This window comes from Sesamum indicum, linkage group LG6, assembly GCF_026168435.1.
Source record: "Sesamum indicum cultivar Baizhima isolate 11 linkage group LG6, ASM2616843v1, whole genome shotgun sequence".
Lineage (NCBI taxonomy): Eukaryota > Viridiplantae > Streptophyta > Magnoliopsida > Lamiales > Pedaliaceae > Sesamum > Sesamum indicum.
Window position 1 is genome coordinate 19,751,643 of NC_142662.1, and position 142,015 is coordinate 19,893,657.

Consider the following 142,015-nt stretch of genomic DNA (forward strand, 5'->3'; position numbering starts at 1 on the left):
TCATTGGATTCTGGGGTTTTTTGCCACAACTGAGGTGATAAGTCTACCAAATTGGAAGCCCAACACATGGAAACCCGTGAGCTATGGCCTAGTAACCCCTATAAACTAATCGCCCTCAATTTCCCAACACAAATCCATAAACTTCAAAATTGTTAATCAGAACACCGAGTAAAACATCAAGAAAAGCTTCTTGCTTTGCTAAAACTACTGAAATTTCTGAAGTACACTGCACACTGTCTTCTTGTACACAAGACTCGCAGAGCAGAAGCAGCATTTTTCATCTTCTTTTAGCTATGCAATGATTGCATCAACAAGGAACCATGTAAAATAAAAAGACTTAACCTCAAACAAAAAGGTCCCAAGATTTCTAGCACCATCTCAGAAAATGCATGTCGACAAAACCCCCAAAATAGCTAAGGTAAAACAAGAACCCCACAAAATAAAAGAAAAGCAAGAACATCCAAAACCCAAAAGCACTGCCAAAAGCAAGAGGCAAAAACCCCAGCAAAAAATTAATAATAAAATGAAATGAAAGAGCAACTCATTACTCACCTGGTGAAAGCCAAGTTCTTTAGTGAGTGGAACTCCGAGTTCAGCCATACAAGCCTGCATTCTATCATCAGAACCGTACAATCCAGGGTACCTCTGTATGCATCTATCCTGCATCTTCTCAAGAGCCTTGGCCAATGGGTAGCTTATGGCAAAACCCCCACCCCCGTAAGCCATCCCATAAGAAAAATATATGTTCTGCAAATGGCTTTCACTCAAGCTCCCGACGTAATAATACTGGTTGTGATCATACTTGTTCAAAATCCTCACCAAATTATCCGTCACAAACACAGTATCATCGTCCCCCATCACGAACCACCGCACATTCTCCATTCCACCCAACCTCAGAGTTTCCGACACAATTCTTGAAATCCGGATGGCCGACCGGTGGCCCTGCTTGTTCTTATAGGCGAAACGTGACGTGTCGCCGGAAATTCTCAGCTCCGGCAGGCTCCCGCTCTCGTTACTGTAAGTCTTCACGGGGCTGTCGAGCCAAACAATCCCACGCATTTTCTTCTCCGGCTCCCACCATAGCTTTATGTACTCTTTCCTCTTGTCCCACAGCTTTGCGGACGCCGCGATGCCGAAGACTATGTGCTCTAGCCCTGTTTTACCAGATTCTTGGCCTCCCAATTGGGGTGCTCTTGCCGTGGCGTTCTCAACCGTGCTGTTTGCGGGCTCAAGAAGCCGAACAGTTTGATGCCGTTCAGGGAAATCATCTTCTTCACAAACGCTGTGGGAAGACGAAACCAGCTTCAATGTGTAGACCATATAAGTAGCTGAGACGAACAAAATCAGCCACACCATCAGCTTAGGCAACGCTTTACCTTGGGCGGCCGCCACCGCCATCGGGGCCCCCGTCGGGGTCCTCATCGAATCCCAGATGAACTTCTCCGGATTATTCTGGGCCGCTTTCATTTTCCTTTACGACTTGGCCAAAAACCCCCCAAACCCAGAATCAAAAAAAGTAAACAAATTCCAATAAAGAAAGAATCGAAACCCCGCACTCAATAACTGCAAATCTTTTCTAGAAACCCAAATGGGCTTTGGTTTCTTCCTCTTGTATGTGGGATTGCGGTAGAAAAAAAAACCACGGATCTGAGTAAATTAAAGAAGGGAAAAGTGAAAATGGATAGAGAAAAATGAATGCAGATGAAGAAGGGAAAGCGAAAGCATGCAGAGGTGCCAGGTTGCACACTCTTCTCTGCAGACCTGACCCTCTTTACATGTATAATTTGGCACCAAATACGATGCCTGTGCATACACGCTTTTTCTACTATTAAATGAGATGTCTGTATGTATGTATGTAGATGTAGATACGTACAGATTTTTTGTATATATAGGTGGGTGGAGACGGAGCTATATAGATCTGTTTGTTAAACACTTGAACAATTTCCGGAGGTGGGGTGGCGGTGGGCGTAGAGATGAATATTACTGGGATTATGATTTCTCTAACTCGGATTGCAAAAGCGTGTATCTGGAACTCAAGAGACACAACACTAAACACCACAACTCATGTAAATGTAGGTAACCGGACCAAAGATCACTCATGTCACATTATATACACTCATGTCACATAATTATATTTAGTTTTAGACCTCTCAATTTATAATTTATTCACATAAATTATTATAATTTTTATATAATTATAAAAATCACTTTTGTAACTCAAAAATAAGAATTATTTATATAATATATAATGTTTTTGAAATGTATGTATATTTTTGTAGAGATATATATATATATTTTCAGAAGATCGAAATAATTTTGTGAAAATAATGAATTAGAGATATAAATCTAATTATCCTTTATATATAATAATATTTAAGATTCTCGATTTTCTTCACATTATATAATATATTCCAAAAATTCTTGTTTTATTTTTTTCATTTTTAGAAAATTTAACAACAGAAATAAAAAAATCTAAATCTTAAAAGCACTTTCCAAAATTTACAATTTTTTAGTGAAATACAATTTTACTTGGAACAAAACAATAAAGTGACGAACTTTATCTATAAATTGAGGTTTGCCCACAAATGGTCTGAATTTTTTATTATAATGTTTTTTCTTTACAGTAGAATTTAAAAAGATTTGTGCAAGATTATGATATAATAAGTTTAATCAGAACATAAAACACGTTTTAAGCAATATTTTGTTGTCAAAGTTGCAAAATAGGGTGCTGATATTAATTTATCATAACTTGATGGGCAGCCCAGAAAGAAATACAAAAGTTTTATGAATTAATAATGTACATTTCTTGGTGTTTGAGAAAAGCAATTAAATGAAACTAAGTGTATGGAAGTGAAAATTACGCAACTCCTTTTGTATTAATTGTCTTAATTGTGAATGCTGCATAATTAATGTAAATATTAAGCAAACTTATATGGGTAAAAACAGAAATAATTAAAGTTCGTTACTCTTTAGTGTAATTTAATCATAATTATATTGTAGACCTAGAAATTGATTGCTTTTGGCTTTTATTTACCCAAATAAGTTTTGGCTAAACTCAATTTTCATAAAATAAGTTTGACACATTTGCGATATATTTTTAAAGTTATACACCAATCACATAATAAGTATATTATATGTATTTAAAATTAGTTCAGATTTAATGAGATACTGTGTGTACCATAATTTTCCATTATTATGTGTATAGCCAATAATTTTGTCTCCTAATGATCAAAGAAAAATAAATGTAAATGGTCCTTTGACCCAGTCACAGTGCATTTTTTTTTTTTTTTTAAATATGGTGATAATTAAGAGATATAAATAACATTTTTTTTTTGTTTTTCTTTATGTACAGAAATTATCTGAAGTTCAAGATAATACAAAGTTTCTAATTTAAAAAAATGATTTTTTTTATAATTATATTTTTATCCCCTGAACTATGGTAAGTTTACACAAATCGTTCCTATTTTTTGGATAATTATATATACATCCATCAGAAACGTCGATGTCATTCACACAAATCACTCTTGTTTTTTTATTAAAAAAATGTCAACGTACACAAACTACCCCTGTTGTTTTTTTGTTATGAGTGGTTTCTGTAATTATATAAAAAATAAGGGTGATATGTGTAAATAGACCACGGGTAAGGGTCTAAATGTTGTTATTTCTTTTCCACTATTAAGAGTGATTTTTATAATTACGGAAAAGAATAAGAAAAATTTATATAACCCGACCATATATTAAGGGTGTAAATGTATTTATTTTTTTATTTTTTCAATGATTATGGTTGAATTATTGAGTTAGGTGGCATATTAAAATAATGGCAATTGTCATAAAAGTTTGTAGGACTAAATTTAAAAGTGCAGTTGAGAATCTTTTATTTTATTTTTACGAATGAAAAATCATTAATTAGGGGTGAAGCAAGTGAGAATTAAATATTAATTTGAGTAGTCATACTATGGTCAAGCTCTACTGACATGGTCTTAATTACTTGTACAAGGACATAGATAGTGTTAATAAAAGTGCACATTGTTGATATCGCACGTAAAGCTTTAACAAATCTAACTCTAGATTGTATCAATTTGTATAATGTTTAGCATAATTATAAATACTTCTTGATATTTGATAAAATTATATGATCTAAATAGATGGAGTTTGGAATTGTCAACTTTGCTCTTATTTTAATTTTTTCTTTTTCCTAAGAACGTTTGGATAAGGTGGACTGAAAATTTTAAAAAATTATAAAAAAAAAAAATATTATCCACTTTGTCCATAAAGATATTTTCAAAAAATTTTAAAAAATAAGTAAAAATTAGAATTTATAGTCCACTTTGTCCATAAGATATTTTCATAAAGTTTTAAATTTTTTATTTTAAATTCGACTACAATATTATATAATTCAATTACAGTCACAAGAACATTTGATTTATAAATTTAAATTAGTTTCAGCCAGTTGTGATTTTAAAATCAATTGCTTCAAAGTTAGTATTCATAAATTCGTATGTTATAGCAAACGAGGTCATATTAGACTTGAAACCTCACAATTAAAGGTTAAAAGTTCGAGTTTTATGAATATATGTATATATATATATTTTTGTACTATTTTTTTTTGTCTTGTTTTGAACGTATTTATTTATTTAGAATATCGGTATATTGAACCGATATTTAAATTTGAATATATTGAATAAATTAACTAACCCATACTATTTTTTTTAAAAAAAAAAATTATCCGTATGCTGCATATTGCGTATTTTTTGACCAATTTTTCAGTTGTAATTCTGAAAAAAAGTGTATGATTATACTCATCTATACATTTATATAATTGAAGAGCATTTTTTTGGAGTCTTCAATTATTTGGTATGTCAATTTATTTTAATTAGGATAAATTACAACTACGTCTCTAGGTTTGTCATAATTATGAATACCCCCTCTTTGTTTAAAAAATTATAAATACCCTTCATGATGTTTCATGAAATTATGTAATCTTTGGATGGTAATATGAAATTGTCAACTTTGTCCTTACTGTATCTTTTTTTTTTTAAAAAAATTTAAAACTTATAGAAAAGATCAAATGGGGTGGATGAAATTTTTTTAAAAATTATAAAAATATTATCTACTTAGTCCATAAAAAAATTAAAAAATAAATACAATTATAATTCTTAATCCACAAGGACATTTTATTCAGTTTACCACAAAATATGGATGAAAATCAAACGAATTGGGCTAATTGTTAGACAACCGTTAAAATCAGAAAGGTAATGGTAATTTTTCAAACAATAAAAAAGTATTAGTAATTATGTCAAATCTCGTGAGAAATCGTTTTAATTTACTTTTTAATTATTTTATTAAATTTCATTTCTCTCTCATTCTCCCTCTATCCTCAACTTCCCATTCTCTATTCTCAACTTCTATATTCCTATTTAAAATAAAAATAAAAATTCACATTTCTTTTTCTTCTCTAATTTTTTCCAGTATTTTTCATTTAATTTGATTAATATATATATTTTTGAAATTATAATACTTTGTAAAAATTATATTTTATTACGCACACACATATGAATATGCCATATATATTAGTATATATTAAACGACGAAATCCAACTTAGCATTTCCTTAACTACTTTTATAATTTTATAGCAATTTCCTTAAATCGGTGGTTATAATTTTTAGGAAAAAGCGATAAAATTTTACTAATTTAATTGGGAGAATCAGATTTACAAGAGACGGCAACAAACTCAATTTATCGAGGATCTCTTGTTTGAATGGTGTTCGATTCATACAGACGTAGGTAGTTAATTTACTAATTTAAATAATAGTATGTTGTTCGTTTATTTTGTTGGTTCATTTAAAAATATTGAAGTAATGGGTACTGAATGTCGTAATAATAGTATGTTAGTTAATTTAAAAATATCAAATTATTTATTTTAATAAGAAAAGGAACGAACCCAATTTAGCAAATATGAGCGCTTTAAGCAAAATTTGAATTTTATCCACATTACTGCTCCAATTTGCACAAGATCTACTAAGAGTAGATTTCATGTTAAAAAGGTAACTTTTTTTTCTCTACTAAAGAATCATGTCCCTATCTTAAATGTTGTGTAAGTTTTTTCTTTTTTTCTTTCTTTTGATTTTAGAATATGACATTTATCTTTATATTATGCAGTTCGTTGTAACATTTCGTACGTATATGCATATGATCTTTAAATGATTGTTTTTCATATGATTGTACAACTGACTTTATATTTGTTTATGTGGCTCTTGCTAAGCGGTCAGTAGATCCAAAGTTGGACGGTTCGCAAGGCACACTAGGGTAGTAAGGATTGCCAGTTAAGGCTTCGTTGTTCAATTCCCACTTGAGTGTCCTTTCACATATTGATCGGATGTATTTTGACACTATATATCTCATGTATTTAAACCAATTGAAAATTAAAAACTATTTGATTTTATTGGTGGAATGACTTTATGAAATATAAAAAAATTATCAATGTATTAAAAACCACAAAAATCACCCTAACCCACCTTAACCCCAATTTTACTACGAAGTACAGATTGGATGATTGTAAGGTTGGGTTTGAGTTAAAAATCGTTAATATTGGGTTGAGCCGGAAAATTATGCAACTCCCCATGACTTGCAACCCCGTAACACTCTTACTTGAAACGATTCTCGTCAATTGAGCTGATGAAACATCTTCATTTTATAAATTTCAGTCTTATCTTGAAAATATAATTATTATAATGACAAAGTATTGTGATTTATAAACAGCACAAACAATTTATCCGCAATCGATATGGGTTGAGTGCCAGCATAAATGTTCGATGTGAAGCGCCTCTCTGGGTGCAAATGAAGAAGCTTATATAAAGATCATTGCTTTCATTGTGGGAGTGTTGAATATCGTCCTTGTTTGTATATTCATTTTTAATTGTTTTGTCGACATATTTGGGGGTATTTGTGAGAAAAATTATATTTTATGTCCAATAAACTATTTTTCTTTAATCCCATTAATTTTGAATCTATCGTATTGCATTCCATAACTAAGAAAAATTTACAATTTTAGTTCTAAATCTTACTTCCATTAATTTTTTTTACAGAAAATAGCATGTTATGACACGAGCATCATTAAGTCTTTAGGGAAATTAAGGCTATTTCCATCAGAAATTTAACGAAATTAAGGTTTGGGACTAAAATTATAATTTTTTTTTTTAATTATGTAATGTAATGAGGTGAATCCAACAGTAATGAGATCAAAATCATAAAAAGAATAACTTGTGGGATGTACGATGTAATTTTCTCGAATTTGTTATATTTGCTACTGGGCTTCCATTATTAATTCTTGCAATTTTTGCGGTTGATGACGAATAAATTGATAGCGGATTTGTTGTTGCATCAAGAATGATATTGACAAACGTTCTACATCAGTTCCAATTAATGTGTTTGAGTTTTTTTCCCAAAGTCATAAAGTATTTGATTTATCAACTTGTGTGGGTGGTGCGTTAAATCATGGAATTAGCTGTCGGTAAACTAAAAATAATTCTTTTATATATATATATAGAATGTAATTCTTTACATTATTCTTTACGTGGATTTAAATTTAAAATCTAATTTAATACATTAATAATTACGTTAAAACGAAATAAAAAAATAATAAATTATTATATAAGTAGACATATACCCACATTTGTGGGATTTGAATTTACAACTTTTTAGTTATAATGCATCAATCTTGCTGATCGAGCAAGATCTCATTAGCAACTAAAAAGAAAGGGATGATTACACAGTCCTCCCATCGTTTTTGGTGTAATTACACGTGATTTTTCTGTGGTTTGAAAATTTACATTTTATTTAACAAATAGATCCATCCGTTAGTTAAAAATAATGAATTGTTGATATTAGTAAAAAAAAATTGAATAAAAATTCATATTTACCCTCGATTATTTATCTATAACTTATTACAAGTCAAACAAATATTTTCTAAATAAAATACTCTTATAAGGGTGAAGATATACCTTCTTACATGCATTGTCATGTGAAGATATATAAAAAATAGTTTGGTCAAGATAAATTAATTTAGGTAAATATAAATTTTCATCAACTTTTTTATTAATTCAGTAAACATGATGAATTTTTATTAATGTATATTTTATTTATTAGAGAAAAATAAATATAAAAAATATTAAATATTAAATATAATTTTTCAAATCACAAATTTTCTTTAATATAATGACATTAAATTTTAAAAGAGTTGAGAAAAATTATCCCAAAGTTCAATCTCGGGTGGTATAATTTTGACCACGGAGGGTAAAAATGGGGAAGAGCAGTAAATCGTTGGTCCCAACTCCCAAGCAAGAATAAGATCCAGTTCTAATTTGACTGGCCCACTTCCTTACACATTAATAAAGGGAAATTCAATGATGTGAAATACTGCTTATGAAGACCATTGAACTGGTGAAATTCTGTGGTGAAAAATGGAAATGGAAATGAAAATCTTCTCTATCTCAACTTAATAGTTAAAACAAGTTCACAGTAAAAAGTAAATTCAAATTTCACTGTAAAAGAAATCAACCATATTCTCCCTTACATTAATTAAGGGATAAACTCCACTTTCGTTTTTGTAATTTGAGAAATTACATCCAGCGCTCCTCAAAATTTACAGTATTTGCTGAATTAGCAAAAGCATTTAATGAGAAATTATATTTACTCTTAATTGACTTATTAGCCACGTATTGCATATAAACAAATAAAATTTTGATAAATATCAGTAAATACAGTAAATTTTGATTAACGAAGAGATTTACGTGTTGGATTAAAACAAAAATTATAAGAATTTATATATAATTACACCAAATATAGGACAATTATAAATTATCCTATAGATTTTGCAAAGGGCTATATCCTGTTATTTAATGATAAATTATATTGACACCCTTTATAATTGGAGTTTAGACCTGATTATACAAATACTTACGTCTTTTGCAAAATTATGTGTATATCTTTTGAAATTATAATTATAATTACAAATACACTCTATATTCAACAGTGGCGAAGCCAGAAATTTAATATAATTCTATCAAAATTTAATTAATTAATTTATTGAATAAAATATTAAATTCACTACAAGAAAAGGAAAACTAATGACAAAAAAGAGTGAGCGACAAATCTAAAATTGTCCACTAGTTATATATATATATTTTGACACAATCTTTTATTTTGTCTCAATAATGAATTTTATAATTTTAATAGCGACTATTATTTTGTAAAAGTTGTTATTGATAAAACTTAGTAACAAAAAAATAGTGCATAACTAGACGTACATATAACAATGATCTAATACCAGTAAATAATTAATGTTTTGTTATTATTGTATTAATTAATAAATTATCACCATAGATGTGTCACTGATAATCCATAATGACAATTTTATGCATCATTCTCATTATAAATAATTATATAATGACAACATCAAAATTATTGTTACTTAATATATATGTTTTTCAACGACAATTTTAAAAATTGTCACTTGATATTTTGTCATTAATATTATATTTTTGTTTATGGTTAGCTTTAAATTAGTACATGCAACATATAATGATATAAATACAAGTATTACTACAAGAATGAGGGTATATTGAAATCTAAAAGCTTTTAATTATACTTATGCTTGGATGAAATAATTATTAAATAAAATAATGACCAACTAATTCAAAAAAAAGGATAATAATTTATTGCATAAACATGTAGTATAAGATATCAAGTGAGAGACACTGCATATGTCTAGTAAAAGACAGGAGTGCCCTATAATTTTTTCTTTGCTTTAAACTCTTATCAACAAAATATAAGAAAGAACCATCAAATGATATTAGAGTTTTGGGGTTTTTTAATTATTTTTTTTTGTTGATAAGAATTATAGAAAGTAAAACTTTTTTTTTTTAAAAAATAATATATAGAAACAGGTTGATTCTAAAACCAACCCTTGTCGGTAACTAGAGCTCGATCGAACTTGTCTTAATTCTTGATATTCAATTTAAGTTTCGTTGTTCGGAAACATCCAGTTCTGACCGCATCGAGAGACATGAAAACGCAGGTAAGCCAGTTGGCGAAGTGGCGTTAAGCATTCCTAGCAGTATGAAAAGAGAGGTCGTGATGATATCATCTACGTTCGTACCGCTCCTTGTGGAGTAGATCCCTCATCCAACCAAGTCTTTGACCAGGGAACGGGAGAATTCCCACTACTGCTGGCAGGCCAGCCGAGCCGTGAGCACGGTGGGAATGGGCTCCCCGTAAAGTCAGCTCGGGCCGAGGTCCACATAGTAGAATGAAGGGGACGGCCCTAATGTTATGTTGGCAAGCCCACTTCTTGGGTTTCGGGCTGAGAAAGGAGGATGTGGGGACTTGGGTCGGGAAATTTTATAAATACTTTTTCAAATTATATTGCACTAATACTTTATTAATAGATGTATCTATAATTTTATAAATTTTATAAAAAAATAAAAAATATTTATGTAATTAAATCTATAATTTACCCCACTATTTAACCCTTTAGCCTCGTTTGTTGAAAAGGACTGATTCTCATTGAGGTTGTGGGCCTTTATTTTGATCTTATTAAAATCAAGAATCGGCTGGATTAGGTATAGGCATAGCCCCATAGCCATATGTAGGACTTTATATATTTCATTTTTTAAAACAGTGAGAATAATTTATATAAATAAATTATAAATCAAATAGTGTAGATATAATTATCGCCAAAAGAAATTTAATTTCCAAATACGGTGAAACAGAATGAAAACTTTCGTCGACATAAAAAGTCTCAATTTTGTAATAAAGAAAATTAAAGGGGTCTAAAATGCAAATAACGATGATTTTTAGGGGTGATATAATGACAACATGGAAATATAGGTTGTAAGCCTAAGTTGATGTTGTATGGAAGTTGGATTTACAGACATCGAAGATTGGGCTTCTTAATGCACTGTCATGAGCCTACCAGTTTCCAATTTTGGGCCAACCATTTCCCACTTCTATTGTCCATGCTATCACTAAAATATATATATATATATATATTTCATATACTACAAATATCACGATTTTAAAATCATAATAAATCAATAAAAAAATTTAAATTTTGACCACTGTTAATCAATATTCGCTATAATTTTACTTATGATCAAAATTTTTGCCATAATTTTTAATTGTAATAAATATTTTGGCCTCATTTATAGAAACAATGGCTAATAATCGTAGTAAATCAGTATGTATAGTACGAATTTTTAATTCTAACTATGAAAATTAGACATGACTACAAGTCATATTTCTTCTAGTATACTTACACCTATGTCATAACAAATTTTTATTATTATTGGATTACATTCTATCGGAACAAATTATATGACAAATAAATTTATAGTTATTATATAATAGATATATAGTTTGTGTAAAGAGAGTAATGAATATCCGACCGTCTAAACTTGGGTGGAACAAATTTTTTCCAATCTTATAAGAGTTTAAAGCCATTTCAATTTTTCTTTTTCTTTTTTATTACAGATTCCTCGCGCCATTGAAAAAAATTTAAAATGTAAAAAATGTGCGTATAAATTTGCAAATTATATTTTTGTTAAACTTTTTTTTTTATTTTTGGTATGCGTAATAACCTTGGAACAATTTGTAATTTTTGTACCAATACCCAAATTTAATTTTTGGGTGGAGATTATCAAGAACTTGATCATGTTGTAGGACTCATACATTCATAAGATAGAGACATTATAATTAAAAGGTATCAACTTTAGATAGTCTAGTTTCATATCAGTTTTTGGTATTTCTCTATTTTATTTATTTACATGTAAATTTCGTGTGGATTGAGAAATTACATTTAGCACTCTTGAAGTTTGCTTCCGTATAATAAATAAGTACCTTTGTTAGTCAAGATTCATTAAATTTATTGATATTAACAAAACAACTGAAAGCTGAAATCACAGATTTTCTGCAATTGTACATTTTTATGTGAATCACAAACACCAAAATGATCAGATAGCCACGGAGAGCAAATACATCTTAGGATTTTAGAGGCCATGGGGTTGGGTTGTAAAGACCCTAAATTGATAAAAATAGTCTAGTATTTGTTTAAAAATCATCGATACGATATAGGTAGGTCTTAATACGACTCTCATAAAAATACCTTCACATCGAGTTATCGAAAAAAGTTAAAATTTTAACCCTGTAGCTCAAAAGGGGTGGTACTTTTGATCCTATGGGAATTGATTTTTGTAATTTAGTTCTGTAACTGTAAAATTTTGACAATTTTAGCTATCTTGACATGAAAATTGCATGTGATTTGCACATAACCCAATTAAGTTGTAATTTTAGTACTGTAATTTAGTCCTGAAAAGGACTACGATCGCTAAATTCGAAAGTTACAAGATTAAATTACGAAAATCAATTTGAGCAGGATAAAAAATACCACCTCTCCTAAATTGCAGGATTAAAATTATATTTTTTTTCCGTCCGCTTGTGCAGAAGAGATTGTTGAATTTGTTATTATGAAACTGAAATTGTTAAATCTGTCCAAATGAATATAATCTTAAATGATTAGAAGAAATGTTTTGAGCAATATGAATATGAACACATGGTTTGCAAATAATTATATCAACTTTTGCTGTGGATCTTTGGAGAATCGTTGAGTAAGATTTGGTTGTTTTGATATTACGAAAAATGACAGACAGATTGATGAAAACGTGCACACAGATTGCTAGGCATTTGAGGGAGTTGTTTAAATTTGGTCCAACTGTTTCTCAGTGTCTGGGAGCTAAAGGGAATGTATGTATATAATAGAGCCGCTCGACCGGGGCTGAGAATTCGTCGGCGGTTCCTGCCGTGCTGCCTGCCTGCTGCTGCTGCTGCACATGGTGACAAGCCAGGCAACAATCAGGACAATATAATATAAAGCAAAATGGTGCAATGACGGGGGCTGCCTCAAGATCGTAAATGCAATCAACGTTCACACTTCTTTTATTATTTACAAAATAGATCATGATATGCAATTTTTTTTTGAGTCGTTTTGATCCGTTCTCGGTCTAATTTAAATTTAAGTATGTACAGATCACATACTGACCATTTCATCATTTTTAAATTTATAGTTCACGTAAACTTATACGAAAAATCTATTAATATTAATTCTCCATATATATTAGTGGTACAACTTTTGCTACTTGCATTTTCACGACCTTTATTATTTCTCCTATACGACCTTATTAATTTAGACATCAAAATATTATTATTGAAATGCGTTAACAAAATAGAATAGCAATTAGACCCTATCGCCATCCAAATAAGTAAATAATCATTTGGTCTGAATTGAGGTGACTATCCAATCAAATCCAAAAAAGTAAACCGGACGCAAGGGAAATTCTCCAATTCTATATGCATGGACTCATAATCTAACTTGTTGTACATATGTTTTTTTTTAATTTTTTCTCATTTCATGGGAATGCATATTAATTATAATCTAGAATTTGTGATGATGTAGTTTGTAGGACACATGTTAGACAAGTGCTGCTACAATAATGCAATTTCATTACAAGAATCTATTCGTGTATCCAAAGGCTGTCTCCCCACTCCCCTCTATTATGCCAAAATTATCATACTATATATATATATATATATATATTAAATTGATGTCTCGACAGGAATAAGAAATATAATTTTGTCATTTTATTGCAGGAGGGCCTCGTCAGCCCTTCAAGATCCAGCTCACTAACCGCCCAAGGAGAGATCACTGATTGAAGGCCATTTCGAATTTTAAAAGCCAAACGGTCCACTAATTTATCACATTGGAATATCAACGTTTCCTTCCACCAACCTAAGAAATTCTCATTTACAATATCATTTGATAACCCATAAAAAATGTAATATTTCATCTCCAAATACTTCAAAATCAGTGGTTGTTTGCCTACAATTGTCACCACGATGTCATGTTCAAATAGTAAAATTGATGTCTCACAATCAAAATTATATCGATTCGAATCTCATAAATGTGGGTATGTAATTTATTTTTATCATAACTTATTGTTTCTTTGTTTTCTTTTTACTATATTTGGTGATTTTTGAAACTCCGATATACTGAATCAATTTTTTAATTTTATTTAAAAAAATAAAAAGAACCCGACAAACTTTTCTGATTGTCGATCTATTTAGTAAAGAATGGTTTAAATTCGACCACCTCTCTTTGATGCGACTGATTTACTTGATCACTCATGTAAATACTCCAATTATGAAGATTAATTATGTAACTTTTATATTAATATTATTTTTTTAAAGGCCATTTTTTTCTTTATGATTTTACTGAATTGAGCGTCAAGGAGCCTTTCTCAAAATCATGACTCGTGATTGTTTCTAAGTATAGTTCCGGTCCAACCTGAAGACGGAATTTGATCGGATCTAGTTTGAGCTGATCATTACTCAATTTAGAGGGTACTAGTTAACTTATTTAACACATCTTATAAACTTATATATATCTTATAAGAAGTTAAAATTTATTTTAAAAATAAGTTCTTGAAATATTTAGATAAAATAAAATATTAAAACTTTTAGAATGTCAATAATGTCATTTTATAATTAATTCAAAAAATTATATTAATTTCAAACACTTTGTAATATTTTATAAGCTCCCAAACATCTTACCCAAAATTTTAAAAACCTTACAAACTCACCCAAACATCCTCTTAATTAATCCCAGTAGCAGGTATCGATGTTTCTTTCTTTTTCTTAATCCAAAACAAACCTAGTAGACGTACAAATTTCTAATTAAACATGAAACAATTCAAATACAAATGTCTTAAAACCTATTCCTCAAACAGAATCATTCAATGTCAAAAGAACATAGCTGTCATGCCTCCCCATCCCCGTACCAACCTGCTAAATTGTTCATTTGTCCTCACCCCTCCAACCCCACTTCAATCATGCAAAAATCAAAAACCTCAAACACAAAATCCTATATAAACTCCCATTTCTAGAGACAGCATCAAAGTCAGCAGCAGTTCACAGAAAACCAACTCCAACTCAATCAAGAACCAAAGAATTTCAGTTTTTAGGACAAGACAAGAAGATCGATCATGAGGACTTATAAGGTAAATGATGCCTCAGCTGCAGCAGCATTCAACAAGAATTTGAAGAGGAGAAGGCCAATTCCCCAGAGAGGGCAGATCAAAATGAGGATTGCAGCCAAAGCTTTTCAGTCTCTCGTGTCCGTCATCTCCACATCCTCTGCGCAGTATCTCAATTCTCCCAGGAAGAAATCTCAGTACTGATCATCGATCCAGGATGTTGCTTGTTCTTGTTTCTGTTCCCTTGTCAACAATTTTGGTGCTTATAATTCTGTGTATATCTATTTTTGCTGATGCAAAAGATCTATATTTCTTCCTTCGGAACAATCGTACTTATTTTGCAAAGTTAATTGGAAAGAAAATGAAATATGGGGAAAATTTTGCAATTTCTTAGTCCCGTAAATATTGGAGTGATAAGCTTGATTTTGCATAAATTTATTCTGACAATTTTGTTTTATAATTTTTAAAATTTTAATACATTGAAAATAACGGTCAGAAGCTGCTAAAACGGTCGAAAAAGACAAAATTATCAAAAATAAATTTATCAAATATTAATAGGACTAAAATTATAATTTCTGAATGAAATAATGATGACATCATAGAGTCGATAATCATAAAGTTGAAATTATAATTGTGAGTTTTAACTTTACTATTAGAGTAAAATCCCATCGACCGTAGTATTTACATTTATGCATATAAGTTTGTTAATCTTTAACATTTTATCTAATCCATATCTAAGATATTTTTTTATATTCGTACCCACACTCTACCTTAGTGATAAAACTTTAAAATCCAATTAAATTAAAAAAAAAAAAAAGTGGATACGGGTAGAGTCTCTCATACCTTAAAATTTCATACGTCTTTATCCATATACTAAAAAGCTCATTAGATGTAGTTCTTGATAGGGCAAAATTGTCCAGTAGCAGGTTTAGTTCATCCAAGGTTGGGACGGAAGTGAGAAGAAATCATTATTGAAATCAAAGTTTCTTGTCTTAACTTAGTGTTAAGGTTTTGTTCCATAAATAAGTTCAAAATTATGGGTTTGAATCTTATCAGATATATTAGTATTTACCTCACTTATGTGTAATTTATTACAATAAGTGTTTATTTCACTTAATATAAATTTATTGAGTTTATTATAATGCTATTTATTGATTGAATCCTTATGTTTATCAGTTTGCTATAAGTTATGTAATTACTGTTTTCGTAAAAAAATTTGAAATTTCTCAAGAACTACGAATAAATCCGGGCTTTTGAGGATGGGCCGGAGAGGATTTAGTTCGAGGGTCTTGATTTGTGTAGAGATTGAAGGCTATAGCCCAGTTAAATGGGCTTAGAAGCTAAAGCCATGATCAATCTTTCCAGCCCAATCCACGAAAATATACATAAATATTATAAAAACTATGCTTTGGGTTTTTAAATAATAGTTATTGATATAAAGTAATAATAATTGTTTATTAGTTATATATATTTATATTAATAATTAATTTGTATTGCTTGTTGATAATTAAATTTATACTGTAACTATAATCCGTTTATTAAAATAAACAGATGAAGACAGAAAGTAATTAATTATAATCATTTTCTCGGAACGTAATTGTTAAGAAAATTGTCAAAGTGTAGAAAGTGAGCACGTCTTGAACCCTATGGGACTTTACTTACATGAGAGCATTTGAATTAAATCGTATGGGGATGACTTACGAGTTGAGGGAGTATGACCTTAAACATATTCTTATATGCAAGGCTCTAGACCTGTAGCTTCAAATTGAAGTACTGATTGCACGATGCCATTGCTGGATTTTGGTGAAACGACAATAATTGGGTCACATGAAGTACAAACTTTTGATGATTCAAGTCAACCCAATACCTCTGACGTCAAAGAGGGAGAGATTAGCTTTAGGCCGATGACAAGCATCTCTAAGGCTAATACTAGCAAGTTGATATCTTCTTCTTATTCTTCTGCTTGGGAGGTATACCACTGGATGTGGAAAAAATTTATTTCCCGCAAAGGAGTAAACCCAAGCAAGACTATCATCGAAACATTCGAAAAATACAACAAAGTCTGAATGTTAAAGGGATCCAAATCAAAATATGTTCGAGAATTGCATGATTTTTTAGCCTTGGCTTTAATTCATACTATGTCACTCAGTTTTCTAAAAATTTCAAAATTTCCAAAATGGATTAGTGGAACAAAACAACCCCACTGAAAAGAGGAGATATGCTAGCGTTAAAATTCATACCAACAGCTTCAGAAACCGCAGAAAGGGGTCTCATCCAACCTTCCATTTCATGAAGCTGCAGAGACCAAATATGGTAGTCATTAACAAAATTAAAGTTGCTTAAGGAGAAGCTCCCTTGGTCAACTATTAGTGAAGACGATATCTCTTTTAGAAGAGCTTAAGGATTATGGATTTGTCTCACTAGATGAATAAAGTCAAGTATCCATTCAAAATTTTCTCTAACAAAGAGAATTGATCATTCCTATTAAATCCATAATGGAAAAAAGTACTAAGTTTGCAGAAATTTTTTCTACTTTTCAAAACATAACATTTGAGTGTTCAAATTTTTGTAAATTTATATTTTTGCATCAATTTTATTTAATTTTAGTCAATAAAAAATATATGCTATAATTTGTAATTTATAATTATTAAAATTGTAAACAGTAATCATTTTTTTTTCCTAGTGATGGTATGCAGACAATTACCTCCCACTAAGACCATAGCACGTGAAGGTGTTAAATCATGGAAAATTGTAGGGTGGGGGAGAGATAGAGCGAGTCACGGGATATGTATCCAAAATGCGCATGAATTCTCTGACAAACAGTACTCATTCTTTCCCAACCCCACATATCAAATAAATAAATTAAAAATAAAATTATTCTTGATTTCTTATATCAAATAAAAAAATAAAAAAAGTTTTAGCCTTTTTAGTATAATCCATCTTATAAGTCCAATATAGAAAAGTAACAAATATTTTTAAAAAATTCTTGGAAAAAATAAATTTGAATACACCCGCGAAAAATATAATTTTTTTTGTTAAATTAATTACTATAATTAAAAGTAAAAAATGCATAGCAATTTGAAAGAACACCAACGGAACAACCAGACACCATTAGTCGTTTTTACAAATAGAATTAAAATATTAGCTACAGTTAAAAATTATAGAAAATGTTTTAGCTATAGGTAACAATCATGACATATGTTAATTAACCATAGTAAAAAAATTAAATTTTTGCATCGATTTTATTTAATCGTGGTAAATACTTTTGATCTACCATGATTTCGAAGGCCAAAGAGAATACTTTTTTTTTTTTTAATGATGGTTATACAATTAACTCACGATCTTTCTATTTCATCAAGTTTAAAATAGATATTTTTGGATTTTATAAACTTTTTTTTTTCTTTTTGAATTTTATCGACACATTTTTTTAAATCTTATAAGTTTTCAAATATCTTACTAAATGTTCTTGAAAAGCTTATAAACTCACCAAAATTCAGCTTGATCGGGTCGCAGTTTTGAACTTTAGTGTGAAGCAAGCCCCTAAATTTGGGAACGCTTGTTACTTAGATGCAATAAAACCGACTATACCCATTAGTCTGAAAATTTTAGTTCGAACCCGACTTGATTAAATTTGTATCAATCACATAGCAAGTGTAATATACTTGAAAAGAAAAATATGTTTGTTTATATATTCTCATTGGAATATATTAATTTAATATCATAGTTTAATATACAACACAATCTAATTAATTAATGCAAATATATTCTCGTTTCATATGAAAATTTATACAAAATTAAAAATACATATTTTTTATTGAAAATTGAAAATTGAAAATAAAAACATAGGGTGTGGAGTCTGGGCGCAGGATTCGGAGGAATGTTTTGCCCGCACACAAACGATAACCGTTGCTTTAATAGGTTGCCCGTAAAGGAAGCTGCCTTTTACGTTAAATGTTCCTCTATTTCTCCCAAAATTGTTGTTTTAATTGTTTTCTACGCTACAATGTCCAATTCTTTGATATTATTACATTTAAGATCATCCCAAATTACTGCATCCTTCAATGCTTTTAGTCTGATGAAAATTACAAATGACTCTTTTAAAATTTATCATAATTATAAATATTTTTTTTATTTGAAAAATTATAAATCTTTCTCTAAAATTAATGGTTATCTAACAAATACCTTCCAAAATTAACAACCGTCTAATAAATATTCTCTATAATGGGTTCTTACGAGAAATATTTATTAAACGATTATTAATTTTAAAAATTATTTATTATTATGATAAATTTTAAGAGAACCTGGTTGCAATTTTTAGTTTACTCAAAAATTGATGAAATTTATGCGTTCTTGCATTGAATAATTGATGTTATGTGGTAGATATATTAGGAGAGGAGGAGGAGTATTTAAGTAGAAAACAAGCAAAATCCGACATAAGTATTAAGGATATGAAGAATTGGTAGTTGAGCTCCACTTGCAAAAATTCCATTATCTTTCCACCTTATTTGCTGCAAATGTGTATACATTCCACCATTCTATGCACTTTCTCCCATTCTTACAACCTTAAGTGGGAAACCCACTTCTATTTTCTTTTCTTTTTTAAAGAAAAAAAAAAGCATAATGGTTTAAAATATCAGCTTATTAAACGATCCCCTCATCTAAAAGTTTAAATTAAGTAAAATTATAATAATTTTAATATTTAATATTTATATGTTCTCTCTTGTACAAATATGTACGTATAATTTTTCTTTCATAAATGAGTAGATTCTCTTATCCGGTCTGATTCTAACAACCTCATCTAAAATTTTAAACTGTTAAAGAGGAGAATTATTTAGTATTTAATATTTTAACACAATTCCAATCATAGTGGACAATGGGCTGAATTTGGTATTGCATTTTCTTTAAAAAAATATATGTTAAAGTGATATAAAAACCAAATAGTTAGGTAAAAAAATGAGATTGTTGGTGTTTTATTTGAATTTGATTCTAGTATTCAAGAACAGAATAGTTTTTTTTCAGACAGATTGTCACATGCGACTTTAAGTCAATTATTGAGAATGGTCTGTAACTAAAAGCACTTTTAAGCTACGAGTAAGAAATTGGAAAATCAGTTGTTGGAATCACGGAAGTTACAAAACGTCAAGGGCTTGCAACTGTTTGCTTGGAATTGTTTAGTCCCTTTTCTTTTTATTTCATCCACAGACCTCAGCAAGCAAACAACCACAAGAAACACTGCTACTCTCTTCGACAAACCTAACATTGGACCGGTTCACGTCCTATATAAATATATGCATTGTCTTAACAAAACTCACACACACACAACACTTGAATATTTCTATGGATACTGCAAGAATTCTCACAAGAACTCAGGTAAAGAAGCCCTTTCATTTCCTTCCAAGCAACCATAACCTATGAATTCAGTTTCAACGTTGTCTGTGAACTACGCAGGTTATTCATGTGTTGTTTGTCCTTGCTGCCACGGTTCTGTTGAGATCAAATGCTGTTCACGGTCGCCATCTTCACCATTGGTATAGTTTCGACTACTGTTCAATAAGTTGCCGGGCACACAGTGCGTCGTTGACGGACTTTGGAGGGGTGGGAGATGGAACGACGTCGAATACCAAAGCTTTTCAGGCGGCCATTGACTATCTCAGCCAGTTTGCGTCAGATGGTGGATCGATGCTCTTCGTTCCTCCTGGAAAGTGGTTGACGGGGAGCTTCAATGTCACCAGTCATTTCACTCTGTACCTCCATAAAGATGCAGTTCTTCTTGCTTCTCAGGTTAAAAACCAACCAGTTCTGTCTTTCATTTGTGTCTGTAATAGCAAGAAAAACAAAATAAGAATCCTTATTTTTTGTAACATGAACTGACATAGGATGAAAGTGAATGGGCTGTAATAGAACCCCTGCCATCGTACGGTCGAGGAAGGGATACAGAGGGTGGAAGATACATCAGTCTCATCTTTGGTACAAACCTAACTGATGTAGTTATAACAGGTAAGAAGGAAATGAAACAGTCTATGCAAGTGAGATGATTTTGACCTTTGGATCACATAATAGGTGATTCTTTTATCTGATTTTCAGGGAATAATGGAACAATCGACGGTCAGGGAGAGTCCTGGTGGAACAAGTTTCACAAGGGAGAACTACAGTACACAAGACCTTACCTCATTGAAATAATGTACTCTGAGAATGTCCAAATATCAAATTTAACACTTGTTAACTCACCATCATGGAATGTCCATCCCATATACAGCAGGTAACAAGAAATCCTGGCCCCAATTCTTGCATGAGTTAGATGTTCCTTGAGGTTCAGGCATATTACAAAAGAATACTTCAATTTTGAAAGACTATAGCATACCATTTGCAGTCATGTTTACATTATAGATTCATCCTAACAAGATCCGAACGGGCCGTGAAAAATCTATAATATAAAACATGACTGGAGTGAGTGTCATCGCGATCTTCGAAAGTTGCAGTGGTTCTTTAATTTATGACCAAATCTCAGCAGATATCTATATAACTGTCCCTTTTTATTAAGATTTCTAATGATCCATGCAAGAAATTTGACTTCTTCTTTGCAGCAATGTCATTGTGCAGGGCCTCACAATCCTGGCTCCTGTGACATCCCCAAACACTGATGGCATCAATCCAGGTAAGCAAACAAAACTCTCAACATCTCCCTCAGCAGTTAGAAAATTTTCCTTAAGACAGTTACATTTGATATGTGAATTCCAGATTCATGCACAAATACCCGTATTGAAGACTGCTACATTGTGTCTGGGGACGATTGCATTGCTGTCAAGAGCGGTTGGGACGAGTATGGTATTGCTTTTGGGATGCCAACAAAGCAGCTCGTTATCAGACGGCTCACTTGCATTTCCCCGTTCAGTGCCGTGATCGCATTAGGAAGCGAAATGTCTGGAGGAATTCAGGATGTCAGAGCTGAAGATATCCTGGCCATCAATACAGAGTCAGGAGTCAGGATCAAGACAGCAGTCGGACGGGGAGGATACGTTAAGGATATATATGTCAGAGGGATGACAATGAAAACTATGAAATGGGCATTCTGGATGACAGGAAACTACGGTTCACATGCAGACAATAACTACGATCCAAATGCGCTTCCCGTGATACAGAACATAAACTACCGTGACATGGTTGCTGAGAACGTGACTATGGCTGCTAGGTTAGAGGGGATCCCAGGTGATCCATTCACCGGAATTTGCATATCTAATGTAACAATAGAGCTAGCAAAGAAAGCAAAGAAAGTACCTTGGAATTGCACTGACATTGAAGGGATCTCGAGCGGTGTAGTTCCTCAGCCATGTGATGCTCTTCCAGATCAGGGGTCAGGTTACATATCAGAGTGTAATTTTCCGACGGAGAGTTTGCCCATTGACAACCACGAAATCCAGATATGTTCTTATAGAAGGAAGTATTCATTAGACAATCATGTAAAGGGACATTTGTAATTGGAAATGCTTCAAAATTAAGGCCATGAAGCAGAAATTATAGCTCCATATAGTAACTCGTTTTACATTGCAAGATGGTAATGAAAATTACAACAACCTTTGTGTATCTTCTAGAGACCTAACCCTGCATTAACCACAAATATAGTCTCCACCTGCCTTACATCTTCATGTCTAGACATCTGAGCAGCCATAACTTACATAATCTCTCCCTCAAAATTTTGAGGATGTCCCGGAAAACATGAAGGAGAAAGATGCTGGTACATATTTATACAGAACACTGAAATGTTGTAAATACAGAGAAAATATAAAATGTTAAATGGACATGACTAATGAACTGGATCCGGATTGAACACAAGCGATTCCCTCCAAATTAACTCCTTAATATTTTCTTCGGTTGTTGATGGCTGCTCGAAATCAAAGCTGAAAGGGCTGGAGCAGATGGGCTCATCATTTATATCGTGAAGAGAGGACAAGAATGGATGACACAGAGCTTCATCAACTGTACCATCCAGAAATCAATGTTAAGTATAATAAAACATAACTAACTCAGAAATGAAACCTAGGATTGTCGTTAAAAGAGACAGCGTTTACCGGTTATACGCTGGTTGGGATCAAAGATGAGCATCTTCCCTAATAAATCCAATGCCAATGGAGACATGTTAGGAAATCTTGCAGAGAAATTTTGTTTCGGAAACATGGGGAGCTGTTTCACGTATCTTCTGGCATTATCACTTCGTAAGAATCTGAGGCTTGCTTCATCAGGTGTGCCTAAGAGCTTTGAAACACAAGAACAGCAAGCACATGTTACTTATAGATGGAGAAAATTAATACACAGATGAAACTCTGCTTGAACAAAACTACATTCCTATTATCCCCTTCCCCATATTTTACTCTTCCTTTCTCTTTTTCACTCCTCTTTTCCTTGAAACTTTTTCTGATAGAAAAGAGGTTCACATAATATTTATTTCAGCTTCTTAAATAATTGACTTTATACAACATCAAATTAACAGCATGAGAAATATTTTAACGTGTAAATTAGGAAAGTTTCAGTAATGGACATCTTCGCTTTTAGATGACCATAAAAGAAAGCACTATACAGAGCTCGTTTATGCTGTCATCCCCAAAATTTAGAATGACTTGGAATTTTTCATGTCACGGCAATCAGAAACTCAAGGAAACTTGGAAGTTGCTGCACGTTCTTAATTTTATCAAGCTGACATCAGTCAAAGAAGATCAAATAAAATGAAAGGTGGTATAATTCTTTGTTTTCTCAGTTTCCTTTCCCTCTATTGTTGCTAGATGTTTGAAAAAGTGAAAAACAAATATTGATCTACTATACGCTTTACAGCCTCAATTCTTTTCTTGCGTATGCAAACATATGAAATCAGATCTAACAGAAATTTGGTCAAACTCAAACTAAGATATGTCAATGTCAAAATAAATTTAGAGAATTAAAAATCATGGATCATTCCGAAAGAAAAAACGGAATTTATGGACACAAAACAATACCTCGGTGATGAGCCTCAGCTGATGAACATAGTCTTTTCCAGGAAATAGGGGTTCCCGGGTAACTATTTCAGCAAGAATACAACCAGCGGACCATACATCTATCGCAGTGGTGTACTCTGAGCAATTAAGGAGTAATTCAGGTGCTCTATACCAGCGAGTGACGACATATTCAGTCATGAAATCCGTTTCAGATGTTGTCCTCGCCAACCCAAAATCTCCTATCTTAAGATCGCAGTTTGCATTCAGAAACAAATTGCTGGGCTTAAGGTCACGATGTAACACATTTGCCGAGTGCACATATTTTAGTCCTCTTAACAGCTGATACATGAAGTACTGCAAACAGTAATATCATAGATCAGCTCATCAAAATCAATGACACCTAACTCTTATTCTCCATGTCCTAGTTCTCTGCTAATTTGTTTAAAGTAAAACCAGAGCTGTCTTGCAATATGTCATATAAATTAAACTTTATTGCAGAGAATTATCAGACCTGACAATGGTCATCTGTCAATGCTTGTTCAGACCGAATTATCTGATGCAAATCTGTGTCCATCAATTCATAAACTATGTACACATCATTAAAAGCCTCCCTTCTTGGTGGCCTTATGATGTCCTTGATTGCAATAACCTGAGTAAATAGATTGAAAGAAGATTAAGAATGAAATGGAAAACCAAACAAAAAGTTTCTGGCTCGACATGTAATTCAAAGTACAGCACAGTAATAGATTTAACTTACATTTTCATGATCCAAGTGCCGTAAGAGCTTAATCTCCCTCAAAGTCCTTTTAGCATCTATTCGGTTGTCAAATGCGTTTCCAATTTTCTTAATGGCAACCTCCTCATTAGTCTCTTTATTGACAGCAGCACTACATAGCAAACATAAACGAAGACTAAAAATAGTAAGTAAAGGGCAAAACTTCACAAGAATGCAAGATTTCGGAACCTAGTCGACACACTTTTTCCCAGCGTGGAGTCTGATCTAACATTATTACATATATTTTTGATGGGCGGCCGTCTATTGTAATCATCCCATTGTGCTATGCTAATAACAAAAAACTTGCTTGTCGCTAACTTTGGATGTAAGGGCACTACCTCACCAAATCAAGTAGAATATATGCGCTCTTGTATTTGATTTTTACTCTTGTTCTTGCACATGTTTCATTACTGTATTAGGAATTTCCTAAGATTCACCACAAGGGCCCTCACACAACAATAATCTTTAGGTACTCGATCATGCCTAAGGAACTCCAAAGAACACAGGGTTATCAAAGGGGCTCCAAGTAAAGCTCGTTTTGAGACATCAATTGCAAAAAAACAACTTTCTCATCAACAGGTCACGGTTTACAGCAACATTAAAAACTATCAAATGTTTTACACATAAAGAACAATAATTAGACATTTCTCGCATAATACTAACCAGACAAGGCCGTAGGCGCCACGACCAAGAGGCCGAAGAGGGGGAACATACTTACTGGACACCTCAAACAAGTTACCGTACAGATTGTACCGCACGTATTTACCGCCGTGCGTAAGCACTCCGCTTATATTGGACTTGATTGAACCTGAACCTGAACCTGAACCGTTTTCTGGAGCCATAAAGAGAAAAGAACAAATGGGTCCCGGAGCTCTCGGCAGCTGCGTCGGCGGCGGAAGAGCTTTGGGGGGTCTGCGTAACGGTGGCAGGGTCGGGGGAGGAGAGTGCTAGGTGCTTGAGATTTTTCTCGGAACTTGGAAGTTTGAAGTGAAAGTGGACACGGTTTGAAGGGGAAACTCTGCAGGCACAAATGCTTTTGAAAAAATATTAATTTATTGACTTTAATCCAAGACATGGTTTATTTTAGAACGAAACGTTCAAATGGGGGCAATTTTTTTTATTCTTTTTAGGTGAGTGGTAAATTAGTATTATTTATTGAATAATTCAATTATAATTATTAATATTAAATATTTATATTTAATAATTATTATAAGATATAATTATCTTTTAAGATTTTATATATAGATTTTATGTGGTTTGGTAAATTATATTTAATATTTTTTAGGTTTGCTTTTGTCTAACAACTAAGTTTTTTCGTTGGTCAAAACCCACTGAATTTTTTGATATAAACAAAAAAATGAATGAAAATTGATATTACCCTCGATTAACTGAGTGTCGACTTATTGCAGGTTAAATAATTTTTTGGGGACTAAACTAACGGTGAAAACATACCTCCTCACAGCTTTAATTTGTGAACATGTATAAAGAAATTTAATCCGCAATAAATCAATCAGGAGTTAATATAGATTTTTTTATGATATTTTTGTTAATATTAGCAAATTTGGTAGATTTTGACTAATGGAGATATTTATTTGTTAAATGAAAGCAAACCACTTGGGTGGTAAATGTAATTTCACAAACCACAAAGGGTCTATATATAATCATACCAAACCTCAAAGGAGGATAGTGCAATTATCCCTTATAATGATTATATAATAATCATCAATATCATACAACTGTATGTAATTAATAACTATTATTAAAATACAACATTATCAATACCCTTATAATGGTTTATAATAATAATAATAAAGGTTCAATTCCTAAATCTATGATTACATTTTGTTTCGCAACGGGTATCAACGTACTTTAAATGTATTAAGTTGGTGTCGTTTTACTGATATTTGTATTATTTTTTGACGGACAGTTAATTAAATTATTATTATTTTTTTAAAGAATGATCAAAATTAAGTGTTGGAATTCTATCTAAAATTGGAGTATGTGATCAATCTTTTCGATTAAATTGATTTGTTAATTAAATGAGTAATTAGCAGTTGAAATTTGATTCATTCAAGTTGACAAAAGATTAAAACTATATCTACCATATTGCATTAATGTATGCCAACTAACCATTCTCGCAAAATATTACAATTTAATGATTTTGGCCCACAACTCCCTCTCTAATGCTAAGCTTTTGTCCTCAATTATTTATGGAAACCCTACCACATTTTTGCTTAGTAAATTTTAATATTATAATAATTAATATTTTATAATAATAATAACGATATATAATTAATACTTGTGTAAATAAAAATCCATATTTAAGTGGGATCTTAGATCTTAATTTTATTACTAATTTCCTCTACTATTTTGCATTTTTTATATTTAATTTAATTTTCTTATTTATTCATCTAATTTCAACCTCTCACTATTTTTTGGTAGTTTCTTTTTAAATTTTCATGCATCTTTTTTTTCTATAATATTATTTTTTTAATTAAAAACTATTTTTATATAAATTTTAATATTATTTTATTTTTTTATGCTAGTACGTGCAGGTGAGACACACTCACATAATAAAATAAAAATATTAAAAATCAATTTGACAACTATTCAAAATTTAAATATTTTTTAAAAGTCTAAAAAGGATAAAGTAATATTTTTTTATTATATTTTATTATCTAATTATTACAATATACAGTACGATTTTTTAGTCGTTTAGAAAAAGAAAGAACTCCGTTTTCTGACGAGTCATTGCTTATTGTTCGTGGGAAGAAGAAATAGATGGAAAGAAAAAAAACAGAAGGGGGGGGGGGGGCGGAGATAAAGAGTAGGGAGAATAGAAGGGCAAATGAGGAAAGGGATTTCTAAAACAAATTTATAATAATTGGTGAAACTGTGTATCCCACTTAAAAGATGTGATCTATTATCTCATAGATCCTTATAAATAGGATCGAGCTCGTATTAATATTCGACTCTAATAATGCGAACCAAATATGTGATTATGCATGAGAAATAATCTTATTATGTCTATTCATACGAACCCAATGGGGTCTAAATATAATATATTTCATCTATTGGGGCAAATCAGAAGAGCATCAAGAAGTCAGGGGCGAAACTGCAAATTCAAAGAATAAAGGGAGGGAAAAGTGGATAGGTGTGTGGAAACCTCCAGAACCCGCCAAAACCAACTTCCAAATGCTCCCGATCTCTCCATATTCTTCATGAAGCCAAGCATTCCACCATCTACAGCTCGGGTTTATATAAACCCCTTCTTCTCCTCTCTGCTTCTCAGAATAACACAAGAGCTTTGATTTCTCTGCAAGTTGAATTCTCTGGTTCTACGCGATTAATCAGCGTTTGATTTTGGGCGGAAATTTTACATACAGAAATGGCGGACGTTCAGATGGGTGAAAGCGAGACTTTCGCCTTCCAGGCGGAGATTAACCAGCTTCTCAGTCTCATTATCAATACTTTTTACAGTAACAAAGAAATCTTCCTTCGGGAACTCATCAGCAACTCCTCTGATGTAATTGTTGTTTTTAATATGTTGTTAGATGTGTGCTCATGACATGTAGTGATTTTAATTTTGAATTTTGTTTTCGTTCTTACTTTTTTAACTGGGGTACTTTTGGTGGAATTTTGTGAAAATTGCTGCGCAGGCGTTGGATAAGATTAGATTTGAGAGTTTGACCGACAAGAGCAAGCTGGAATCGCAGCCGGAGCTCTTCATCAGGATTGTTCCTGACAAGGTTAACAAAACTCTTTCGATTATTGACAGCGGTATTGGCATGACTAAAGCAGGTATCGTCCGAATCCTGCTTGAGTTTTTTTGGCGGCTTTGTGTACGTACAGTAGCTGGTTAACGTACATGGAAATGCAGAGAATAATTTATTGTTCTTTTGATTGATTGTGGGGTTCCATGCTGCATAACAACAGATTTTACTTTTCAGTTGTTTGAATTTGTTGGGTAGGTCACTTAGGTGTATCTTGTTTTCTGAATCTTATGATGAATTACAAGGTTATTCATGAATTTTAGTCTAGGAATATAATGGAGTTTTAGAGTAAAATCTTGTTACGTACAGTTTTGGCTCTGGGGTTCAAAATGAATGAAAGCGGATGCGAGATTTGATTTTAAGGTGTCTTCTTGGGTTTAGGGCAGCTTCATGGAAACTTGGATTATAGGATTTTTGTCAAACTTTCATTTCCACTGTGGTTGTAGGTTCTCAATCTATATATCTGTGTGATCAATAGCATTTCCAAAGAGGCATTAGACTATGACATTAAAGCTGATTTACTTAAGTGTGGATGATGGATAATATGTCTTGGACCTGCCATTTGAAGGTTCATGCATATTTATGTGTTAGTGTTGTTACTTAGAATTTTTTGGTTCTAAGTTTATAATCATCGTTTCTGTTTTTGTTGAAGCAGATTTGGTGAATAATTTGGGTACAATTGCAAGGTCTGGGACGAAAGAGTTCATGGAGGCACTGCAGGCCGGTGCTGATGTCAGTATGATTGGTCAGTTTGGTGTTGGTTTTTACTCTGCTTATCTGGTGGCTGAGAAGGTTGTTGTGACAACTAAGCACAATGACGACGAACAATATGTTTGGGAGTCCCAGGCTGGTGGTTCTTTCACTGTAACTCGGGATGTCAGTGGTGAGCCATTGGGCAGGGGGACTAAGATTACACTTTTCCTCAAAGATGACCAGGTAAGTTTTGGTGGTTATTATTCGAGCATTTTGCATAGAATCTATGCTGGTAGAACACAGTTAAGTTCATGTTAAGTGGCACAATGAGTGCAGAATCCTGAAAATGCAACACAGTAGTTATCATGTCTTCCTATTGCAAGAAGACTAGCTTTTGTGCTATTTGGAGATTCTCTCTCTCTGTAATTCTGCTTTGGATCCAAAATAATTTTTCTGTTTTCTTTTCATTACTGCAGCTGGAATACTTGGAAGAGAGGAGAATAAAGGATCTGGTTAAGAAGCATTCTGAGTTTATAAGCTACCCAATCTACCTCTTGGTTGAAAAGACTACGGAGAAAGAGGTCAGTGATGATGAAGATGAGGACACCAAAAAGGAAGAGGAGGGTGATGTAGAGGAAGTTGATGAGGATAAAGAGAAAGACAAAAAGAAAAAGAAGAAGATAAAGGAAGTAACCCATGAATGGCAGCAAATCAACAAACAGAAACCTATCTGGCTCCGGAAGCCTGAAGAGATTACCAAGGAGGAGTATGCTTCGTTCTACAAGAGTATAACTAATGACTGGGAGGATCACCTTGCTGTGAAACACTTCTCTGTTGAAGGGCAGCTTGAATTTAAGGCTATCCTCTTTGTGCCAAGGAGGGCTCCATTTGATCTGTTTGACACAAGGAAGAAGATGAACAACATTAAACTGTATGTCAGGAGGGTATTCATAATGGATAATTGTGAGGAGCTAATCCCTGAGTACCTTGGTTTTGTGAAGGGTGTGGTGGATTCTGATGATCTTCCACTCAATATTTCGCGTGAAATGCTTCAGCAGAACAAGATTCTCAAGGTCATCAGGAAGAACTTGGTGAAGAAGTGCATTGAGATGTTCTTTGAAATTGCAGAGAACAAAGAGGACTACAACAAGTTCTATGATGCCTTCTCCAAGAACATCAAATTAGGCATCCATGAAGACAGCCAGAACAGGGCTAAACTTGCTGATCTGTTGAGGTACTACTCTACAAAGAGTGGTGATGAGATGACCAGCTTGAAGGACTATGTGACAAGGATGAAAGAGGGTCAGAAGGACATATACTACATCACTGGTGAAAGCAAGAAAGCAGTTGAGAATTCCCCATTTCTGGAGAGGCTCAAGAAGAAGGGATATGAGGTGCTTTTCATGGTTGATGCTATTGATGAATATGCCGTTGGTCAATTAAAAGAATATGACGGGAAGAAGCTAGTCTCAGCAACCAAAGAAGGCCTGAAGCTCGATGAAGAATCAGAAGAAGAGAAAGAGAAGAAGGAAGAGAAAAAGAAATCGTTTGAGAACTTGTGCAAGGTGATCAAAGACATTCTTGGGGACAAAGTGGAAAAAGTTGTCGTTTCAGACAGAATTGTGGACTCTCCTTGCTGCTTGGTTACTGGAGAGTATGGCTGGACCGCAAACATGGAGAGAATTATGAAAGCTCAGGCGCTCAGAGACAGCAGCATGAGTGCTTACATGTCCAGCAAAAAGACAATGGAGATTAATCCAGACAATGGAATCATGGAGGAGCTGAGAAAGAGGGCCGAGGTCGACAAAAATGATAAGTCAGTGAAGGATTTGGTGCTGCTGCTCTATGAAACTGCCTTGTTGACCTCTGGTTTCAGCCTTGATGATCCAAACACGTTCGCTGCAAGGATCCACCGGATGCTGAAGCTGGGTCTCAGCATTGATGACGATGAGACTGCCACTGATGATACTGAGATGCCTGCACTGGAGGAGGATGCTAATGAGGAAAGCAAGATGGAAGAAGTTGACTAAGATAAATTGCTCCTGTGAAAAAATAATATAATAATAGTCAATTGCGATCTGGTTGTTTTGTTTCTTCACATGCGTCTGCTCGTTTGTGTCTTTCGATAGGCTCAGGTGAGGTTTATGATGCTTTTGCCTTGTATCTAATACATAAATATGTATGGTAAAATAATAACTGGATTTGGTAGTTCTATAGAAAATTGAAGTTGCATTTCGAATTCTCCTTCTGTTCAGGACAATATTCTCAGCTGGTCAGATAGATTTTGTCCATATTTGCAGTAGGCCAGGGTGATTCAATGTTTTAATAAATTGGTTTTCGTATGAGCACAGCAATTCTGTATGATTTGTTTCAATGTAAAGTTCATGGTTAGGTATGATGCATTGCTGGGTGGCCCTGCTGCTTGTTTTCCGACTTGGAAGAGCATAGCGTGATGGTGGATTGGCGCACAAATCAAGAACTAAGTTGGGATGGGGTTGTGCCACAATTGGTATATGTCGTGATGAATTTAACTATGAAGGCCTAAATACGCTTTCCTCCCTCAAACTACTAATCCAGTTGCACGTAATTTTTAAATGATTTTTAGGACTATATTGGGGCCGATGAATTCGGAATCATAAATTTTAAATTCTTAATCACAAATTTATTTGTATTTATATGAATGATTCTAAATTTTAAAAATTTTAAATTGTTTAAAAGAAATAATAATATTAATCACACTAAAAATATATTTTGAATGATGATAATTTTAATTATGTCACAATATAATTATTAGTGATGAAAATTATGTATGAAGTTATTACTATAGACAATTAATAACATATTTATACTAGACAACATTATCACTAAACTCACCACATCATTAATATATATGTATCACTGATATATATTTTTGAATGTTTTTAGCTGTTTTATAGTGTGCAAAACAGACCCAAAGCATTATTCATTTGGATACTGTTGCATTCTTTTTGAACTTGAACTTAATATTAGAAGTTTATTGTTTTAATAAATTTTTTATGTAGGACTATGAGATGAGTGTACCACACTCACACCGACAATACATTATATTTTTATCAATTTCTTTACTTTTTCCATCATTCTCCTATATGGGACAAGTCACTTCTCATTTTCTTAACCTAATCTATGAATTTCTTTATATAATTTAAAAAATTACCACACTCATTATATTAGTTCTTTTCGGTAAAAAAATAACTCTTTCGTATTCTAAAAAGACTACAAAAGCAACCAATTCTGTTCCGCGTCCAAATTGTGTTTAATCAGATTTGAATTATATTCATTATATAATTAGTACATAATTCAGATAATATATGCAATCACATTAATGTACAATATTTGTCGTTAAAATTAAATTGAATAAATCTTAATTTGGATAAACAAAAAAAAAAAATAACTAACTATTATAAGAAAAGGTAGTAGTAACAGCCATGCATTACACGTTTGGAAATAAAGTTTATTATATTCGAGGACGTTCCAAATAGAAACTTATTTCTTATAGGAAGTAAGGTATATATGCTGATTAGAAATTTTAATTCAGATCGAGTTTGGTTGGATCTAATTAATTATATAATAAATATAATATATTTGTCGTATAATTGATGTATAATTAAAAAAAATGACTAATCACATGACAAACGTATTACATTTGCTTGATAATTGATTTGATTCGTCCGAACTTGATTTGGATAAAAATTTTGCATATCATGACTTTGTGTGCGTGTTTTACTTCTATAAAATCTGTGTGTTAATTAGGCATGATCTTTTTAGAGATAAAATTTATCCTTCAAATAATAATAAAATAGAACTAACTCTGTTGAACGACTGCTATCCCAATTGAAATGGGTATTCCTTGAATTTTCAATACAAAACTTGCAAAACACGCAGTCTTTAGGACCAGGTTGGGGAAATCGGATGATGGCGCTCTAATACTTAAGTTAATTCATAATTTGGTGAAGATAATGGTATTAAGAAAGAATGGAGTTGTATGAGTTATACCTATCACAAGGAGGATATTTATTTAAAGGGTAGATTTAATTGTATGATTTCATGTATATCGTAAATATTAAAATAATGTAATGGTCATAGTGAATCTGTACATATTATGGTTTTTATAGACTTTGAAGGTCAAATTACAGAAATATGAGTTTTGACCTAAACCTTTCGGCCTTATATAGCCAACGATTCAGAGATTGTCGGGAAGATTTATAAAGACCTTGGGTAAAAAATCAAAATTTATTATAAATAATAATCCCAAATTCTTTTCCCTCTTTTTTTCACCAAAATCTAAGATTTGCTATTCATAAAAATATTAATTAATTGCAGGCAAAATACTTTTTTAGTCCCATAAAATAAGGCTAGAATTTGTTTTGGTATCAACACTGTGAAAATGTGTCGCTTTTAGTTCCATAAAACTCATAATCACATATTTTAGTTCCAAAAAGTCACGTGCATTGTGGTTTTAGAACTAAAAAAGCATTGTTTGGAACTAAAAGGTGATGTAATTTGAGGATTAAAAAGACCTAAAATCACACTTTTTGGGACCAGAAAGATATAATTTTGAGTTTAATGCGACTAAAAGTGTAATCTGTCATAGTTGTGGTGCCAAAAAAAATTATATCCTTATTTTACACTATTTTATTGACATTTTCAGGTCGTATATATGTGTGTGTATATATATATACATCGAAAATAGATGAATCATATAATTACATAAATTGATTTTTAGTTATTAATTATATCTGTTGTGGTCCAACAAGAATAATTACCTTTAGTAACAAAACGTCATAGCTCCGGAAAGGGGTATAATTCGATACTTGCTCTTGCTAACTTATGTAATGTGGAAAAAGTTAAAACTCTGTCGTATACTCATTTCACTTTTGCCTTATTTTTACTACTCACACTTCTATCTCATATATTATTATCACATTCATATATATTCCGTATCTGCTCCATTCTACATTTAAATTATAACCCGTTTTAAATTAAAAATATAAAACAAACAAACAAACATATATCAATCAGTCATTGATGTGACGCCAACTTATGAAACTGGAAGAAATTATTAAAAATTTTGGTTCTCATAATATATATATATATATGTTAAATAATATACATTCAAATTCATTTATATAAAAATTTTCTATTCATTTTTATCAACTCTGATCAATTATTTATTTCACCTTTCTTCTAGCTCATTTATTTCATTAAACTATATATAACAAAAGATCTAGTTATGCACCTACGTATACGAGTGTGCTTCAATCGCACTTATCAAATTAAATTTGGCCAAATCAAATTAATTATAAAGCAAGTGTATTATAAATACTTGCTATATGTGTGATTAATCATTCTTCTATATACATACAGTGGCCTTATCAGTGCATCCTAAAACAACTACCAATTTTGTGGAAAATGTGTGCAGGTCATGAGATTGATGTTAAGAGTCTTAAGACGAGAATGGAAGAGATGATGAGGAGTGCTGAAACAGGAGACATCATGGGATTGTATTCTTCAATCTCAAATGATCCTCAAGTGTTGCAGGATATGGACAACATCCAGTTCCTGCACACTCCCTTACATGAAGCTGCAGCCAGAGGGCACACCACATTCGCAGTCGAGATCATGAACCTGATGCCGTCACTTGGTAAGAAGCTCAACCCTCAGGGCCTAACCCCTCTTCATCTTGCCTTGGAGAGGAACAGGAAAGACACAGCAAAAGCACTTGTAAGAGCTGACCAACAGCTTGTCCGAGTCAAAGGAAAGGAGGGCCTCACTCCATTGCTCTTAGCTGCCAGAATTGTTACCGGTACTGGTGATTTGGATGTTTTAGTCAGCTTGTTGAGCCACTGTCCCGACTCAATCTACGACTTGAACAACCGGTTTCAGACAGCGGTGCACGTTGCTCTGGAATATGGCAATTGTAACGCTTTTACGCTGCTCCTGAATTGGGTTGTCAGGAAAGCGAGAGAGCACACACTTGCATGGAAGGATGAGAGACAGAACACCCTCCTCCATCTTGCAGTTCAGCATGATGGTGCACTTGAGGTAATTGATCGTTCATAAGTTTAAAAATCTAAATAAATCGAGTCGAGTCGATCACACACATATTATTTCTAACTGTTTGTTCCATCAGCAAATAGAGGATCTGTATGTACTTTGTCAAATTTAAACTATAGTATGACTAAATATTATAAAGAATGTGAATTGTTTAATTGAGTAAAAATTGCATTTTTAGTCATGTACATTGATGCTATTTTGAAAATACCATAGTTTAAAAACCCCAGTCACCACAATGGCCAAATTTGGTTGGAGTCAACCAAAATATCACCCAATTTAAAAGCCTAACATAAAATTCGTCACGTGAGCTAGCTCCATCCAAATTTCACTGGATTAAATATATTTTTTGTCTCGTAATTTAAATAATTTGATATTTTTCTTTTTTAACTTATAGTAATATTTTTGTCTTATATTTTTTCAATTTTTGTGATTTTAGTTTTTCTTTTTTCGTGGACTTCACATCCACCAGTGATAAAGGTGATCTCAAGTTAAAATTAAAGGACTCTAATAGTAAAATTAAAAAGATATAGGACCAAAATATAACCCATCAAAAATTAAATGACAAAAATGAGCCAATAAAATCAGTAGCACAAATGTTAAAAAGTCCATGAAATGCACATATATTGTTTTGCTAGAAAGGTGAATCTGATAAACAAGAACTGAAATCCCACAAATAAGATGGATTTAAATGCTATCTTAAAAAATTAAAAAATGAATACGCCAAATAATTTAAATTATGAAATCAAAAATGCATTTAAGTCCATTTGGCCGTCCCGATGGCCGGAGTCTTTAAATTATTGTTAAAAAAAAAAGCAATATTGTCATTAAATAGCCATCCTATACTAAAAATGTAATTTAACCTAATTAATTAACCCTAACTATTACATATATGACTTGTCTAGGGAGTGAAAAAGCTAGTGAAGATAACTAAAGTGAGCAAAAAAAACTCAGATGGGAAGACCCCTCTAGACATTGCCCAAGAGCTTGGGAGTGAGAAGATGAAGAAAGTTTTGATGGAGGCGGGCGCCCAGACAGCAGCAGATTTGCCCAAGAAACAAACACTCACACAATATCTCCACTCCCCAGTAACCCGGTACGAGGACTTACTCCGACGAGAGTACTTCATGCACAAGGAGCTTACCGTCGACATGCGCAGCGTCATTTTAGTGGTGGCCGTGCTGATCGCCACTGCCACTTACCAGGTGGTGCTCCAACCCCCCGGCGGAGTTTACCAGGGCCAAGCCGACAGCCCCACCGACGTCCGGAGGCGCTCTTTGGAGCGTTCTTCACCACGACAGGTCCACCAGGTGGGAAGAATGGTGATGTCGAGCCCACTATTCATGCCGGCGAACACGGTGGCGTTCATTACATCTTTATTGATCATCATATTCATGCTGCCTGGCCGGCCGTACACCGTCGTACTCCAAACATGCTTGATCTTTTTGGCCTACAGCTACCTGAAAGCCATGGATTACATATCTAATTCCAGTGGGGTTTCTAAGTTCATGTTCTTCTTCTCCTGGTTCGCGATTGTGACTGCTTTCGTCGGCAAAATGGTGTATTCTATGGGGAAGGCGATCTTCAAGGACGTGTGGTGGCTGCCGAGATGTGCCGCAACATCGAGTAACGTATATAATCGATTCCACGGCCGCGGGGCTGTGAAGATTGTTTCGCTTGTCCGCATCCTCAGAAGGCAGTACAAACTTATCCAACATTAGAATGTCTGGCAATAGCATGCATGCAAGTTTTATATATAGAAACAATAATAAAGTAGAAAATTTTAACGCAAATCGAGTTTGGACAGACCAAAACTAGTTATATGGCAAGTATAATACTTGCAGTGTGATTAGTGTATAATTCAAAAAAAGTGATCAAATTCGCATAATAAGTATGTATCACACTTACTTTCTAATTGATTTAATTTGACCAAACTTGATTCATTTAAAAATTTTCCTAAATAAAGTATTGTGACGTGGGCATACTACTCCAAGAAAGTTAGGAGAACTAATGTACGCACTGCCATGCATTCACTATGGCCCCAGTTACTTTGTTGATCGGACTATTGGATGATGGGATGATCTTGAATTAAATATATGATACATTTAATTTTTTTGATTAAATTAACCGAAAAATAAGTAAAACAGTGAAATTTTAAATTTATAAAATCAAATTGCGATAATCAATTTATATACAATAAAAAATATCACCTCTTAAATTAGAAGACTAAAACTATACAATTTTTTTATTCTCCGCATCTTCTAATGCTTCAAATCGAATTGGGATCGGATTGACCATGCTTATGGGTTTAAGATGAGTGGGAATTGTCGAGGAAGATGGCTTTAAACTTAAAAATAAATAGTTATTATGAACCAAAACTTCGTGGTTTCGATAACTTTAAGCTAATTGGAGGTGTTAATTAGTTATCGTCGCACACGATTCTCACAAACATATAAAAGGAATTTTGATGTGAGATGATAAGAAAAAAGAAATTTGTGAAAAAAATAAATTATAATCATAATTACAATAAACTAGTAATTTTTGGCACACTCTATGTGTGTGCAATTAATTTAAAATTTAAATAATAAATTATTGCTTTCTTAAAATATATATATTAGTTAAATAAATAAAAAATAGTAAAATAATAAAGGTTGTGGGAAGTTATATTGAGAGAATAGTGAGGAAAGAGAGTTGGAGGTTGAGAAAAGAAAAAAAAATCTGCAAATAATTTAAACTAAAAAAAATGATAGACCAAAAAAAATTTAGCACCAAATAGGTGCTCTTCAATTATAATAAAGTATAAACATAGAAAAGTAAGATAAGAAAGAAATGTGGAGTAGTGGATAGTTAAACGGAAAAAAAATATAATTGTGATATTATTAAAAAATATTAAAATTACTAATTTGACAAAATTTTTTAAAGAGAAGAAATAAAATAAAGGGTAAATTTGGGTATTTAAAAATTGATACGACACAATATTTTTTTTTATAATAGTACTAGCCGTCATAGCACGTCGTCCTTACGTACATATAATAAATAATATTTTATATTTTAAAATTTATTATGAATAAAGAATATATATAAATTAATACATTATATTTTAAAAAAAAATCAACTTAAAAATATTTGATATAACAATAAAATTGCTATTGCCATTTTATAAGTATCAATATATGAGAAAAATAAGCATTTTTTTTATATAGTATAAATAAATACTGAGTCAAGTTGAAGGGAAAAAGCAAAGGTGTGGACGTAATTTTCAAACCAAATATGTAAGGACAAATATGAATTTTCGTAATATTGTCTGGTGGGCCATCAATTGCTGCTAAGTTATCAGACCTCCCCAGACGGGTTTTGTAATCGGAGTCCACGGTGACTGAGCTCCTTCCTCAATTTTACTATTTTAATTTAGTAAAATTTGTACTTTATCATATATGATATTTTTTTTATTAATTTTTTATAAAAAAAAAATCACATGCCCTGCATATGTGAGTGATTATATAACCCTTGAAGATTAGATATATTTTTTGAAAGAAAAAATTATTTGAAAAATAGTTATAAATGATAAAGTGTAAAATTTTATAAAATTAAAATATTAAATTAATAAAAAAAAAATTAAATGACAAAATTTTAAAACCGTGACAGTGGTAAGATGTAATTATCCCTTCTTTGAACATAGAAAATTAAGTTTGATTGAGTACATTGTTCTCCTGTCTTTTCTCTCCTCAGTTCTCACCAAGGCCATAAACCCCAAACCTCAATCCACCACTCACAACCCCGTTGTTGCCATCTGCAACCGCAGTCAACAACCTTCTCCAGGTATATTTCCCCTATCTTCCTCTATCAACGTCTACCTGCTCGATTTGAAGTAAGCCATAATTGCTTAGAGCAACAACTGCATCCGCAGTACTAAAAAAGGGAAGAAGATTCATATTAAGTGTCTGAAAAGTTTGTATATTCGATAAGATAATCGGCGTCTTCTAAAGGTTCATTTTCATTTGTACTCTGATTTGGGGACTATTGTTGTTTAGTTACGAATTGATTGATTGTTAAGGTGTTAAGATTAACTTTTTATATGGATTTATATGGACTCTGCTTTGTTGTTCAGCCTGGATTGTGCTTTTTTGGTCAATCTTTAAGCAGTACTTTTGAAGTTTTCATGAAACAATTTTTCCAATGTTTTTTTCGTTTCTTCTGAACTTCATCGTGATTGGAATTCCATCATGTTATGCAGTGAAACAGCCAGAGTTCTAAAAGTGAAAAAAAAAAGGGTATACAGCAAAAAGAGAAAGGGGACTGTTTGGAAATTTTAATGTCGTGACCATACTCAAGTACCATGTTGCAGCTGAAATCTGTAGTTCTCTATTTTCTATGAATAGCAGTGAATGCTGATATTTGCTATGCTGCCCAGAGAATTTGTGGGTTCAGTAGCTCCATAGAGCATAGATAAGATATAAGCAAAACACCCTTGGTGACTGGTGTTGTGACCAAATTACTCAACATAGTTAAAACCTTCAAAGAAATATTAGCAACAAGCAACCATTCAAATATTGGCTGCAATCTCACTGCATGATTAAAAAATATTTTTAGTATACTGATAGCCTTTTGAAAAGGCTCGTAGTTACTTAGTTTAACCTCTGCTTGCGGAACTAAACTAGAACATAAATACTGTATATTTTGAACAAGAGCCAAAAACTTATGCTCAGAAAATAAACTAATAAAATATTACTACTTTTCTAGACGACATTATCATTTTTATAGAAAATGTCCACAGAGAAAGGCATTCACTAGTTTCACACCATATTGTCATTCAGTACATTGCCTCTATTTTCTGTAAGTAGTGTAAGCAAACTGGGTCAATTTTATTTTGGAGAGGCAGCATATTTTAGAGCAACGTGTGTCCCTCTTTACAATCTCTCGTTTAATGTTTTATATTAAGTTATGTCCTGTGGATTATAACTTATTAATATATCTTTTGCACTTTTGAAGGTTATAACTTTGCAAAGTCGGTGCTAAAAATCTACTTCTAGAAAGGTACAATATGCTCTATAGAAGAACTTTCATCAATCTATTTTAGATGCCAACTTGGTCCTATGGTGAGAGCTTTTAAATGTTATCACTTGCTTGTATTTCTTATGATCACTTTATGTCACTTGATGAGACCTCTCCGGAAACTAGTTACTTTAGTTTGTCTCCTTGGAGCTCCTACACTTGAAAGTTTCATAAGATATCCTTTCGTAACAAGCGCGACAATATCTTAAAGTGGAATTATGTATTGACGTATAATTTAAATGGTTGACTTTGTTATGTGGTTATATGGGATTTCTTTATGTCGAGTTTACTTTCCTTTTGTTTATTATTGTATTTGAAGGTTTGCAGGATGGTGCCTCTATTGAATTTTTGAAAATAGGCTTGTAAGATTTTTCAACAAAAGAGAAATATAAATCACTAAAAATTTCTATTGGTGAGGATATTAAATTTGTCACAATAACTTTTTGTTACATATTTATAATATAAATAAATTAAAAATATTATTGATTTTCAGTTTTAGTGAGGAACTAAATTGTCATAATAAGTAAGCGTAATGGAAATACTATTGGCAAAATACCACTTCTTTTGTAATAATGGTCATAAGCTTTTGTGAGAACAAACTTACTAGAACTGATAGTACTATAAGAAATCATGTTTTGTTATGAATCTATTTGTAACAAGAAGTCAAGTTCGTTACAAGAAATTTTGGTGTCGGGCTTTAGAGTACAAAACTTGTAACGACACTTTTTCGGTACTGAAAGTACTTGGATGAAAATTTGATATCTAGTAACAAAATTTTTTCTTACTATAGTTGAAATTTCTTGTGATATGTCCTCTTATTTATATATAATTTAATATTATCTATTTGTGTAAATTATTAGAACTTATAAAACTCTTGAACCGGTGAAGCTAATTCCCCGTTTGCCAGAATCCCGAGACCCAAATCTGTTGTAGGGTCTAACACAATGACAAGTTTGCTATTTACAATTTTCAATTGTAGAGGAATTTCGGTCGTGTTTATGGTGCAATGGAGATTGATTTGGGAAAACTTCCATTTGACCTCGATTTTCATCCTTCTGATAACCTCGTTGCTGCCGGTCTCATCACCGGCCAACTCCTTTTGTAAGTTTACTTCAACTTCACCACTTCTTCCTAATACAAGATCAATGTCACTAAATGAAAAGATTATGTTGCTGATAAATCGCTTTTGTTTGTTTTGCATATCAGATATCGTTATGCCGCTGAATCTACGCCAAAAAGGTGCAAATGCGTGCAATGTGACACATTTTTATTCTTCAATGTTATTAATATTTTTGGTAATATTGGTTGTTAGGCTGCTGGAAGTGAATGCTCATACTGAGTCATGCAGAGCTCTCCGTTTCATCAATGAAGGGCATGGTAAGTTTCGTGTTTTATGTATTTCCGCATTTTTTGTAATTTTGTATCTGTTTCTTTATTTCTCCTTTCTGAATATATCTTATGTGGATTTGAATTTGTGTTCAGCTGTGGTTACGGGATCTCCAGATTGTTCCATTCTTGCCACAGACATTGAAACTGGTACAGCAGTTGTACGTCTGGAGAATTCTCATGGGTAAGTTGTGAAGCAGAATCTTTTATTTCTAGATCAATTATTGTTGGGATTCATTGTTAAGGTAATGGTAGCACACCATCCTTTTAGTTAAAGACTGACTCGTGGATTATGCAGAGCTGCTGTAAATAGAATTGTTAACTTGACAGAATCGACCATTGCTTCTGGAGATGATGAAGGTTGTATTAAGGTGAACTTCACATAACTGTTATAAAACTTATGAATTTGTGATAGGAAAGCAAAGTTGAAGGTTGTCTGCTATTTTGGATTGTGCTGTGTTGCTGAAGACATTTAGGATGATAGGTTGCTCTGTATTACAGGTGTGGGATACCCGACAAGGTTCGTGCTGTAACTCTTTCAATGTTCATGAAGAATACATATCAGATATGACGTTTGCCTCAGATTCCATGAAGTTGGTCGGAACAAGGTAGGCTTGCCTATGTGCCTCTCTGCGCAACGCATTTGTTTTCTGCTTATCTTGGATGTTATTGTTTGACCAAAAGTTTTGAATTTTAGAAATTAATCTTCAAATTCCTCCACTTGGCCTCATGATAACGAGGACTGGGTATGAACATGTTGACTGGGTTGCAGATGTTGTTTTGTCCTCTTTGAAATCTCTGTTTGCATGCTGAGGAAGCATGAAAATGTATGAGTATAAGCACTACCAGGATAATGTTGTTGTCAGCCCAGGTTTTCTTTGTTTTTCAATTTTCAGCTTTTTAGAACTTGTTTTTATTTGTCTCTGGACATATATATTTGTTCAAGGAACTCCAGTTTTTCGTTTTCATACAGATCATAGCTAGTGTGAGCTTTTCATGTTTAGCAGTGGCTGTTAATACTTCTTTAGAAAAAAAAAATCGAAATTTGTATTCTGTTGTTTATCTGTTAATTCATATATTTTGGTGATTGATAGAATTTGCACACTTAATGCTTAGTTTATTGCATGAATCATGATGTGATTAGAAAATATGGTGATATATTTTTCAGCAAATTCAATGCAAAGAATTTGTGATAGTTTTTCCATTTGTGAAAAGGAGAAAGCATTTGTTTCGGTCAACAATTATTTCCATTATCAGTTGCTAACCTCTCGATATGTGCTTGATTTGCCTTTACCTGCCCTTGGACTGGGACCATATTTAACTCTTATTTTCTATGTTTTCCATAGTGGGGATGGCACTCTATCTGTTTGCAATTTAAGAAGCAACAAGGTAGTCCTTTTGTTCTTTTAGAATTTGATAATTTAATTGAGTGCTGGGAACTTAGCGACTTAGTTTAGTTCATAAATGAGTTATTGTGCCTTACTCTACTGCAGGTGCAAACAAGATCAGAGTTTTCTGAGGATGAACTGCTCTCGGTTGTTATTATGAAGGTAGGATTTAGGTCATAAGAAAGTGTGAAATTATTTTTTCTACATTGCATTAATAAACCTATAGCTTAAGAGGCGCTTACTTCCAATGCATGTTTAATTATATTTCGAGACTTTTGTGGTTGTCATTAGTATCTGCATTTCTAGGTCCCTTTTTTTTTTGGACTCTACCTGTTTATGCTTATATTTCTGTATGTGGTCCTTATAGCACTGTTATCTACTCTGTTGTACATCAAAGAAACTCAAAATGCTTTGCGCATTTATCTTGTTCTGTCCTTTGTCTTTTTGGCTCAGAGTTTCTTTTTTGGTTTCCTCCACGCCCTGTAGGTCCAGAAGGAAAGCCACTTCCCTTGTAACAGATGTTTATGTGCCATATTTATTTTCTGTGAGATGAGAACCTTATAATATGTTGCCTACAATGAGATATACCTAATTGTTACTTTCTGTGACTAGAATGGTAGAAAGGTTATATGTGGAACGCAGACTGGAACTCTTTTGTTGTACTCGTGGGGATTTTTTAAAGATTGCAGGTATTTCTTCTCTCTTGGATTTCTGCCCAGAGGAATGTTTGGAAATTGTGAATTTTATTGGGATGTAACAGAACAATCCTGGAAGAATCTTTTTTTATGTTTTGCATCAAATCTTGAGGCTAACATCGGTATTGATGGGACGCTTTGCAAATTTTCAGTGATCGTTTTGTTGATCTCTCTCCTAATTCAGTTGATGCCTTGCTAAAGGTTAGTTCTTTTCCATCAGTGTTGTTTTTTATCAAATTTCTCTTGATGATTTTGAAGTGGTTTATCTAATAAGGTTTTATTAAATTAATGTACTTTTATGTTTCTCATATCTTCTTAAGCTGGATGAAGATAGAGTAATCACTGGTTCCGAGAATGGGATAATCAGGTGAGAGTTTTTATGCAGAACAGGTGTCATTGACCTGTTGCCCCTATTAACTCATGACTCTGACTTTAGCGTTAACTTATTTTCTCCATTCTTTCTATTTAAGCTTGGTAGGTATATTGCCCAACAGAATAGTTCAGCCAATTGCTGAGCATTCAGAATATCCAGTGGAACGTCTTGGTATGACTTCTATTCACTCTTTTCTGGAGATATTATTTGAGAAGTTTTTAGTTGACTCAAGTTTCCCTGCATATCTTTAGCATTTGTTTGATCTCTTTCTATTGGTTTATTTTGATATTGCAGCCTTTTCTCACGATAAGAAGTTCCTTGGCAGCATATCACATGATCAGACATTAAAGGTCCATAGTTTTCCATTAGGCACACATTTTTTTGTTTTATCTATTTCTCTCTCTCTGTCTGTATATGGCTAATTTATAAACCCATCTCAATATCATAACTTATGTTCTCAACCTATTCTCCGTGAATATTAGCTATGGGATCTGGAGGACTTGCTTCAAGGGTCTGGAAACACTATACCAGATCATTCTTCTGCATCAGACAGCGACAATGATGGGATGGACGTTGACGATAGTATTGCAAAACCTTCTAAAGGTATTTCTGGTGTTATTAGGTTTTAACTTTCTTAGTACAATAATTTCTTGGAGCTTATGTTTATTACTGGGAACTGTTGCATAAACTGTGTTGTAACTGAGAGTCCAAGGCAGACAAGTGTTCTCAGACAAAAAAATGGTTCCGTTTATTTTCCTACTTCTCTTAAGACACAATCTTTGATTTCCTGCGTCACATGTGGGCAGTAGCCATCTCGAATGTTCGGTCACTTGTTGATGTATCATGATGTCCCTTTATCATAGTTCATCATTGCAATCTTGTTTATAACTCTGCTATGAGCTTGTGTGAACCTTTTGCGCTTTGGCAATCGCTGCAGGGACTAAGAGGAAAAATGCGAGCAAGGGGCAAAACTTCAGCAGTTCGAGCAACTTCTTTGCTGATCTAGATTAATAAGCCGCCAGTGGATCATGAGATCATTGTTATTTGCCTAAATGCACTTGGATGGATACAGGCACGATTGCTGATTCCATGCTTGAACGCAGAAATGCTCCCAGCTAGAATTGTTGGATGTTTGAGGAAGCCAGTTTTAACACAATTCTGTACACTATTTATTCTCTTTATTGCTTTTAAAAGGATAGGTCGTGTTGCTCAACGGTATTTACCATGACTTTTAGTCCATCGTTGTTGTAGTTATTCAAAGTGTAAGCAATAGTAATTTTTTTTTCTGATAGATAATATTTAATTATTCATGAATTTTAATTAATCATGAAAGAATTATAACAATGGACATCTAACTCGCTAAGTCACATGAGTGTTCTTAAGAAATTAAATATTATATTTATAAACGCAAACCATGATAACATGTGTTTGCATCCATATAATAAATTATGGGATGTAAGATATTTTTTTTAGAGATATTTATATAGATGGTGTGTATATCTAAAATGAAATAAAAACATTTAATTATATTTAAACAAACATAACGAGGCCCATCAAGTGATGGGATAAAACTATTGCTAATTATATATATCAAAGTAATAAAAGAATCTACTTTGAAATAATGATTTTCACGAGTTTATAGTGAAAACAGTTGTAATTAAGTTAATCACTATTGAAAGTAATTGTCAGTTATTGTATATTACTTTGACAATTATTCATTATTATATTTTACTAGTATGTCATCTCTAATTATTCACTCTTGGCCATTAATGTCTACTAGTCATGATTTTGGTCCTTAATATACACAAATTTTTGTAAGTTTGGTCTCTAATTTGAATATATGATCAAATTTGTAACAAATTAGAGATCAAAATTGTGGCAAGGAACATTAGGGACCAAGAGTTAATAAGTGACTATATAAGGACCAAAATATAATTTACCCAAAGAAATATCGACTTTTGTCTTGATTAATTATCATGGTTAAATATAAAAAAATCTTTGCGACTTTTAATTTAACACAGTTGCACAACGACTGTAAGTGTTGTTTCTATAAGCAATGCCAAAGTATGATTCACAGCTGAAAAATCACAGCAAATATTTTAACAATGATTTGGTCAAAACTTAAATTTTCATATTAGTTTTATTTTTTACGGTAGATAATACATTGATTTATTATAATTTTTAATTATAATCACTTATTATATGGGAATAATTTATCATTTTTTTTAAAAAAAAAATTAGAAGAAACAAACAAGTAACTGCTAAACAAGTTCGTCAACTCGATTTTCCCCTATCCATGGATCAAAGCTTCTCTGTTCGTAATGCGGAAGTATTAAATTATAAAGAAAAACAAGTGCTTTCACAACAAAATAAAACTTAGTCGAAGATGATTTTTTTTTTTTTTTCTTTTGGTGATTTCAAATAAAGACTTCTACAAAAACTATTTACAATGAGAAATATCTTCACAGAAAAAATAAATGTATTTTCACAATTACAAATAATTTTTTGTTGATTGAAAAATTACGAATACCCTTATAAAATTTATAATCGTCTAATAAATACTTCACTATTATGGGCTGTCACGAGGGAGGATTTATTAGACGACTATTAATTTCAAAGTGTATTTGTAATTTTTTAAGAAATAAAAGAGTATTTATAATTATAATAAACTTATAACAACCGTTGTACATTGCTCTTCTTTTAATTCAATTCTTGAAAACATTCCTCCATAACACACTCAAAAAGAGACCGACACAACTCTAACATTTTCTTCACAAACATGACATTGTAATGTCTAATTCAAAAGATTCCTATCCAAATATCATGTCGTTGAATTGTACCTTGTCATATGATTGGTTATTCACTTTGAATTGTACATTAATAATAAAATAAGTATCCAAATTTAATTAGGGCTAAAATCAACAAAATTCTTCTTAAAATCAGATCTGTCTAAATTAAATTAAGAATCATATATTTATTATACCAATTATATAATAAATATATTACACTCATTATATAATTAATTTGAATTTAATCAAATCGTATCCCAACTAGAACTCCATTTCAAATCCAATGAGTTGGGACAGAAACGAAAAGAATTATAGCCCGGAAATTGAGGGATAGTAGAGATACATGTAATAGAAGCCGACAGATACGGTAGCCATAACATGAAGTGGAGAACCATGCATCACTATATTCAATGTCAAGGGCGGCCCCCAATCACTCAAAACTTTCGGTTCTTAAAGTTCGAAATTTTATTATATAAAATTATAAATGCCCTACTAATATTTAATAAAATTATATAATCTTTAGATAGAGGTTTGAATATATCAACTTTGCTCTTGTTGTAATATAAAAACAAAAAATTATAAAAGTTGGATGAGGTGGATGGGAAATTTAAAAAAGGGATAGTTCCACTTCTTTCTATGAGGTCTGGTGTAATTATATTTACACCACATGTGGTTTGACAGATTATACCTAGCACCCTTAAATTTTGCTCCTGTTTAATAAATAAGTTCCCCCGAAGTCAAACTTAATTGAATTTGCTGATACGAAAAAAAAACTGAATAAAAATTGATATTTATCCTCGATTGACTTAATATTGAGTTATTGCAAGTCAAACATTATTTTTCGACTAAACTATCCTTATAACGATGAAGATATACTTTCTTACATGCACTAACTCGTGAAAACGTATGAGGGTAATTTGATCATTAAAGATTTATCTGACCTGCAGTAAATAGTAATAAGTCAATCATGGATAAATATAGTTTTTTTTAATTTTTTTTTATTAATACCAATATGTACGGTGAATTTTGACTAACAGAAAAATTTATTTGTTAGACGGAAGCAAATCTCAGGATGCTAGATACAACTTTTCAAACTATAAGGGGTCTAAATTAAGCTAATTATTAGACGATTGTTAAAGTCAAGGGAGTAATTTTCAAACAACGAGAATTATTTATAATTATATCAAATTTTAAAAGAGTTTATTTTAATTTATTCTTTAATATATAATAAATCACTGAATTTTAACATGTCCCGATGCCCATGAACAAATATGCGTGTAATACAGTATTCACGGAGATATAAAAAGGCATTTATTGATTTTAAATTAAAGAAAATGCATTATAAGTCTATCTTTGCATTATCTGTATGAATTTGGGTTCCATCAGTATGTGGGTATTTGTACACTTTAATATTAATTGTTGATATACTGTAATAATAGCTCTTGGTTAATTATGCATATTCGATACTGGTAGTTGACGTATACTGAAGTCGAATACGAAGTTGGTTGATCCGAAGTCGTTCATTGAGCTATTCTAATTTCATATCATAAATCTAATCTTATTGTTAGTAAAAGGGGGCATTTCAACAACAATGTTGATGCTTGAACAAGTTGACTCGTTCAAATATATTAAAAAGTGAGCATAGTGAATCAAACAGTCTATATCCGATAAATGAAGAGCAGAACTGAGAATTTTTATAAAAGTAATCCATTTGGACCAATCGCATCAAATATCATGTAATTATTGAGTTCCGTCGATCTAAACATTAAATATATGTTATCATCTTAGATTCATTGAGTAAAAACATGTTAATATCTAGAGTTGTAATATATATATATATATATAATATTTGTCGATTTTTATTTATTTATTTTTATTAAAAAAATAGTGAACCTCGTATCAATATCCATTGATTTTGTAGGTCTGCACATTAAAACTAGAAGATCAATAAATGGACGAGTTTTTGGACCAAGGAATTCAAAATCTCCACAAATAATCTTAAGTTTGATGATGTAATGATGCTAAATGTCTCACTCAATAATCAATGGGTCTTCTTCGGCTTCAGTTGGTCTGTTCTTGTGACTTACATGTCATGTAGAATTTTGCAGAGGCCCCACCCCAAGTTGACCAATTCTTCTCTAACCAAATCATAATCCGAACAGTTATTTTATTCATATGGACCATACCTTTTTTTTTTTTTTATATATATATATATAATAATTTTATTTATTTGTTTGTTTGTTTTAAAATGCGTAGTTTAATCTAATGCTTTTTAAAAGATTAATTATATTTATAACCTCTCAGAAAATATGAAATTACATTTTAAAATTACACTTACGTCTCTTTAAAAAATTTATTGTTTACACTTGACCTTCTTTCGTTATAGTTTGAACGAAAAATACAACGTTAGCAAAAAAATTACATAGATTTTTAATTTTATCCCTCATTTAATATTCTCATGTACTAATTTTGTACTTATCACGAAAAAATTAGGACAATGTTAACCTCACTCCATATATATATTATTATATTTTATCCCTTTATAAGTATATAAATATACATAAAAATATTAAATAAGGGATAAATTAAAAATTTATGTATTTTTTTTATTAGAATTAACATTTTTCATCCAAATCCTACAAAAAGATGTCAGGTGTAAAGGAAGAATTTCGAAGGGAATATAAGTAAAATTTCAAAACTTTTTTAAGAAAAAACATAATTTCACATTTTTTATTGATATTGAGAGTTAAATATTCTGCAACACATTTGACAAGACAAATCGTTGATACCGTACAAATAGTCTCAAGTGAATTACTACTACAAATAGTTTCAGGAATGCAATGGGGCGAGTCTGAGGCGAATTTTCATGAAAATTTAAAAAATTTTCCTCTGAATTCTTACTTTTGATCTCGTAATTTTAAAAAAGCAATACTTTCAGTCTCATGAATTTAACAATTACGTGGCATTTTTTGTTAAATACCTAGCAAAAAGTTGCCATGAGAAAAAAAAATACTATTTTTTAAAATTACAAAACAAAAAATAAAAACTCCGTAATTAATGAGATTAAAGTGAAAAATCCCAAACTAGAGGACCAAAAAATACCATTTCATGACCTCAATTAATATAAGGGAAAATTATTATTTTAGTCCGCTAAGTATGCATAATTTTAATTTTAGTCCAATAATTATGCCAATTTTTGTTTAGATCCAGTAATTTATGAAATTGCTTACTTTTACTCATTTGATAGATTTTCGGACAATTTTACTCCTATACAACTTTTAAAAGACAGTTTTAATTCATATGCACTTATAGGGATATAATATATATATATATATATGTATATGCCTTAATCCAAAGTAACAATAATAATTGAGATAAGTGGGCGCGTAGAAGAGAAGGTGGAGGAGCACAAATGCAATTATGGATGATGGATCTGTTCTTGGTGGGTCAACAGACCTGTCAAATTCCCCCTTTGAATTTTTCTCTCACATCTTTACTATCTGCTAACCAACCTTTTGGCATTATCCCCCGACCGCCGGAGGAAATAAGAATGTAATGGAACGTGAGCGCACACACACACACACATCTAATCTATCATCATATGTCATGTGTTGCGAACAAAAACGCGTTCCACGCCTTAACTTTTCTGATATATCCTTTTGCTGCCTTCTCATTCCTTTCTACTTTCATTAATTAGTTGCTCTCTTTTTCCAATGTTTTTAAATTACGAGAGGCCCATCCATGTGCAAACAACCCACTTTTTTTTTTTTGATAAAATACAATTTACCTCCCTAAGTCAATAAAAAAAAGTTTTCTAAAAAACAAAAAATTAACAACTTATTCTTCTGTGTTTTAAAGATGGAGCAAAAAACCCCTTCACGAGAGTTCCTGTGTTTCGCGCACTTTTCTTATTTTTTTATTTTTATTTATAGAATTACATTTATAACCTTATCTATAAATCGTTTGATTTGCTTTGAATCTAAAGCCGTAATTTAACTAGTTGATTAACAATGTAGATTTTTTTACTTACTTTACATCTAACAGTTATAAATGTTAAATTAAAATTAAAATTATATTTGTAATATATTGATATATGTTATATATATAAATATATATATATATAAACTATATATATATACATAAAGATATAAAAGGTGATGAAATGGCGATGACGGAGGGTGTGGCAGTGACAGAGGCTGCGATGACGGGAGAGGTGGATGGGGTAAAGACCGAATATATTAATTTTGATTTAGGTCGAGATTGGCGATGATATGACAAGTTGAATCAAATTAATGTAGTCCAGCATCCTCTTTGGGCGTCGACAAAAGAGGTGGGGGGTCTATTCTTAGTCCTTAAACTGGAAATGGGTTGGCTTGAAACATAAGTTGTTAGTGTCGTTAACATGACCCTCAACTAAAACCATTTTTTCTAATTCAGAGTTTGTTTGAGGTCTAACAGGGTCGTTCGGTTTGATCTCAAAGTTAGTAAGTGCATACCTTATAAAATGACTCAATTTAGAGAAAACTAATTGTCAAAAACGGTAGAAAGTCACGTGTCACGCTGAGCATCTTTGGATGGTGTAGGCATCAATGATCTTCATTCTAGGTTCTTTCACCAGAGATGATGGATGAAAATTTCAAAACTTTATCAAAAAATTGTCCACTTAGTTCATATATTTTATTCTGAATTTATTTTAAAAAATAAGTAAAATAACAATTCATAATTTATAAGGATATTTTTGTCAGTTCATCATAAAAAATAAACGAAAACCTAACAGAGACTAATGAATTGAGATAGTTGTTGGACGATTGTTAAAATCAAGACGGTATTGATAATTTTGATACATCGAAATAATATTTATAATTATCCCAAATATTAAGAGAGCTTATTGTTATTTATTCTAAAACATATAATTTAATCGTCTCATTAAAAAAAAAAACAATAGATGGCGAGTGGGGACAAAAGAACAAGAAAAAAGAAAAGATAGTAGATGATTGAAAATACAATGAAACAGCAAGGGCAAAAGGGGAAAAAGAAAAAACAAACTACCTAGTCAGGCTGGGCTCTCACTTCTCGGGCACAGGAATGTGGAGAAACGGTCAAGCTCCCGACAAAGCTTAACCGTCCATTCTTCCTCTCTTATATTAACTGCCAAACCGTTCTCTTCTTCTTTCTTCCTTTTCTCCTTGTTCTCTGACAACCTCTCATCATTCCATTCCATCTCTCTTCCATATTACAACGCCAAAGGATTTCATCAACGGAATTTAACCATGCCGGCCACTGATAATCAGGGCTCCTTCCTCAACCGCATAAGCATCCGCCGCAACCAATTCATCCCCATTGAGAGCAGCAACGATCAAGAACAAGAAAATCTTGAATTATTCCAGAGACACGTCGCCGATCGATTCGCCGACCTTCTCTACATCCACTCCAGCACCACCACCACCGCCGTCACAAACTCCAACTCCAATGATCATTCCTCCGCCACTGCGGCCGCCACGGCCACGACGGACTCACCCTCTGCAACGCACGACACGCACACCCATCCACCATTGCCGCCGCAGCTACTCTCCATCTCCTGGTTCCGCAACCTCCTCGACACGTATCTCTGCTGCGAGGCCGAATTCAAGGCCATTCTTGTTTCCGGCCGTGACCCGTCTCAGTTTTCGAGGCCACCGCTTGATCGCCTGATTCCTGACTTCCTGGAACGATCCATCAAGGCCCTCGACATCTGTAACGCCGTTACCCACGGCGTCGATCTCGTTCAACACTGGCAAAAACTCGCGCAGATTGCGTTGACGGCATTAAATCAGACCCCCCTCGGGGAAGGCCAGGTCAGGCGGGCACGGAAGGCGCTCAACACCTTGTTAACCTCGATGGTTTTCGATGACAAGGAGAACGCCAACAACAATTTGCACGGAAGATGGACGGAGCGAACCCGATCCTTCGGCCGCCGCGTAGGTGGCGGTGGAGGCAATAACAAGGACCGTACCGCCGGGAACTTCCGCTCTTTGTCCTGGTCCGTGGCGAAATCTTGGTCGGCCTCGAAGCAGATTCAGACCATGTCGGCCAACCTGGCTGCGCCGCGCGGCGGGGAGTCAACCGCGTTGCCGGTATATATTATGAACACGATTGTGGTGTTTGTGATGTGGGCTCTGGTGGCAGCCATTCCATGTCAAGATAGAAACGGGCTGGCCACCCATTTTCAGGTTCCGAGGAATTTGGCGTGGGCACAGCCCATAATCGGACTGCAGGAGAAAATCGGTGAAGACTGGAAGAAGAAGGAGAAGAAAGGGACAGCCGGATTGCTGGAGGAGTTGCAGAGAATGGAGAAGGTGGCACACTCCTTGGTGGAATTCGCAGACACGTTCGTATTCCCGATGGAGGAGGAGAAGGAGGCAGAGCTGGCGTCGCAGGTGGCGGAGCTGGCGGAGATCTGCCAGAAGATGGAGGAGGGACTGGGGCCGCTGCAGCAACAGGTTAGAGAAGTGTTTCATAGGATTGTGAGGAGTAGAGCAGAGGTTCTTGATGTTCTTGATCAAATTACTAAAATGTCAGCACCAGTTCCCTATTGATGGATGACCCGGCAATTTTGATTGGACACCGGGGGTGCTTCACTGGGTCGTACATTCTTCTTTTGGGACGTGGTGATGATCTGAATTTGTTTCTTATTTTTACAATATATTTACAATTTGAGCAAAATATTCATGAGTTACAATGTAGAATGAATCTTAGGAGGTACAACCAAGGATGCTTTGCAGGTCCTTTGTTTTTTCTTTTATTTTAATGTTGAATATGTACATGTTTCGTTGCTATGATTATGATGAGATGTAGTAAGTGGGAGTAGTAGACATTGTACATGTCTAAATGCTTCCCTGCTATTCATGTTGCTTGTGCATTAATGTTGTTTTGTATTAGATGAATTCCACAAATTTTAACATATATAGCTTTCACCCTCATTTCTCTCTAAAAATGACATCTCTTCTTCGGACGGGTCTTAGTTTAATTTAGTTTTATTTATTATAATTTTTTCTTACATTGTATTTCATAGTTGAAAAATTTTCGTGTATAGCAGTTTCACTTGCATTTTCGTATATTTTTTCCTTGATTATTGGACAAAAAATGCACGTAAAAATGAAAAAAATTCAACTTATAAGATGCAACGTGAGAAAATCGTAACAAATATGATTGAATTGAAAACGGCCATAACATATAAGAAAAAAAAAATTCCTATTAATTTTTCATGTTACATATTAGTGTCACATCAATGAATCATTGATCCGTATTTTTTGAAAATTAAAATTAAAATAAAGTTATATATAGTAAACATATAAATGTAACATAAGATGAATGCACGATAGAAGATCTTTTACCTCCTTCCATAGAGCCATTATACTCTACAATTTCCCATTTGACTTTTGGCCAGCAATAAGAGGATATAAATTGGGTGTAGTTTTTAGGATTGAGATTCTTTTTTTATCCCAAAATAATGTTACATAATAGTGTCATATTTACGTGTATGCAGTGTGTTTCTTATTTTTCAAAAAATACATGTTAATTACACATTGTGCGAGATTAGTATATAATACCAAAATATAACAAAAAATTCTCATTGTTGTCTATTAATCCGTGATCGAAATGGTTCAATTGGGTGTATTTTCTTAGTGACGGGCTTAGGACATTAGGGTCGGAAAAATCAAGATTCATGAATGAAATTCCATAGGTCCACACAGTATAAAATCATTATTTTATAAGATAATTATATTTGCACTCCTTGACCTATGATCTACTTACACAAACCATTCATATTTTTTTGTATAATTATAAAAATTGTTTCTACAGTCCAAAAGCAGATGTAGTTTGCGTACTTTTTAAAAAACTAAGGGTGATTTATATAAATACTAACTCTGATGAATATATACATAATTATCCAAAATATAGCGATAATTTGTATAAATAGACCATAAATTGTTAATATAATGATCCCTTATTTGATAAAGTCAGAAAAATACATCATGGGTTGTTGGTCATCAATAGGATTCGTCCACTTTCTCACTATTGAATCATCAGACCATCCATTTGTCCTCAAAATGAAAGAGACTTTAAAATCAAACATTGATAGGCCTTCACTCCGAGCCCTTTAAAAGCCCATAAGCCATTTCTATTCATGCCTATGCTGACCCATACGGATGTTAAAAGACGATAATGGAATTATCAAGACATTTATTTAAGGGTAAGTTATACTTTTGGTTCCTATATTTAGGGCTAAAATTTGATTTTGATCCTTATACTTGGACTAAAATGGGTTTTGGTCCCTAAATATTGCACAATAGGAAAATAAGAAAACCCTCAAGGATGAAATGAAGCACCGACTTGCATATCTAACACTACTAAAGTGCAAAATTTATTTGATAATAAAATTATAGGTTAATTACACTTAAACCGTCCAAAAATGTAAAACTATACTTTTTTCTGAAGAAATTCTAAAATTACACATACACCCTCTCTAAAAATTATATATTTACACCCGACCTCCTTTTTTTAGGTTTGAACTGAAAATACTGATGCAACTTAAAGAAATATATATAAATTTTTAATTTTGCAGATCATTTAGTAATTTATGTATTTTTTGTACTTATAAAGGAATATAAGTATAATATATATATGGAATGATGTGAACATTATTATATTTTTTTCCTTTATAAGTATGAAATTATTATATGACACATTAAATAAGGAGTAAAATTCAAAATAATCATAACAAAAAGGGGTCAGGTATAAACAATAAATTTTTAAAAGGGGTGTAAGTATAAATTTAAATTTCTTTTTAAAAAAAGTATAATTTTATATTTTTAAAGGGTCTAAATGTAATTAACGTAAAATTATTTATGCCATGGTACATACTTAATTGTATTGTATTTTGGTGTCTGTGTATATATGGTCCATTACTAAACACCTTTTCTTACCATAACATAATTTTCTTTCTTATTAGTCACAAAATATTATATTGCAATAGACCCTTCACACATTTTGACAAATATGACTTTCTCTCCTAATTAATTATTACGGTTAAAAATAAAAAGTTATAATAATTACTAATTAAGCATAATTTTGGAACGATTATTATCCGTTGCTTCTGCAGGCGCGACCAAAATATAAACTATAACTAAAAACCAGAACAAATACTTCGACCATAATTAAAATCATAATACATATTGATTAATCATGGACAAAATTTAACTTTTTGTGTTGATTTTATTTAATATTATGATAGAAAGTATTAACTTATCATAATTTTTAAACAGTGATTATTTATAATATAAAAAAATAATCTATTCTTTTTTATAGTAATTAACATTTTACAACTTCACCGATAACTTCGAGATTTACATCTGAATATTCCAAAAATAAACTCCAAATTTTTAGTTCTTGCTCCTTCCAAATCTAATCTCCAAAAAAAAAAAAAAAAGAAAAAGAAAAAAAGAAAGGGACATTAATCTTTACATGAGAATGAAATGCAACTCCAATAATTGGCAGAAAATTCCAAATTTCTCTTCCTTAAGAACATTAAACACTTATCTGGACTATCACGACATCGATGTTTTGTATGTAGTACTAAATAAATAATGATGGGTTCAAATTGATAGACATATGTTGTAAGAATTTGAGTGTGTATATATAAGTCATGAACCATTTGTCCAACTCCTCCACCTGGATGGAAAATGACATTTTCTTGTCTAGCTATACTATATAGATTTTAATGGATAATTTACAAATTACGATCTCAACTAAAAGTGTAAAAGCCAATTCCTACCTACGTTATGCGACTTCTAAAGTAACACGGAACATTATGTCATAGTATTGAGAGAAATATTTAAAATTAGAGTTATGGTTTGGGGTGATTATGGATTTGAGTCCCTGAGTTGGATTAATTAATCATATTCTTTAATTTTATCACCCGCAGACTGTTGGTACGTAATATTAAGATACGTATTTCGAGAGAGGGAACATAAAAGAAACAAGGTTTATAGTATATGCAAATCGGATTTGTCTTATCTCTACTTTGACGTGAAATTTGAAGCTCCCCCCTCTCTCTCTCTCCTGCCAACTAAAAGATTAAAATAAATAAACATCAAACAATGAATGTATAAAACGAAAAATATAATTTTAATCCAGTAATTTATGATGTGGTATTTTTGGTCCAGTATGAATTGATTTTTGAAACTTAGTCCTATAGCTTTAAAATTTTGACAATTTTCATCTTTTTATCATGGAAAAAAAATTACATGTGACTTGCACATGACCTAATTAAAGAGTAATTTTAGTCCTATAACTTAGAGGACGTTGTCATTTTTGGTCCTGCATGAATTGATTTGCAGAACTAAAATTGTAATTTAATTAAGTCATGTATAAGTACATATAGTTTTTCATCAAATTAGCAAAAAATAACTAAAATTGTCAAATTATAACGTTATAGAATTAAATTATAAAATTTAATTAGTACAGGACAAAAAATACTGTCCATCAGTTATAGGACTTATGAAATTGTAATTTTCCCATATATAGGTGGAGGTAAATATCGAGTAGTTGTACAAAAGGCTACAAAAGCACACAAGATTTGGCCCTTCGATTGTCCAAGGGAAACTAAGTCTATCTGTAGGTTACTAAGTTCAATTCAAGAAGCTGTCCAAAGTCTACCCTACAACCCTCCACCCCCCCCCCCCCACCCCCCACCCTCTGTTTCTAAGTTGACTGATACTTTGCATGAATGAATATAAAAGGGAGCTAGTCCACTGGCCTTAACTCCTTTGTCCAGCAAAACTACCCTCTAATTCAATTATTCATTCATATTCAAGTAGCATTAATAATTCCCATACTTACACAATTGTTTCTATAAACATCTCAACCTTCATTTCTCTGCAATTTCTTAAGCCTCTTCTTTGATCAGGTCCTAATCACAGTACTCCACATCATGGTTGCTAAGGTAATCATTCCCTTCCCTTTCCTAATTTCCCTTTTAATTTGTTTTTCTATTTCTTATAAATTCTTGTTTTCCACACACACACACACAAATTGTAATTAATTATCATCAGTTGATGCTGATCATGTCATGCATATTCTATTCTTACTAATTGGGAGGTTTCATGAATATAAGTACACAAGTCTTGATTAGTTTGATGATTTTCCAGTAATTTTCCATTGATTTTCTTGCTTTCAATTACATCTTGGATTAATCTCAACAACAGCTTGTGGGCTTTTTTCCAATACTCTAATTTCAGTCATTTTTGCAGTCCCTCTCCCTAATGATCAATGGATTTTCTTGCTCTTTTTTCCTGCAGAAGGTGGTGCTGAAACTAGAAGTTCATGATGACAAAGAGAAACAGAAGGCCATGAAGGCAGTTTCCAGCCTCACAGGTAGTGTAAAATTCTCTTTATGGGTTTTAATTTCTTTCTCTGGTTAGTGGTGGGGGCAGACGTTATCAGAATCTGAGCTAATTATATGTCGAGCACAATACGCTTGTCATGTTATTAGGGTACAATTCACATATGACAAGTGTATCACAGTTTGAAATCGTTTTTTGTTGTGCAGGCATAGAATCCCTGGCCATGGACATGAAGGAGAGGAAACTAACAGTAGTAGGCGATGTGGATCCAGTTCAAATTGTGAGCAAATTGAGAAAATCTTGGCACACAGAAATACTGACAGTAGGGCCAGCAAAAGAGCCAGAAAAGAAGAAGGAAGATGAGAAAAAGAAAGAGGATGAGAAGAAGAAAGAAGATGAGAAGAAGAAAGAGGCTGATGACAAGAAGAAGGAAAGTGAGCAAATTGCTGAGCTCCTCAAACTCTACAAGAACTACAATCCTTATTACACACAGTACTACCATGTCTACAGCGCTGAGGAGAACCCTAATTCTTGTGTTATTTCCTGATCATCATCATATACAATCATGGGATCGATCGATCACGAGTTTTGCTTTTCTTCTGAAGAAAAAGGGTTTTTGATGGATTTTAACGCGTTTTCAAGAACCATATACGAAAAAAGGGATGGATTCGATGTACATGGACGGCGTTGATATATTATTGCATTGATCAATCCATCGGTCTTGTGGTTAATTTCTTCATATTTGATGTAAATATAGAACATATATATGGGATTCATGAAGAGGGGAATAAATTAATTTACAAATTCTTGTGTAACTTTTATATTTCTGAAATCCTTGCATTTTACAATTCCATAGTTTGGCACGAAAAAGCATAATTTCAAAGGGTTTTGTGACTTTTAATTCCGTTGAAATTTTGACTTGTTTTCTTGCAGCAAGACTTTTTTTTTCATTTAGACATCTTAGTCCTAGTGACGTGCCCAAATTTTCATCTTATTATTGTAATGCACAAGTTGCATATACATCCAATCAAGTAGCTACACATAGCCATAATAAAATTTTTATGATACCATGATCATTGATCAATATAATATATATGTCCTTGGTAATCAGGCAAGTAATCATATCCATATGTATGTCTTTTGAAAGGATAAAAGGGTTATTTTTATTTCTATTAAATTTCAATGGAGCTTGTTTTTTTAATTAAAATATTAAATTTAAGCACAATTTTTTGAAAAAATAAAATAAAAGGAAAACTTTTTTTCTCTTCATAAAATTAATGTGCAAGAACATATTTAAAGTATTTCTATCACATTAATCCAAATGCATTTTTATTCCACACAAGAATGCTAAAACATTAATATTGGACAATTTTTCCTTATAACAAATTAAGCGATAAGATTGAGATTATAATTTAACATAATATCATAATCAGACGAAAAAAAAAATTCTAGGTTCGAATCACATTGCCCCATTTAATTTAAAAAAAAAAAAGGACTTTACGTATGGAATTTGTGGGAGACGTGTTACGATATATATATATATATATATATTAAACGTTCCTCTTTTCTAACAATTTATACTTTTAAATAAAATAGTCATTTAAGAATTTGATATGAAAATTCTGAATTCTAGAAATAGATATGAAAAATAAAAATCAATGGGCTCTCTATATATAGATTGCTTTGAATTCAACGACTGGGGTTGTTATTTAATTGCTTTATTTATTGAATTGGTGACTTTGATCTGATCCATGGGATGATTATTAAAAACTCCAAATGAATCCAACTCCATGAGAGGTCTTATTTTCATCATTTTAACCGACTTTGTCACTATAATAATTAATGGTAAGTATACCAAATACGTGATCTTGTCTTGTCATTATGCCATAACCTTAAGAAACATACCAAAAGTCAGCATCATATATAAACACTATATATTATTACAAGATGTTAAATTTATGCCTAAGATGTTAAATTTGCCGTCACTCTATCTATTGGCCAATCAAAAATGTTGAAGAAAATAACTTCATTCCTGAAAGAAGTTTCCTATGTTGATATCTGAATGCAGCTTTCGCTGCGACATATACGTATGTTCATATTTATGTACATAAATACAAATATTGATATAAATTTAAGTATATATATATATATTGATATTGTGAAATTTGAGTATTAAAATTTTCTCCTTGATGAAAATACACGCGATAATATAGCAAGTATGGGAAATTAATATCTATAGGGCGATGATGGGTTATACAATTGACTTCCTAAAATTTGAAAAATTCAAAAAAACCCTTTTGAAAAAGAAGATATAAAAAACTCCCCTATTATTTGAAAAATGATGCCCACTGCTTTTTGCTTAGTAGGATTTTTTTGCATAATTTTTCAAATGTCAGGAAAATATTCTATACCTTTATCTTTTAAATAAAAGATAAATTGCATTTACCCTGACCATTACATATATGGTCCAATTTGAGTATGATGATGGAATCAATCAGGCTTTCGTGGCCAACTGATCATATAATTCTATCAATATTTTAATAAATTAATTAATACAATATATAATTCGATTAATACTTTAATATAATTATATAAAAATAATAAAATGAATTATAATAAACTCATATAAAATGAGGCAAACATCCATAATTTTGGTTGGATTAAAGCTTGTTCATAAAAACTCAATTTTGACCATTAAACTAAGATATCATTGATATTTTTATTTCTGTAAAATTATATTTTTGATCTTGTAACTTTAGGTTATTAACACTTTGAGTTCTATAATTTACCCTATTTATACATTTAGTCCTTTTCTTAACAAATTTAGCCCTAAACATCTTAAATTTGATCTTTTTTTGGTAAATTTAGTCTTGTATTGACAATTTTTATCCTAATGACTCATAGTTATACAACCAAAAATAAAATTTATTATGGTGTGAAGAGAATCAAATTGTAATCAAAAGACTAAATTCGAAAAAAAAAAGGACTAAATATGTAAAATGATAAAAGTTGGAGTTGCCCCCAGATGGAGTACTTTAACTCCAGCCTAAGTGATAATGGTTGGAGTTGGGCCCAGATGGCTCAATCCAATCCCCCAACTACAAAAACAAAATTGAAAAATCAATTAGTAGCAATTTGTGGTTGTACAAGATATCCAAGTACTTATCATTTGCGTCATCCCATATGTCAATTAGTTCAACAATTCCTACCCAATCTTTAATCTTTTACGTAAAACTAATATTTATTTCATAATCAATCCACCTCTAAAGAGAAAGTGAAAGAGAATATACTTTTAATTTTGCAACCCAAAATTGATTGTATATATAGTTGATAAAAATTATGTCCTAAAAAGTGCTGGTTCGTGAAATTCGATCAATCACATAATAAATGACAGAATTTGAAATATATATACAAAATAATTGAAAAAGACGTCCCACAAAAATTAAAGATAATAAGATGGAGTAATATGATTCAGGACGTCATGTTTACGTATTTGAAATACATGTCCACAAAGAATTAATTATATTTATTAGGGATAATGACACTGTCTTTTTTTAAAATTTGATATAATTACTTATAGATTTTTTGTAGTTTGAAAAATTATATTTAGTACCCTTAAGTTTATTTTCATCCAACAAATAGATCCATCTGTTGGTAAACTTCACGAACATCAGCAAAAAAGTTGAATGAAAATCCATACTTGTCCCCCATTGATTCATTATAAACTTATGGTAGGTCAAACAAATCTTTTATAATCAAACTACCCTTATAAATCTTTAAAAGATAATGTATATGAAAAGGTAAATCTTCAGTTTTTTAAGATTAGTTTGGTCAGAAAAGATTTATTTGATCAACAATAAATTTACACTAAGTTCATAGAGAATAAATATCAATTTCATTCAACTTTTTTTGTTGATGTCAGCAAATTTCTTGAATTTTGCTAATAAATAAATCTACTTATTGAATGAGAATAATACTAATTGAAAATTTTCAAAGTACAAAATTTTATATATAATTATACTAAACTTTAGAGAAGAACGATGTAATTACCCCTATTTATTATGTGAAAAATAGTAAATAAATAATTTTTTTGCCCTACTAAATGTAAAATCATAGCGATTCCCGGCCAACTAAAAAATTGACAATAAACTAATAAAATTAAAATTTTATCCGAAATATACAAATGCCAAGTGGCTCTGAAAATGCTTTTCAATGAAAATGTTTTACTTGTATTTTCCTTTTCTTAGGATATGAAGGGTATTCGACAAGGCTACATGTTTAGGCTACGAATGAGATGGGCTCCAATCAAGCCCAAATGTGGAGGCCCGTTTATAGTGGCCCAAATGCCTAATTCACTTTCCAAGTCCTAATACATTCATTTTGTATTTCTCTTTTCTTTTAAATATAAAATTCACATTTCTCCCCAACTTTAAGTCTCATGTTCATATAATATATATGTTGTTCATGCATTCACCTTTGTGTCTATAGAAAAAAAATTACTATTGATTAAAATATTAATGGATATGTCTAAAAGTTATTGTCAACAAACAACGATTAAATAAAATCGATGCATTTTTCACCATAAACAAATTACTTGCTATAATTAAGAGCAGTGGTATGACATATATTTTAGTCACCTTCATAGAAATTACGTCCAATAAATGTTGTGTGATCATGGTTAAAAATTATTTATTATGATTATTTTTTATTGACCAAATAATTAAATAATATATTTCTTATAATGCCAAAAATTCTATCTCCTTAATAATAAAATATTGCATATTGATATGATATAATTACACTATTTAAGTTGTGAAGAAGAATCTAGAAGAAGTGCAAGAAATTTTACAGATGAAAAATAAGAAAATTGACTTAATTTGGTCAAAGTAATTAATCAAGTTGTCGAGTCAAAAACACTGGCTGCATTATTATCATCTTGGTCATCAAGGAATTAATTCCCACTAGAAAATAACAAGCAGTTTTGACTTTTCACATCATTGGTGGGGGTACAATCTTTTGCCCACGTCATCATGCTCAAATCAAATAAACGATTTTTTTTTTTAAATTAAGTAAAATCGAGTCAAACAAATTACATAATAAATGTTATAATTTTGTTATTTTTTTTTAAAATTATATATCAATCATACGACAAGTGTATCCACTTATTATATAATTGGTTGTAAATTGCCTCCTTCCCTAGGGGGTTTTTTGTATTTTTAAAAGAGTAAAAAGGTGATGTGGATATGACTGGAGACTGGGATGGATATCGAGTGTTCCAAAGTCCACAGCGTGGAACAAAATTAAGACTTGCGTGGTCAATATTTTGGTGTCATTCAACTTCTACCTAATATGGATCATCATTATTTGTTTTTAACATGTCAAAAATGACGCAACCAAAAACCAAGTATGTCGTCGAGTGTATTATATTTATCGTGTAATTGATATATAATATAAAAAAAATAATCAATTGTAAAAAAAGTACAAAGATATTTTTAAATACGGTTAGTTTAATATGGTCAATGATCCGCTCTTTGAATAAGAATTTGTCGTATATCGGAAGTTAGTTTGAATAATTTATAGGAACAATTATATTTACGCTCTTTGATTTATGGGCTACTTGCATATAACATACGTAATTACATAAATCACCCATTGTAGTTAAAAATAAGGAGTATGTGTAATGCTATTGAGTTTCTAAAAAATCGAGATGGTTTGGGTAAATGATAATATACCTGGTGAATGTAAGTGTAATCTTTTAAAAGATGGAGTTTATGTAAATAGATCATAAGTTAAAGAGCGTAAATGTAATTGTCCCTAGTTTATAAAACAAAATACTTGAGTGAAATAAGCAAATGGTGATGAATCAGGATAACTGTTGAAACCATGAATATTACAATTCCTGAATTTTGTATTTCCAGAGACAACTTAGATTACAACAAATATAGCTGTTCCTTTTCAGCAATAGGAAAAAGAAAATCAAAGAACAAAGAAGAAAAACAGAGAGTAAAACCAGGACATATGATATGTCCTGATAAAAATCCAATGAGACACCATTTTTGCATGTGTTCATGCACAAAAACACCCTAATAACTACGTACATACACTGTTAAAAACATATTTCCAATAATTTGTTACATCTTAGGAAGAACTAATTAGTGCAGCAACAACCTTGATCATGCATCTTCCCTGATCTTATTCATGATCAGACAATGCTATTAGGTTAAATACTTCAAGTCCTGGCTCGAACAAGAGGCGAGGACATAGGCGAATGAGGCGACATTTTGTGGGGCGCCGCCATCTTCATCTCATCCAATCGTCGGAATGATAAGCTGATCTCAAGTTTACTACTCCTGCATTGTTTCCTACCACTTTCCTGATCAGACCCCTTCTTCTGAGTCACAAATTTATGTATCCTATTCAATGCAACCATCATCGTTTCACCGTCCATATTTGCAAAGCAGACACGGAACCATCCAGGCTCGGAGCAATGGAAGGAGGCGCCAGGCGAGACGTTGAGCTTAACATCGTTAATAATCACCTGCCACAGCTCCAGTTCCGCCTCAAATGTAGGCTCCTTCAGCAGCCTCCTCAAGTCCATCCAGCAGTATAGCCCGGCATTGCTCTTCAAGCTCCCTATTCCTACTTGAGCTAGCCCTGCTGACAGAATCCCGTGCCTTATTTCCAGCCTCTTAGAGCTCTCAGCAATGAAACGGTCCACAAAAACATCGTCTGACAGCATTGTTGCTATCAGGTGCTGTGTCTGAGTCGAGACAAGCCCAAAGCTCGACATTTTTCGTGCACAATTCACAACTATGTCATTATATGAGTACACGATGCCTACCCTGAATCCAGGGAACCCGAGGTCTTTCGACAAGCTATAGACAATGTGGATGAGGTTGCGGTTGCAGTCTGTGTTTTCTTGCACTATTTCAGCAATGCTGGTGAAACCTGGCTGGCTGAAGACCGTGGCAGAGTAGATCTCGTCGCAGATTAAGTGGATGTTTTTCTCATTAGTGAAGAGTAATGAGTCAGTTAAAGTCTCCCTATCTATTACCGTGCCTAATGGATTTGAAGGATTGTTGAGAAGCAAGCCCTTCACTTTGATGTTCGATTCTTGAGCATTCTTGTATGCAGTTTCAAGGGCTCGTCGGGTGATCTTGAAATCATTGGAGCTCTCGCAAACGACAGGAAGAAGTTGAATTCCCGTTCGCCACGTTAGATCTCGATCGTTTCTGCATGATATATAATGGAGTAATATATATAAGTAATCTCTTAGAACAGAAGAAAGAAAATCCAAGAAAATGTGAAGTTCTAAGACAACATATGCATTCTTCAGTTTTTGCAACTTTGTGCAGTGTTGAAAAAGATAGTAACTAAACAAGTTAGCAATTTAGCATCCTTCAATGTTAACAATAAAGATGCTTGGGGGGAACAGACAATGATCATCCAACTGCCTGAAACTGATGTTCTGTTTCATGTCTGTCAACAAAGTTGTCGTTATGTGTCATATTATTGTTGCCATGCCCCCACCAATAATTCAGAAACAAGATAACCCTTGAGAATTTAACATTTGACTACCAATAAGCAAGGAAAAAGTTATGCTTATACCCTGGATAGTAAGGAGTCGGCACCAAGAACGCGTCACCAGCATCAGCCAAGCAGAAGGCCAACGTTTCTTGCGCTCCGGTTGCTCCACCGCTCATTACTATGCGGTCAGGGTCGAAACGGACTCTGTTTCCTCTCACTTTCTCCATGAATCTTGCAACAGCCTGCACGTTCATGATCAGACAAAGGTTAAGAACTTGTATTAAGTCTGAATCTTAAAATATGTCTGAACATTTGCAGCGTTAGTATTTTAGTACATTTCTGAATTCTGGCAAGCCATGATAATCTTGATAGATGGCGATATCCTTGAAGCCATTTGATCCTTCTGCCGTGCATATGGAGGCCTTCGGGTTGTTCCTAACCCATTCTTGGACTAAATCAAAGGAAAGCTGCAGAAGCCAGACAGAAGTCAGGTTAATTATATTTGGACATCCTTGAAGAAGTTAAAACTTGGGACATTTATCACTTGATTCTAGTTTATGTTATAACCTGGTTTTCTGCAAGTCCCATCTGAATAACCCCACTCGGATTTCGGGTGGGGTGGTAAGGATCACTGTCGTAGGCCTTCCAACCGTCGAAGAAAGCCGAGTTTTCACCATGTCCATCGTTGGTTGCAATCTGGGACAAGAGCTGCACTTGATTCATAGTCATATCCTTCACTGTTTCAGTCCCAGGAATCTCAATCCTAAGTTAAGTAAGAACTATAGAAATGAAAGTATGAGAGAAGTTATGACTGAGAGCTAAGCTATACTACGTTAGGAGGAGATGTCTTTAGAGTACTATGTTAAGGCATGGGATGGCTGTATAAATAGGTGTAGGATCAAAGACATGAAGCTTCCTATGAAGCAACACTCATACTCCTTAAAAAAGCGGGAAATTCTAACTCAGATCGGATTTGGCCAATTTCTCTTTTGACAAAAACAGTTTGAACCTTGGCAGGCGGCGATTAACTTATGTCCTGAACCATGTTTGATCACATAACGCCTATAACGTGAAATCAAAACAAAAAATACTTCAAACAGTCTTTTTCTTTGACAGGATTGTCGTCAAACGGGCTGCCCTGCCTAGAGAGAGCCTGTTTGTCCATACCAAAACTCTTCTGCTCAACATAAGTTAACTGCAATCACTCGTGTGAACAATTTCTGCTTCTTAAGGTTCCGTGGTCCCGAAGCACAAAATATAGTCGTCCCATTTGAATTATATGAGAGCAAGCTTTTTGAGTCCCCCAAATTGTACACGTCATGTGTATAAAATATTTTTTAAAACAAATTAAAAAAATGATATTTTTTATACACGGTAGCATCTACGTATAAAATAAAATAAAAAATACAAAATAATTTGAAATAAAAATTTATATCCGATTACTTGTGACAGAGCAGAAGTTTGTTAGGTAGTAGTATACAATGTGAATGTTGCAAGCATTTTTCCAACAGTTGGAGATCATTATGCGCATGCTTGAAGTTGAAACATTGTGTTCAACGTACTCATTTTTATCCTCATTTCACATGTAAAATAGTTGCACAATGGCATGCTTCAAACTTTGTGACGTGGCCAACACCTATTTTCTTTTAGTACTATCATTTTCATTTAAATGCATTTTTGGAGCGTTTAGACCAATAAAATTTCAAAAAAGAGTCACTTATTTATGTGCATAGTTTGCTAACAAACTTTCAACGATCATGGTTTTTTATCCGTGCTAATAATTAACATTTGTATGCAAAATTCTGTAGACCACCGGCTTACCAATCAATTTGAAATTTCACATTTTGAAATTATCTAAATATTCTTTTTTAATTATAGTTTGAAATTATCTTTGGACCTGATATTTTATCATTTTTGTTCATATTATACACCGTTCTTGGGGCAAATTACTTTCATAATATTCTTAGTCGACGCAATTTTAAATTTATTTCACTTGCGTTAGATCTAAAGTCACGAGTGTGACATTAACATACCTATATTATTTAAGTGAAGAAACAAATCCATATTTTCACACAAATTTGCATGTTCTTAAAATTCCTTGAGGTAGACCAACAAGAAGACAACCTTCGAGATTGGTCATCTGTGATAGTGTTAGGTGGTAACCAATTCAAACGTTAGATATATGTTTGGATTTCTTCCCATAATCAAAATTAACTATAAATGTCTCCAGCCATCACACACTGACAAAAATACCAAGTAGTGGTTGATATACATAAGAGCTTCCCAACTTAGCCTGCTTCAGTGTTGAATCCATTCTTCTAATTTCTGCCATTGTTTCTAACAATTTGACCACATTTTCTCAAGTTTACTTTTCACTCCATCTCCAATTACATCCAAATAATATAGTATACATATATACATAAGGATAAATTATATCCGCACCCTTGACATATAGTTCGTTTGCACAAATCACCACTGTCTTCTAAAAAATTCACCGAGCAGAAACGTCAACATCATTTATACAAAACCACCCCTACTTTTTAAAAAGTTATACACACATTAATCAAATGCGTCAATATCGTTACATAAACTATCTCTATTTTTTAACTGTCAAGAGTGTTTTTTTTGTGATTATATAAAAAAATATGAATAATTTTTATAAATAGACCATATATGAAAAGGTGTAAATATAAGAGGTACTTTGCAAAAGGGGAAGATTCAAGGCCTCGTGGGCGTAATGAAAAAGTTAAATTCCTTTTGATTATGTTTGGTAAATATGCATTTAATTTGTATAAGTCAAAAAATGATATAATCAAAATATTTAAGTCCTCTTGCAGCATTGAATTGTCAACAACTGGACTATCATAATCATAATCACAATCCAAATTTAATTTCAGCCTTTTGACTGAGAATGGTAGTCAAAATTTTGGTCAATTCTGCGTAACTTTTCAGTGCAAAAATATGTTATGGGTTTCTCCTTTGTACATTTGGTACATTTACTATTCCATTTTTCTTAATTATATCATATGATCAGAACTTATAATAAATGGATCATTTTCAGAGGTCATTAATTTATGGCATCAATATAATATATATATAACACTAATTATGTACCTCATAAATTCAAAAGGACAACTTGAATAGTAATTGTATCGTTTTGACTAGTGCGTGTCGCATGCAAGATAAAGGATTAGATAATATCTTCATGTGCATCAATTAGGGGTGAAAAATAAATTAAATGATTCGATACTCGATTAAAATTAATTAATGAAAGCTCGTTTGAATTTGATTTGTTAAACTAACAAATTAAGCTTGAACAAAAAAATTTATTTGGTAATTTTTTAGTTTGACTCAAGTTCGATTCGATTAGAATGAAAAATAATAAAATGTATTTAAAAATATCAAATTACTCGAACTCAATCCGTGTTTGATCCAAGTTTTGAGCTCTATTAAATCAATAATCAAATCAAATTTAAACGTTTTTTTTAAACTCGATAATAATTCAAATAAATTTGACCAGTGATGTGTATGAGTCGAGAATCATTAATGTATTATTCTCTTTAGATCCTTCCTCACATAATTCTTTGCAATTTTCGTTTTAATTTTAATTACCTTCCTAACCTCAAGCCTATGTAGTTCAGTTGAATTTTTTTCTCAAATTTTGTTGCATCTTTTATTTAAATTGATATACGTACGTCATGTATATAATTAATTTTTTAAATAAAATAAATAAAATTTTGCACATATAATGTGTATATCTTAAATGAAATAAAAAAAATAGAATAGAATTTGGAGATAGAAAATTCAATTCATATATAGTGGCCCGTAGAAAAAATGCAAAATAAAGAATTTGAATTGCAAACATGCTAAGAAATGCAGCAAACAATCCCGGAAAACTTGAATATCTTTAGTTTGAGAAGGGAAAGAAAAAATAGGATTTTCTTTGACTGAAACATTTGATTCTTACGTATTTAAAAGAAGAAAAACGTGAATCACAGACCAAATCATGACTATTATTACACTGGAACAAATGAAGAATAAAGACCAGGTGGAATGGTTGTTAGAGTTGCTCTAGAATTTAGAATAGCCCTTTGTTTAACACAAGACATATTTCTACTATTTCTTGGAGGAAAACAGATTTAGAAAATACTTGTATGTTTCCTTATTTCATTACAGATTATATCACTGCTTAGATACTTCAACTATGGATAGATTTTTCTTGGCATTTACATAGGTTGTTACAGATAGTATAACATAAAGTGGAAATATCAACTGCATTGACTGTCATACAGCCATAAAATCCAACTCCTCAACAACAACACAGAAAGAGATGAATAAAGGAAACCCTGCTCAAAAGACATCCAGAGTTTTAAACAGACCCAATCATCCCTTTACAAGGATGTTGTCATTCAATTTTCAAGGTACACGAGGTGAATGTTTGTTTGGATGAAAGTATCGTGTGCGTATACTAGGTCATCAATTGTAAGATCTAAGAATTAGGTGATGCAATCTCTTGTATGATGCTATAGTGATACAGATACAACTATTACACTTCAACCAAGGAAAACACCGCTATTCCTTCCTCATAAGGAGAACAACTGTGTGTGCAGCTATACTCCTATTTTCCCCAAGACTGTCAACCTTCTCATGAGTTTTTGCTTTGAGGTTCACAACAGACAGATCGGCACCAAGTAGCTTGCACAAATTGGATCTGATAGCCTCCTTATGCGGGCTGACCTTTGGTCTTTGAAGGATCAATGTAGCATCTAAATTTCCAAGTTCATAACCCGCCTCATGCATTAGCCTAACCTGATGTGACCAAATTACTAAAATTTACTCAACTGCAGAACACAGCTCCAATCAAGAATCATAGAGTTTAAGTGCAAACACCAAAATATCAGCAAGCATCCAATATACAGATAAGTACTCAGATATTGGCTTCTCACAGAAAATTAATTTTAAAATAATCAAATGTTAAAAGAAAAAGTTTTACATAATCTATTGGTTCTTCGGGTCTATATCCTTCCATGTGAAAACCAAGAAGGGCAAAAATTACAGGCAAGAGTACTTTATTTGCGGCAGAAGTGTATAACAGAAAAATAACCAATGGCCCATGTCACACAAATTTTATATTCTACTTCTCCTCCTCTCAGACTAAGTACTTGGCTGTGTGACAAGTAGGAATCAATTTACAGAACAACATATTTTATTTCATATACGAACAGTACAAAATTCAGGGACAAAAACACTTTGCTCATTCTGCTATGCCCGTACCGTGGTTAACTTACATGTTAGCGCCCAACATTCCTTATCTATCCTCCAGAATTGCATACTATAGCCCCCTTTATGATATTAAGTTCTTCCACCAAATTAGACAAAAAATTAAGGAGACACGTATACAAGAGAGAGTTCCATTAGAACAAAAAAGCATCCTAAAATGTCTATTTAAGAGTGTTTTAGAGCGAGAATACAAAATCATCAGAGATTTAAACGGCTTCATCTATAATATTAATTGATTGCATTGTATTCCCTATTGCATTGAAGTTGGTAATTCCCGCTCTAAAATGCTCTTAAGAAGTGTTAAAGTAAGTTTAATTCATCCAAGCTAGGTTTTATTCATGATGCAACACATGGTCATCACGTGCAATGACCATCACACAAATAGATGAGACATTAATGGCGCATGTGCTGAAGGACCTTACGACACTGTTTCCCACGTAGGTCTTGCTATTTTAACCACCTTACTCTTTTCTCCTTTTAAAAGAACAGATTCAAAATTTCTGTAGCAAAACCGAAAAATCCGTACAGGTTATAGGAAATAAATCTTTGTCTGCATTCTAACATATGCAAAATCTGCAACCCGATGAAACTAAACAAAGGAAATATCAGTAGACTTCAAAAGTAAATCAAGTAGGATATCCAAGGATCATATATAACATAAAAGAAATCAGAGGAACACTCACTGCTTCCTTGATGAAAACAGAAGATGCTGCGCCTTTCCATTTTGGATCTGTGTCTGGAAAGATCTGCCCAATATCTGGAAGCCCCAGTGCCCCCAATATTGCGTCAACCACACAGTGTAGCAAGACATCACCTGGAAGAAGAGAGCCCTATCTTCCTTAACGACAAAACTTTAACCAGCTATCAATTATGTGTTTATTAAAGAAAATGAGAACTGTAACTAAAAATTTGACATTCGCTACAGCAAATTAAATGCTGAAATTAAAATTCTGCAATATTACTTATGTAAAGAGTACTATTTAAATTGAGTTTCGATGAGTCAAGTAAATTAACTTGATCTTTTAGTCAAATATGATTAGTTCAGCATCAAATAGCAAGAAACAGCTACTTGTATAATTTAGATCAATCGTTGACGCAGAATGTAGTATTACACTGTTCATAGCACCATTACATTCCAAGGAACTGATAACAAACACTTGCACATACAAATTACTGTAATTATACTGTATATAAATAGAATATCCCAATATCAAAAAGACAAAAGCCCACCTTTGCCAGAACCACATTGGATATTAATAGCAGTAGTTGACTAGATTCAACTGCAAAATTAGGTTACCTCACAGAACACAATGAATCTTTCAGAAAGAAAAGCCTAGCACAAACTCATCAACTTCACTTCAGCCAAGAAGGAACAAAAATGAAAAAGCAGGAACGAAGATTCAAGTTGAATTCCTTTTGTTTAACGAAAACAGTGATAACGAAAATCAGAGACTGTAAAGCATGAAACAACATCAATAACTACAGTTCCAATATAAAGGCGTAATATATATACAATAATTACCATCAGAGTGAGCTTCGCAGCCTCGATCATGAGGAATATTAATACCACCGATGATGAGAGGGTACCCCGGCTCCAGCCGGTGCAAATCGAAGCCGTGGCCAACCCGAAACGGCAAAACCTTAGCAGGAGCAACGGCTTCCTGCTGCGGCTTGGCTTCGACGGCGCTGGAGGCTGCAGCTACCTGTGCTGGCAATCTCGCTGTTATGCTTAAAGAAGGAAGCGCGTGCCGCGTGACGCATGCGGCGGGGAGGTGGAGGGGGAATTGTTTGGAGAGGCTCCTTTGGGGTAACGGAGTTGTTGCGCAGTAAATTGAAGAAGTCGCCATTGCCATTCTGACCACCTCTGCTTGTAGTTGTATGGAGGCGCGTGTGGTTCTGTTTGATGGCTATCGCATCGATAAATCGTGGTGAGGATCTCTGAAGCTCGTGCTCCACGGGGTTTACTTCATTATTTCTCGGCAAGTCTTGGAATATGCTATAGCCAAGGAACGGTTTGGTGCGGGAAATTATAATTTTAGTCGAGCAAGCGCGGGGTGATAATTTATTTTTTTCGTACAATTATTTAGATAATTTCATTGTATATTTCTTTTTAAAAAAAGTACATTTATAATAAAAATAATTGAAATTTATTAAAATAACTAAAAGAAATGCATGTGATATCAATGCACATTATTTAATTTAATTGTGTGTTATTTTTTTTTTGTCTTTTAGCAAATTTCAATTATTTTTTTCCAAATATGTTGATGCATGCAAAAAGGGCATAGATAAAATAGTTCATAGACTTGAGCTACCCTGTAGGCAAAATCCTTTGCAAGCTTGAAGATAGGAACCTACAAAAAGAAATATTAATATTTCAACGATCAAGTTAATTTATTAAATTTAAAACGATAGCATTAAAAAGAAAAGGGGGAATTTATTAAAAAAATACAAAAAAAAATTAATAAAGTAGAGTGAAAATGAAAGTGTTAGAAAAGTAAGTGGCACCGCGATTATGCCATAATTTTTTATTTAAAAAAAAAATTCCTTATGTCAGACCGCAGTGACATTGTTTTCTAAAAAAAAAAAAAATTTTAATTTTTTTTAAAAAAAATATTATTTTATTTTACAACGAATTGCTGTTAATTTTTCGTTAAAATTTCGGCACTATTATGGCGAGTTGTCAACCATCAAATATACCGTTCGACTCATCTTGATGAGACGAACAGTTCCCTACAAACAATTTCAAGTTTTATCAATCGTAAATAATGAATTTTTAGCACGAGCACCGCACCTTTCGGCCGTCGATTCGCCGCCACCGGAGCGACCCACGATCACAAACCATCGCCACTGGACTCGCCTCGACCTAACAGTTCTAACGAGACCAACCTAGTTCAATTTTATTAAATATTTGTTAAGATATGAAAATTTGAAGTTTTTCCGTCGAAAATTAGTGCTGAAGCTGTTTGCTGTCATTTCTCCACCGTGAGGACCATAGCCGTTCGAATCCTATCGTCCAGACGATTCCAACAAGACCAATCTTGCTCAATTTCATCAAGTATTTGTTTGTCTAATTAAAATACATATGTTTTAAATATAATTTTATTAAATTCTATTTATTAATTAATAATACTATTTATAATAATTAATTAATTAATAATTAATAATTAAAAATGATTAATAATTACATTTATAATTAATTAATAATACTATTTATAAAAATAATTAATTAATAATTAATAATACTATTTAGACCAATCTTGCTCAATTTCATCAAGTATTTGTTGAAATTTAAAAATTTGAAGATTTTTCCACCAAAAATTCGCTGAAACTGTTTGTCAAATTCATTTTCTTTTTTTTTGTTTGTTCAATTAAAATATATATATTTTAAAATATTTATAATTTTATTAAATTCTATTTAATTAATTAATAATAATATTTATAATTAATTAAATAATTAATAATACTATTTATAATTAATTGAATAGAATTTAATAAAATTATAACTATTTAAAAAATTGAACAAACAAATACTTGATGAAATTGAGCAAGATTAGTCTTGTTGGAATCGTCTGGACGACAGGATTCGAACGGCTATGGTTTTAATCTGTGATTCGTCCTCATGGTGGAAAAGTGACAGCAAACAGATTCAGCGCGAATTTTCGGCGGAAAAACTTCAAATTTTCATATCTTAACAAATATTTAATAAAATTGAACTAGGTTAGTCTCGTTAGAACCATTAGGTCGAGACGAGTCCAGTGGTGGTGGTTCGTGATCGTGGGTCGCTCCGGTGGCGGCGAATCGACGGCCGAAAGGTGCGGTGTTCGTGCTAAAAATTCATTATTTACGATTGATAAAACTTGAAATTGTTTGTGGGGAAATGTTCATCTCATCAAGATGAGTCGAACGGTATATTTGATGGTTGACAACTCGCCATAATAGTGCTGAAATTTTAACGAGAATTTGACAGCAATTCGTCGTAAAATAAAATATTTTTTTTTAAAAAAAAAAAATTGTCACCGCGGTTTTCAAAGCCGGTGACACATTAAAAAAAAAAATTTTTTAAAAAACAATGTCACCGCGGTCACAGACCGCGGTGACATAAGGAATTTATTTTTTTCAATAAAAAATTGTGGCACCACGGTGCCACTTACTTTTCTAACACTTTCATTTTTACTCTACTTTATTAATTTTTTTTTGCATTTTTTTAATAAATTTCCCAAAAGAAAAGATACGAAAATAAGATATCAAGCTACGTCAAAAGAATGAGGAAAATAGATGTATATGGCATATATTGCTGGTGTATGTTCAGGAAAAAAAAAAACATCCCCTCTCTTGAGTGGGCCAAACCTATTTTTTCGCTCGCAGTTCTCGAGTAAGGGAGGAGTTTCGTTTCCCAACGAGTCGGGAAGACAATTGCTAATGAATATATTGTTGGAATGGGTGACCAAAAGCCAATTAGACTGACTGTTTGCTATTCACCAATCTTTATCAAATAATATTAAATTTATGAATATGGTAAGAATTTATTAAGATGGGTGTGTTTCATAGTATTTACCACTGATATTGAATGAGGTTTCAATATCACAACGAAAGGCTCACAGACCGAAAGGTGAAACCCGGGGAGTTGGGTTGCGCATAGGTTTGGCAACTATGAAACCAACTCTTACGGGTCGGTTTAAAACGTTCCAAATTGAAGACCTCGAGACAGGGTATCGAGGGTCTTATAGAGATTTGCACTAAATACTGCAGCCGTGTTTCGTCGGTAGAAGACATAGGTTGTGTGTGCAATTTTAGTAGGTTAGTTGGTAAGGTAGTTGATTGAGTGAACTAACTCGCGGGGATCATCATATTTAAGCTCTTAAGACTTGATCGGTATGATTGAGATTCCCGGTTCCAATAGTACGAGATTAGTCTTTAGATTTAAAAAATCATGATAGTCATGTGCATATGGTATCTTGAATATGACGAACGGTGGCTGAAAGAATCGACGGGACTTGGCAAGAATGCAATAGAAGCATAAAAAATAAGCATATTTAAATTCTAAATTGAAAGAAACTAGTCCCTTAATCCTGACCATTCGACACTCAACAAGCACAAAACAAGCTTGAAATAAAAACAAGTGGCTATTGCAATAAAGAGTGACGAAAATATAATCACGAAATTTTTACCTTTTCGATTTGAAGACTTTCATCAAGCTTTTCTCCTCCAACTGTGCACTCACGCAAAGACCAATAAGATCTCCTCTACGTCGAACACACACTACAGCACAAGGTGGTCTACACCAAACCTTGCTAGAGGTGAAGTGTATGTAGTATAAGAGACTTGATTATATTATTAACTTAGTATATCAAACTTAAGAAGACTTTGCTCTAACTTGAAACTAATTCAAGAAGAACAAGAATAGAGAGAAAAGAGAGGGAGAATGAGAGGTAAGGATGATAAGTTGCGAAAGGAGTGTTGTCTTTGTATCATATACAAATAACATATATACAAGCCTATAGGATGATAACGTTCACGCCATATTTCACCTAATTTCTAGTGCCATGGACTGTTGTTAAACGACCACCCATGGTAACAGGTTATTTTCGATTATGGAATAATTGAAAATAATTAATTAAATTAGGTTTGAAGCCTAAATGTTCACCCCATATTTTACCTAGTTTCTAGTGCCATACACCGTTGCTAGACAGCCACCCATGATAACGGTCTATTTTCGATTATGATTATGGGATAATCGAAAATAATTAATTAAATTAGATTTAATTAATTATGTTGGTCACACACACCAAGTCTAGCTAAGAGTGAACTTAAAAAATCACAAACCAACCACTATAATGGGATGGAAGTAATTTGTAATTAATTCAGAAGAGTCGGATTAATTTAATTGGATTAAATAATCTTTGGAGAGATTAAATAATTGGATCATTTATCTAGACCAAATACATTGGATGTATGACTAGAAGTTTAAATTAAACAAATTAATTAGAATTTTAAGTTAGCCATTAAATTAATTGGATTGATTTTATTGGGCTTGTCCGGTTTATAAGTTGAATTTATAAATTAAAAGAGAGTTAAGGGTTTGGATCCTTTAATTGGATTACAGGATATTTTAATGTTGAGCTTATATATTAAACTAGGTTTGATTTAAAGTCTATTAGACGTGGACTTGATTTAATTTTAATTAATCAAACCCAATCCATTAAAATGTAAGCCCAAGCTTTGTTTTGGCTGCACACACACCACACACGAATTCTCTATTGTTCACACTCCCAAAAACTCTCTCAAGATCTTAGAGATTGAAAAAGAGACAAATGAACAAACGTTAATCAATAACATTATTGATTCCTTATACTTTTGTGGAGGTTTTGCTAGCACGAAATCTTCATATCCTTCGATGATGATGTGATATTCTTTGGAGGATCTCCAAATTGAGATTTTATTGTGGACAGATCCAGAAATCAAAACGGAGAGGAATCAACGCTTGTAGCCGAACAAGAAAGACGACGAGGGGTAAATTCCATTTACTTTTATGCTTTTTGTTTTTCTTGTAAGTTTCTATGGCTTTTTTTTTTTTTTTTACACCGAACGCCCGTGAAAAGATCAAAAGTACACCCCTTTATCGGGATTTAATTGTTTGCTTGAATTATAATTTTTCACTTTTTCGTGCTTCCGTCACGCTTCCTGGGCCAATCCACTCCCTTCAAATGCCTAATCAAAATCCTAGTGTTGGTTGAAGAGGTTCGAGTGAGTCAACCTCGCTAAGGAATCTCAACTATATATTTTTACTGATCTTGTCAAAATATTTATAAATAATATATTTTTAATTAATAATTTACCGTTGTCCTTAAATAATTGGGTAAACAAAATAGTAGATATGTATATAAATTTCAAAAATAAGCTTTGAGCTGAAACTGAAATCAAGCAACAGGAGCATGAACGTCTATATAACCATAAGAATACAAGATCATAACAATAACCTGTGTCTTTTCAATAATTTAAAAGGAAAAATGCAAGCAATTCCTTTGTGATATCGTAAATGAGCAAATTATCCCCTTATAAAAATAAATAGCGATTTACCTTCTTCTATTTTTTAAAATAGAACAATTTATCCTCTTATGATTTTTAAAATAAAGCAATTTACCTCCTTATACATGGAGGTAAATTGCTTTATTTTAAAAAGTACAGGGGTGTAAATTGCTATATTTTTTTATAGGGGAGGTAATGTACTCATTTTCAATATCACATGGGGATAAATTTCTATTCACCCATAATTTAAATAATGAATTAATTTTCTATTAGCAAACAAAAAATATTATTATTATTTTTTTTCATATTCTATCCATTAATTATAATTATTTTCAACGCCCAAAGCTAAATCGAGCGGTTATCAATCCAAGGGTAACTGAGATCTCGGCCGTCTATTCAATCCCTCGCGTATACGCGCAGATTCTAGGTTTTTAAACTGCCTGCTGCTGCTGCCCAAAAGCTCTTGCGCCCCACTCTCTCTCTCTTTCTCCCACCCTCTACCTGAAATCTCTTAGCTACAGAGATTGAAGGATTAGAGAGAGAGAGAGAGAGAGAGAGTGAGAGTGAAAGAAGGATTAAGTTATACAATTATGGCGGCGCCCGAAGTTCCTCTCCGCTACGTCGGAATTGATCGAAGTTCAGCCGCCTTCCGCCTTATGAAACAAATGGTAATTGCTTTACTGCTCCTGGATCATTCATTGCTTTCTTATATGCATGTGATTATGCATTTGAATTGATGTGAATTTACTCTGAGTACATGTATGCTCGAGCGATTCGTGATAGCTTCGGATCAGAAAATTAGGAGGCAGTATCGAATATTATGAAAATCAAACTAAAATGAATATAGCATGTCAATTTCTGCCTCCAAACTCCGTCCGTTTGAGGCATAAGTTTGGTTATAAGGATTTTTTTAGATTCTACGCCAACAACGTTGTTTCGCGCGTGGTACAATTCTTAACATAAGCTGGCTTGATTTGTTTGCGCAGCATTTATGCTCCATTCTTCTTTCATTTCAATACTTACGTTTTACTTTTCCCTTTTTAGTCTCTGTTAAAAGAGTGACTTATGTTATATTCTGTATGGTCTTTCATAGCTTTGTGAAAGCAATTCGTTTTTGTGAAGACCAGAACTGCACATGAAGTTCTATTTATTTGGTTTGAGTTTTAATGACTGTACGTTTGCTGGATAAAATGTTTGATCAGGGATGGGAAGAAGGAGAAGGGCTTGGTAAGGAAAAGCAAGGTATCAAAGGATATGTCAGGGTGAAGAACAAGCAGGATACTTTAGGTTGCCTTCTTATTTCCCTTCTCATGTAGTTTTAGCAATGTAGAATTCTATTTGATTTATCTCAGATTTCCATCTTTTCAATTTAATAATGGATGATTTTGATTGAACGGATATTATTAACCATTACTTTGTTTCATGCATATAGGTATAGGCACAGAGAAGCCAAATGCATGGGCGTTTGACACCACTCAATTTGATAGTATCCTCAAGAAACTGAAAGTGGTAAATTGCATATTTTCCTGTTTTAAGTTATATATGCTCTGCACCGTTTTTTTCCCAATTCTCATTATATATTGGATAATTTTGGCAGCAAGCTGTTGAAATCAACAAGGATGAAGGTACATTCACGTAAAAAATGAATTTTTTGACTTGGTTTTTCTGTCCAAATAATGGTTAGTTGATTATTTGGCTTTTGGTTCTCACTGTGCGTAACAGACGATGAAAAAGATGAGAAAAAAGCCGCTGCCAAGCCCAGCCCTGCCAAGGAAAATCAAGATACAGCTGTGAAGTTTACTCGACCACAGGGAAGGTCAGTATATTATGAGCATTGTTTCTTTCATTTTCCTACAGATATAAGCGACTCTTTTCAATGGAAGGGTGTCTCAGTTTTGATATTATATGTCCAGGTATAAGAAAAGAGAGAAGGGAAAGCTTGTACATGCATATTCTTCTCAGGATCTTGAAGGAATCCTTGTAAGTGTCATTCGATTCTGTACTTCCACTGCATCCAAAATTCCTTACTTTTTGCCCATTCAGATAGGATTGTGACATATTCGAACTTTTGAAATATTTCTTTTATTTTGATCTCCAATAAATATTTGGAAAATTTTGCTGTCATTGATGTACAAAATATTGGTGGAGGCAATTTTTGGTCTCTTAGATTAATCTAGAATATTTTCTGATTAACTTTGATGCACTTTATGGGATGTTTTCACTAGGTAAACAGGGCTAAGTCGCCTGAGATTGATCATGCTCAGGAAGTCTCAGAGGAAGCAAATTTAATTGAAATCCATCTTCCTGATATGGAAGGTAACTTTTGATCCATATAGTTGAGCTGAAAAGTTGAAACCCATGCAGTTTCGCTCTAATGGATAATGTCCTATGCAACATTGCACTCATATAATGGATTTATCCCATATATACTTTCTAATTAATACCTCCTTCATGTGCCTGGCTTCTATTTGGGTTGCGATTAATAGAAGTTCTTAAACATCTGAAAACGGCTGTTATTTTTTTGCTGAAAGTACTTATTTTTCGTGAAGCCTTTTAGCACTATTTTATATTGCTATATGCACCTTCAACAAATGCAGTAATAACGGGACATTTTCTTATGCTTTTTAGTACTATAACTGTAGGACAAAAGTTGCTGCCTATTGAGAATTAAGCTAATGAAATGCACATGCTAGTATTAGATTCTGTTACTTTTTTGTAACCTTTGTGATATGATTGTCCTTTCCTCAATTGCCAATGTAAATGCTTAACTTTTCTTATATTCTTAAACAATAAAGTAAACTCAAACTGAATCTAAATGAGAGAATAAATAACATGGATTTAATTTCTTCTGCCGAATCATGCGGTGCTCAGATTTACTTTATCACCAATTCTCCTGCCCTGCCATTCTTAGGCATAATCCAGTATGAGCCATCCCCGGTTTGATCCGTCATCCGGAGAACTCTTAAGTCCTAATATTGGATTGGAAGTCAAAGTGAGCTTGAAACTTGCTTGAGCATAAACAGTAATTAAGCGTGACTTCGAGTTAATATTGCTTAAACCATCTCTTCCTTGCAACTTTTAAATGGAATTATGATGGTTCTCAAGCTCTGTCAAATGATTGGTGAAGAGTTATATCAAAATAAACATTTCCAGCCTACTTACAAACTATATGAACTAGGCTTTGTTTGAGTATTCTTGTTTGTGATCTATGGTTTGGACCATTTTCTGTGTTACATGCTGACAATGTAATTTCCTCTTGAAATGGTTCATTTTTTCTGGAATCTTTTGGGCTCATGTGATTTGGATTAGGGCTGTCAATGGGTGGGGTGAGGTCCTACCCAGGCCCAGACCCAATGCATGTTATTGGCACTAAAAAAATATATATTGGGTCTGGGGTGGTCTCTACCGATTAATATTCATGGGTCTCTATACCCAAGTTGGACCCTAAAAAAATGTTTCTATTTTCTATCCCAATTCAATTGGATTATTATGAATTAATCTATTTAAATTCAAGGGAACAAATTTAAAAAACTTAAGACATCGGAAAATTATTTATCGTGTAATTCTTTAACCATGTACAATATTTGATCAATAAATAATTGAATGATTTGTTATATAAAATATATTAATTATGCTAGGTATGTTTTTCAACATGTTGGTAAGCAATAATATTTGATTGAAATGATAAAATTGGAGTTTAAGTTTTGTACTTTAAAATTGATTTCTGTTAAATATGTTGACTTAATATTGTCATACTAGAATATCTGTAAATGATATAATAAATTATATCTTCTTTCAAAAAGTTCAATCAGTAAGTGATACTGATGTTGGTTGTTAGTAACTTAGATATATCAGCATTGATACTGAGTTCACCATGAATATTTGGATTTTGGTCTATCAGTCGGTAAATGAAAAATAAAAAGTTAAAAAAATATAGATAAATCTAATGTGTATATTGAATAAATAATTCGTGCTAGTTAAAAAACACAACCTTTTGTTTTGAGAATAATTTATTTTGATGCCCAAATACATTATTCGCTTCATTTTGTTAGTTTTTTTTGGTATAATATGTATCTAACATATTTTATGTATTTTGATTAAATTTATATTTTTTAGTCTTTTTTATTAATGTGTTGAGTAAAAAGGTCAAACATCATCTACACTAAAAAAAGAAAAGAAATGGTAAGAAAGAGAAATGGGTTTGGGTCTCGCCCAACCATAACTTAGGGTTTAATACAACAATTTTGGGTCTAGAGACCCATTGGGTCTTGAGGAGGGTAGGGTAGGGCAGGGTCTGGGTATAAATTAATTTATCAGGTCTTGTTTTGGTATGGGTTTGGGTAGGGCAAAACCTATCCATTGGCACCCACCTCTAATTTGGATTCTATTTGCACCAGATTTTTTTTTCTTTTAGTTGTCCTTGCTTTACAATCTTCACTATGTTTCCTTTTTGGGTAAGTTCTTCACAGTGTTTCCTCTGCTATAGTTTTACTAAATTAAAATTTATCATGTGACAGAGGAAGTTCAAGATGTTCCACCAGAGTGGTGGGGATACAAACTTGGGTTTGTCACTGGAGGTTTGCTTGGTGCGGAATCTCGAAGAAAGAAGTCCCTCTTGACTAATGAAAGAACTACATTCAATGAGGAGGATCAGGAGAATCTATACAAACTTGTTCAGGTGTGGTTTCCTGTTTCTCAATTCCTGGATACTCTTATTTTGTTATTTAATAGTTCTAGCATCCAGTCTTTCTTTATGGGGTCAACTTCCTGGAGCATTATTATTTATAGGGACTTGATGTTGCCCATAGGTGTGAGTCGTGACCATAATGTTCCATCTCCATTTGTTTGGCTGGAATGAATTTTAGTCTAGGAATATCATTGCCTATCAATTATCATTCTATTGTTTGTTTTGTTATAAGTTCCTGCATTTTGGTAATGGAAGTCAACCCTGCCAAAGTAGGAATTGAGTCCATAGATAAGGACTTAAGTGTTGTATGTGCTAAGGATTTAAGTTAGACATGGGTATCTTGTCAGATCAGACATGGGTATGTCGTTGCTAGTTCAAATGTGGTTGAGTAACTTGATAATATGAGCTTTTAGCTGCACAAGAGATTATGTAAATTGGATTAGTGCTTGACCAAGTTATGTGGACAAAATCTTGTGTGACATTTAAGAAAGTTGAAACGACAGAATGCTTTTAGTGTCATTTTGTCATGAGATAGAGTAGCATGTGCAAGCAGGGGGGGATAAATATTGGGATCTGCATTTTCAGGACAAGGCCACATCTGGAAAACAAGGGCTTGGTATCAAGGACCGTCCAAAGAAAGTTGCAGGCTGCTACTTTGAAGGGAAAAAGACCACTTTTGGTGATAGTGACGGCGAGGATTCTTTTGATTCACGTTCTTCAGTAAAAAGAAAATATGATGACACCTCAGATATGGATAAAGGTGGAGAGAAGCCAAAACTTAAGAAGTTGTGTAGGCAGCTTCTACGGCAGGTGTTGTTTCTGACATTTCTAAGCTAATTTTGACACTATTCTACTTGCAATTCACTGAGTTGCTTCTTGCTACAGGCACCTGGGGAGTCATTAAAGCTGAAGCAGCTCAAAGAACTTGTTGATGAACTCTCACCTTCTACATTCTTCAACTTTTCTCCCAAAGAGGCACTTACTTTTTTGAAGCATAAGGTATAGCAAATAATCACTTGGATATTAGTTTTTGGACATTAAATTTTATGGATAATTACACTCCCCTCCCCTGAGGTTTAATGTATTTACATGTAGATCTCTTGCTGTTTGGAAAATTACATCTAGCACTTATGAGGTTTGCTTCCATCTAAAAATAAGTCCATTCGTTAGTTAAAATTCACTAAATTTGTTGATATTAACAAAATAATTGAATGAAAATTTTTATTTACTCTCGATTGATTTTTTACCGACTTAACGTAGGTCAGATAATTTTTTTTTCAGACTAAATTATTTTTATAATGGTGAAGATATACTTCTTCACATGTATTAACACATGAACACGATGAGCGTAATTTAGTCACAAAAAAATTTATTTGACCTGCAATAAGTCAGTCATAAGATAATTGAGAGTATATAGATGTATTTTTTATTTTTTATTAATATCAGCAATTTTGGTGTGTTGACTACTGGAGGGAATTTTGTTAGACGAAAACAAATCTCAGGGGTGCTAGATATAATTTTCAAACTACAGGGGATCTATATGTAATTACACTAAACTTTAGAGGAGGGAAGTGTAATTATCCTTAAATATTAATATAGTTTGCACTACTCTTCTAAATTTTTGGAGTCTCGCAAGTAAGAATGACTGTTGGATTTTCCTGCACAGCTTGAGAACAGTGACAGGTTTTCAGTGAAGGGGAAGAAAGTCTCCCTCGTGGAAAGAAGCTGATGAAAATTATCCTGCTACTTGACCTTCCTGTAACGATTTTGTACATTGCCATTGAGAGTAGATTATAGAAACATTGTTTCAGTTATCAGATAGCAATAGTATTTGTCGTTAAAGTTGGTTTGTCAGGTTTCTTTTGGGTGGTTAGGGAGGAAGGTCTTTTGTTCTCTTAATTATATTATATTGTCGGGATCATTGATGTGGTAAATTACAGATTAACCTTCGAGGTTTTTTGTAATTGCAAAAGCCTCATTAGATCAAATTACATTTATATTCTTTGGAAGATTGGTCTGTTTTACATAGGGATGACAAACGAGTTGTATCCAGTCACTATACTTATGAGGCATGTTTAGATCGAAACTTGGTCTTAGTTTTGGGATGGATTTTATGTTTATCGACCCAGTAGGCCCTGGGGCAGTTTTTGGGTTTTGTTCTTAAGCTTTCAAATAATACTTCTGTACAATTTAGAAAATAAAGCACAAGTGATAAGTACGCAGAAGGCATTGATAATAAAATTTATTAATTCTTAGTTTTTCCAAACAAATGTGTTAATTAATGGGATGAATTTTAAGACTAACTAAACTTGAGTGGCTTGATTGGGGTCTAGGGGAACTAAACCAGTTGCAATTCCTAATTTTTAAGGAAAAATATTATTTTAATTCGCTAAGTATGCCTAATTAGGTCCAGTAACTTACAAAATTATTTACTTTTAATCCTCTGGCAGATTTTCGGATAATTTTACCCCTATGTAACTTTTGAAATGCAGTTTTAGTTCATATGCACTCATAGGAGTAAAATTGTTTAAAAATCTGCCAAAGGACTAAAAATAAATAATTTCATAAGTTATTGCACCTAAAAAAAATGAATATAATTATCAAACTAAAATTAAAATTAAGCATACTTAGCGGATTAAAATAATATTTTTTTTTCTAATTTTTATTACGTTTTCGACCAAAATTGGTGCAAATTTTGGGTCTTGTGTTGGTGGGAAGTTTTTGTTAAATTCATGTAATAAACCTCTACATATAATAATAGATTGTTCAATTCGCGTACCAACACCTCGAGTCGAGGGAATATTGACATGCAGTGACTTACTGTTTAATACACCCCACTGAATATATTTAATATGCAGGGGCCTGTTGATCTAGACATACGGTAATTGTTGAGGGGCATGTTGATCTATACACTTAATTACCAAATTTCTAAACATATCCCTCTCCACACCTCACATTGAGGGCACATTTATACTTTGATCTAAAGTGGAATTATATATTTTTACGCTATTGTTTTTAAAATAATAAGTAAAAACTAGAAAGAATTTTGAAAAAAGTTCTCATTGAGGAAACCGAGGCTTTATATATATATATATATATAGAATGAGTTAAGAGTAATAAATTTAGAGAAGAAGAGAATCTATATGTCAGTGTGTATTCAGTAACAACAGGATTTTTAGTAATCGAACTTATCTTGAGTTGATATAAAATAAAGAACTTGCAACAGAAAAAAAAAAAATAAATTACATAATATATTATCCATGTATATATATGTCCAAGACCCCCGTAGCATAAGAAAGAGATGATGCTTGGCATTTTATATGCAGCATCTACTTCAATGTTCATGTTATATCATGAAGAAAATAATTTTCCGTACCTTAATACTGGGGTGAAAGAGAGCAACGAGTACGGGCATTTTCCAAAAGAAACGTTTCAACGAGAAACTAGCTAGCCACAAAGTTAAATGTAATTGGCTTGTACAATTTTCTTTCCTATGTACATAGCCAAGAAATCGAATCCATGGAAGTAAAGAGCTTCAATTTCTGCTCTATAACCAGTTTGAATCATGGCAGCCAGCTCTTCCTTGTAGTTATCCTATAACAAAGTATATCCTTTACCCAGAACAAGGTGACAAAAGAGAAGCAATAATAGTTATTAGTGAGCATGTTTACCTGTAAGATCTCTGAGGAAGCCAAGCTTTTTCCAATTTGATGATCTCTTGGCTTCAGTGGAATCAAAGAGTCCTCAGGTATGAGTTCCTCAATGTCATCCTTGCGCAATCCCAGCCACTTGACATTGCAAGCTGTGTTAAAGAAAACAGGTCTGTTTTATTATTGAAACTACCATGCTGAGGTAAAGAGAGCAGAAGAAAGCACCATATCGGTATGCTTCCAGGCCCATTGCTATACTTCCAAACTTGAAGGTGCATAATATTGCCAATCCAGCAGGGTTCCTTCATAACCCAGTACAGAGTCAAGATCCTGTTTCCTACAAGTACTGTTGTAGAGATAAATACTCATTCTTACCAGTCAACGAGCCCTAGAATCGGCATTCCAGGAAACTCACGACTCATGCGATGAAGGAGAAACCTGTTTGGCATTTCAGAACCTCATGTCGCTGTAATTGTATAAGAATATAAACTGTCACTTTGATGCCTTAAACCTTCAAAAGTACCTGGTGCCAATATCTGGATATCCTTTGGCTGTGATGAGAATACAGGGAATTTGATTGAATGCACGATCCTCAGCTAGCCTTTGGAATATAGCATGCTGTAGGATACTGGTCTTTCAATAGGTTGATGCAACAGAAGAAGCAAATTCCCTTTTTATGCTATCAAGGAAATTAATGTGAACACGAATTTAATACCTTCTCCACCACAATGATATATCTAGCATCACTCTTCATGACCAAATTTTCTAGCAAACTTAGGTCCCCAGAGATAGAATAGCCAGAAGATCCACAAGTGGAACAGTCAAAAACCTCTTGCTGCGGTTCCTTCTCAACATATTACGTGAGCAGACAATTAGGAGCAACATTCATTATTTGCTGATACTTGGATCAGAGGCTCAAAATCAAACCTAGTTGCATTAATGTACTTCAAGGTATACCATGCAGCACAATGCTCATTGATTTTCTTGACTCTAAATCTTGCTGTCCACAATTTTCATATATTTTCAACTCAACAATCGAATGAAAGCACATACCACATTTAGACCATACAATGAAATTTTAGTACATGCCTGCAGCAAGAGGCGGCCAGCAACTGCTCCTCTGCTCGATGCCACGATGCCAAGGCTATATCTACTGCACCTAATCAATGCTACCAAGTCTTTCTTGCATAGAAAGAATGTTAAAAACAAATTCAGAAGGTTTAATTGTAGATAAAAGGATGAAAACTAAGCAATACTGATCAAAGTATTCGTGCTAGAATATGATACAACTACTAAACAGAGGTAATGCAATTAACGTTTCTACTCTATCAATTATTTTTGCAAGCTTTATGAATTTACCATTGCTAGGAAACAATATAGTCAACTGCTAGAAAATATTTTGTAAAAATAGAGACAGTGTTAACCTTGGATACTCCGATTGACCTGCGATTGAGAAGTAAAATATTTTGGCGAATCACATAGCAATTTGTAAAATAATTCCCTCTGAGTTACTTTCTTTTCTTGAACCAGAATCTGATAACACATTTCCATCACCTTCCAAACTTCGAAGACAGGGAAAAGTTTAAATTTGCCCAGGAACAAGTCAATGACTATGATAATTAGCTCGATATTCGATAAGAAATTGAGGCAATTCAATACCTCTGATAAATGAACTGGCAGTGTTCTCATTCATCAAAGACTTTGTACAAAACGAATGTGAAAGAAAAATCCTCGAGCTTTCAGTTAGTAATCCTCGACTGACTCTGCTATTGCTCACTTTTCTGCTAATCTGTTCATAGATTTAGAATAAGACCTAAAACTATAATAATTGAAAATTTTGGCGTTTTCCCCTCGCTTTCTGATTAACATTATGAGTCCAGAAAACACGAATTTATAAAAAAAAATCCCTAAGAAATTCTAACAAACCAGAGGCAGATCTGATATTGCTGGATCCGTAGAATAAAGATGTTTCAGAAAATTAAGGATTGCAACTTCAATCCGAGCTCGAACCTGAAATTAACCAAAAACACGGAAAAACCAAATTACAAATTACTGTTACACAAACTTATTGGCATATAAATGAAAGAAACAAACCTCGCAAGGCGGAAGGATATCTGCGTGACAAAGGTGTTGATCCGAAAAGAAAATGGAGCTCTTCAACAGATCTCCCATTTTCTCCAGACGTAGAAAAATAAAATAACAGGTTAATATTCTCGGCGGGCTACTGAAACTTTTTCAAATGAATATTATATATATATAATATATATATATATATATATAAAAGTAAATTGCAATCTAGCTACATGTATATGTAGAAAATAGGCAAACAAGTCTCCTTATAAAAAATAAAATAGCAATTTATTTTTATATATTTTTTAAACTATAACAATTTATCCCTATATTTTAAAAAAAATAGTATTTTACCCCCTATCTAAAAAATTAAATTATTTTATTTTTTAAAATACAAGAGGTAATATATACATAGATGAAATCTTTGTTGGGCTGTTTTACGGGCCTCTTTCGTGAAATATGGGCTTGGCTTTTTTGAAACATGAGCCTTTCATCGTATTTTTCCCTTCACTTAAGTGGTCAATTGGTCCGGTTTTAAATCTAAATATCTATAATCTATACTAATGTAAAAAGAAAAAATATTTTAAATTCATAAACGGTGAGTTGCAATACTACTCTACCTAATTTTATTTTTTCGATAATACCCTTATATTGATTTTTTTTCCTTTTTCATTTGTTTATTTATTTTTTTTGTTGAAATGTGATGTATTGATTTGTATATATAATTTTTATTTATAATATATTTTAAAATATAAAAAAATATTTATTATATGTATGTAAATATAACGTGCCGTAACGGCTAGTTAATTAATAAAAAAAAGACTTCAATGGGTTTAATGTTTGGATAGAGCTCGATTTGAGTACTTGTAAGCTTCTTAAAATATATATCGAAATATATAAAGTGTTTTAATTTCATTTATAAACTCTTAACCACGAAAATTCATAAAACAAAACAATAAATTAAAAATAAAATTTAGTGTTTTATAAGTAATAAAAATACCTTATATAATGTTTGTAATAAATTTTACCACGCAATAAATTAAATCTCAATAGCTCGCAAAACAGGGAAGTAGTACCAGAAGAGGGAAAAAACGTTCATAGGTTGTAGCAATTTATTAATGATGTTTTAGTCAAATAGTTAAGATTGAAATCCAATGAACAGGTTTGAATTTCATCAGATATATGGGTATTTATCTTACTTTATATAAATTTATTATTTATATTATAATTCTTTATTATATTGGTGTCTTGTGAAATTTATATATAATTTATTAAATTATTCATATAATATGATTACCATTTCTATAAATAAAAAAAAAAAAAGAAAAGTTCATAGTGACTGTCCAATCATTTTCTTAAAAGAGTGAAGAGAGAGATAATGAAAAGGATATGGTGACATTATTTCAAAATATAAAGCCTACCAAGAGAAAATGGGAACAGTGACGTCTCGGGGATTCATATAATACTAAATCAATTGACATGCATACATACATCGACCGTCGCTTGTTTTAGCTGAAAAGTTTGAATAAAAGCAGCCAATTGGGTGTGGAAGGTTTTCCTAAAAGGCCAAACAAGAGAGAGACGCAACATTACATTCCTCACGCCCGATGCCCTCAATTTTCTTACTTTTTCGTAGCGTGTTCCCCCTATTCTATACATGTCTGCATCCTACACATATACTACGCGTTTATATGTATACGTGTTTATTCTATACGTCTGCGTATACACGTCTCCAAATGTGTGTATAATTGTATATTGTGCATGTTTTATTAATACTACCAATTGAAGTACACTTGACATGCGTATATAATTTAAATCTTGAGTAGCTATACTTTTTTTTTTTTTTCTGAGATATAGTATAAAATTATATATTTGGTCCTATAATTTTTAGGTCGTTAGTACTTTTGATCCTGTAACTTACTCTATTTAATTTACACATTCAGTCATTTTTTTATAAATTTAGTCCTGAACATATAACATTTGGTACTTTTTTTTTTTTGACAAATTTAGTATTTTGTTGATAATTTTGGTTCCCTTCATATGGTAATAGATCTCATTTTTTGTCGTGTAAGTATGTGTCACTAGGAACAAAATTGTCAATACACGACTAAATTTGTCAAAAAATGACCAAATGTGAAATGTTTAGAACTAAATTCGTCAAAAAATGACTAAATGTGTAAATAAAATAAGTTACAGGATCAAAAGTGCTAAAACTTAAAGTTACAGGACCAAAAGTATAATTTTATGTATGTATATCTAATGTGGTTTGAAAAATTACATTCTAGTATCATTGATAATTGTTTTTGTCTAACAAATACATCTTTTCGTTAGTCAAAATTTTTATTGAATTTTTTTTCTTAATATCAATAAATTTGATGATTTTTTTGGCAAACGGATGAATTTATTTGTTAGATAGAAACAAACGACAGAAATACTAAATGTAATTTCTCGAATTATAAGGAATTTATGTGTAATTATATTAAATTTCAGGAAAGAGCAATTTAATTATCCCTTTACTTTGTTATTGTATTTAACTCAATAAAGAATAAGAAAGATAAAATTAATAAAATAAAATTAATTTTAAATGTGCATGTGAATAGCAAATTATCGATTAAATTAATTCATAAAAAGTATATAATTGTGGAAGCAAAAAAATATAGTTAAGGATATAATTATAGGAGTCTCCCTGTTAATTAAATAATATAATAAAAGGTCATACGTGTACGAAGAATTATATGTATGTATACGAGTGTATCTACGTATAAATATTCGTGTTCTACGAATACGTACGAGTGTAAGTACGTAGAAGAAGATTTTATACCACGTTAAACTCATTTTAAAATAACTTATCATTTTTAGATTTTCTTTTTCCACAAGATATTATCGTAAAACATTTAATTACATTGGGAAATATTGTTTTAAATTATTTATTATTATGCTAATACATAATTAAATTAACAGGTCAACACGACCAATAAATTAGTATAATTATTCATTTTGGATAAAGTAGATTTTTAATTATGTTGGACACGTGGAAATGAACATAGAGAACTTTTATGATGGTATATTGAAGGTATGATATCCTAATCACTTAAACAAATCCTAATTTTTTGAAAAATTCATTACACATAGATTTTCTTTAAAAATATAAAATTATATTTTTTTCATTAAAGTATTTTGAAATTATACTTATATTTTATTAAAAAAATTCTCCATTTATAATTTTATTCCAACCTTTGATTAAGATTTGAGTGAAAAATACTGATATTAATTAAACAATTATATAAAATTTTAATTTTATACCTCATTAATTCTACATTTGGTACAAATATTGACAATATGACTAGTGTTTTTATTCATCAATAACTATTATTTATATTCATCGACAATAATTCACGACTAATATTTTGAAACAATCAGACCCTTTTGACGTTATATGTTTTACATTTACCCCTCACAAGCACAAAAATTTTACTAGCTAGGCATCGTTGTAATAAATTATATGGAGTGCTGAATTAGAGGTAAAATTTAAAGATTATGTGAATTTTGTACCAAATTCAGCATTTTTTGTCTTAATTATAACAGAAGGATATAAATATAAATAGAAAATTCTAAAAAAGCTGTGAGTATAATGTTTAAAAAGAAATAGGCAAAAGGTATTTTGACTTTTCTTGAAGGGCCCAAGTGTAATTAACCCCCTTTTCCTTGAGTATTAAATACTAGTTCACACATGTTCCAAACTACACTTTAATTGAAAAAACAAGCACTAGCCCAGCCTACGCAATAACAAAAATCAATTAACACACACACACACATATATATATATATATGCAAACATAATTAGTTGGTTACGTTTATTGAATATTAATTGATCTTGAAAATTATCATATTTGGAGTGATTCAAAGTCGTAAAGTCTACCTACACCTATATACTAACTACATATCCTTGGACATTGAGTGTCTCGTTATAACATATTTTTTCTATGTATATAATAAATAATTTTATATTTTTTAAATTATGTTATAAATGAAAAATATATATAAATTAATACATCATATAAAAATATTATCAACACAATAAAAAATTAATATAATATCATAAGATGTGGTTTGTAAATGAAAAAAGATTTTTTCCAAAAGTTAAATTATTAGGCATGGAGGGGGGGGGGGTCCAAAAAGTCCATTCTCCTACATGATATCTCCCTCAAACACACGTTAACGCAAGTTGTAGGGCTAAAAATTTCAAGGGTCCTAATAAGTCGGGTTGAAGCTCATGCGTTTCGTTGAAATTATTAAACTACGCACTATTAGCTACCCCCTCACTATGTATTGCTTCCAAGTTGCAAGGAAGACGATCATGATCACAAAGAGCATATAGTAGTTGTCATTTGTCATCTATATATATTACGCGGCATGTGAAAAATAATTGATATTTTGAGAATATCGTGAAAAGATAATAGATTATTTTATAATTCATTATCATGTATTAATGATATAATAAATAATGTTATTTTTAATTAATTACAAAAAAGAGTTTGTTTTAATTGTACTTTGCATTTTTTGACGTAGCTTAATTACCCTTCATTAGTTGGATCCTTATGTGGTTTTGAAATCAATGTAATTTTTATTAATTAGTACTGAATTGAAAAGATTTAAATACGTTTTTGGTCTCGTAACTCAGCGGATTTAGCGTTTTCGCTGTTTAACTTCAATTTTTCTGATTTCTGTCATTTTTCTTTGAGTCACCGTAGATAAAACTCCGATAGAGAAAATGACTGAAATCGTAAAAATTAAAAAAATGCATGACAAAAAACGTTATTTTAAAAAGTTAAAAAACGAAAAGGCCAAATAATTTAAGTTGCGGACCGTAAATACTTTTAAGCCTTTAAATTATAATGCTCGAGATAATGAAATTAAACACATAAATTATGAGAATATTGAATATATAGTAGTAATTAATTAGCATAGGTATAGGAAATCTACGTGACAGAGGTGTATGGACAGTAAAATAAAACTTTGAACATACGTCATGACCTTAATTTATTTAATATATCTGCAGCCTGCCCTGTTGCAGAGGAAATATTTTATCGGAGATTTTGATTTTGGGTGTGTGCGCATTGAATGATATCCGTACGGACAACTAGTCATTAAATTATTTGGTATCTTCCTTAAGACTTTTTCTCATTATTTAATCTCAATTTTGATTGACTAGTTTTGGTATATTTAACTGACCAAGGACCAATCCATAAAAAGGCTAGTTACCCCTGTCTGGTTCTGGAAATATCTTCAGTTTGTAATAAGGTTGCATTTTGATGTGGGATATTTTTTATTACAATTAAATTTTATTTATTTTAAAATTGGTTTGATGATTAATCCCATATCACAAATTTCAATAGCTTATATATATGTATTTAATTATTATTAAATATTTATTAGTCGTTTAAATATTTAATATGTTCGTAGTTGAACACAAAAATTGCTAGAATATTAAATATCTATTCACATTATATATATATATATATATAATGTTTCTCACCAAATGGAAATCATTGACTATTTTATTTCTATTTAAAGATTACAGTTTATAATTTATTTTATCCGATTTAAATGTATTTTTGATTTTGTAACTTATTTAATGAGTCATGACCATTAACATGCATGATATTCCTTTTCTTAAAAAAATGATTTTTTAAAGATAAAATTCATAATAATATATTTAACAGATAAATTACATCCACATACTTTGAGATTTGACCTAATTATAATATAAATAAAGGCGAAAAAAATAAAATAAATGTTATAACTATTTTAGATATTTTTGTCATTTCACCAAATTTAACCTAATTTATTTTCTTTTTTCTTTACATTGGAGTCTTGGAAAAAAACCAAAATATATGTTTAAGTACTTTTACACAATTGAGTTAATAATATTATGCAAACTTCAATAGAGGTAATTTAATTGTGATGTTTTATTGTATGGATGTAATTTATCATATAATTAAATCAAACCTCAAGCTGTTTGGATATAATTTATCATATATTCAAATATATGCAAACTGAATCTAAGTCATGGAAAATAACATCATACTCCAAACACATTAGCAACGGAAAATTTTAATTCAAATTAAATTTGAATTGATTATATGACAATTACAATATACTTATAATATAAGTGTTATACAGTTAAAACAATAACAAATATATTATATTTATTATATGATTGATTTGATTCGAGCAAAAAGAAAAATTTCTTTTTAAAAACATCCGAAAGGAGGGAATTAAGTATGTAATACAAACGTTGACATGACACAAGCAAAATGATAAAGTATGAGCTTTTGTTTTTTAATTTGCTGTCATAATCGAGCACCCGCCCGGCCCTTAACTTAGTCCAACTTTTCGTTCTTGGTCCTCTCTCTATAACATCCCCGTCGACAGTGAGAACTGAATCAGCAAGTCATCGGCGAAAGCGTGTGGTACATAGTTTCCCCATTTCGGCTCCCCCCTTTGACATTAAACACAAGTCAACCCCAATCCAAATTGCAAGAAAACGGACAAGCCAACCCTAAAACTGGCTCTTTAGTGCATGTAGAGGGGTTTTATTATTATAAGTATATATAAATATATATCCTTCTCAAGTCCCATTCTTACATTAATTTGATTCCCTTTAAAAATACTAGTGATCGATCACAAAGTCAAACAGCTGCTAACCTTATCTTCTTCGTCTTCTTCACTTCAAGAACCAGACAGTAATTAATGATCATGGCTCAAGACATGGAGGATTGGAGTTTGCAGGCCATAGTCAGAGGATCAAGTGGTGATTATTCCAAGATTGTGGATATTAATGATATGGACGGTCTGGATTCGTCTTTCGACGTCTCGGAAACTTGTCATCATCATCAGAAGTTTGATCTCGCCAGTTTTCCTGAATTTTTCGAGTTACCGACGGGGTTTAGAGACGAATTAGAAGAGCTTTACAAGCCGTTTTATCCGGTTGCGGGTTCGGATCCTGCTAAGACTACAACTGTTCTTGACTTTCAAGAACAGCTGCCGCAGGAGGTTAGTTCCGAGGATAAGCTGGGTCCGGGACGATCTGATCATTCGTCCGGGGCTGGTTTGCCGAGTAGGGTTACGGCTGGATATACACCAAAATACAAGAGAAGGTAGGTGAAAACGGGTTTGTGGTATTGGATCTTCTGTGGACCCTACCCGTTCGATGAAAATAATGTAATTCTGTGTTAATTTTGTTTTACAGGAAGAATCAGCATAAAAGAGTGGTGATTCAGGTTTCTGCTGAGGGTCTTGCTTCTGACATGTGGGCTTGGCGCAAATATGGCCAGAAACCTATCAAGGGCTCACCCTATCCAAGGTTCAACTCCTCTCAGTAAAAACACACACATACACACACAGTAGACAGATAAATATATGTATGCATATACATACATGTATACATGGATCATTTACACATAGTAAAGGTTGTACTGTGTGTAAACAGGAGCTATTACAGGTGTAGCAGCTTAAAGGGTTGTTTGGCAAGGAAGCAAGTTGAACAAAGCTGCGCGGATCCAGGAATGTTTATCATAACCTACACGGCGGAGCACAGCCACAGCCAGCCAACCAGGCGGAATTGCTTGGCTGGTACAGTCAGGCAGAAATTCCCATCCCGGGCAAAGAGCCCGACTAGCAGGAGGGTCAAACAAGAAACAACTGATCAGGAATCGACCTCGTCGGGTTCTCCAAAAACCCCTCAGCAGGTTTCATCCACTGAAGTCGCGTTTGCAGGTGCAAGAGTCAAAGAAGAGAACTGTAGAGAGGAAACAGAAGCACGAGGTAAGGGAGAAAGCCCTGAAAGCTATGACGATTTTATCATGTCCGACTTTGTGTTCAACGAGGATTTCTTTTCGGGCTTCGAAGATTTTGATGGAATTTTCACGGACCTGCCTGTCTGCCAGAATTCTGCGCAACAGTTTCCCGTAAGATCGTGCACGTAGCTGATTTTAGGAAATTGTGGGACCCTAATTCATCTAGGATACATGTTTGTACCTTAGGATACGCAATTGCTTCAAATGAAGCTTTGAATTTTGTCCATGATCAGTTGCGTATATACCATTTCAGTTTCATCAGAACTATACAGAGTGGAAACAAGACAATCCATGTGATGAACATTAATCTGTTAGTACGCTGTTTTTGTTAATGCAGAATCAATGATTTTCGTAAGCAGATAACTAGAACTAGTAGTTTTTTGGATGTAAGTATGTCTCAGACATCCATGTATGTTAGTTACTGGTTTCTTACAGGTAAACATCTAGCTTAATTCTAGTATTTTTTTGAAAAAATTACAATTTTAGTTCTGTAATTTAAGGGATGGTGTTTTTCGTCCTGTACAAATTGATTTGCACAATTTAGTCATGTAACTTTATCATTTGGGTAAAGTGCACTTTGCCCCCTTGAACTATTCTTGATGTAAGATTTACCCCCTAAATTAATAAATGTAGCACTTACCCCCTGGACAAAAATGCGCCTCATGTCTTGAACAATTATATTATTTTTAATATATTTTAGTATTTTGCACATTAAATTGTTATCAAATTATTTTTTAATTATTTTTTTAATAAACAAAGAATTTAAGTTAAAGTGTTGTATAAATTAATCTATGTAGTAGATACTCAATAAATATAATATAACCAACAACTCATATATGCTTTTTAAAAGAAATTGACAAATATATACACTTAATCAAAACTTCAATAATTTTTTTAAAAAAATAAATATATATACTTTATCATAATTTTTAAAGAAAATATATTCAAAAAACTAAATGTGTAATTACTTATTTTTATCTAAAACAATAAAGTTAATAACTTCATTCTATAACCTAATTAATGAAACTTTATGATTTTTCTGGTGTAGGTTTTGTACTCATTCATTACTTAACTTTGAGTTTGTAAAATATAATAATATTCGAACTATTTAATTCATTGATTATATTATATTTTATTATAATTAAAAGATATTTTTTGCAATTAAATTTTTTTAATTAAACTTAAAATGCAAAATTATTTTTTAAAAAAAAAATTCTTTGAACTAAATATACATATATATAATATAAGGGCAATATTGTTCAAAAACTTAATTTTAGAGGGTAAGTGTTACATTTATTAGTTTTAAGGGGGTAAATGTTACATAAAAAATAGTTCAAAGGGGCAAAGTATATTTTACCCTTATAATTTTAATAATTTTAGTCGTTTTCGGCAAAATTTACTTGTAATTTTAGTCTTGTAAATAAATTAATATAGGACCAAAAATGCCAATTTTTCTAAATTATAGAACTAAAAATATCAATGCCCCCTAAGTTAGAGGACTAAAAATGTAATTTAATTGAGTCATGTGCAAGTCACATGCAATTTTTAGCACAATTGGCCGAAAATGATGAAAATTGCCAAATATTTAAAGTTACAGGACTGAATTACGAAAATCAAACTGTGCAAGATAAAAAATACCACCCCATAAGTTACCGGAACTAAAACTGCATTTTTCCCAATATTTTCTAATTTGAATGTATAGGATTGAAACATTTCGACAGATTAATTTTTATGATAGGTAATGCAGGTAATAAGGAAACCACTTAAACGACAAAAAATATCCCCCGAAGGACCCAATATTCCACCCCAAGACTGAGATCCCTGCACTTTACTATCGGGCAAGATCGGACCGGAACCGCTGATTCAACATTACAATTGTCGATTCCAGAGGCCTGGGAGCAAGACGGAAGAGATACCGATACGCGAATTATACAAGTACGTACATACATCTAGTCCCTATATATGCTTCAGACAACCTCAGTAAAGGTAGACGGCATATTTGACTGATTGCACTCATGTACACGCGCGCCTCTTACATATCGCTGGCTCCAGTTAAGGTTTAAACTTTAAATTATGAGCTTTGATACTAGTATTATTTTAAGGGAGAATATTGCTTCAAATATACGCGCACATGCACTACGTACACCTCTCCCTCCAAAGGAATGAATTGCTTTAATTTTAAAAATATAGAAAGATAATTTAATATTTTTTTTTTCATAAAAGGTATTTTACATATTATCCATATATATATATCACAGGGTTAGCTTGCGATTTTTCCCCATGAATGTCACTTTTCATAATATTCAACTCAATATTTGATGTGATAGTGATTAAATGCATTCAAAATATATAAAAAAAGGTATATAATTACAGATGATAATAATGGAAGGGACAAATTCAAATTAAACTACCAAATAGCCATAAAAGCTCACCATGTTAAGTTAGTCATGTGTGTCACGGACATTTTCTTGGCTATTTTTGTTCTTAATATGTCAATTTTTTTTTAAATTATAGGATAAAATTATTAAAAACGAATTCATATAGAACTAAAATTTATGTCCCACCATACTTATAGAACTAAAATTATGATTTTTCCTTACCTCTCTATTATAACCCTTATTTTTTAATTTTCTGGAAATTGAATTTGAAAATCGAATGATTATATACCATTGAGAGTTTTCTAATATATTTGATGCATTTTCGCGCTATAAATTAACTCTGTAAAACAAAATTGATAGAGGAATCTCTTGAAAATATTTCACTGTACCATCAATATCTAAAATTATTCCGATAACATTAGCGGAAACTAAAAAAAGACAAGCAATCTACGGATCAATATATAGTTGTCAATAATCGACCACACTTGGCCTATTAGCATGCAAGTGTAAACACTCTTGTTTGGTTTGGGCAAGCAAAGCAGCCAGGGATCCGACAAAAGCCGCATTCATATACGTTGTTGGCTCCAAATGCGAGAAATCTGATCTCGAATCAGTGAAATGGTCGTTGGAATCGGGGCCCCCAACAATTGCACCCACATGAGTGTTGGGGTTTGGTTTAGGGGAAGTATACCAAGTCGAGTAGGCATCTTTGCAGCCTATTTCGCCAGGACTGGTGTGGATTGAGGGCAGGGAAGCGCCTCTGTGGTGTAACTGTGTCGGAAATTTGGTGCCGAAGCCAACCATGTAAGACATGTTCATGGGATTGCTTCCAAGAATGTAGTCTACCTGCGAAGCACAAAGAAGCAAAGTGATGTGAAAGGATAGAGAGAAATTAGGAAGAACATAGAGCTAGCCACTTATAATTGGTGTATTGTGGACTGGTCATAGCCTGCATTAATGCTTGATTCGGTGGATACTAGGATTAGCGTATCCAGTGTGGGGAAATTGCATTTTTCGTCTTATATTGTAGGGTCTGTATACTTTTTGTTCCATTGATTGCGGGATTCTCAGTAATGACCCCATAAACAACAAATTTTTTGCTTTTAGTCATTTGGTTAGATTTGTTAGAATTTTGACGGAAAATATACGTGCTAAGCACGTGCAGTGTACTGATAAAATGACTAAAAATGAAAAGTTTTGTAACTTCTAAAACGTCCAAATCCTGTAATTGATGGGACAAAAGATTCACTAACTTTAAAATATGAGATGAAAAAAGTTATTTCTCCTACTTAGTATAATCCACAACTTGGCTATAATGGGACACTTACAATTTGTCAGAAGTTATAATTAGTGTAAGAAAATTCACCTGTGATCTGGCAAAGGCTGTAATGTTGGTGGTGGAAAAGTTCACAGATCCACACTGAACACCCCCGACACGAGCTGCGGCTAGAAACTTGGAGTAGATAAGAAGTACCATGGAAGCACTAGTAACATACTGTAGGTTACTGCTGTCTCTAGTATACAGCAGCCCACCTGCACCAAAATCAATTACATCTCAATCTTGTTCCTCCATGAAAATTCTTTGGTTGGCAACAAACATAGCAAAGTGTGGTGGAGTCAAGAGTTAGACTCTTTGCTCCGAATTCATAGTACGGATTAACGGCAATCGTGTGAGGTTCACCAGGGGTTGTCTTAATCTGGACAGAGCTGCTTCCCGGCATCAACGCGCAGACAAATGAATCCGCATCATTCTTATACCTCAACAGGTCTGTCTTCCCTGCAAGACATTCCTGGTAATAGTTTTATCTAATATCAGTGCTATCCAAATAGTCATGCATATGGGGGAGTGTTTAATTTAGTCATATTACTACTTGCCTTGGCTAGTAAAGTTTGAGCTCCAGCAAATTTGCTGTCCCAACTAAACTCGGAAGCAGGCTGACTCCAATCCTGATTGGTGGAGACATAGTTTAGGTAGTTGCTATCTCCACTTGCCTTGTACAGCCATGCAGCTGCCCACAGCAATTCATCCTTTGTACAAATTTTCAGACCATAAACACAAAACCAAATTTTATAAACATTCGTTATTCAAATTCCAATACATATTACAACCTTATTACGAAGTTATGGGTTTAAATTTCACTGGTAGCTACGTGTTTTTACGAGAAAAAATATGATTTTTATTATAATTAATTGATATAGTTAAAAGTAACTATAGTACAATATTAATTACTAGTCGTTAAGTCTGTGCATGATGTCAACTTATTAGCTAGAATTAAAAATTATGGTAAATATTTTGGCTATAGGTAAAAATATAGTGAATATTAATTATCCGTGGTCAAAATTTAAATTTTTGCATTAATTTTATTTAACTATAATAGATAGTATTGATTGTCATTGTTCTTAAATATATAGTATATGGAATAATCTATTCTTTTGTAGTGTTAATTGTCTACATACTATAATAATAGTAATTTGTGAATAGTTGATTATTATCTAAAGAATGATATATTAATGCTCATGATATAATTAAAATTTAGCGTAAAATACAATTACCTCTGATGAGATTTGGCATAATTACAAATACCTTATCTTTGTTTGAAAAATTACAAATAACCGCATGATTTTAACATCCAATAACAATTAGCCCATTCCTTTAAATTTCCATCCAAATTTTGTGGTCAACTGAATTAAATTCCCTTTTGAATTATAAATTATAATTATATATATATATTTTTTAATTTTTTAAAATATTTTTATTAACTTATATTCCCTATATATTATGTATTTTACTCACTCTCAATTTTTTTTATATTTTAAAAAAATTGAGCCAGGGTAAAATAGTAATATCACTTCACGGTCTAAGGATTATATAATTATTTTTTATTTGAGGGGGATATTTATAATTTTTCAAACAACGAGTAGTATTTATAATTATGTCAAATTTAAGTAAAACCAGTTGTTATCTACTTTAAAATTTATGATATAATCGTGTATGATACACCTAAAAATTCTTATAATCAACGCTTTCCGTTGACAGGATTAGTTCCTACGAACTAAATCGTCATTTGAGTAATTAATTTACCTTATACCCTGAGTAGGAGCAGTAGAAAGGGCAAGATCCCTGATAAGATCCTCTATACTTGTCCGCAAACTGAAACAACTGTACCAATATTATACAAACTCCAGTCAGTATTTATTAGTTAAAGTAAATATCAGTTAATTAATCAGGTGGTGGGGCTGTATGATCTAGTCACCGATTCTGAGTGGCGCAACAGCTGCGCGGAATAATTGGGATCAGTCTCTTTGAAGACAACAGATGCAGCGGCGAGCGCGGCGGCAGCCTCAGCAGCCACCTCAGTCCCCGGCGAAGTAGAAGTGATCTTGTAAAGCGTCCGGGCCGTGTCCATGTCTTCCGGCCGCTCCCAGCATCCGTGATCTCCATCCGCATCACCCACCTATCAAGGTTACATATATGTGATTGGTGACGGACGGTTAGTAATAAATAAAAAAGTTCTCTATAAGAAAAATTTAGACACGAAAATTGTATTTTTTATCCCACGTGTTAGTTTATTTTTTAATTTAGTCTTATTTATAATAATTTTCTCATATTAATTTAATCTCATTTGTAATAATTTTCTCATATTAATTACATGTCATAAGTTGAAAATTTTATTAGTTTTAATCCTCGTTGCATTTTTGGTCTAGTAATTAATGGAGCCGTCAACCGTCTCACCTACATTTCCAGACATTTTCTATTAATTATTGGATACAAAAAATGCACGTGAGGACAACAATTAAAAAAAACCTTTAAGATGTGATATGTAATGTGAGAATGAGACTAAATTAGAAAAAATCCCAACATATGGTACAAAAAAATACAATTTCTCGGTATATGTGGTGTCATGATATATAATGGGGATTACCTGAGTGTAGAGTGTGGTAGAAGAATTATGAGCTTGGAGTAAGAAATCCGTTCCCCATCTGATTGCGCTCTGGAGGTTCTGGAGCTGCCTGCCGGAATCTATCTCATATCCGTATTCAGCGGCAGCCCAACTCAACAAGCTCACTGAAAATGCCATTGGCCACCCAAACTTCACATTGTCCCCTGCATCATAGTAACCTCCACTCAAACTCACCTGAAACCATATATATGCTAACAAAATTAGTCAGGCACACACACTTTAGCCCGACTCTACTAATCACACAGTAAGTGCAGTTACGATATTTTGCTATCTAAGCACTAGTCATAGAAACGCGAAGGTAGGAACGGCATCTCCACAGTCGGGTTTCTAGAAAAGATTTCATATTTTGGTAAGAATTCGAACCCATGTCGTTAATTTCAGAGGAAATATTTGACCTTAACCATTAAATCAAAACGTCTAATGGTGATTACTTGGATTAATAAACCAAACCCAATTCAAGATACGATATTGATTAGCTAGAAGAAGTTCCCTCCAAACTAAAGAAATCAAAACCCTCTATATATATGTTTCTAGTGGAAAGTTATTGATCATACATTTTCAAGAGAGCCGTCCGAGAGTGCGGAGTCAGCCCTCCACTCGACTCTTTGAGTTGCCGGCAGTTTCCCGGATCGTTGGCCTTCGAAGAACAAAATGCCTTTGCTTAAAGCATCTTCGTAACCAGCATCCGAAGAGCACAAGTGGTGCCGATCATCGTCCTTGATGGACTTTGCAGTACCATTCCTCATGCACAAAAACATAATAACAATCCAATAAGTAGTCAAATGTAGGAAATTAGCCATGCTTTCCACAATTGAATTGGATGCTCAATTCTTCACTCCTTGGGCTATATATAGATGCAAGAGCAAAATGAGATTGTAAATCTCTTTAATATGAAAATTACGTTGACTGCGAAAATACAGTATTATTTTTTTTAATCAAATTGTTGCATCACATAAATGTTGACGAAACAAGTGTAAATACAAATGCATTAAAGAATAAATAAAGTGAAAAGGTTTGTGAATCTAAAAGTAAAAAAGGGAATTTAAGAGTAAATGATACTAGAATATGATTATAATAATAGCATATTCAATTTAAAATTTGTTAGAAATATTAGATTACAAATTTTTCATATTTCAATAATCGAATTGCCAATTTGGTACAACTATACAAAACAATATGAAAACATAGTAAAGATTAAATATTTTTAATTATTGTGAGAAAAATATGTGGGCATTTATTTAATCACTTTGATAAAAAAAATTAATTATGTGAAAGTAATTTTGATACAATGATTTCAAATTATTGATTTTAACCATGCATTCATTTTTTGGGGGGGAGGGGGGAGGGATGGTTGGCATAATAAACTATATGGTTACATTTTTAAACGAAAATAATTTAACATAAAGCTCATTTAGATACTAAAATAAAAGTAATAATCCAATTAACAGTCTATAACTTCAATTTTTTAATTCTGTCCAAATGTTTATTTTGAGATTTGGATTCCTTCTTCAATATAAAAAAATACTTTAATTGACAGGTAAGAGAGTCATCTAATTCTAATTTATTCTTTCAATTTAAATAATTAAGTGTACAATATTATATATATTAGTCATGGGGCGTTGAGCGGGTATCATTTTCAAAATTCTAAGAATCCATCATCTGGGCATGCAAATCGAAGAATTTGGGTTAAATGCCCCTTCAAATGTAATATATAATAGATAATAGATAACTTATATGTCTGAGACTCTAATTAAAATAAAAAATTAAGAAATGTTAAGTACTAAAATAATATAAAATTTAAATTTTGCAGACCATTTATGACATTTCCTTTTGACATATCACAATGTGAAGTCCCGTAAGTATGATGGAGTGGCGTAATTTTAGTCGTATACGAATCTATTTTGCTAATTTTATTTTGTAAAGATTTGAAATTTGCTAAAATTACAAAAAGAATGCACACAACTAGCTTAATTCATTATATATTTTCAGTTATTTTTGTTTTCAATATATAAAGACTTTAAAATTACAAGACATGTTATCAAAATTATCATATTTTATATTTACAGGACTAAAATTAATTAATATTTTTATCCAAACATAGATAAAGAGTGTTTTTCTTGAAAAATCATTACGTGCATGAGATGATGATAGTGTTGATGCATGCATGATGATAGAGAGATAGCGTGAGGGATTCAAATGGTATGGGAGTATTGACGGTTAAAATAACAAGTGCTCAATTTAGATTCTTGGGAAATAGTAAAATAATAGAGGCATGCACCCCATACTCCTCAACGTCATTGTATCACATATTCCCATGCTTTTGTGTATTGTTGGAATACACACTTTGAGATACTACCATACGCATTTTCACCCTCATGATTTATATAGGGTTGTGCGTCGACTCGGTATTACGGGTTCGTTCAGTTCTCATCCACTACTCAATTTTGACTTAAAATTTGTGGGTACTCATTTTTTTTGTTTTATAAAAAATCAAATCAATATATTAATATATTAAAAAATAAAGTATATTTTGTCATTCGAACTATACTTATTTTTACATATATATTGCTATCGAAACTTTTTTTTGTGTCAATTTATCATCTCAACTTTGCGAAATTTGCACTTTGCCACATATGACATCTTTTTGTTGATTTTTCTGTCAGAAAAACATCACATGCTATGCATATGTAAAAAATATCACATCACATTACTTTTAAATAACACATGTGCTTTGCATGTAATTTTTTTTATAAAAAACTTGATTGAAAAATAATTATAAATAACAAAATATAAAATTTTTTGTTTAAGATTTAGATTTTAAAACAAAATCCCTCATCTTTTATTTTTATTTTTATTTGAAAGAACTAAATTAAAATCAATCTATGTGGATTCGTCTCTACTCACTATTTTCACAAGTTTTAGTAGAAAAATAATTTTAGTGGATTCAACACCTATTAAATAAGATAAAATTCAAGCTCATGACCTTATAATTATGGAGTCTCAATTTTATCAATTAAACTACGCGTCGGCCAAAGAAGTTACAAGAAGTGCTGAAATTAAACTAGCGGCCATAATTGGGTTAGGTAGGTGACTGGGCCGGTAATATTTGATCCAGGTAGCGGGCTGGTTTGCGCCTTATTCTTCTGACCACCTGCATACTTTGATTGGGCCTATCATCGAACACCCTCTATTTTTAACTTACATATATGTTTTTGTTGTCTTTGAATTTATTGTTGAATTTTAATTTTAAGTTTATAAATTATGAATCTTTCAATATAATTTTTTAAATATTTAATATATTAAAAATATGTAAAAATTATTTTATTTTATCATGAATAAACTAAATTAATAAATAATAAAATATGAAAATAAATTAAATAAAACTAAACAATAGAAATTAAATTAATCATTATAATTTTAAAATATAATAAAATTAAATATTAAACACTAACGTCCAGATTTGGTAAATTTATCTCACCTCTTCTTGTTGGGAATGAAAAACAAGGAGAAAGAAAATATTTGTTTTCCTTAAAAAAGGTCGGATACCTAATTGGGTAGAAATCCGCTGCCCGAATCCTCACCCGACTTTTAAAAATTGAATATCAATTTCATTTTAAAAATAATAATTGAAAAAAATAAAAACCAACCCAATAGAATTGGGTTGGAATCCAAATTACGCGACCTGAACACCCACCCCTACTCGTGAGGATTTAAGTTACAAGTGTTTCTACTGCTCTAGGACATCAGTATACATTCTTTATTTTAAATTATTATTTTACTTTATATATATGTCATGTAGATAATTTCAGGTGATATATATACAGTAAAGAATTTTATATATAAGTATATATAAATTAAATGAATGAATTTTTTTTGTCCATATTAAATTTGGTCGATTTCAACTAATCAGACATAAAAAATGCTACACTTATAATGTAATTGATCATTCTTTTTAAATTATACACTAATCATATAATAAATATATTTTATAGTACGTTTGTTGTATAAATTCAGATTTGGCCAAATGATGACTTTGCTTGACTATTTGATCTTGATGGACTAAAGAGACTGCTAAAAGTGGAGGACTATCGTTCCTATGCATACATGAAGTCTGACGTTAGAAATTGGTGATGAGAATTTATCAATCAGTCTAGGAAAAGGACCAAAATATCCTCCATAATGCAAAATACTCAAGCGGGACTAAAATACGTGTGTTTTGGACCCGGATCATGTTTCGTTACAATGACATGACTTGGTGATCATTTATCATTCTATTATTTCAGAGCTTGAGATCATGCCACGTGGATCCATATTCATATGGACATCTGGCCCTATAAATTGCCGCCAACTATTTTAGGTCACAATACTTCATTTATTACTTTTACACCCAATTTTATAAAAAAAAATTTGATCTCAACGAACTGATTTAAGTATTAAAGAATCTTTATTGGGAACTGTATAAAGAGACTAATGAACATTTTCTTTTTGAAATAATCAAACACCCAATCTAAATTATTCTCAATTCCTGACTCGAATCAATTAGGTTGGCAGGGACTAATGGATTACTTGAGAGCTATTGATGTTGAGTACTTTACGCGTTGTTTGGATAATTTAAAATTACTTCCGCAAATGTTAAACTATTCAACACTCATTTTGAGACATTTTCCTATTTCATTATTATAGAAACCAAAACCACATATTATGCATATATCCTTGTCATGTCGGACACTGTTGGTTCTTGTTCCACATTTCTAACACACCAAGTAATATTCGAATTATAAACCATAAAGCCTTATCTCCCTTACAATTTTTTTTTTTCATAACAAAATCAAGTCCAAAATGGACAAGACGTCCCATGAGGGCTCCGATCATGATGTGTAAGTACACACCTCATCATTTGGTGCCCTCTTTGTTGATAGTTTCGACTCTCATCCTCGTCAGCAAACGAGAGGAATTGTGCGGCTTATAAACTCCAAAACTTCTTATTTGTTGTGAGGCATTTTCTAGAGATAAAAATATATGGATCCCATAAGAGAGGACAGGACCTCGTACAGAACTCTTTGAGACGCTTGAATCTAAATCAACTCATCACTGTTCTTTATTTTTAGTTAGATCTTAAATTTATTAATATTTATTTTTTTAGTAAGACAGTATCTTAAAATAATATTTAATTATATAAATTAACATATAACTTTCTCATAAATATAATTTTACACAAAAGTAATAGTATGGCGTCATTTAATTTTAAGAAATAATAATGTAGAAAAAGCTACAAGAGCAGGATGGAAAGAGCATTGCATGTACATATTTCAAATTATTATTAAGTCAACTAAATTCAAGAACAAGCCAGCTTCCATCTGCTTAATTACAAGTTTAATTATGAGATTTCATTTTAAATGACATGGAGAGTTACGTGCGCAGGATAAAGTTTAATTATGATTAAGACTGATTGATATTATTTTTTAACGTTAATAACATCTCAAAATAACACTAATAACATATGTTTGATGGCTTAGCTTAATAACCGCAACGAAAAGACTCATAATCTAAATGGATCATCGATGAAGCCTAACTTAGTTGGCAAAATTGAGGCCCCACAACTTTAGAGGTCATAGGTTCGAACCCCGCTATATGCGTGGGATGTTGTTTCTATTGCATAGTAGGTATTGTCTATTGTAATAGTAAGTGTTGGTTAGATTTAGTTTATTTGATATTATTGATCAAGATATGATTGTTGTAATAGTTTTTGTTAGATATTGATACTCGACAGAAATGACTATAATTGGTTTATCTCAATTGATATACTTGTCGTATAATTGATATACAATTTAGAAAAATCGACCCATCATATAATAAATATATTATAATTATTATGTGATTAGTTCGGATGGAACAAATATGATCCAAATAAGAAATTTGCGAGAAACAAGTGGAACAAAAGACAAACTAGTTCAACAGGACACGCTAACTACAACATATATATATATATATATATACCAGTGAAATTGTTTGGGTTGACTTAGTCCTCGCAACAATGGATTATTAAAAGGTAAGTATTTAGGTTACCAACCCACAGCAGAATTGAAGTGGGTTAATTAGGAGTCATGTTGGACTATTTACAGTGTAAAACAACTTGCTAATATTATGACACTCGTCCAACATAGTATGTTTTAATGACATGTCTTATATATGTAGAATACATGTCCTCGTTAGTTTTGACATAACCAAAATTGATAAATTGAGCTAATTATTTTTAATATAGAAAATAGCAGATAAATATGTTATTCAAATGTATTTGTATGTATGTGCATGTATATATATAATGTATAAATATTTATATGTAACAACAATTGTATTGAATTTGTGTCGTATCAAGTTTATATATGTAAAGCTTTAAGATCATATAAGAGGGTTGATGCAAAATCAGTGCAGGAAGATCAAGAAAATTGGTGACCTAATTATAGAGTCAGGGACTGAAACCCTGATTAATAGTACTGGTAACAATAACAGTTCTAAGATGGCGAAATCCTTGAAAGATGGTTAAGTTTCGATCCGTATTAAGAATATTAGCGCCGTACAAAAAAGAAACGAAGGATTTATTTGGATAATTTTAAACTCAAAATATTACAAGTCCTTTAAACTCTAAATTTGAGCTGTTTTTTGTCGAATAGTAATGAATTTTAAATTTTCTATATGCACAGAGTCATTTGAAATTCTTTATCTAAATCATTCTTTTCAAGTCTAAATCCACCAATCCGAATATAACCTAAATGGAAAAATATACTTCCTTACAATATATATATATTAATTCATATATCAAACAACTGTGGATTAAATTAAGCATAAAATACGTGGGATCGATATTAATTAAACATGTGTTATAAATTTCTTACCATTTAAGCTATATATGATGGTTAATGAGAAGGTTTAAACACAATCCCAACAATCACATAATTTTCCAAACAACCCCTAACAGCAAAAAGCTTTGGTCTATAGGTGAAGATAAGTACTAATGTAGGGTAGTTGTCTAAACCCTTGTACTTTTTACCCCATCTCAGCCAATTACCCTCACAATCTATTCTGGCAGGGGGTTGAACAGATCAAATTAATTAGGTGAATTGTTGTTGGCTTTCTCAAAGTTTACAAGCCAAAAGCTATAGCCCAAGTATGATCATATCCCTATATTCAAAGGGAAGCTTTTCATATCTCTGCAGCTTAACTTAATCTAAGTTTTGTGCATCAAAACCTATACATATATATATATATATACATGTATAAATTGCTTCCCACCTAACACTCTATAAATCTAAATTTGATCCATAAACCTAGGTAAACATTAATTGTAATCCTGTGTGCATGGAAGGCGAAAACTACCCCTATTTCTTTGATGCGTCTTCTTCGTTTTCATTGAATAATAATACGCCTCTCGATGTTGTGGATCATTCCATGCAAAACCCTGATCATCATCTTCATGATCATCAGTTCCCTTGTTCTGATCAGATTGATTTGGCTGGCTTTTTGGGCGCTGGTTCGTTGGAGCAGAACCCGGTTCCACCGTTGCCTGGAGGGAGTATCGGGGACGTCGAGAATGTCTGCAGAAACAAGGGTAAGGTTGGTAAGAAGAAGAAGTATGTTCCACCGAGGGTGGCTTTCCATACAAGGAGCGCTGAAGACATTCTTGATGATGGATACAAATGGCGGAAATATGGACAGAAGTCTGTCAAGAATAGCGTCCATCCCAGGTATGTAAATGTTTTTGATTCATTGGATCAAATGTTTGTGTAGTAATTGTATGATTAATTCATTTTTTATTAGTACTATGTGTTAATTGAGTAAACTGATCATCTATAGAGAAAATAAGGTAATTGATACTTCATATATATCATAAATAGAAAGAAAAGTTATAGATGGATGCAGATAGGTAGATACGGTGCTGAAAAAACAATCAAGCTACTCAATATTCGATTCGAGATTGATTGATAGAAGCTCGTTGGAGCTTGATTCGTTAATTTACTAACTCAAACTTGAACTTCTATTTTTGTTTTGATAAATTTTCAAGCTTGATTTGGAATCGATTCGATTACCAAATATAATAAAAAAAATACATTTGAAAACATCAAATTCTCAAATTCGAGTTGCGTCTGATTTAACTAAAACTCAATAATAATTCAGACAAGTTTAAACAATGATATATTCAGATTGATTCGACTAATTCACCGCCCGAGATGTATAGATAGATAGGTATAGTACTAGAAATTTTCATGGATGTAACATCAAAACATACTAATAATCATAAATGATGGAAGAGGTTGCACTTTGCAGTTTATTATTCATTTGACTCTTGATTTTAATGCATGTTATTGCTAGTTCAAAGAAAATTATTTTAGAGTTTAGAAGTACCAAGGTTTATGAAATTGTCTTATAGTCATTTGAAACCTAATTAAAATTTTACGAAGCTTAAAGTTGTACGAGGATCAAAGACAAGACAATTAATGAAATAATCCATGAAAAGTAGATTATATAGTTCCAAAAAAAATTATTCAACCACCTTTTACTGTCACTAACACCACCGATTATTGATAACTGGAATTTTTTAGAGAAAATTAGTGGAATAATTTTTTTTAATTGAAAAATATTTTCTCGCAATATGAAAATGTGTTTTCATGCTACATGAGATTTGTCTTAATTACAACTAGAGGATAACTGGGAGGTAGTTGCAATTTTTTAAATAACTAAAGGATAATTATAATTACAACAAATCTCAAGAAAACCAATATAATTTACCCTTTTTTTTAAGTAATATTCCCTAAGATTTACAACTTTTATCAAATTCATGGAGCATTTACTGCTGAATATCACACGTAATGATTAGTTTCATGAGAGAAGAATTAAAAATCTCAGATGCAAGTCCAAGTTCCAAGTAATTAATCTAATATTTGCTCCTCTGATGAACATTTCTATTTGACATATATTCCCTTCTGTGTCGCCATTAAGGAGTTATTACCGCTGCACACATCATACATGCAATGTGAAGAAGCAAATCCAGAGGCTCTCGAAGGACACCAGCATTGTTGTGACAACATATGAAGGAATTCACAACCATCCTTGTGAGAAACTAATGGAAACTTTGAGCCCACTTCTCAGGCAGCTTCAGTTTCTATCAAGATTCTGAAAAACATTGGTCGGTCAGGCCTGGCGATGTTCTGTACAAGACTAACCTGCTACTTGGTTGATGCCCAAGAACTGTACACAGATGTGAAAATAAAAAAATGAATGTTATCTGTAATTACACAAAAATGTAAAATTTCTACTGTCCTTGCCAATTATGTAAAGTTTGTTCTTACCATGAACTCTCATTGTAGATTTAGGAGTAATAAGAGGATCTAACGATGGCCTACGACCCTGTTGGCCCTGGAAATCCTTAAGAGATAATGAATTGCATTGTCCCACAAAATACATAGTCATAAGCTAGTGTCTGGTTGACATTGAAATGTACTTTGAATGAGTCTTAAATCATCAGTGACAACCGGATCAGCAAGTACTTCATCTATCTGCATATATTATCATCGTAGTACAGTAATATTACACCGTTAAACCTTCATAAAAGAAGGTTTTATGTACCTGATCAGATCTTACCTATGCTTTTACCCAGACAAGCCAGCAGCTTAAGAAAAAGGAAATGTGGTCTAATAAACAAACAAATGAGAAGGGGTTGGGTCAAGTGGAGGATTATACATCTCATGCGCTCTTGATAGCTAATTGTTAAAATACAAAGAATGACAGCCAAATTGGGAAATGTAAAGAAAAACATGCCCCAGTTTGGCTACCAAGATATACACACACACACACACATATATCTCCAAAATTACTTGTAGCTCGAGAACTGCAGAGTTGAATGATCTTCAGAAGATATTCGGGCGACGGTTACAGCTGGAAGGTACCTAACTCATGGGAATGTTGTAAGAGCTTTATTTTTCTTGCACCAACCCATTCAAGCCTATAGGAGAGATCAAGATTGTGGATCAAAAGTTTCAACCTGTCTGTTTCGCTCAAAGCTTTGTTGTACCGCTGCAACACAAATGAATGGAGAGAAGGTCGAAACAGGTTCTCCATAGTAGAATTTTGTCTTGTACTCATGCTCAAGTAGCACCATTCAATATAATTTATTCAAGTTAGAATGAACAAAACATAATAATTTTTCGTGGAATTTGTATAAAAAAGTCTTGAGCGGACCTTATACATATGCATTAAGATTTCAAATCAAGGAATTGCCTTGTTAATGAGCTCCCTATATCTTTCAAATGTGGATAATACAGACAATACATGAACATAAACTAAATCAATTCAAAGATAAAATTACAGTCCAGATTTCCAACAAATTAATGCATCCATCTAGAGGTGGCAATATGGGTGGAACCCCATGGTTCCAACCCAACTCACCTAGTTCTGGGTCGGGTTGGGTTTAAAATTTTCTAATATGGGTTCAATATGGTTTTGTTTAAATAAATTTGAATAGATTATGGGTCTTATATGGGTTCTAAATTTCTAATGGGTCTTAAATAGGTTCTTCATGTTTAATTTTCTATTAATTTACTAAAAGTAATTTTAGTAATATAATAGAATTAATGAAAGATATTATTATAAATTATAATAATGAGTTCACTATAAGTCCTACATGGGTTGGTGATGGGTCTTAAAGTCATTAGAATTGATTTAATTATACTATATATTACTAACTACTTTTACATTTCTAACTTTTCACACTTTTATGAGAAGCACAATTTTCAAATTTTATCTAGTAAATTATTATGTTTTAAATTAATGAGAAATAAATTAAAGGAAAGTGAAGAATTTTATATAATAGTCAAAACTTGCAATTCATATATGACCATTAAAATTCTTTTTTTTTTTTTTAATAAACTAACAGTATACAATTATATTATAAATCTAAATGAACATATCAAATATCAATATCTAATAATAATTTTGTAATGAACTAACATGTAATATTATTATTGTGATTGAAAATTGACAATTCAATGTTAGAATGAATCACGGATAAATTGATTGCACAACTATTCAACTCATCAATTGTTTCGAAAAATGCGGTATTTTTTAATACTTTACAAGCTTTTCGTTTTATATTTAACAAATGAATCTTTAGTGTCACCTGATTACTTTCCATAAATAATGAATAATACAAATATAATCATATTATATTACATTAAAGTTGTATTAAAAATATTGTCATCTTATTATTATTATCTAAAAATTCAAATTTTGTAAATATTCAATATAAAAAATGAGTATCATCGACCCAATCCGACCCGTTTCCAACCCGTTAATTTAAACGCATTTTAAACCCAATTCATTTGGCAGGATCCAAACCCGACCAACCCGCCCATTTGCCACCCCTACATCCATCCAATGCTCATTCATCCATATTCTTTGTTATTGTGTTGTTATCTTTCTATGGTGGATCCTGAAGCCATATTTCAGGCTGAGGTTTTGTTAAGAGGAAACATATAAACTGAACTAATAATTTCTTGTCCTTCCTTCTTCACACCTTATTCATTTACTAATTTGTGTAGCTTCCATCACTGTTCTCTCTCTTTCTGCACTGACTAATACAAGAATATGAAAGATCAATATGCATCGGAAAAGTGTCAAAGTTAGAAAAAGTTACCGGTGAATTGCCACGCCCATCGTCACGCAATACGCTAGCCATTATGCTAGACCTAGTAGAATTCGGTGAAAACCCCTCCCAGGGAGGCACGAATATCAGCTTGGTGCATTGGACAGGAACAAAATTTCTGCTAAGTTTCTCCCACCACACAGATCCCAGTGACCACCATCTAATCATCAACCCAGTCTCAGAAAAAGCAACCAGCCCCTGAGGAAAAAGAAGAAAGAAAGTGAGGGGGTGGGGGGAAATTCAAACATCATAAAGAAGCAGATACAGAAAACTTTTAGAAATCACTAATAACCGTCACGTCATAAGGAACGTATTCCCACGACATTCTATACTTTTACTCCATCTGCTGTGATGTGAAATGTAAAGACATCAACATCACAGTTAAGCTGAATTATGCGAATACAGTACCAACAGAAAACTAAAGTGGCAGGTCAAATAAACATAGAAAGACCACGCCTTGCATCATGTCTAAAAGAGTAGGTGCAAGTTTTGCTGGAGGAGAAAAAGTGAAACTGACAAAAAAGTTTCTAAAATTGTGAGGTGTGCATGTGAAGGTACCAGGGGCCTGCTATTTCCAATGGAAGCTAAAAAAAGTTTCAAGCAAGGACCACAACAAATGAACACTGTATAAAAGGTGATTGGATAACTAACTTAGTATTGAGTTTTCAGTCAAACTAATCAAATCACTTCTTAAAAAATATTAATCATCCCATGAAAACCTTAGACTGTAAATGTAAAGAAGAGGAAAAACAATATTTTAAATGAAAAAAATAAAAAGGTTCTTCAGACAATATCTTATAGATACCAACAGACAAGCATGCAAAGAGCAAGAGAATCTAAGAAATGTATTTAGGCAGTCAATATTTCTCCAAACCATAGTACCTTTTGGCAAAGGCCTAAGCGACATCTCTCTTACTTTCCAAATTTTTGAAAAATACAATTCTACGAAGAGGGCTGGTTGCTCACATCTGTTTCCTAGAGTTAACTCTATGGAATAGGATCATTGCTTGGAAAGCTTAACTCATGAATTCTCAACGCAAAGATGCGCAGACATGTGAAATACAACAACTTAAGGACTAACGGATAAAAACTCGTTTTATGAAGGTATGTGGAGTTATTAGATATACCTCTCCATCTGGTGAGAAGCTTAGAGCAGATATCGCAGTGGTAGTGGCCGTTTCCAAGGTTCCTCCAAGCAAACTTGGAAGTCCTGGAGGTCCACTGGCATCCAAGACCTTTATCTTGTTCATGCTACAATGAAGTTGGTGAACAAACTTGTGAGAACAAATTTAGAAGCAAACAAGATGCGTATAACCAGGTGCAAACAAGCAGAATAACAGAATGGTAATATTTCATTTTTTTCCAAGGTAAGGCCAATTCTATAACAAAAGAAATGTACATCAAGGTGGAAATATCCACAGCTTACACAAGGAAATCAACAGAGCTACTCTAGAAAATCCTTCAAGAGAACCTACAAGGATGCCAAGATTGATATGGGTATTTCATTCTCTACTCAACCATATATCAGTCATGCTTTGAGGAACTTTCTTTCACCAATTAAATTTGGCGACATTGACAATGACTCTTTGCCATTGGATTGTATAATTGTAAGATGAAAAGTTGTTGCCAGTCACCTCCTTGCCAAGTCATGTTTTTACTGAACAAAAAGGGCCAAACTCTAGCCCTTAGCCATACACCAAAAGGCTTATGCCTGTCAGAGAAATGAAATAACAGCACCACTATACGTGGATTGCACCTACAAGTAGATAAAGAATGCCTTTTTGTTGCTGAAAAAGTGACGAGAGCATGTGCTTGACATACAAGAAAAAAGAACGGCTTCTTAAAAGAGCTTTTGCAATTCAATTGACGCCATGTTAAACTGAAACTAGCCTTATTCCTTGGTCGCAGGTTATGGAACAAGGTTTTGCCAATAATGTTATCATATCGGTGGAAGTTGGTTCCCACATATGTCTAACAAATAATGTAGACATAGGTCAGGGTAGAGAGGAAAAAGATATATGTCATGAAACACAAATTTTCTGAATTCAAATGACTACCCTTCAATTGAGTTAAAAAATTTACTTGAAATGTAATCAAGACAAACTAATAATACTATAAAATTTAGATGAGTGCAGTTTGCAACTTCAATTAGCATAATTGATTACCTTTGCATGTCATACACCCGAATACTAGCATTATTAATCTCTCCAATCGCATCCCCCACTGCCAACCTCGTTGATGTATCATTTAGGGCTACCATAGGAAACACACGCACAACTTCTTTCAATGCCGTCATAGAACTTTGGAGACAACTTTTGCGCATGGTTGAGTTACCCGGATCCATTGTCTGTAATATAAAAATGACCACCTGCAAACCTGTCTAGATGTTAGGAGAGTAAAAATCACTGTGCCTCACTCGTTGGAGGCATAACCATGTACCACATCTTGAAAGTACTAAAGTAATTGATATTTTGGCAATGTAGGTTGCAAGAATTCAGATGAGACTTAAAAAGATACATTGACAGTGGTTACAACATGGTAAAAGAAATTTATATAATTAGAAGAAACACGGCACATCAAGATAAATTACAAATTATGACGCTTCCTCCCTAGCCTTTTATACCATCATCTTCTAAGGGACCCAGAAAACACGTATCTCCCAAACAGAATAATCAAGTCTGAAACACAATAAATGTTTTTATCAAGATGAAACATCTACAGAAGTTAATACTGAGAAATACAATACTTTGCTTTCTCCATGAAACCTCAGAGTGTGAAGGACTGATCCAACATATCATATATCAAAAATGAGTACAAGAACAACTTTGCCTCCCTTCTACTTCAGACTAAAGTTATTTAAGCAATCATAATCACTTAATAGAAACCAGCCTCTAATACAGTTATTTGAACTTTATTCTCCAGCATGCAGTATTAGCATAAAAATAAACAACTTCAACAAGTTTAATATGCATCACTCTTAGAAGAAAATTTGAAGAATATCCAGAAAAAATTATATCTTAGACATCATAACAGCAGCTTGTAAATTGTTCCTACACACCTTATCCAGATATGGAGCTAAGTTTCTTGGAGAACCGCGGACAACCCTGATCAAGGTCATGAGAGACACGACATGAACAGGTGAATCAGATGCAGTGGACCAGATTTGGCTTTCAATAACATGCAGAAATCCAGGTACGTCAGCCATTGCTAAGCTTGGAAGAAGAATCCCAACTAAAGTCTCCCGAATGCTAAGAGATGGGGCAGAATTTTGTGAAGATGCATTAGCTGATGTACTGCTTACGCACTCAACTTGAAAGAATACGTCCGCCATCAGGCGAGGTATTTCAGAACAAATGCAAGCCTTCCACGTACTCTCCATTCCTTCAGCTAAAATCTCTGCTGCTGCAGCACTATACTTTTCATTGATGGCCATGACCAATTTTACCAGTGGATGTACCGTCACCATGGCAAGGCTTGTTTTGACAAGGCTAGGATACCATACAGCCAATGCAGCAGCAACAATTATTTGAGAAGTCATTGCGTCCTGAGTTGTTGCCCCTACACAGGAAATCCAGTCTTGCTCTTCATATGATTCCAACCATGATGTTATTTCAGACTCTTCCTTGACAAAGTCCACTTCATTTTCCATTTTCGCATCAGATATCAGACATGCTGCAGTTGTATTATCATACTTTTTCTCTGATATTCCAGAAGGATGTATGTCACGATTTAGAAGCTGATTGGCTCTTGAATAGGACAGTGGAAGAGGAATAGCACGCGAAGCAGCACAGTGAAATAAAGAGCGAGCAGCCATTTTCACATGTTCAAACTCATTCTGCCAAAAGCTTACTAAGAGCTGTAGGAAGAGAAATAAGAGAATTACTGTAATGCTTATGCTGCAATGCAAAGCCACATCATAACAAATGAACAACCAACCCAAAACTTTTACTAGGTTGTTTGCTTTCAGATTGTACATCAAATTATATTCCATCTGAACTGATGGTGTATACTCAATTTTGCTTTTCTTTCTATGTTTACTTACTCTGGAAGAATGTAAGAACTAGGAACAGGGAAGGAACCAACATATAATGTTGATTGGAAGGAAATTTTGTGCAAAACTATATATACTGACAAAATAGGAACACAGGGACCCAGGGATGACTCGATCATGCTACCCTAGCTGGTCAATTTCTGGTCGGAGGAGGTGTTGAAGGATAAAGAGAGCAAAATGAATGAAGAGTATACATATTATTGGTGGATACTTGATCAAGAGAAAAAGTCATTAATCTTACTCTTCCTCAACAGAAGCCAGAAGAGAAATGTGTTTCAGTTTCCAAGTTGATATCGTCTCCTAATAGTTAGAAATCAAACCTAAAAGTAACCCTGCTTCTTTTTGCTGCATATATAAGCTTCTAGAAACTAAAAGTGTAGATTTCGGCAACTAATTCCAGCATTATAGTAAGTGTGAATGATCAAGGATGATTTTCTGTTGATCAGTTTAATTTTCTTCTTGGGATGAGTGTAGTCAATAATTAATTCAGATAACTTAGAACTCATAAATGTGGTGGATTTTCATTTCCAATGCCAAGTTCTACTAGGAGCAAAATGGAAAAGAAAGAAAGAGGACAAAACAGTAGTTTCCAGTCATCAAGTTAAGAAAATGTCAAGTAACAAAATCCATTCACTTAATGATTTTTTACATGTTACCTGGAGCTGAGGAGGTTTGATATCCGAAAATTTTTCCGCAAGTTTCCGGGTATAAAATGCTGCCAAAGCACTGAAGGGAAAAAACTCTACATCAGTACCCAGAAGTCCAGCTAACTCGCAGGTTTTCACATGCCAGAACAACATTATTGGACCATTTTCTCTTACATTAGTTTGCACGACGGTTTAATAATACATGCTATGATGCTTAAGTAGGTCTACATTTCATTACACAGTAACACCAAGTATTAAGGTGCTAATTTCCTAGGATGTGGGAGAATTTTATAACTAATCAACCTTAAATGAAATGCTGATATAGTATGAAAGTGTAAAACCATTTCACCAAGAACTCAAAACAAATTGAAGTTGTTATTCATTTTAACCATATTCGTATAGTTTAAAAAGTGCTCTACCTACTAGCTGATGAACAAGAATGAGATAAGCTGATCAGATGCTGGGCAAGGGACACCATTGTTAACGATCTCAAGGCAGAATACTCAGATGAAGATCTCCAGAGCTGTAATGTTAACACAATTAACACATTAATGCATCTAGATACAAGTTGAGTCAGGGACAGTAATAAAATTCTAAATTCATTAAAGTACCTCTAGAGTTAAATCAGAACCTGGAAATGTTAATGTCATTGAACCCCTATCCCCCAGTATTCCAGAAGATACAATAAATGAATCAGGTCGTTTGAGCTTCATTTCAGTTATTAGCAAGTTATCAAGCTCGTCATCTACATTCCACAAATGCAGAAATGACAAGCTGAACTGAAGTAGGCATCCTTCAAGCGACCGAACCCATTGGTGATGTTCCAATTTAACAGAGGGTCCATCCGAAGCACCACTGCTTTTTCCGTTCACATGACGAGGGCTAGGAATCTCCATTTCCAGTTCCTTTGAAGGAGCATTCGCCTTTTGATAAGCATCACCTTTAGGTGTGCTAGTTCCAGCTCCCTTCACATAAATTCTGCCTCCAATATGACTGATGTCTTCCGACAACTCATGCATAGAACAAAGAGACATCAAGGAAGTGAGATCAAAACACAAAGTGGAAACTCCAGGAAAAGGAGAAGAGCTTTTAATTGGATGCTTGTCACTTTGGAAGACCACTGATGTGAAACAACCTGAACGTGCACTGCTTCCTTTCATAGCATTTGATGTTTCATTTGGTTCACTGTTACGTGCTGTGGATATCTGTGAAGAAATTCCCTTCCCAGAAACTTTTGGATGAGATTGTGAAAGCTTCATTGGCTCAGTCACTGGAAAAACTAAAGAGGAAGCCGAAGTATTTCCATTCATTAAATTTCCGGACAAAAAGCTATCATTGATTCCTTTAACGAAATGATCAAACATTGAATGCGCAGCAGCTCCACGAAGAAGTCTCTCACGAGCACCTGTCTTTACATCCCAAATGTATAGAATATCAAGGGCATCACCTTTTTCTGAACGGTTTGGACACAGACATGCTATGTAACTTCTTACACCATCCCAAAGGACTTTTGCAGGAAAGTAAAGATGTCCCGGAAACAATCTTTCCACCCTCAAAGTCTGAAGTGAAGCAAGGGCGACACATGAGTCATCCCCAACAGTTAAAAAGCAATCACTCCATGGGTATTCGCTTTGACGTGGAGGAAGAATTATTTGTCGCACTGGTGCTACATGTTGGTGCAATACAGCAATGGGATTACCAGAGTCAAGATCCCACATGCGAACTGTGTAATCCATGCTACCTGACAGCAAAACATGATTTAAACTACACCCCGCAGACCTACTCACCATTTGATGTGAAGCTAAACAGAGCACTGCTCCCGTATGGCCTCTGAGACGGTGCTTTTGTCCATGTGAATCTGCTTCGTGAGGCAGATTTTCAATATGTGAATCAAATGCCATGAAAAACATGTGAAACCTAACAATCTCAATATCACCACTCAAGAAGCCATAAACAATGGCGTGAGGAGCTACATAGTTTTCGGATATAACCATTGACGAAGATACTAGTTGAGCTCCTGGGTAAGTAACATATCCGCGATTACTTGAGTATTTGCTATCTGTGTCACAGGGAGATAGCACAGTATTTCTCAATGGAGTCATCCCATCGAGCATAACTGTTCCTTCTTCGAGGGCATCATCATTTGTACCCTGAGTTGTAGAGGAAGAGGAATCCATAACCCATTGATCAAAAAGATTACCTTCCCCAAACATTTCACATTCCAAAGGAAGCTTCCCATAATTCTCGTTTTGCGGAGGTAAGAGCCAAATAGTAACATGCGGTCTCCAAAATTTTTGTTCCTCGACATAGAAGCAAACTGACTCAACACGAAGCAGATACTTATTTACAGGTATAAAAGAAAAGGATAGTCTCACATCAGAAGGATACGATACAGATGGGACGACAACTAGAGGCTCAAACTTGAATATATTGCTCGGGTATGATATCCTGTATATAACAGCTGCACCTCTGTTATTCCACGCTATAAATTCTTCCACAAAACCATCAATTGAGATATAAGTATCATCTCTTAGGAATACACCACCTATTACATATAATTTATCTTCAAAACACAGTTGATCATCTGAAAAAGGTATCTTGCCTAAAACAGTTCCACTGTCTGCTTGCCTAAATATGCAATATGTTCGATGCACAAGGGCCACAACACACCCACACTTTGAAAAAGACAGTACAGATCCATTCTCAATGGAATCATCTGCCCAGTCCATTACTTCTGCAAGTGAGGAATCCTTTGGTACGACAGGCACATTTTGCACCTTTGGATGAGTGTCTTTCATTATTGGCAAATATAGTACCTTACCAAATGAATCAATAATCATTACCAATTGCTTCTCCACGTCTTCTGAGGGCAAAACTACAGCCATGGACTTCAAAGGTCCAATAGTTATATACCCATGGAAAACTGTTTGAACTATTGTAAGGGTAAATGAGTCAATGATTATAACTGTACACTTCGAAGGATTTGGGTTTTGTAACTCTCTGTCCACCGAAGATTCAGTTCCTTCCACCGCATCAAGCAACCCATGTTCTTGGCTGACAAAAGAACAGGTAACACATACATATCTCCTATTGTCCGGCAATGGCTTAATCATAAACGGACTCCCTGCCCAAGGAGGAATTTTTCTTCTCCTTCTGCAGTGTCCACTTGATCTGCTCCAAACGCACAATACACCATCACTGCAAGCACTTATTAGCGATTCACAATTGACTGAATTAGGAACTGATGAGACATTACTCGAATTAGCCAACTTTCCATTTTCAGATTCCTGAACAGGAGAACAAATCCCTAGATCAGCTATTGGAGCAGCATGACCACACAGCAATGCAACTGGTCTCATTTCCTGATCAATGAACGAGCATTACAATAATGATAAGTTGCCTCTATAAGATTAAGAAATTAAAAACTTAGATTATTGTAGTACTAGGAAAATACTAAATGTATAAATATACTCAGGTAAGAAGTTCTCGGAGAGGGTTGCCTTTTGTTCCAGAACAAGACTTGCAATGAAATAGAAAAGTTTACTGTCTTTAAAGAATATACGACATATACTGCAAACTAATCTTTATAGAAACTAAACAGAGTAGAGAACAATGCGATGTATATCTAAGTTATACATGCAGTAGTAGAACTTTAAAGCCTTTTTTGGTCTACACACGAAATGAATTGGAATAAAGAGTCTGTGGATTCATGATATCAAGACATATCATCAAAAGATTGTTAGTCCAAATGATGGTCTGCAGGTTTATCATGGATGGTGAAGGGATAGAAATAATGAAACTTTCACTTCAGAAATTTGCACTTGCCCCTTTGAATTTTGGACCCATTGCCTGCAGAATTTCAATTTATTTTTTAATCTATCAGTAAACCCTCTAACTGTATCACTATGTCATCTGAGACCATTGTAGGACATTCCACCTAGATCCAATCACTTGATCAACAGCCAACAAGTGCTAAACCAGTCATATTTTTTCTAGACGAAGAACAAACCAAGTTGCTGCTACAGTGTCTCAGGGACTCAAATTTCATGGACTTGTACATATCATTAGCATTAACCAGAAGCCACAACACACTGGTAACCTGTACTTCTCCTCCCTCAACTAACATCCTTGTCCTAAAAAGGAGAAAGTCAAAGCATACTCACTAATATACATCTAATGATAAGCCTAACACACTCAAATCAACAGCAAAAAATTTTCAACATAGATCAAATGCAATCGGAGTAATAAAAAAACTTCGACTAGATTATCCACGCTAAAATTTCCAGACGCATAAAATGCAATGAATTAAGCCAATAACAAACAAAATAGGCACATTCATAAGACTAAATCAGAAGATATGCATATAAGAGTAAACAAGAGCTCAATTTGATAGCATTCTCCATCTGGAATTTGTGTCAAAATGGTACAGGCAATTACTGAAAGTTCCGTTACCGCTTCTTGCTGAGAGGAAACGAGGTTCCACCAGATGATGGAGCCATCGGATCCACCGGTGTAAAGAGTGGGCGGTTCGTGGAGTGCGGCGACAGCGGTGACTCGGTGAACCGGTGGTGATCCTGACCATATGCATGCCAGCGATTTACACTTCATCGGCTACTCAATCTCTGGACCGGTCGGTATTCCGTTTGGGATCAACAATTTGCTCGGGAGCTGCTGAGAGTGGTAACACTGGAGGCGCAGCTTACATCTTCAAACTCGCAATATTGAAAGGATTTCTCGTGTTGGCAATTTATGGGGAAATTTGTACTTTTGCTCCACAATATGGATTTTGTTGCATTTTCATAGTACAATTTACGCGTTAGCATATTTGGTTTCAGGGTAAATTGTAACCAACTCTATTCAAATTTTGCATAATTACGAATACATCTCATTATTTAAAAAGTTATTAATATTCTTGATTTTAATGATTGTCTAATAATTAGTTCAATCCGTTAGATTTCTATTTATTTTTTATGGTGAACTCATCAAAATATTTCTATGGATTAAAAATTATAAAAAAAAATTTTGGACTAAGTGGATAATTTTCTATAATTTTTAGGATTTTTTCATCCATCCTATTCAATTTTTTTATAAGTTTTAAATTTTTTAAAAAAATAAAAAAAATACAGTAAGGCAAAATTGACAAATTCATACCTCCATTCAATGATCACATAAATTCTTCAAACATCAAGAGGTATTTATAATTATTCAAATAAAGAGGGGGTATTCATAATTATGACAAATTTCAGAGGAGGTTATTGTCATTTACACTTTGGTTTTATAACATAAAAAGTTGTAGTATTTTTAGTTTTATAAAATAAAAAATCATGATATATTTGATCTTATCGGCTAAACAATTATAGCATTTTTTGTTATTATGTATACAAATCACCTCGTTTTTTGAAAAATTACATATACATCCCTAAAAATGACATTACATAAAGGATAAATTGCATAGAACTCATTTGTATTTTCAAAATTTAGCTAAAAACCCCCTATGTAAAAAAATAGACAAAAAACCGCCTGTATTTTTTAATATCTTGACATACTCTCCCCTTCCATTAAGTAAACTCCAACGGCATTGATTTTTCATTGAATTGGCCGTTATATCCTTCTTTACCTAATTTTTTTTTTTTTGCCTATTTTTTTTAATACAGGAGATTTTTAGCTAAATTTTAAAAATTTAGGAGCGTGTGCAATTTACCCTTGCGTAAACTACCCATATTTTTTGGTTATTAGAATTATTTTTTGTAATTACAAAAAAAAAAAAAATTCTGTGTATCAACCAATGTAAAGGGGACCATAAATGTATAGCTAAGTTATGATTCAAATAGCATGAACACCGGCACTCATCTACTAACTTTTATACTAATTTCTCGCATTTCTTGTTTGCTTCCTTTGAATATACGCATTAGTGGCCCTAATAGCTGCAATCCCTTCAGAACTTCATCTATCTACATAGACCATGCCTTTAAAAGTGACTAATGCAATACCAAGTTCAAAAACATACAGCATTTACCATTCATGTACAAGATGCTGCCAGGGGGCAAGCAAACTGACCATTCTACATACAGATTGTTCAGCTACCTCCCCCTATGTCACTGCATTCCAGATGATCTGTTCGGCAAAGAGTCCAAACCACCAGGCCTGCTACCTGGTCTTGCAGAAGGATAACTTAGAGCTGGGACATTATCCGGAACAGACGTCACATTTGAGGTTGGCCTCACCACTTGGGTTTGTTGGTTAGCCCGAATAATGTACTGGTTGAGTGCATTAGTGTAAGCCTGCCCTGATAGGGCCCCACGCATTCTGACAGCAGGGCGCCAGTTCTGCTCACCTGGATCATAAGCACCAGTGCTCGTGCTTGGCTGCGATGCAATTCCAAAGTTGCTCCGCTGGTCACTCACTGATGGCATTCTGCGATCAGAGGTGGTTGAATATGACAGTGCAGCTCCTGATGTATCAACAGCCCTAGTTCTGTCAGCAAGTGCGGTTCTAGGAGGGTGTTGACCACTGACTAATTCTGTTGTATGAACAATTCTGTCTTGTGAAACTCCCACATCGCTTTGGGTCCGCAACAAGCTGGCAGGTGATTGGATTGATGATATGTTCGTGTCCAGAGATTGGCTCATTGATCGAGGCATCCTGAAGTTCGTCATCTGCTGACTTGATCTTTGGTTCAAGACTCTCGGGGCGTTTGGGACCTGACCTGAGGCCTGAAGGACAATGTTTTGCTGTGGCGGTGAAACATAGGGAAATGGACGAGTTTGCTGCCAACAAATCGAGAAACTAATAAAAAAAAAATCGAGAAGAGACTTTGGGAGGTCGAAGAAATATATGATAATTCATGCATGTATATATAAAAAAGAGTATATGATAACAGAACAGAAATATAGCTCATAGATACAAGAGGGTGAGAACAACATGAATGATACAGAAAGGACAAGTAGTTGAAAAAAGGAAGCAATTGACAGAGGCAAGAAGCAAATACTATTGAACTGAAACACTGCTAGCTAACCTGTATACGAGGATAGTGATGTAATGGTGATGAAGACATCTGTGACAGCTGAAGCGGACTTGGATGAAGCACTGGGTTGGAGATCATTGGTGAAGCAGGTGAGGCTTGTGAAGCTGCAGAAAGGCCATTATGGATAAGAGCATTGACATTATCTCTAGACATTTGTTGAAGGACAGAACTTGAGGCCTGAACAGGAAGGGCCTGAACTGCACTTGGTAATCTGGTTATATGCCTCGGTATGGATTGGAGCCTCCCGTACTCATTAGTAATAGTTACATTTCCAAATTGACACTGCTGCAATTGCGATGTATGTGGCAAAGAGGCTTCACTTTGCGGCACAGAGGCGGGCATTAAAGAATTACCAGGGAAAGCCTCAACTTCTCCATTTGGACTAACAAAGGAATCAGTCAAACCAGGAGGTGATGCAATAAAATTTGAAGTGGAGACAGAAACGGCAGCAACCAATTCATTTGATGGAAAATTTGATGACGCCAGTCCAAAGGTTGATAAATAAACTCCAGACCAAAAGTCATACTCAACATCAGTGCTACTTGTATTAACATAATTTGTGTTGGCAATAAGGGGGTTGACTGCCATAGTCTGCGTCACAGATTGACTTTGACAAGCAGTTTGCGAAAGTTTTCTGTCTTCGGTTTCACAAGTGATGGTATTATCCATTGCATCATCAGTCTGAGTGAGATCCAGTACATCCACAGGCTCTGGAGAGTCATTGTTTTCAGTGATAGAGGTCTTCTTCTCTGGTTTCTGAATCGCAGCATCACTGTTCTTAACAGCTTGCCATGACCCGTCTGAGGAGAAAACTATGTCGGAGACATTTGCTTCAACTTCTTTCAGTACCTGAGACACATCCAACAACAAACGTTGCATATCACACGAACTATAATGATATTTAAGTATACTATGGCCAGCCGGAAGGCCGGTGGATGATAGAGGACACAGTGCCCCTGAAATTCCAAGAGAGCTCCCACATGTAATGAGAAAATATAATACGTAATGATGGGAAAAGTCAAGGATTGCACTCAACCATATCCATGAGGCATTTAGGTGTGATGTAAAACATCTGGGTTTTCCAATGTTTGCCCCTATTGGCCTTGGTTATCAAACTGACGTCATTATGTAGGGGGCATAAACTTGCTCCATTTTCCATATCCGAGACAATTCCTCTCTTTTTTCTTATATTCGGCTCTCCTTGCACTTCTTTATTAATCAGAGACGGTTATGGAGTAGTATATTCTAATTACTATTTTATTTTAGCTGCTGCTAAAGAATATAATACAGTTATGAAAAAAGCAACCATAAGTCACCCAGTTTAGCAGGTCTAGACTTGATAACAAGGTCGGGTTATGTATTAATGCCTATTGTCATTTTCTTGCGCATAAGGCCGTACCTTTTTAGAGTATATAACATACTTTTGTAACGATGCATTTTGTATACAGTACTTCGATAAAATCTTTTTTGTAGTTTCACATGAAGCTGCAGCCCCCTTGGTCTGAAGTTCTGTCTGAAGTAATCTTAGTATTATGTAATCTAGATAGAAATATATATATATGTGTGTGTGTGTGTGTGCATGCACCATACGAAGTCTCTGTGAATACAAAAATAAGCTACTTGCCTTCACCATTTTTTGGTCAATACGAATATCAGCAAAGCAGACATGCTGATTACAGTGCGGACAGCGCCAGGAGGGTCTTCTTGAATTTATGTCCACATAGTTATCAAAATCAAAACACTGGAATGAAAGGAAAAGACGTCAATAGAATAAGAATACAAGATAATAGGGAGTGAGAAGCGAGTTATAGAACTTCAGGGTTCGCTTAGGTGATTCATGATGGATTATCAGACATAATGACCTCTAGTTTGCAATCATGTCTGATATAATGCACTATTAACTTTTGAAAGCCGAAAGAGGATCAATGGTTTTATACTTGTAAATACACAAGTTACAGAAAGTCAGCATTTCTCAGTGGAAGCTAGCAGAAAATGTTTATGCTCACAGTGGAAGCTAACAACTCTGACTCCTTGGTTTGAATAATTTAAATAATTAACCAAAACAAAATAAGAAAGAACAAAAATTTAAAAAGACTAATAAAACTAAAAAACTACAAAACAAAAGATACAAGTAGATTACTAAACCAAAAAAAATTACATCTAGACTCTCTCTATTGTCTGTAATGTCAAACACACTCCTTTCATATGGAAGGTTATTTTGGTTCAGAAATTGGTCAAACTAACCAAAAGGTCCAGGGAATTAGATTTTTTTTTATATTTTATGAAGATTCGTCAACCTTTTTGGATTATGAAAATAAAATGGGTAGTGCCTGTAGTTTGACCATAGTGGAGGGTGTGCCTAGGCAAGACTCCATAATAAAGAACACAAAAGGTATGGCAACTCTATTACACTTGTAGTGAGTGAAATTTCTCTTCAGCCTTGTGCTTGCAATTACTTGCAATTACCTGAATATGCTTGCAAGAATGTCCTTTGACAGGAGTTCTGATACGCCTGAAGCTGTTGAAGATATTAATATAAAGAAATGAGCAGGTCGTCAATGTGCAACTAGATTCAAGATGTGCAGGGAATAAAGCAGTAAAATTCACAAAATAAACCGAAGGAAATTGTGAAAGGATCCAGCAGACATTAGCTAGCAATTAAAGTGGTCAAAATTCCAGAAATGATTTGGAACATCAACCGAAGCTTCAGCTGCCGTGCTTGGTGGGGTTGAAGAGGCATTCACACCAACCAATTATCCTTTGTTTTAAAAGCATTATAATGCAGCATATAATATAACATAAGAGAAAGTATAGGAGGTTTGATGTCCCAGTCCAACAATAGTTTCTTTTTGTCCACTCAGAGCATGTATGTATAGGAAAGAACATAAATCTTGTTGAACAACAAAAATTGAATGCTCACCTAATAGGGCAATTCAGTGATATCCGTGATGGCCCCTCAATTATTTCAGAATCTACATAGAGGAGGAACAAGGAAAAATAAAAGAAGTTAGCAACAAGCAGGTAATGATCACAGGCGTCTTACTAACATAATCCTTCAAGAAGGCATGTCATACTAAAATCATGTTCTCTGCAGTAAAATAATGAAAGAATTTGCACTCCAGTAGTGATATATTTTTCCCAAGGAGCACCTGAATCCACAGATGAAGGAGCATGCTGCTCATAATCTTGAAGTGCATTACTATCAGCGTTTGGCATCTCACTCATGACAGCAACTACAACCAAATAGTTTCCTTCAAAATCATCAAAATTAGGAGTCAGCATCTTTAAATATTCAACATCAAAACCAAAAATATCAGATGAGGAAACTTGGGTTAAGCTACCATTAAATTCCCCAACAGCCTGAAGAAGATTCGACCCATATTTCAGCAAATGTGTAACTGCTGTTGGTATCTGTGGACCAGTATCCTGGTAGAGGCAAATAATTTTTACAAGTAAAACTTTCACACCACAAAACTAACTCCAATAACAACTTCTTCCTAAATTAATCAGCAACAAACCATGACAAGACTACTCCTCCTCTCCACCGCCTTTCCGTTCAAGAGAAAGCTGCAGAGTAAAATACAACAAAATTCATGAACTAGTTCGATGCAAGGACATAATAAAACTCTAATTTCGTTTAAAGAGAAGGGTTTTTTATCCTTTTTTTTTTTTTTGTTTTCCTGGATGGGGGTTGGATGATGTTGCTTACTTCACTTTGGGGGGGCTAATGAGGCAGGAAGATGTCTCAATACTGTCTGTTTGAGCAACAAATAACCTCTGCAGGCAAAAGAAAAAGTAATTGATAATATCTCCGCCTATATCTATTGTTTTAGTGATTTTAAGTAATCAGAAAAACAACTGAAAACCTAAAATAAAATCAACCTTTCATGAAATTGTAGTACTGACAAAAAAAATATCAAGAAGAAATAACTTGAACAATGACCTGATTTAGCTATTAGTTGCCCACGAAGACAAATAACAGATTATGAAAATGTAAGTTATCAGACAATACCACATTAAATAACTGAAGCCTACCACCTTAGGCAAATTAAAATGTGGATTGATTAAGTATGTGGAAACAGTGAACTGTTATTAGCACTTTAAAGTGACAACCTCATCCAATCACCTCATATTCATAGCATCAAGGATCAGAAATAGCACAGTACCATTGATGGTCATGATAAGCAGATTTTGGAAGATAGCGAGTGTAAATAGACTACAATATCAACAATATCTGAATCATTTATAACCACAGCCTTTTTTGTTGAAATGAACTCATGAGTATGGTACCAATATTCGGCAGTCTCGGTGCCCTTGCCATGGATTAAATTAAGAGATTCAAGCCCAACTTAAGTAAAATGTGAAACGCAACAAGATTCATATTAACAGCCCAACTGAAAAATCATACACCTATATGGTGACTAGTTATCAAATCACAGGTACTTTCCTCATACATTAAATTGAAGTTTAGAATTATGATTGAACATGCTTACTATCTTGTCCCCTGGAGAAGACTTTAGATTCTTTGAAATCTGGAAATCACTCACATAAGCATCAAATCCAGGCTACAGTGTACAGAAAATCAACCAGGACCATCAGCGGTAGAATTAATATGAGATCCGAAACAGGTTTACATAAACGTTCAGAAATAACCACCTTGACTTCGAGAAAAACAAACATATGACCCATTTTCATTCTTGGATAGAATCTGCACAGACAACCAAGCTACTCTGAGTTGCAAGTTAAATTCCAAAATATTGAATTGAACCAAAATTAACAGTTGATTATTACATTACAGTGGGAAAGTGAAAAAACCAGGTAGCAGTAGGAAAGAACTAAGCATCAGCACATGCATGGCACAGAAATACTAAATTCTTGTTTTCAAATTCATCTACAGTTGCAAGCTGTTACCAAACCTATAAAACATAAGGCAGCATAGGTTCAACACGTATATATAGCTATAAGTACATAAATCACTATAAGACACGAGATGCCTTCATACTAACATATTAATTAATTATACATAGAACAGCCATAGACGTACTCTTCTCTCAATAAATCTGGTCATGCAGTAGCGAGTAACTGAATCTTGATTCAGAAGACAATGGCATATAAACACATCTCATATGGGAATAGTAGTCATATAGTCCAATAGATTCAAAATCACGGAATTTCAATTGCGGAAGGACCAAATTTCACCTTAAGTTGGTCTTTATTTTGCTTTGTTGTTTATTGCAAACTCTAAGCAGGGAGAAATTCAGGATTTGTGATCAGTCATTCTAAATAATGATTTGCATCTTCTTAAACTAGTAAATCAGTAATCATCATCCAACAGAATAAAAAGATGATCACTGGTTTCTTTCCTTAAAAGAATCTAGTGAGTAAAGTTAGTTTCTTAGATAGCACAAGGTCCTTACAACTTTTGGTTTCTTCTCAACAATGGTGTTTCTTCATCACTAAAAAGAGTGAGGGAGGGAGGACGTTTAATCTTACTACACATAGTGGCTAACTTAATATTTCTTCATTGTCCTTTTTCCTTATTTTCTGGACCACCATAATTCATATGGGAGTGAAAGTATATATCAACCCCATAAAATTAACAATTGATTCCATGACGTCTATATGAAATATCATGATTGGGGTACTGACAACTAATCAAAGATATAATGATCCTTGACTCCAGGTGTCATCATCATCAACATAACAGATTGAATGCCTGGCCATGAACTTGCCCTCTAAAATTAGTAAACCACAAACTAGGTTAGGAAGTGAAAATCATCAGCTAAGCCTAATAGGAAGCTTATATAACAGTAACTCCCTTTAAAGCTGCATAACCAGTTTTGGAGTGCTATAAACTTATATGTGAACAGTTAAACCATTGGATAGATGACAGAATAAATGGATTCAGAGTACCCATCTGTAAAATTGCAGAAAACCATTATACCTTGACATGATTGTTGAGATAACAGAAACAGAACAGACTGACTCAGCATTAAAATGTGATACGCTACCAAAATTGTTTGCGATCTGTGTATGCAGAAAAATCGAAAGAGTTAATGTACAGGAAATCTCAAACAAAAAGCAGAAAAAAACTTAAATGAGTATAGAATAATAGAAGTTATTGACCAACCTCCTTTGTCAAATTTATGAGCTCTTCGGAATCTCTATCTGGAAACCACCCACTTTGGCAAGCATTCTGGAAAGTAATTTACAGTTTAATTGAAATAAAAAAGGAGTATCAAATTCAATGTTTTAAGTCCAGAGACTAGACTATTTCATGCAAAGGCAACAATCTAATTTCTAAAAGAACAGGAATATCCCAAGGATAAACAAAAATTACACAAAAAGTACCACATCCTAAATGTGAGGCAAAATTTTTTGTATCGTCAGATATTGGAGATCCCCTGATGTATTCTCAAGGCCTTAATTAGCATGATCAAGAAGGTACATGTTTCAACCTAATTCCACTTATAGAAGATGTAAAAGGAAGTTGGAAAATCACAACCGTCCTTCTTGGCTTGTTCCAAGAGGTGAACTAGGTAGATCAACATCCTAATGACTGCCATTACTCCTTCCGTAAATTTAACCATTTACCTAGTATTGGTACTCAGGAACTTTTAAGCATATGCTTGGACAAGCAACATCATTGACCAGTTTTTACATAAAATGCAAAATTGACCTCCAAACACGCTTCAAGTGTACATTGACTTGTCTAACTTATTTATAGAAAAGGACAACATCAGAGTCACGCCATTTAGTCATACTTCCCAATTTGCAAAAGCATTATACCAGCATCCAGTGAAATTCTAGTGACGACAACTCCATATAACCATCCTCTAATCAGAGAGCAGTGCAGTATCTAGCAACAAGGAGCCAAGAAATACATACAATAAAGATGAGACAAGCAACACATTTTCACACTGCATCATTTTAGATACTATTGAGAATGATTAATTGAATGAGCGGATCACAAAATTAATAGGATCACATCAAATATTGACTGGTCAGAAAACTGACCTTAACGGAAATCATCAGGACCATAATAGCTGCCAGAACGAGGGTATCATTTTTACATTGGCACACCTGCAGACATCAAATTATTGGAAAAGAGATATAAAGGCTACAGATAAAAAAAATTGTGAACATAGAAAAGCAAGCATAAGGCATATTTATGGGCCATAAATTAGTAAAGCATGAGGATGTGAAATGCTAAAGAGAAAATGGTTCTACAGACAACATCATATATTTTCAACCATATAAAAGCAAATAAAAAGATAAGGTAGGCTACAGATGAAATTTTTGCATGGCCCTGCCAAAGAACAGTTTAATCCAATTGCCTTAGAGCTGTTGGAGCAATTGCCATTCCCAAGTTAAAAACAACTCTGGTTTACAGGAACTAAAACTTTTATCAAACAAGTCAGTCAGAGAAGCAGAGGTGAGAAGATCAAGAGCTGAGTACTTCACTTTTGCTTGAATTAAAACAAACACACTTACCTGTATCCAGATGAAACTCTGCTCCCATTATCAGAATAATCACCGGAAAGTAACAAAACTTTCTTCTTTTTAGTGGAAAGGATAAGAAGTACAAGTTCCACGCACAACCAAGAGAAAATGGTCAAGCTTGAAAATTAGTTACACGCACAATATAGACATCATAACAGACGTCCTTGGAGCACATAATTCACTGCCTATTTCCCCCAAATCCACTCATTGCCCTTCGGGGAAGTGAAAGGAGAGTCAAAAGGTGCCCTCCCCCCACACATTTTTTCAAAAAACTAACTACTAATAAGACCACATGCAGCATTCCCAGGAAAATAATGTATAAGATCCTTGAATGTGCACAAGTCATATAAGAATTTTGAGGGCCTTATACTGTCCAATTTAGTCATACAGGTTTGCTGTGTGTCAAAATGTTCAGAGAAATCTCAGAAACTCAAACAATGAATCTGTGTATAAAAGTATTACCTGCTTTACTAGTGAAGGCAACTCTTCAGCTCTACTTGGAACCTCATGGTTTGCAATGGCAAAATCAATACCTCTGCAGTAGACAAGAGGGGAGCAAAAGCATTAACCAGAAAATAACATACAAAATATCTAATTAGAAGCATTTAGCATACTGCTGAAAAGCAATATTTACATTGGTCATGTGCTAGTTAAAGAAGGCAAGAGAACAGCACAGACTAAAGAATTGGTTCTAACCCATCAAAGGGCAAAAATTTCATGAGCAATCCTCTTTGGTCGTTAAGAAAAGCATCAGATTATGAGAATAAGCACACTGCTTACGACATGGTTACAGAGAATCAGCAAAACCAAACATCAATTCATACGAAAAAGTTATCTACATAATAAAGAGAATACCAAAGGTTAATAATGCAAATCTAAAGCATCTCAGTCCCATTACTTCTAGCCAACTACTTAATCATGTGAAACTGAAATCCCATTCAATCAAAGAATTTTTTAGGACATGCAATCATGCAAATGCAGATTTAACACACACACACACACACACACACACACCCCAAAACAAGTACAAGTCAAGAAGCAAATGAAAATCATTATAACTCTTATTAAAAGTAAAATCACTGTGTAATTGTATGTCATAACCTCATTTCCTTCAAAATATTTTTCTTTAAGTAGAATTAGTCCATTTCAAACAAATGTGGGCAATGGATAGGCTAGAATTGATTTTATTCTATTTGTACTAATGAAGTTATTGATACAACAAATGGAACAACTTGCTTAGGGTAACAAAACAAAGAAGAATATTATGCAAGAGGTCCAGACCCATCTATTCATCTACTAGCTATCCTCACCAGATACAACATATTTCCAATTCAAATGCAAGCTTTTTGTGGCCATAGTTTCTATCTTAATTCTATATGCAAATTGCAACCTTCTTAGTTACAAATTGAATGATATGTAAAAGGAAAACAAGGAAGAAACCTTTTGACAATCAGTCCTATAAAAGGAATTCAATACAACCAAAAGAATCCTAGTACATGCTGCATATTCAAACAATCTAAAGAAACTAAAATATAAAGGTCACAGAATATGCAATTCCGGAACTACAGCAACAAAAGCATTGAGTTCTCAAACTCTTTTTGGAAATAATACTTTTTCTCTAACCTGACACAAGAAAGAATCACGCCAACCCTTCTCCACCCACATTAATGCCCGGAAAATAAGATATTTATTGAAATCTGGCTCTATCTATAAACCAAGGATCTAGAGAAAAAGCAAGCAACAAACCCTCATGGCATAAGCATCGCTTTTCACAGTGCCACAAAACCCATTAAACGGAAAGATATGCTCATGTTTATATATAACGCGCAACAGATAAAGAAACCAAAGGTAAGTAGTAGCTAGGTCATACACACTCAAACAACCACATTCAATCGAGGAAGTGCAAACAAGTGCATTCAAATTGATTTCCCAAGAACCACGCAAATAGAAGATAATCCAAATGTTTATCAGGAAAACAAAGAGCTCGTAAGTGCAATGCACATGACAGAATTGTGAAGTTCCGGAACTGTTTGGAAGTAGCCAAGACAAGATAATGACACGGCTTAAGCATGTTTATTACTAAATGTAAACAGAAGAAGGAGATTCTTGAAAGATGGAAAGAAACTAGAGTACTCGTTGTTTGGACACACTATCACTATACCCAGCCAACAAAAAATCCAAGAAATCAGAAAGGAACTGAAGAAAATGTGAGTTTGGAGTGGACTACCTAGCGAGGGAAAGGCATAGGTTTAAGAACTCAACGGCATCACCCTTGTGGTGGCTGCGTACATGAAGCGCTAAACAATCGATTACCGCAGAAATACGGAAGGAATTCACATGCGACGCGTTAATGCCGTTGTTTGGAGCGGCTTCTCCTCCTTGGCCGCCGCCGGTCGGTGCCACCCCCTGCACCGGCGCCTGTGTCACCCCCGTGCCAGCCATTCTCCCCTGTTGTGTCTACCTTTATGCCAGTTGCTTCTTGTGGGACCTTTCGAAAAGTGAGAATTTTAGTGGACTTCTTTATTCTAATTTCAACGAGAAACGTATATCTGTCTTTTGGTCGGCAAAACTGTTTTCAGGTCGCTATTTTTTTATATTTGTCTTTGATAATTCACATTTTTATCCATATTTAATATTTGTATGATACATTATTGATTGCTTAAATTATCAAATTAAAATTAAACTAATAATATATACTAAAAAAATATTAATGATAATAATGTTACATTAGTTATTTATAATTTTTGTTTGCGTTAGAAATAGGGCTGAATTTTTTTTTCACACGTCAAAATTAAATAAATTATTAAGCTTATTCAGAGTCAGATGAATTCCAAGAGGTTGTCGCTTACTTCTCGTAGTATATATATATATATATGTGATGAGATTGGGTAGAATAAAAAATAAAAAATTAATTATGTATTTTGAATTCAATAATTTATTTTTCTTCAATTGAGAAAGGAACATGAAAAAAAAATGTGTATAGTCATTAGTGATTACTATTATTATGGCAGTTTTAAGTATCATTAACGGTCATTTAGGGTTAAGCCGTTTTAATCCGTAATATTTAATTTACTCAATTTTAAACTATAATGCATGGATATGGACATGGGTACGGCAACGCGGATATAATATAATATGGATATGGCGATACGAAAAATATAAAAAAATTAGGACACAACAAATAATATATATTTTTATTATATATATTCTTAATTTCTCATAAAATTAAAATATGCAATATAAACAATGTCAAGATAATATATAAAATAGACATGTCTTACATCTATATTTTTAATCAAATATGATTTAAATATATATATAATCAGTTTATTTAAAAAAGTACGAAATAAAAAATATTTAATATTCAAATTAATTAAACCATCGTGACCATCTCCTAAATTTTTAATAATTTCTTTTCAAAAATTTTAGTTGAGATTATTGAGTTATTTTTTTGTATTTTTTGTTAGTAAAAAAAAAAGCCTAAATTTTTTAAAATTATAAAAAAATTTGAAAACGTGTCGGACACGCAGGTCCTTTTTTTATTTTTTCTTTTCTTAATTTTCATGTATTCGAGAAGTGTCCAAGAAGTGCCGGTATCCGACACGTGTTCAATACTGCATTGGGTAAATTTTTCGAAGTGTCTATATATTATACATTTTAAATCAATAGTATTAAGTTAGATTTTTATTTTAGTCATTTAAACAATTACATATAAAAAATAAAAAAAATACATATTTTCGTCATGTAATTTTATATCGTCAGTATTTTTGGTCCCGTAATTTACTCAATTTACATATTTAGTCAAATTTTTTATACGAATTTAGTCATAAATATTTCACATTTGGTCCTTTTTCGGCAAATATAGTCATGTATAGATAATTTTGATCATAACGACCTATAATTATATGACAAAAAAAGAGATATATTACCGTGTAAAGAGGACCAAAATTGTCAATACATAATTAAATACTGGATGTTTAGAACTAAATTTGTCAAAAAAACATGACTAAATGTGAAGATAGAATAAGTTATACAACTAAAAATACAAATGATCTAAAGTTACAAGATCAAAAATCTAATTTTGCCTTAAAAATATAAGGGTATATTACATTTTGCTATCCAAACTATATCCGTTTACACTTTGGTATATAATTTTTTTTTATGTCAATTTGTCCTCTCAATTTTGTAAAATTTGCACTTTACCATATGTAATTATTTTTTTGCTGAAAAAAATCATATGCTATGCATGTTGTGAAAAATATTATATCACATAATCCTTAAATATCACATGTGCACGCACTACATATGATGTTTAAAGTGCAAATTTTTGTAAAATTGAAACAAAAAAAATTAAATATCAAAATATAATTATCATTATTCGAATAAACAAAATACATTAACTCTAAATATAATGGTGAAATTAGCAATCCATAATATAGACAATCAAAGAGAATCTTGCAATAAAATTCAGAAATTCAATAAATAAAATTATTTAAGATAAAATTAAGATATTTGATTTATCAATTCCAAATATACTATATTTAAAAATAAAAACTGCAACTCAAAATGTTATTTGAAAAGTGAATATGATTGTAATTGAAAATGATTTGAATTAATTTTATAGTAAGACGATTTAATTCAAAAGTTTTTAAAACAGGTAAATAAATAAAATAATTCTGAAAACTTTATCAATTATTAAATATTTTGAAAATTTTACTATAAGTATTTGAGATATAAATTAATATATTAATTTAATAGTATGATCTCGTATTTTATGCGTAGGAAGCTTCGGAAAGTACGAGGAGTAAAGTAGGCTCAGGGATATCACGTGTCGCTAACCACACTTGAATATTCCCTCTACTTTCCTGCTATTCCCGAAAAGTATAAATACCATCATCCTCGCACTCCGGATTTTTTGCGCCCTAGTCTGTCTCCTTGGCCGCAACATGCTTCCTTCCCCCACCTGAATTTGCTCATCAAATTCTCCATCTCCTCTTTGGATTCCCGATAGTTTCCGTGATTTCCCATCTATTCCTCCATCTATAATGTTAATTAAGCTCGAATTTGTTGGATTAACCTGGAATTCGGTTCTGCCAGGGTTGAACTAAAGTGGGATAATTGATGAATTGTTGTGGGTTTGATGTCGTGGTGCTTTGGGGCGTAATTTGAAGGGACGGTGGGGTGGCTCTGCCACGGCCATTGTGGGTGCGAGGTTCACGGGATCAGCGGAGGGGTTCGTCGGCAGTGGCAGTGTGGTGGTGAGAGAAGTTCGGTCGGATCGGTAGAGGGTGCATGCAGCTCTGGAGGCCAAGATGGACGTAAATTTTCATTAGCTAAATTAGTGTTTTCCAGGCATTGAAGATTCTAAAAAATCCTTTTCCCGTTGAAATGTCATTATTCAGTTTGTTGACATAAACCATCTCTTTACATAAAAATGTGGTATATTCTTATTGTGGAAGATATTTGTCTTTCCCCATCTACATTTCGCGATCGACTTTCGTATTCTAAAATTTGCCCAGTTATTATGAATAAGCAAGGATAATTTGCACTTTATAGATTATTAAGATCATGTTGAGGAGACGCTGATCTATGCATTAGCAAAAATTATGCTCTTGATACTCCTAAACCACAAGAATTTATAGAATTTAGAATGTTCACCCCTTTCACTCAAATGACTGTAACAGGGTTGCACCTTCTCCGATATCATGAGAATGCCAAAACAATTGTAACTTAGGAATATGAATGGCTTGAGTGCTTCAGTGCACGACATTATCTAGCTTGACCATTTTGAAGGTCATCTATGACTTCCTTTTTCTAGCTTTCCTCGTGCCTTAAAGAAATTGAAATCATGCTATACAATGTGGGTAGTGGATATTGAAGTTGCATCCATTATTTTTCACTTATGGGATTCATAGAAGAAACAAGGTTGATTATTTCATTAATATTTTACTTTTACTCCTTGTCCTACATGGAAGCAATGTTGGTATTATTCAAATCTAAGTTTTTGTCCATTCTCCATTTTATATGACTAATGCTTGCTACAAATATGATTATCCCAGATAAAAATCGGGTTGTTAGCGCCTCACTAAGAGCTGTTTGGAGCAAGAATCCTGATTCTGGACTGTCTAAGGAAGGCCGTGAATCCTCCAGGTTGCAAGATGATGACACATCTAAAGAACATGGCCTCGGAAATGCAAAGTCTCATTTGATACTAGCTCTAAAGGCTGAAGTTTTATTAGAGAAATGTAGTAAACTAAAAAAGCATTAGCAGGTGCGCTAAGAGATCAGCAATGGTACAAATGGAAGTTTCCAAAAGTAAAGTTGGAGTACATGATGTAAATGAAGTTTCTAATGATTTTGCTTCATCTCCTGGAAATTATCATATTTCAGGAGAGAAGATAGTCTTAACATTTTCACTTGAGCGCTTGTTTCTTCCCTTTATGTTTTTCCCATAATGTCTCTAAGGAGGTTTCCAGTTGAACATTATTGTGATCAGAAATGGAATTCAGGAAGAATCCCTTCTTCATATTTTTTCAACGAATTAAGTGAAAAATCAGAAGGTAACTGATTTTATTCAAAATCCCAGTGACGACATTCTGTCTCTTCTACTTCATATCTTGAAACGAACTAATCTTATAAGATAAATGTGCTTCCATACCTTCTTACCCCGAAATAATTGGCGCGAGAGGAAAGGCATTTTCTTTTTGCCTTTTGGAGATTACTCCCCGTTGTAGATTCAGTGAAAAGGGAGCTGTAGGCTGTAGTTCAGATGATGCGTGAGTTTAGGTATAAACCTATACAATGAACAGTCGCCTTGGGGATGTAGCTCAGATGGTAGAGCGCTCGCTTAGCATGCGAGAGGTACGGGGATCGATACCCCGCATCTCCACACATACAAACGGACATACTTTTTTAATATTCTTCCTTCTCATAATTCCTGATTCCTTTCTGTATGCAGATTCACCTCACATATTCCATCCCTCCCACCTTATCTTCTCCAGCTTATGATTTTAAGAAATACTTGTTAATATTTACATTCAAGATCTGCCCAAAACTTCAGTCTCACCTTCACAACACCCATCACTACTACCTACACTACACATTTAATTCACACAACAAACATGTTCATTTGAACAAAAACAATCAGGACATCATCTGATCAAGTAATATCACAACAGCCACCGCATCTCTGCACTCCAATCCCGGCCTAACCACTAACTCAAACACCTCTACACCAAAACATACACCTCCTCTCCCCCCGCCTTCTTTCTTCTTGATCTCCCCGACCACCCTCCTCGACTCATCCAAAATCTTGCACAATCGATGCCTGTAGGACCCTTCAACCACATATGTACATCTCCTATCATCAGACACTCCACAATGAACATATGCAAGAACATTGGGTTTTGTCGTTCCCATCAACTTCATATTTTTCCTCGCACAAAAAACAGGTTTCTTGGATGAGTTCTTCATGTTCTTGCCAACTTCTCCTTCATACACATGCCAGTAGTTGTGCAATAACCTCAGCTTCTGCAAAAACAACAAACATGTACTAATCAATGCTTATGTACTTCAAAGATGGGATTTGGAACAGATGTAATTATGATCAATTATTTATATTCTTTTTACCTTGGGACGACAAATGGTGAAAATGGGATTGCCTGAGCCATCCATGAGAACGATCTGATCGGGTCGACACGTGTAATTATCGACCCGATATGCTAAACTGCCATTGGAGGCGATCGCAGTGAACCCACTGCAGCCTAAAACAAGTGATTTTCTCCAAACTGTAAGAGAAGTGCATGCAGCTTCATCGCTGATCACATTGATCTTGTTATGTTGTTCATGATAATGGTGGACTGTTCTTAATGTGGATTTCAAGCAGAGGAGCATTTGTTGACTGAACTTTCTCTTTAGTACTTTTCGGACATCAATTAGAAGACTGTTTCATAGATATTAATTATAAACAGGGAATCTGAATATGTGTGTGCTTGTGTCATTCTATGTGTTTTCTACTGTCACTCGGACAAACACTGCTACCCATAAAAACATGTGCGTGTCCTGAAATTCAAGTTAGGTCAGATCAAGATTCATCGAACTCAAACAAATTACATGTATCCAAAATTCTAAATTAGTGAATTTTTTAATATACATTTCATAATAGGTATACAGTAATTATTCATTTTGCAAGTATCGAATTTTCTATATAAT

At 33.0% G+C, this 142,015-nt stretch overlaps 18 protein-coding genes, 1 long non-coding RNA gene and 1 other non-coding gene across 33 annotated transcripts in view; 11 read left to right on the forward strand and 9 right to left on the reverse strand.

The window, feature by feature from the left end:
• Positions 1–2,068, reverse strand: part of LOC105164063 (uncharacterized) — a 3,620-nt gene extending 1,552 nt beyond the window's left edge. Inside the window, exon 1 of the mRNA XM_011082618.3 lies at positions 553–2,068. Within this exon, the coding sequence (XP_011080920.1) occupies positions 553–1,467 (915 nt within the window). The 5' untranslated portion in view covers positions 1,468–2,068. The remainder of the gene's footprint in view (positions 1–552) is intronic.
• Positions 2,069–20,297: 18,229 nt separating this feature from the next.
• On the forward strand, positions 20,298–22,665 carry LOC105164061 (putative polygalacturonase). The gene is made up of 6 exons (XM_088881160.1): positions 20,298–20,454; positions 20,533–20,865; positions 20,961–21,081; positions 21,169–21,343; positions 21,669–21,739; positions 21,823–22,665. The coding sequence occupies exons 1-6, from the start codon at positions 20,422–20,424 to the stop codon at positions 22,557–22,559; spliced, it is 1,470 nt and encodes a 489-aa protein (XP_088737286.1). The 5' UTR covers positions 20,298–20,421; the 3' UTR covers positions 22,560–22,665.
• LOC105164062 (mitogen-activated protein kinase homolog MMK2) lies at positions 22,577–25,859 on the reverse strand. Its single transcript, XM_011082616.3, has 6 exons — positions 25,486–25,859; positions 24,805–24,934; positions 24,559–24,696; positions 24,069–24,401; positions 23,151–23,334; positions 22,577–23,058 (listed from the first exon to the last, which is right to left on the reverse strand). The coding sequence occupies exons 1-6, from the start codon at positions 25,662–25,664 to the stop codon at positions 22,886–22,888; spliced, it is 1,137 nt and encodes a 378-aa protein (XP_011080918.1). The 5' UTR covers positions 25,665–25,859; the 3' UTR covers positions 22,577–22,885.
• Positions 25,860–27,979: 2,120 nt separating this feature from the next.
• On the forward strand, positions 27,980–31,527 carry LOC105164060 (heat shock protein 83). Its single transcript, XM_011082615.3, has 4 exons — positions 27,980–28,348; positions 28,482–28,623; positions 29,251–29,531; positions 29,765–31,527. The coding sequence occupies exons 1-4, from the start codon at positions 28,211–28,213 to the stop codon at positions 31,316–31,318; spliced, it is 2,115 nt and encodes a 704-aa protein (XP_011080917.1). The 5' UTR covers positions 27,980–28,210; the 3' UTR covers positions 31,319–31,527.
• Positions 31,528–34,598: 3,071 nt separating this feature from the next.
• On the forward strand, positions 34,599–37,302 carry LOC105164228 (ankyrin repeat-containing protein BDA1). Its single transcript, XM_011082841.3, has 2 exons — positions 34,599–35,369; positions 36,284–37,302. The coding sequence occupies exons 1-2, from the start codon at positions 34,737–34,739 to the stop codon at positions 37,097–37,099; spliced, it is 1,449 nt and encodes a 482-aa protein (XP_011081143.1). The 5' UTR covers positions 34,599–34,736; the 3' UTR covers positions 37,100–37,302.
• A 1,738-nt stretch (positions 37,303–39,040) lies between these two features.
• Positions 39,041–45,580, forward strand: LOC105164059 (WD repeat-containing protein 55). Of its 7 annotated transcripts, none has more exons than XM_020694207.2 (18): positions 39,043–39,197; positions 39,613–39,732; positions 40,368–40,412; positions 41,410–41,531; positions 41,637–41,669; positions 41,743–41,807; positions 41,913–42,000; positions 42,115–42,187; positions 42,318–42,424; positions 43,163–43,205; positions 43,310–43,366; positions 43,817–43,893; positions 44,052–44,100; positions 44,220–44,266; positions 44,370–44,443; positions 44,567–44,622; positions 44,755–44,875; positions 45,210–45,580. In XM_020694207.2, exons 4-18 carry the CDS (start codon positions 41,437–41,439, stop codon positions 45,281–45,283), a joined length of 1,059 nt encoding a protein of 352 aa, XP_020549866.1. In that variant the 5' UTR covers positions 39,043–39,197; positions 39,613–39,732; positions 40,368–40,412; positions 41,410–41,436; the 3' UTR covers positions 45,284–45,580. The 7 variants fall into 7 exon arrangements, with proteins under 7 accessions (XP_011080913.1, XP_020549866.1, XP_011080914.1 ...); XM_011082612.3 differs by having other exon boundaries at positions 39,613–39,709; XM_020694208.2 differs by having other exon boundaries at positions 39,613–39,649.
• A 6,594-nt stretch (positions 45,581–52,174) lies between these two features.
• Positions 52,175–53,959, forward strand: LOC105164058 (protein ROH1A). Its single transcript, XM_011082608.3, has one exon. The coding sequence runs from the start codon at positions 52,332–52,334 to the stop codon at positions 53,634–53,636; it is 1,305 nt and encodes a 434-aa protein (XP_011080910.1). The 5' UTR covers positions 52,175–52,331; the 3' UTR covers positions 53,637–53,959.
• Positions 53,960–57,855: 3,896 nt separating this feature from the next.
• LOC105164057 (heavy metal-associated isoprenylated plant protein 39) lies at positions 57,856–59,249 on the forward strand. Of its 3 annotated transcripts, none has more exons than XM_011082606.3 (3): positions 57,856–58,045; positions 58,401–58,476; positions 58,652–59,249. In XM_011082606.3, exons 1-3 carry the CDS (start codon positions 58,034–58,036, stop codon positions 58,990–58,992), a joined length of 429 nt encoding a protein of 142 aa, XP_011080908.1. In that variant the 5' UTR covers positions 57,856–58,033; the 3' UTR covers positions 58,993–59,249. The 3 variants fall into 3 exon arrangements, with proteins under 3 accessions (XP_011080908.1, XP_011080909.1, XP_088737312.1); XM_011082607.3 differs by lacking the exon at positions 57,856–58,045 and adding an exon at positions 58,092–58,249; XM_088881186.1 differs by lacking the exon at positions 57,856–58,045 and adding an exon at positions 58,288–58,310.
• Positions 59,250–64,333: 5,084 nt separating this feature from the next.
• Positions 64,334–67,093, reverse strand: LOC105164055 (1-aminocyclopropane-1-carboxylate synthase). The gene is made up of 4 exons (XM_011082605.3): positions 66,540–67,093; positions 66,308–66,439; positions 66,054–66,214; positions 64,334–65,677 (listed from the first exon to the last, which is right to left on the reverse strand). The coding sequence occupies exons 1-4, from the start codon at positions 66,699–66,701 to the stop codon at positions 64,675–64,677; spliced, it is 1,458 nt and encodes a 485-aa protein (XP_011080907.1). The 5' UTR covers positions 66,702–67,093; the 3' UTR covers positions 64,334–64,674.
• Positions 67,094–70,303: 3,210 nt separating this feature from the next.
• On the reverse strand, positions 70,304–73,265 carry LOC105164054 (2-C-methyl-D-erythritol 2,4-cyclodiphosphate synthase, chloroplastic). Its single transcript, XM_011082604.3, has 3 exons — positions 72,775–73,265; positions 71,936–72,066; positions 70,304–70,781 (listed from the first exon to the last, which is right to left on the reverse strand). Exons 1-3 carry the CDS (start codon positions 73,103–73,105, stop codon positions 70,545–70,547), a joined length of 699 nt encoding a protein of 232 aa, XP_011080906.1. The 5' UTR covers positions 73,106–73,265; the 3' UTR covers positions 70,304–70,544.
• A 5,456-nt stretch (positions 73,266–78,721) lies between these two features.
• LOC105164053 (D111/G-patch domain-containing protein) lies at positions 78,722–84,974 on the forward strand. The gene is made up of 11 exons (XM_011082603.3): positions 78,722–78,946; positions 79,481–79,565; positions 79,711–79,787; positions 79,876–79,903; positions 80,001–80,094; positions 80,192–80,258; positions 80,504–80,594; positions 82,796–82,956; positions 83,551–83,775; positions 83,851–83,964; positions 84,632–84,974. Exons 1-11 carry the CDS (start codon positions 78,869–78,871, stop codon positions 84,692–84,694), a joined length of 1,083 nt encoding a protein of 360 aa, XP_011080905.1. The 5' UTR covers positions 78,722–78,868; the 3' UTR covers positions 84,695–84,974.
• A 1,282-nt stretch (positions 84,975–86,256) lies between these two features.
• SPO11-2 (sporulation 11-2) lies at positions 86,257–88,864 on the reverse strand. 5 transcript variants are annotated; one of them, XM_088881055.1, is made up of 11 exons: positions 88,710–88,864; positions 88,542–88,625; positions 88,275–88,404; positions 88,040–88,177; positions 87,705–87,793; positions 87,331–87,459; positions 87,139–87,233; positions 86,991–87,053; positions 86,841–86,917; positions 86,637–86,767; positions 86,257–86,559 (listed from the first exon to the last, which is right to left on the reverse strand). In XM_088881055.1, the coding sequence occupies exons 1-11, from the start codon at positions 88,785–88,787 to the stop codon at positions 86,425–86,427; spliced, it is 1,149 nt and encodes a 382-aa protein (XP_088737181.1). In that variant the 5' UTR covers positions 88,788–88,864; the 3' UTR covers positions 86,257–86,424. The 5 variants fall into 5 exon arrangements, with proteins under 5 accessions (XP_088737181.1, XP_088737180.1, XP_088737183.1 ...); XM_088881054.1 differs by having other exon boundaries at positions 87,669–87,793; XM_088881057.1 differs by lacking the exon at positions 88,040–88,177.
• A 6,450-nt stretch (positions 88,865–95,314) lies between these two features.
• LOC105164227 (putative WRKY transcription factor 29) lies at positions 95,315–97,083 on the forward strand. The gene is made up of 3 exons (XM_011082840.3): positions 95,315–95,845; positions 95,938–96,051; positions 96,178–97,083. The coding sequence occupies exons 1-3, from the start codon at positions 95,439–95,441 to the stop codon at positions 96,671–96,673; spliced, it is 1,017 nt and encodes a 338-aa protein (XP_011081142.2). The 5' UTR covers positions 95,315–95,438; the 3' UTR covers positions 96,674–97,083.
• A 2,206-nt stretch (positions 97,084–99,289) lies between these two features.
• LOC105164051 (endoglucanase 20) lies at positions 99,290–103,731 on the reverse strand. The gene is made up of 8 exons (XM_011082601.3): positions 103,439–103,731; positions 102,846–103,058; positions 102,177–102,377; positions 102,005–102,082; positions 100,798–100,950; positions 100,604–100,712; positions 100,289–100,455; positions 99,290–99,768 (listed from the first exon to the last, which is right to left on the reverse strand). The coding sequence occupies exons 1-8, from the start codon at positions 103,682–103,684 to the stop codon at positions 99,391–99,393; spliced, it is 1,545 nt and encodes a 514-aa protein (XP_011080903.1). The 5' UTR covers positions 103,685–103,731; the 3' UTR covers positions 99,290–99,390.
• Positions 103,732–110,071: 6,340 nt separating this feature from the next.
• Positions 110,072–112,056, forward strand: WRKY56 (WRKY DNA-binding protein 56). Its single transcript, XM_011082838.3, has 2 exons — positions 110,072–110,626; positions 111,879–112,056. The coding sequence occupies exons 1-2, from the start codon at positions 110,241–110,243 to the stop codon at positions 112,054–112,056; spliced, it is 564 nt and encodes a 187-aa protein (XP_011081140.1). The 5' UTR covers positions 110,072–110,240.
• Positions 112,057–112,415: 359 nt separating this feature from the next.
• LOC105164050 (Transducin/WD40 repeat-like superfamily protein) lies at positions 112,416–124,059 on the reverse strand. Of its 2 annotated transcripts, XM_020694476.2 has the most exons (9): positions 123,730–124,055; positions 119,889–122,639; positions 119,697–119,800; positions 119,287–119,356; positions 117,638–118,435; positions 116,745–116,947; positions 115,707–115,830; positions 114,571–114,777; positions 112,416–112,952 (listed from the first exon to the last, which is right to left on the reverse strand). In XM_020694476.2, exons 1-9 carry the CDS (start codon positions 123,883–123,885, stop codon positions 112,809–112,811), a joined length of 4,557 nt encoding a protein of 1,518 aa, XP_020550135.1. In that variant the 5' UTR covers positions 123,886–124,055; the 3' UTR covers positions 112,416–112,808. The 2 variants fall into 2 exon arrangements, 1 of the variants encoding a protein (XP_020550135.1); XR_002287228.2 differs by lacking the exons at positions 112,416–112,952; positions 114,571–114,777 and having other exon boundaries at positions 116,745–116,955; positions 123,730–124,059.
• Positions 124,060–125,123: 1,064 nt separating this feature from the next.
• Positions 125,124–136,348, reverse strand: LOC105164225 (uncharacterized). Its single transcript, XM_020694988.2, has 16 exons — positions 136,032–136,348; positions 134,267–134,339; positions 133,319–133,384; positions 132,432–132,497; positions 132,246–132,328; positions 130,958–131,009; positions 130,795–130,866; positions 130,011–130,078; positions 129,820–129,868; positions 129,643–129,727; positions 129,451–129,552; positions 129,222–129,273; positions 128,768–128,819; positions 127,926–128,042; positions 126,293–127,150; positions 125,124–126,044 (listed from the first exon to the last, which is right to left on the reverse strand). The coding sequence occupies exons 1-16, from the start codon at positions 136,244–136,246 to the stop codon at positions 125,373–125,375; spliced, it is 2,682 nt and encodes an 893-aa protein (XP_020550647.2). The 5' UTR covers positions 136,247–136,348; the 3' UTR covers positions 125,124–125,372.
• A 2,381-nt stretch (positions 136,349–138,729) lies between these two features.
• Positions 138,730–140,285, forward strand: LOC148787890 (uncharacterized). Its single transcript, XR_016065811.1, has 2 exons — positions 138,730–139,122; positions 139,864–140,285. It is a non-coding gene; the product is annotated as an uncharacterized LOC148787890 (long non-coding RNA).
• A 139-nt stretch (positions 140,286–140,424) lies between these two features.
• On the reverse strand, positions 140,425–141,810 carry LOC105164224 (protein LURP-one-related 17). Its single transcript, XM_011082836.3, has 2 exons — positions 141,434–141,810; positions 140,425–141,334 (listed from the first exon to the last, which is right to left on the reverse strand). Exons 1-2 carry the CDS (start codon positions 141,695–141,697, stop codon positions 140,948–140,950), a joined length of 651 nt encoding a protein of 216 aa, XP_011081138.1. The 5' UTR covers positions 141,698–141,810; the 3' UTR covers positions 140,425–140,947.
• Positions 140,621–140,693, forward strand: TRNAA-AGC (transfer RNA alanine (anticodon AGC)). The gene has a single exon. It is a non-coding gene; the product is annotated as a tRNA-Ala (tRNA).
• Positions 141,811–142,015: the final 205 nt, after the last annotated feature.

Bases quoted from the DNA above. Each gene is read 5' to 3' on its own strand.
- LOC105164061 (XM_088881160.1), top strand. From the start codon at position 20,422: ATGGATACTGCAAGAATTCTCACAAGAACTCAG. The intron at 21,082-21,168 runs GTAAGAAGGAAA...TCTGATTTTCAG, and splicing joins AACTGATGTAGTTATAACAG to GGAATAATGGAACAATCGAC. The intron at 21,344-21,668 runs GTAACAAGAAAT...TCTTCTTTGCAG, and splicing joins GTCCATCCCATATACAGCAG to CAATGTCATTGTGCAGGGCC.
- LOC105164062 (XM_011082616.3), bottom strand. From the start codon at position 25,664: ATGGCTCCAGAAAACGGTTCAGGTTCAGGTTCAGGTTCAATCAAGTCC. The intron at 24,697-24,804 runs GTAAGTTAAATC...CTATTTACTCAG, and splicing joins GGCACTTGGATCATGAAAAT to GTTATTGCAATCAAGGACAT. The intron at 23,059-23,150 runs GTAAACGCTGTC...TGGATGGTACAG, and splicing joins TCCCAACCAGCGTATAACCG to TTGATGAAGCTCTGTGTCAT.
- LOC105164060 (XM_011082615.3), top strand. From the start codon at position 28,211: ATGGCGGACGTTCAGATGGGTGAAAGCGAGACTTTCGCCTTCCAGGCG. The intron at 28,349-28,481 runs GTAATTGTTGTT...ATTGCTGCGCAG, and splicing joins TCATCAGCAACTCCTCTGAT to GCGTTGGATAAGATTAGATT. The intron at 28,624-29,250 runs GTATCGTCCGAA...TTGTTGAAGCAG, and splicing joins TATTGGCATGACTAAAGCAG to ATTTGGTGAATAATTTGGGT.
- LOC105164228 (XM_011082841.3), top strand. From the start codon at position 34,737: ATGTGTGCAGGTCATGAGATTGATGTTAAGAGTCTTAAGACGAGAATG. The intron at 35,370-36,283 runs GTAATTGATCGT...TGACTTGTCTAG, and splicing joins AGCATGATGGTGCACTTGAG to GGAGTGAAAAAGCTAGTGAA.
- LOC105164059 (XM_088882247.1), top strand. The intron at 41,670-41,742 runs GTGCAAATGCGT...ATTGGTTGTTAG, and splicing joins GCTGAATCTACGCCAAAAAG to GCTGCTGGAAGTGAATGCTC. The intron at 44,267-44,369 runs GTGAGAGTTTTT...TTTCTATTTAAG, and splicing joins TCCGAGAATGGGATAATCAG to CTTGGTAGGTATATTGCCCA.
- LOC105164058 (XM_011082608.3), top strand. From the start codon at position 52,332: ATGCCGGCCACTGATAATCAGGGCTCCTTCCTCAACCGCATAAGCATC.
- LOC105164057 (XM_011082606.3), top strand. The intron at 58,477-58,651 runs GTAGTGTAAAAT...TTTGTTGTGCAG, and splicing joins GGCAGTTTCCAGCCTCACAG to GCATAGAATCCCTGGCCATG.
- LOC105164055 (XM_011082605.3), bottom strand. From the start codon at position 66,701: ATGACTATGAATCAAGTGCAGCTCTTGTCCCAGATTGCAACCAACGAT. The intron at 66,440-66,539 runs GTTATAACATAA...TGGCTTCTGCAG, and splicing joins TGGGACTTGCAGAAAACCAG to CTTTCCTTTGATTTAGTCCA. The intron at 65,678-66,053 runs GTATAAGCATAA...TATATCATGCAG, and splicing joins CCGACTCCTTACTATCCAGG to AAACGATCGAGATCTAACGT.
- LOC105164054 (XM_011082604.3), bottom strand. From the start codon at position 73,105: ATGGCAATGGCGACTTCTTCAATTTACTGCGCAACAACTCCGTTACCC. The intron at 72,067-72,774 runs GTAATTATTGTA...CTCTTCTTCCAG, and splicing joins CTGCGAAGCTCACTCTGATG to GTGATGTCTTGCTACACTGT. The intron at 70,782-71,935 runs GTGAGTGTTCCT...TGGTCACATCAG, and splicing joins CTGTTTTCATCAAGGAAGCA to GTTAGGCTAATGCATGAGGC.
- LOC105164053 (XM_011082603.3), top strand. From the start codon at position 78,869: ATGGCGGCGCCCGAAGTTCCTCTCCGCTACGTCGGAATTGATCGAAGT. The intron at 78,947-79,480 runs GTAATTGCTTTA...ATGTTTGATCAG, and splicing joins TCCGCCTTATGAAACAAATG to GGATGGGAAGAAGGAGAAGG. The intron at 79,788-79,875 runs GTAAATTGCATA...TAATTTTGGCAG, and splicing joins TCCTCAAGAAACTGAAAGTG to CAAGCTGTTGAAATCAACAA.
- SPO11-2 (XM_088881054.1), bottom strand. From the start codon at position 88,787: ATGGGAGATCTGTTGAAGAGCTCCATTTTCTTTTCGGATCAACACCTT. The intron at 87,054-87,138 runs GTACTTTTGAAG...AATGCCAAACAG, and splicing joins TATCCAGATATTGGCACCAG to GTTTCTCCTTCATCGCATGA. The intron at 86,918-86,990 runs GTAAGAATGAGT...TGGGTTATGAAG, and splicing joins ATTCTAGGGCTCGTTGACTG to GAACCCTGCTGGATTGGCAA.
- LOC105164227 (XM_011082840.3), top strand. From the start codon at position 95,439: ATGATCATGGCTCAAGACATGGAGGATTGGAGTTTGCAGGCCATAGTC. The intron at 95,846-95,937 runs GTAGGTGAAAAC...TTTGTTTTACAG, and splicing joins ACACCAAAATACAAGAGAAG to GAAGAATCAGCATAAAAGAG. The intron at 96,052-96,177 runs GTTCAACTCCTC...GTGTGTAAACAG, and splicing joins AAGGGCTCACCCTATCCAAG to GAGCTATTACAGGTGTAGCA.
- LOC105164051 (XM_011082601.3), bottom strand. From the start codon at position 103,684: ATGGCTAATTTCCTACATTTGACTACTTATTGGATTGTTATTATGTTT. The intron at 103,059-103,438 runs GTATGATCAATA...ATATGGTTTCAG, and splicing joins CGGACGGCTCTCTTGAAAAT to GTGAGTTTGAGTGGAGGTTA. The intron at 102,083-102,176 runs GTGACTAGATCA...ATATTGGTACAG, and splicing joins TGTTGCGCCACTCAGAATCG to TTGTTTCAGTTTGCGGACAA.
- WRKY56 (XM_011082838.3), top strand. From the start codon at position 110,241: ATGGAAGGCGAAAACTACCCCTATTTCTTTGATGCGTCTTCTTCGTTT. The intron at 110,627-111,878 runs GTATGTAAATGT...GTCGCCATTAAG, and splicing joins AAGAATAGCGTCCATCCCAG to GAGTTATTACCGCTGCACAC.
- LOC105164050 (XM_020694476.2), bottom strand. From the start codon at position 123,885: ATGAAGTGTAAATCGCTGGCATGCATATGGTCAGGATCACCACCGGTT. The intron at 122,640-123,729 runs GTAACGGAACTT...TTCATTGATCAG, and splicing joins TTTCCTCTCAGCAAGAAGCG to GAAATGAGACCAGTTGCATT. The intron at 116,948-117,637 runs GTGTGTAGGAAC...ACAGGTTTGCAG, and splicing joins TAGCTCCATATCTGGATAAG to GTGGTCATTTTTATATTACA.
- LOC105164225 (XM_020694988.2), bottom strand. From the start codon at position 136,246: ATGGCTGGCACGGGGGTGACACAGGCGCCGGTGCAGGGGGTGGCACCG. The intron at 133,385-134,266 runs GTAATACTTTTA...TGATGTCTGCAG, and splicing joins TGCCTTCACTAGTAAAGCAG to GTGTGCCAATGTAAAAATGA. The intron at 128,043-128,767 runs GTAATTGCAAGT...CTTTCATTCCAG, and splicing joins ATTCTTGCAAGCATATTCAG to TGTTTTGATTTTGATAACTA.
- LOC105164224 (XM_011082836.3), bottom strand. From the start codon at position 141,697: ATGCTCCTCTGCTTGAAATCCACATTAAGAACAGTCCACCATTATCAT. The intron at 141,335-141,433 runs GTAAAAAGAATA...TTGTTTTTGCAG, and splicing joins TCACCATTTGTCGTCCCAAG to AAGCTGAGGTTATTGCACAA.